The sequence below is a fragment of the Colias eurytheme genome, chromosome 21, assembly GCF_061535395.1.
Source record: "Colias eurytheme isolate Ceu_HAF_F1 chromosome 21, ilColEury1 Martin Lab GWU primary, whole genome shotgun sequence".
Taxonomy (NCBI): Eukaryota; Metazoa; Arthropoda; class Insecta; order Lepidoptera; family Pieridae; genus Colias; species Colias eurytheme.
Window position 1 is genome coordinate 2,027,859 of NC_143000.1, and position 126,488 is coordinate 2,154,346.

The 126,488-nt window shown below is 34.3% G+C and overlaps 6 protein-coding genes across 12 annotated transcripts; 3 read left to right on the top strand and 3 right to left on the bottom strand.

Annotated features, from left to right (window-relative positions):
* Nucleotides 1-2,709: 2,709 nt before the first annotated feature.
* Nucleotides 2,710-38,335, bottom strand: LOC149898936 (uncharacterized). The gene is made up of 3 exons (XM_090114228.1): nt 38,139-38,335; nt 37,527-37,691; nt 2,710-5,945 (listed from the first exon to the last, which is right to left on the bottom strand). Exons 2-3 carry the CDS (start codon nt 37,667-37,669, stop codon nt 3,059-3,061), a joined length of 3,030 nt encoding a protein of 1,009 aa, XP_089970354.1. The 5' UTR covers nt 37,670-37,691; nt 38,139-38,335; the 3' UTR covers nt 2,710-3,058.
* Nucleotides 11,847-12,751, top strand: LOC149898937 (uncharacterized). The gene has a single exon (XM_090114164.1). The coding sequence runs from the start codon at nt 11,921-11,923 to the stop codon at nt 12,644-12,646; it is 726 nt and encodes a 241-aa protein (XP_089970290.1). The 5' UTR covers nt 11,847-11,920; the 3' UTR covers nt 12,647-12,751.
* On the top strand, nt 37,936-73,277 carry LOC149898938 (sex-lethal homolog). 3 transcript variants are annotated; one of them, XM_090114231.1, is made up of 9 exons: nt 45,201-45,335; nt 45,762-45,966; nt 57,829-58,053; nt 58,847-58,954; nt 59,371-59,552; nt 60,493-60,580; nt 64,259-64,331; nt 72,020-72,260; nt 72,585-73,277. In XM_090114231.1, coding segments are annotated over exons 2-9 (999 nt in total). In that variant the 5' UTR covers nt 45,201-45,335; nt 45,762-45,885; the 3' UTR covers nt 72,586-73,277. The 3 variants fall into 3 exon arrangements, with proteins under 3 accessions (XP_089970356.1, XP_089970357.1, XP_089970355.1); XM_090114230.1 differs by lacking the exons at nt 45,201-45,335; nt 72,585-73,277 and adding an exon at nt 37,936-38,121 and having other exon boundaries at nt 72,020-72,264; XM_090114229.1 differs by lacking the exon at nt 72,585-73,277 and having other exon boundaries at nt 72,020-72,264.
* LOC149898939 (uncharacterized) lies at nt 43,721-44,333 on the top strand. The gene is made up of 2 exons (XM_090114608.1): nt 43,721-43,887; nt 44,042-44,333. Exons 1-2 carry the CDS (start codon nt 43,721-43,723, stop codon nt 44,331-44,333), a joined length of 459 nt encoding a protein of 152 aa, XP_089970734.1.
* Nucleotides 73,278-75,639: 2,362 nt separating the features above from the next.
* Nucleotides 75,640-98,401, bottom strand: LOC149898940 (uncharacterized). Of its 5 annotated transcripts, none has more exons than XM_090114238.1 (11): nt 98,242-98,401; nt 88,585-88,797; nt 87,565-88,091; nt 85,280-85,375; nt 83,478-83,595; nt 81,759-81,866; nt 80,530-80,706; nt 79,684-79,851; nt 78,963-79,119; nt 77,879-77,908; nt 75,641-76,261 (listed from the first exon to the last, which is right to left on the bottom strand). In XM_090114238.1, the coding sequence occupies exons 1-11, from the start codon at nt 98,242-98,244 to the stop codon at nt 76,077-76,079; spliced, it is 1,782 nt and encodes a 593-aa protein (XP_089970364.1). In that variant the 5' UTR covers nt 98,245-98,401; the 3' UTR covers nt 75,641-76,076. The 5 variants fall into 5 exon arrangements, with proteins under 5 accessions (XP_089970368.1, XP_089970364.1, XP_089970367.1 ...); XM_090114237.1 differs by having other exon boundaries at nt 75,642-76,270; XM_090114242.1 differs by lacking the exon at nt 85,280-85,375 and having other exon boundaries at nt 75,640-76,270.
* A 7,309-nt stretch (nt 98,402-105,710) lies between these two features.
* LOC149898941 (uncharacterized) lies at nt 105,711-115,058 on the bottom strand. Its single transcript, XM_090114186.1, has 5 exons — nt 114,803-115,058; nt 113,557-113,654; nt 113,148-113,238; nt 112,453-112,530; nt 105,711-105,805 (listed from the first exon to the last, which is right to left on the bottom strand). Exons 1-5 carry the CDS (start codon nt 115,056-115,058, stop codon nt 105,711-105,713), a joined length of 618 nt encoding a protein of 205 aa, XP_089970312.1.
* Between the last annotated feature and the right edge of the window lie 11,430 nt (nt 115,059-126,488).

The window sequence follows — 126,488 nt, forward strand, 5'->3', positions numbered from 1 at the left end:
ATATAATATACTCTATATTATAATATGTATATTTCTGTCTCTGTGATCGCTCTGTAGCTAGGAACATTTTGAGGCATTTCTGTAAATTCCGAAACACCTAAAAATCATGCCATCTCTTTTCCACGAATGTATATCTGTGTTAGAGCGAGATGGCATCATTTTAAGGTGCACCTTAATTTAAGTGTAATTTTTATCATAAACTAGCGGTCCGCCCCGGCTTCGCCCGTGGTACATGTTTACGTTTTCTCTACATAAGAACCATCCTCGTACTTCAAGGAATATAATAAAAAAAGAATTATCGAAATCGGTTCAGCCGTTCTCGAGTTATGCGCTTACCAACACATTTTGCGATTCATTTTTATATATAAGATATAGTCTAATTTTAGTACTGTTTCTTTTACTCGCTAGGTTTTTATTTATTTTAAATTTCTTTTTATAGCACTTGCAGATGAATTTACAATATATATTTTTTCTTTTTTTTTGTATGTTATGTACCACTTATTGTCTAGTCTTTAGATATAATAATAATAAAGTAAATAAGAATTAACATATGAATGTTTTCTCAAAAATTATCCGCTTGAATGAGTTATTTTTAATTATAGTAAAGTACAATAAATTAAAATGTTGTAAATTTTTCGCAATGTTACATTTAACTTTTTCATCTGCAAGTTCTATTGTATTTTCTATGATTGCGGTTATTAATAATTCAATAATAATAATTTTCTAATCTGTGGGACCAGATACATTTTATTTTCCATTTGTACATATAATATAATTCTTATTAAATGAAAACCATTAAGTAAATAATGCATTCTTTTATTCATAATTTGGGGTTTTAGTGTTTAGGGGAAACTACATAATACTTTGATACCCATAGTTTTACAAAAAAAATCGCAATTATCTTTTTTTAACCCTAAATATTTATTTTGTCCTCGATTGACATAATCTGAATATATTTTATATTAAAATTATAATTTGATTTTGCCTTTTACTTTTTTACTTATCTTCCAAAATTAGAGTATAATTTGTCTTTTTACATAAAATTCAAGCACTTCCATAAACTATAAAAATATTTTATTAAAATTATTGAAAAAGCTTCATACTTTTTTCCTTACTATTTACTAGTTGCTAAAAATATACATAAGTATAATTTAACATTGCAATGTACAACCCGCGCCAATAAAGGATTAAATTATAGACTCGTGTCATTCTTTTCGCACACTAGACACACATGCTATCTCGCTCGCACCATCATGTAAATTTAATTTATTTCTATATTGGCGCGGATTATAAATAATTAAACTATTTTCAGAATAACCTATCCTATTTATATACGTGTTTTATAGTTTAAGATTTGTAGGTATTGTGTCTATTCCGATGAATCAATGTTTTACGAATAACGAGATACTATATTTAAATAAATATTGAATTATGTGAATTTAGATTTTCAATGTGTTTCCTAATAAAATAATCCCATATTTTTAATAAAACTCGGTAGAAAGAATACCACCGTACATCTAACTGTATATTTTGTTAATGTTTTTTACCTCTTCAGTTGAGAATAATTTTTAAAGAATTGCATTTTAACAAGTTTTTTATTGAATGCACAGTTATGTCGTTTTATGATTATGTTCATTTTAATAATAATTTATTTATTCACTAAACGTTATGTTAATTAGTAGTTATTTCGCTAGCTATTTTTTGGATCTTTTTGATGATAATTTTATCAAATTTTTTGTTCAACAGCTACATCTTGATATTATAAAGTCTTAAATATTTGAGAAATTTTATTGAAACTTATAGAAACGGAATATTAGTCAAATATTAATGTATAAAACTAATTGTATGTACCCAGTGTATATTATTATAGTAAATTGAAATATAGCGTATAATCCTTTTGAAATAGGGATATAGAAAATTTTGGATATAAAACCTTGCTAGAACGAAACTCCGAATTGTATAATGTGTTTTATACTATATACATAGTTAGGGCACGTAGAGTAAGTAGTGGTGAGGCGTTCGATCAATTTTATTTTATTAAATAGAGATTTAGCAAAGCAAGCTGAGATTTACTTTCAATTATATTTTACACAATATTCAATGAATTATGCTAAAAGTAACAACTGTTTACTCGAACTGCAAATTGAACAAACGCTTTACCACGTTTTTGTTTTTAGCTTATAATTTTATAAAATATAGTGCGAATGTCAGAAGTTTTGATACAGAAATGTTGTAGCCTAAGCTATTTATATGGATTGGTATTTCGCCAACAAGTTGCTTGTTATCCCAAAAAATAGTTTGTAATAGTGTTCCTACGAATGTCTACTTATTATCATAAAATTATGTGAATGCTTGTGTTGTAATTGTTGTCTATGTCTACGCATCTCACAAAATAAATTGTCTAAGTTATTGCTAGACTCCACTCGGTAGTCATACTCAATGTTTTGTAAAGAATTATTCACAAAATTTGTTAAGTGCTTTTTGCTTGTTTTGTTCAATGTGTAAAATTCGTCTGTTTCTATTGTAACTTTGTGGAATGCTCTCTGTTTGTGAATTTCTTGTGTCGCAAGGTTCATGTGAAGTCGTCTTGAAACTTTAATTACAATGATATATTTAAAACATGTAAAAGTTACCTTTTGCACATTTACCTTGCGACATAGCAATATGTTATTCTGGTTGTGTTGGTTTTTGAGAAAATAAATACACGAATTAAGTTATGAAAGTCTTTTATTTCTATTACACAGTCAGTATTCAGTATTCACATACCTAATCCTAAATTCAATTAATTACAAAATATCTACACTAGCGCGTTTTAAACGATAACGTAGTATGGAACGTAACAAAGCCACTTATGTGCACAAATATTGTTGTAATCTAGAAAACGTTCTAGATTTCCCTAAATTTAAATTCTTACACTGATTACTACGGATCGTAGTTTATTTACACGTTCACCGATCACACTGTCCACACTTACGCCGGTGGGTTATGCGCTCGTTAAGTCTCTCACGTACACACTGTCCGATTCATCTGAACTGACACTCTGGTCAGTGGCTAGGGGCTAGAGAATCGTGAGGTTGATTCGCCTATCGAAGATGGTGTTCATCTGTCGCGTCTTGACAGCTCGCTGCGCGTCGAACGGCGTGCGGAACGCGACCCGCGCGTCGCCCGTCGGCTGACCGCGCTCGTTGTACCGCCTTATCACGTCGTCTTGGGTCAACTCGAATTCCGTGAAGAACGTTAAGATGTCATCGACTGTAGCGCGGAAGGGCACGTTCTCCATGGAGACCACGCAGCCCGGAGTTCCGAAGTCTTCGAGCGCCGGGTCCTGCTCCTCTTGCTCGTTCATCGGCATCGGCGGGCGCGGGTCGCCGTTGGTAAAGCCCCCTCGACCTCGCCCGAAGCCACGGCCCCGGCCTCTATCGAACCCTCTGCCGCGATCCATCCAACCGCCGCGACCTCTGAACCCGCCCCTGCTCATGTCGAACCCGCCGCGTCCCTGATCGAAACCGCCGCGGCTCTTGTCGAACCCGCCACGGCCTTGGTCGAAACCGCCTCTGAACCCTCCGCGGTCGAAGCCTCCTCTATCGAAGCCCCCGCGGCCTCTGAACGGTTGGCCGGGACCGGCGAAGCGCGGCACTTCGAAGAACGGTGGAGCGCTGCCGAGTAGACTAGGTCCAGGAGGAGGATTTTTGCCCTCTTTCGGTCCCTCTAGGGCTTCTTCAACGACACCGCGAGTTACCAAATCGACTGTGATTCTACAGCCGTCTAACATTTGACCGTGCTTCGTGACGGCTTGCCTCGCTTCTTGCGTCGATCTGAATTCACAAAAACAATCACCGGAAGGCATGCCGCTTCCGTCCAACATTAGATGTATTCTAGCCGGCACCGCACCCGTATCTGATAGGAAATTTACGATAGTTCGGTCTGTCGCTTCTCTCGGCAGACCTTTCATAAGAACCGAGTCGAGCGGCTCTTCTTCCATATTGACGGTGACGGCCCGTTGGTTGTTGATAGTGGGCGGTTTGGTTTGGAATTGAACGTTAGGTTGATTCGGGAACGGTGGCCGGTTGTTCCAGTTAGCTGCCGCAGTTCTGGGGTCTCCTATCCCGGGGGCAGGATATTGTACCCTGTATTGCGGCGCCGCGCCTGGGAACGGTTGTCCCATATTTTGTGGGAAAGAAGGATTTGGGAAGAAACCCTGGGGCTGCTGGTGCACTGGTATCATGGGCGCGACGGGCGCTGCAGAGCCGTTGTCCAGCTGCGGCCGGCGCTGGCGCGGGTCTCGCGGAATCGACATATTATTTTCTTGATTATTCTGCATTGTATCTAATTGGGGACCGTCAGCCTTCTCCGCTTTCGGTTTTATATTTTCAAATTCTTCTTGTGTCAATGGAGTGAGAGACACTTGACGTCTTCCAAATGTATAACTCTCTTTTCGTTCGAAAGCCACTTTGGCATCTTCTGGCTTTACGAATTGAACGTAAGCAGTTTTTGTCCGAGTCGTTCTACAATCGTCTAATATTATGGACAGTAATGAGAAATCACTGAACACTTTAATAATTTCGTGTTCTTTAACAAAATTGGGCAATTCGGACAATTTTAGTATGCTGAAACTTTGCAAAGTATTGTTTTTCTCTGCTTCTAACTTTGCATGGTCTTCATCCGTGTCGTTCTCAGCCCTGAAGGGTAAAAAGGAATCGACTGCCGCATCATATACACTGTCATCTAAGCTCTCTACTACAACCTTAGCTCCCTTTAGCTCGTTGTTCTTACGTTGCAATGCTAACTGTTTGGATTGGGAATCACAAAACCGTACATAAATAGTTCCGGTGCGGCGACCCATGTTATCGTTGATCATTTTGATACCATGTTTGTCGATCATGTATGGGAAGAAGCGGCGCACGTCACCGTAGCTCGTATGATTTTGAGCATTTTTTATGACAACGCAACAATCTTTGTTCTGATCAATAGGATCAAATCTGCTCTTACGGAAGCTTCCTCCTCCCCGCGCCACGGTAGCACCACCGCGAGCGCTTACGAATTTATTCCCATTCTGCGGTTCACCTTGAAATGCATTAGGATTTCTTTTCTTCCCTAATTCTTGCAGTTTACTTAATGCTTCGGCCATCGTCGGGTCGTTGAATCTAGTGGCCACGTTGACACTGGCGAGAGGCCCGTTAGGGAGGGTCGGGTTAGGCAGGGCAGCGAGTTGAGCTTGGATACTCTTAGCCATGGCAGTGTAATGTGAAGGCGAGCGGCTTGCATCGCTCATACCGTCCATGGTTCTATCTTGAGAGTTCTGTGGTGGAGATTTCTTATCGAGATTACGTCTATCGCGGGATCGACGAGGTGATCGATCGCGGGACCGGCTGCGATCTTTCCTATCTCTCTTGCGATCGCGGCGATCTCTACTTCTACTGCGATCACGGCGCCTCCTATCCCTGGAGCGGGAACGATCTCTGCGATCTCTCTTTCTTTCTTTCCTGTCTCTATCCCGTGATCTCGACCGAGAGCGAGATCTAGTTCGCCGCCTATCATCTTTGCGTTTTTTATCCGATTTGTCTGATTCCTTCTCCTTGTCTTCATCAGGCGATTGGCTACGGGTAGGGCTGAAGAGTGGAATAGGTGGTTCGATTACAGCGGGCTGGGGTATTTCTTGTGGATTGCCGATACCGGGGATGCCAAAGCCTGACATGGAGTTAGAGCCGAGTGCTGCAGAGAACGGGGTGATAGCAGGAGGGGTGGGTGCCGCTGGTTGAACGGGCGCGGCTGTCACAGGGGTGGGCACCGGTGAAGGAGCAGCCAGGCTCATGAGGGGCACGCTTTGGCGCGCCGCTTCTATGACCTTATGCATCTCTGAGCGGGAACTCAGCAGCAGCTTCACTTGAATCTCTTTGATTTTACCGCCATCTAGCATCATCGCTTGCCGTGCGTCTTCATCCGTACTGTAACAAAATAAAATGAATCATTATTGTGTATTCTCAATTATTAATAAATGGTTTGTCTGCATTTATATTTTTATTGCGTACGTAGTCTAATAACTATTAATGTATGTAATACAAAACACTATCTATTAGTATTTAGGACTTCTGTAGTTTCAGAGTGTAGTAATCATTATAAGGTACTAGCTTTACCTGTATTAATATATAGCATTCAGATAGCATATATACTAAAAGTAAGTAAATTTATAGCTTATATCATATTCTGGGACATAAGCAACATCTTTCATCACTGCCTAGTGTTATAAATATCGGTTCAATAGTTTACCCGTGAAAGAGGAACAAATATACACACATCCAACCATTCTCACAAATTTACCCATAATAATAGTAGTTAGGTAGATTAAGATTTATAAATCACTAGCGGCCCGCTCCGGCTTCGCCCGTGGTACATATGAAAAATAGATGTTGGCCGATTCTCAGACTTACCCGATATGCTCAGAAAATTTCATGAGAATCGGTCCACCCGTTTCGGAGGAGTATGCAGACTAACATTGTGACATTATATTATATAATATAAGATTTAAATTGGATTTTTGAAAAAAAATTGTCAACAAATTTCTCGTGTAACTACTTACTCAGACCGTATTTATTCTTTTATGTAAACTAAGCCCTTCCATATTATGGTCTGATTCTTACTATGATCTAATACTTCAAATATTTATTCATTATAAGTGTAAGCAAACATCAAGATTAAATTTTAGTGAAAAGAATACCTAAACGAACACATAACTAGGTGCATCATCACTACATAGTTTATACAAAGTCGCTTTCTCTGTCCCTATGTATGCTTTAATCTTTAAAACTACGCAACGGATTTTGATGCAGTTTTCTTTAATAAATAGAGTGATTAATGAGGAAGGTTTTAGTATATGATTTTTTAGGTTTTAGACAAAGCGGGATACGCCGCGGGTGGAACGCTAGTAAATTAAATACATGTTGATTATTAATAAGTATGTGATTATTACCTACAGGTAGGTAGGTGTACCTATTTGAGAAACTCATATTTTTTGGTATATTTCATGAACAATAGATAGTAATTAATCAATAATTATATTCAAACTCAAAACTCAAACATTTATTTATTCAATTAGACTTCTCCTAGAAGCACTTTTGAAACGTCATTACATATTTTTAACATTTACCACCGATTCGGAAGCAGTAATCATTTTAAACATGTAAACAGACTGAAATTTGTAGCAGGAGCTGGGAACTCTCGACACTCGAAAAATACCGCGAATACAGGAAAGCATATAGGAAGCCAATATTATTAGTTAACAAATATGTACTATTCTATACACTACTATCATTAAAAGGATTCGAAAGCAATGAGCATTTATGTTTTTAAAAAGGGCAATGGCTCGCCCCCACTTGAAACAGAATAAAATATATGTCACAAATATGTAGTTATAACCATTGCGGCATTGCACTTAGATATTCTGCATTTTGAGTTAGGTAATTTAAAAATCGTTTAGCTGGTGTTCACATCTTACTTCTACAATATGTATTTATGTAGGTAGGTACATATTATAAACTTAATATTTCTCCTATATGTGTGTTTGTCACTGAACAATCGGTTGGACCAATTTTAATGAGATTTGTGTAACTAACAATTGTTTGGAATTACAATTTGAACCTAGAATTGCTAAATAGTGTAGTGTAGTAGGTACCTATAATAGGTAAGTGTTATAACATTTGCTTGCAAACCATTAAAAAATCTTTAAATACCTAACTATTCACGCAACATCCATATGTTGAGATGGAGAAAATATCAAAATAATTATTAAAAAATTGTAGGTATCAACCTAATTATTATAAACAATTTATAAAATACTAGTTAGGTATTATACAGTTTCATCCACGGACAAGCATTTCCGTAGGTATTATATTATTCTGGTACATAGTACATACGCTACTTAGGTACATCACTGACGACTGACGAGTACCTACCTATCATCAAAATACGTTCATCAAAGACATATTCAAACATTCAAGTTAATATTACTCGCTTGTAAGATCAGCTCATCTATATAATATGTATATGTTACGGCTAAAGGTAGGTGAGAACATAAACTTAAGATTAGCCGGCTAAACTTAGGTTTATTTTCGACGAGGTGTTAACCCTTAATAGGGCAAAGGCCAATTGGTTACCACCTCAGTTTATTGACCATAAACCAAGGAACGTTTTATGCATGATTTCATAAATTCATCTTTTGGAAGGTGTAAATAGCGTATAAACTTTTATTAGACCTGGCAATAACGTAACTGAAAAAGTTTACAAACTACCAACAATTAAAAAAAAAGTATCGAAAAAATTTGAAAATTGGAGGCATGTGGTTGCGTTAGTTATAATTTTGTTCTACTAAGATTCCGGTAAATGGTTTTGTGATATTTGGTAGCATTATTGAATATGTTTAGCTGCATGACTGTTATAGTAATTTTTGAAATGAAGTTTGTACTATTCAGAAAATCATTGTAAACTCGGTGGTAAAACTTATACCATTGCCTGGTTACACCGACATACTATAGTATTTGGTGGTTATATAGTTACCATTACCCTTCTCGCAATTGCTATTTCAGAAAATGTCGAATACTAACATCAAGAAAAAGAAGCTTTCGGACACTGCAATCGAGATAATTTTAGAAGGAAATCTCTCCGATATTGAAAGCAGTGACGAAAGTATCTCGGAAGAACCACTTTGGGGCACTAACAAAATTGGTCAGATAAGATTCCAAGGCATAGCATACCAAAGTGCTAACTGTAAATATGCGTTTGGCTCGGAGTCTAATAGATGGATTCACATGCAAAAAAAGAACAACAAGTATTATTTTCAAGAATAAACAAGGTGGGAATTTCGGAGTACCCGCTGAAATCAGACGCTCTTCTGTACCACACTACCCAGAAAACCAGGAAAAATTTACTAGATGTCGATTATGTAGCACGAAAAGCATTCAAAAACGATCGAGAATTATTTGTAACATCTGCAAAGTAGCTTTATGTGCTACACCATGCTTCAAAAGCTTTCATATTGCTCCAGAAGAAAGAGAAGCTAGGGACTGTAGCAGCTCTAGTTCTTGTACCTTGACGGGCTAAGGTCAAATAATTACCACCCAATTTTCGCGTACTTATGATTATATATTCTTAGATTTTCTTGAATACGATTAAAATAGGTCCTAATATACGAATAAATAATAACACAAAAACTGTTTTTTTAATATTTTTTACCTCCGCCCTATTAAGGGTTAATGTTAGTTTGTTCTATCTTTAGCCGGCTAAACTTAAGTGTAACCGCAGGCCCGTGGCTAAAAATGTCGGGGTGGGTAGATTTGGTTACTATAATACATGTAAGGAACAGGGCGAGTGTTTTCTGGCACTTCGCCGGCTGCTGCCGCAGCACGCTCGCTGCGCTCGCTCGGCTCGTGCGGGTCTTAAGAGTTCTAACCTAACCTAACCTAGCCACCAGCTTTCTGCCCTGAGTCGGGGTGGGTAGATTTGGTTACTATAATACATGTAAGGAACAGGGCGAGTGTTTTCTGGCACTGTGCGGGCCCCTCAAGCCCTCCACCGGCCCGGCGCTAACCAAATCTACCCACCCCGACATTTTTAGCCACGGGCCTGCGGTTACACTTAAGTTTAGCCGGCTAAAGATAGAACAAACTAACATTAACACCTCGTCGAAAATAAACCTAAGTTTAGCCGGCTAATCTTAATGCCTCCTCTACACTACTCGCGAAGTTCCTCGGCGAAGTACTCGGCCGAAGTCCGCGGTGCTACACTACACACTCGTCCAACTTCGCGAGAGCGCATACATTTATATTCAGAACGAACTTCAGGTAACTTCGTGCCCTTTGACTCGGGCGCAAAAACCGACAACAAACGGAAGTCGGCCGAGGCGAGGTAAAGTTGGACGAAGTAAGCCGAAGTGCCTCTCTAGATTATTCTATTCGTCTAACCTCGTTCAACTTCGCGAGTAGTGTAGAGGGGGTGTAAGTTTATGTTCTCACCTACCTTTAGCCGTGACATATACACTAGCGGCCCGCCCCGGCTTCGCCCGTGGTACATATGAAAAATAGATGTTGGCCGATTCTCAGACTTACCCGATATGCACAGAAAATTTCATGAGAATCGGTCCACCCGTTTCGGAGGAGTATGCAGACTAACATTGTGACACGAGAATTTTATATATAAGATATAAAAATGAAACCCGTTTCGAGTTGTCACGGCCGCGGCATCACGCGTGAACGGGTGGACCGATTTCGATACTTCTTTTTTTATTATATTCCTTAAAGTACGAGGATGGTTCTTATGTAGAGAAAACGTAAATATGTACCACGGGCGAAGCCGGGGCGGACCGCTAGTATTATATATTCCCACAGCTGGGACACGGGCCTCCTATGAGGGTTTATGCACGTTCCATTCACGACGCTGGCCAAGCGCAGGTTGGCGGATAGTTGTGTATTAAATCTATAGCAAATTTTAATTATCGATTAGATTTATTTGTGTGAAGGGAAATAACTAATCCTTATTTTATTTTGCTTTATTTATTAATCGGCTCACTTGAAGCATCAGGGTGCTTGACAATGTAGGTAAAAGTTAAGCCAAAATATAGAGCTTATCTGTTGAATAAAAGCTTAGCTAATTATGAAACAGCGCCATTAAATATACTTTACTGGAATGGATGTAAACTATTTTTAATTTAAGTAAATACTTCAAAAATCACCAAAATTGTCTACCTAAATATTTCCCGCCGTAAATTGACTAGTGTACAATTTTCTAAATCATTGTGAAAAAAATAAAAAACGTAGGTACAGAAATAGAGCAAGTCCTTCACAAACCAATATTGTTTTTTAATCGGTTTAGGATTGGAGGAGAAAACCGGGAAATACGAGAGCTCGACTATTTTATCTAGCTAGGGAGGGGGAGGGGGGGGGGAGCAGCTAAGGTGCATTTGTCCCTATCGCACAGTTTTCGGGGTGTTCGGAGAAGGGAGGGAGCTGAAATCAAATACCCAATTTTGAAAAGTAGCGCCGGTATCAATTCCTCTACATTGCATGTCGTTTCACCAGTCTGGACCCGGCATTAAGTACCTACCTAATTAAAATTCGAGATCCAATGTCCGCTACTTGTCGCTGAAATCAACACTGCTATGTATGTACCTAACTATGTATACCTAATAACAAGATATGTGTAACTATTTTCTACCGCGACTAGCTACAATATTGTTGAAGTTATCCATTTTTTTTTACTTGTATTTTTATGCAAAATTGCAAGCTCCATTTTTTGCTCGTAAAAATTGACGATCATTGTTTATTCAGTAACTAGGTAAGTATGTAGTTATATAATAAATTGTCCGATGTTCTTAATTAATTAACAGCATTCTTAATTAATAGTATTCATATATTATGTAATTCTAAATTTCTTAACGTATTTGCCTATCATTTTCCATTTTATTGAAGTGAAACTTCTTTATCGGGGTTGGACAAAAAATTAATGTGTAACATTTTTGCGTTACGCCGTACGCGTGACATTTTTGCGTTACGCCGTACGCGTGACATTTTTAAGGTCATAAAGAAGTTTCACTTCTTACGTGTGTACTCTAGTACACGCATACATTTTTCTTATTTAATTGGGATTAATTTTAATGTGTTTCAAATTTGCTTTGATTCACGATATCCTTATAATATATTTAAGTGTAGGTACTTTACGTTTTTTTTGGAGGGTAGTTTTTTTTGGAGGGTAGTTGTGAACCTAGCAACATCAAATTTTAACTGCTCTACTAAAAATTCAATTTTTAAATATTTTCACTTGATTTCTCAGTGTAAACTTATGATTGTGTAAAAGCTATACCTACCAGCATCATTCTCCTTTATTCTTCACTCTAATCAACAACTTACAAGTTTTATTTCAAACTACTATTATCATGGAGTCACTTAAGCACACTTTGTCAGAGATGACTGTTAATTTCAACACTAAAATGGCAGAATTTGAAAGGAAGCTACTCAACAATGAAACAACTTCGGGTGAGAACACAACTGATTTTAATTTGTTTCGCACATTTGTAACTTCCTCACTCAAAACGCTACATGCACAAGTGGAGTTATTGCTGAAAATCTCGGACCAGCAGGAGACTCGCTCTCGACGCAAGATGCTCCTCTTTCATGGTATTGCCGAAGAGAAGAAGGAGAACACCGCTGATCTTGTGGCTAAAGTTATTGTCGAGCGCCTTGAACTGCCAGATGTTAATGCTGAGTCATTTAGTCGTTGTCATCGCTTGGGCCATTACTCGGCTGATAGAAACAGGCCAATTATTGTAAAATTTGACCGTGTGCCAGTTCGAGATCGGGTATGGTTCTCCAAAACTTGCCTTAAAAATTCGGGAATTACTATTTCCGAATTTCTCACAAAAGCTCGGCACGATACGTTTATGTTGGCTCGTAAGAAATTTGGGATTTCTAACTGTTGGACCCAGGATGGAAACATTATTGTGAGAACCGCCGATGGTGTAAGACACCGGGTCACAAGTTCTGATGAACTCGACGTTATCGTCAGCGATCCAGTAGCTGAGGCTCCAAACGCTGCATCCGTTGCTGCTCCAGTGCCTAAGGGTTCAGGTAACACCCGGCCCAAAAGAATCGGACGAAAGTGAGCCCTTATAACCTTTCATTAAATGAGTATTCATAATATTTATCTTTGTTGTAATCTTCTTGTTGTAATTGTATCTATTTTCTGTGTCACTTTTTTTTTATCTGTGCCCTCGGCAAGTTAAATTACCCCCGTAGTCAATTAATTAATTTCTACACTTCACACGTTTTTTATATGTCACTCTTGTTATGACTTATTATTGTTTTGACTTGTCGTAAATGTCTAATGTCAAATGTCAGTGAATCAATGTCAACCGTAATGTCAATTTTGTTTGTAATGTTCAGTACGTTCCGTTTCATGTTTTTGTTTAATTTGTGTTTACTTGTTTGTTGAAAACTTTTTTTTTTTTTCTATGTAGCTGGCGGGTATAGGAAAAGTATATATTTTTTTTATATATTTGATATTATTTATTTATATATAAATACAAATTTCTTTTATATATTAATATTATAAATTATTTATTTCCAACATTTCGTCTTTGAATGATAGTGATTGTGATTCCTTCGTAAGCGCTCTTAGTTGTGATGTTAGTTTTCAGAGTATTGACATACCACCACTTGATAAATGTTTGACTTCTACATTTTCCGATGTTTCAAACAATTTTAATGTTATCCATATCAACGCTCAGAGTATTCCGGCACATTTCACCGATATGCTTGCATCATTTAGTTGTAACTCCCTTCACGCTATCCTTATTTCCGAAACCTGGCTCAAACCTTGCCTTTCCTCTACCTCTTACTCCTTACCTGGCTTCAATTTAGTTCGTAACGACCGTACCAATCGGGTGGGTGGTGGAGTTGCTATATATTTACGTTCCGACCTGGCTTTCTCCATTATTAGCACATCTCCACAACCGCCACCAATTGACGAGGCCGAACACTTGCTAATTGAAGTCATGATTTCCCGTACTAAACTTCTTTTAGGAGTTTTCTATATTCCTTCCCTTCTCTTTAACTATTTTCCAGCGTTTGAAAAAACGCTAGAGAATGTACGTCCTCTTTATGATCATGTCATTTTTATGGGGGACTTCAATACTTGCCTCCTTAGAAATGACATCCGCAGTGACAAGCTTAAAAATATTGTATCCTCCTGTGACCTCAATATCCTTCCTCTTAATCCCACTCATTTTGCTCCTGGCTGCTGTCCTTCTCTCCTTGATTTAATTATTGTTTCCTCTCCTGATCTTGTCTCCAAGCACGGTCAGTGCACTGCTGATGCTTTCTCTTTCCATGACCTTGTCTTCCTTTCTTACCGTGTTCGTCCTCCGAAAAGAAAGCACAAAGTATTGTTACAGCGCAGTTTTCGAGGAATGGATGTTGAGCGTCTGTGTGATGATGCTCAAAAAATTGACTGGTCACCTGTCACATCTGTCAACTGCATAGACTCCAAGGTGTCCGCTTTTAATTTACTGTTAACACAATTGTACGACAACCATGCACCAATTAAAGCAGTTAAAATTAAGCATTGTCCTGCTCCATGGCTAACAGATGAACTTAGATCCGTTGTTCACAAAAAAAATCTGGCGAAAGCCAAATTTAAACTGAATAACTCGGACTCCAATCGAGAAAAATATAAAGCTATTCGTAATCGCTGTAATACGATGTGTAGAGATGCACAACGACGCCACATTCACAAATCCGTTGAGAGCGGCAACACTTCAGTTACTTGGAAATTCTTAAAAACGCTTGGAGTTGGTAAATCGCAGAATAACTCACTTCCTGTAAATTTAAATTTAGATCACCTTAACAAACATTTCTCATCGTCAATGTCTACTTTGGACTGTAAAACTAAAACCGATACCATTGAACTTCTTTCCACCATGCAAACTCCTGATTCTCCTCCGTTCGTTCTTGTACCTTTCACTGCCAGTGACGTTAAGAAGAATACTTTGGCCATCGCCTCGAATGCCCTCGGCTGTGATGGTATTGGCCGTGCTATGATTCTACCCATTCTTGATATTATCCTTCCCATACTTACTCACATCCTTAATTTCTCCCTATCTTCGAGTTCTTTTCCTCAGACCTGGAAAGATGCGTTCATCATTCCACTCCCTAAAAAAAATAATCCATCTTATTTCTCCGATTTTCGTCCTATTTCCGTTCTCCCATTCCTATCTAAAGTTCTAGAAAGGTTAGTTCATCAACAGCTGTGCTCCTTTCTGAACTATAATTCCCTCTTAGATCCTTTTCAATCAGGGTTTCGGACGGGTCATAGCACGGTTACTGCTCTTGTCAAAGTTACAGAGGATATTCGTATGGCAATGGACAATAAGCAGCTAACTATCCTTGCTCTCCTCGATTTCTCTAATGCCTTCAACACCGTTGACTTTGATATCCTGTTGGCTCTGCTTAGTTCTCTTAACGTATCTCCTGCGGTGGTTGGTTGGTTTCGTAGTTACTTGCAGGGTCGTCGGCAGCGCGTTAGAGTAGATGAATCTTATTCCTCTTGGTCTGATGTTTCTGCTGGCGTCCCTCAAGGCGGCGTGTTGTCACCCCTCCTTTTTAGTATTTTTATCAACTCTATTTCTTCTAAATTATCTTCTCTCTACCATCTGTATGCAGACGATCTACAAATTTATACCCATTCGTCAATGGAAAATCTTGAAGAAGCGATTACTCGCATCAACACTGATCTTCAATCCATTGTCGACTGGACTCACGCCTATGGTCTCAAATTAAACCCTGAAAAGACCCAAGTTATAATTTTAGGCAGTTCTCATTTCCTTTCAAAGATTTGTTTTTCGGATTTGGCTCATATTTCAATCGATGGAGTCCCAGTTCCTTATAGTACTTCTGTTAAAAATCTCGGTATTTATATCGATCAAAGCTTGTCTTGGACTGAACACATTAAACAAGTAAGTCGTAAGATTTTTGGAGTTACCTCCTCTTTACGTCGACTGCGCAACTTTTTACCTGTTCCTACGAAGATTGTGCTGGCGCAGTCTCTGTTGCTTTCTATCCTTGATTATGGTGATGCATGCTTTCCAGACCTTAATGAGGAGCTACTTAATAAATTAGAACGACTTCAAAATTTTGCAATCAGATTCATCTTTGGCTTGCGCAAATATGACCATATCTCCGAATATCGCTCGAAACTCAATTGGCTGCCCATCCGACTTCGCCGGAATGCTCACATCCTTTCCCTTCTTTACAATATCCTTTTTGATCCTAGATCCCCATCCTACCTTAAAAACAGATTCGTGTTCTTGGGTTCTTCCCATGAACTCGATCTACGCTCCTTGGACAACCTTACGCTTCGCATGCCCGCTCACAAAACCCGTTTTTACGATGCTTCCTTTACCGTGCAAGCTGTAAGGTTGTGGAACTCGCTCCCATTAAACATCAGGAAAGCTCAATCTATAAGCTCTTTTAAATATCAAGTCAAACAGCATTATCTTCACAACGTTTAAGTAAATGTTTCATTCTTTCTTATCTATCTTACTTAGTTACTCTTATCCTGTTCTTTTTCTTTATTCGCTATGTATATTTTAATATTTGTATTTATGTATCTATTTACTACTTTTATTTGCACCTTTTATTATGTTTCGCTATGCTCCTTCTACTTTCCAATTGTTTATTTTTATGCAAACTTTTCCTATATCCTAAGGTTGCCTGGAAGACATCGCTTCTTAGCGATAAGGCCGCCTATTTTGTACCGCTCTAAATTACTTTGTTTGTATTTTTTTGTTTGATTTTGTTTTGTTTGTGTGTGCAATAAAGTGTTTATTATTATTATTATTATTACTTTTTTTCCATAAATAAGCTCACCAGTCACCAGTGTAAATAAATTCCCGTGTTGAATATTATTTATCCCCTAAAATTTAACAATTTTTCAAATTTTCAATATAAAACTAAGAAATGTCACCATATTATCACTGTAAACCCCGTTGGTTACTAAATTAATATTATAGGTTTGGACTGGTTTGAGTCTGCGAATTGAACGGCTGCGCTGGAGTCTCGCCGCGTCTTTCCATTCTATACAAGGCCAGCACGCAACGGTGTGAAACTAATCACGTATAGATTGGAAATAACTTTTTTACAAAGTTCTTCCAATCTATACAATAGCATTACGCAAATACTCGAGTATACTTTGTAGTGAAGTAAGAATAGCGATCCAAAACGTACAGCTGCAGTGCCAGTACGCATGGGGAGTGGGGATATGTGTTCCGAAATCCCGAAACACAATCTCTTCGCGGAACTGGTTTATTTATTTATTTTTGGTTTTGCAATAGCCATCAGGCAATTATCGAAATACATTTGGATTTCACCCTTTGACTTCAGTCAAGCAGCAGCAGTCAGCAGCAGTCTCGGGCGCCTCAGCTAGACGACTGACGAAAATTGTTTAATAAAAGGCCGAAATATTACATTTATTTGGGCTTTGAAAAAGTCATTATGCCAAGCCGGACGCGCCGCGGCCGAGTCGTGAGCCGCGCACCAAACGAACGATTTTCTTGTGAACTAGTTGCCAGTGATTAACTGATTATCGCTAATTTTTATATGTGAATATGAATTAGCGATAATCAGTTAACTACCTAGAAAATAGAGGACCACATAGGGTAGACCATATTTTATATTCCGAAAATATGAGGTCAACCATATAGGGTAGATCACAGATTCCAGAAACCGATGTGGATTTAGAAATTTCTTGCGGCGTCGAATGTGTAATGAAACGGAAAAGTTTTATAAAGAAAATTCTATATCTTTTCCTACTGTGGGGTAGATCGTATTTTTTATGTCGACATAGGTGCCCATAGAGAATCAAGTTCAAGCTTATTCCGTTCCCATACCTAACTATATATGTACTAACGACCCACCTGCTTTCCATTGCACCTTTAGCGTTGAATTTTTGGAGAGCACCTGTATTAATTTAATAAGAGACCACTGCGGTCTGCGTTTTTGTGCTTTTATTTTATGTATTATTGCTACCTAGAAGTACTTGTTTATAACAGTGTTAAATATGTTATAGGAAGACGAATTAAGAACTTACGTTTTTAATGAAAACTTTTAATAACTAGAATACAACAACAAGTGCAGTTAACGTCACTTGTTCTATGATAGAGCAAAATAATATGTTATCTATATAATATTTACCTAGTTATATGTAGTAATTTTATGGTCGTGAAGATGTTTTAACAAAGAAATGAACAAAGCATATCAAATTATTTTTAATAGACCTTTTAAGTTCAAAGATTAATCAGGTATTCAGGTAAGAAGTGGAATTACTTGTAAATATAATGATTTAAATATACATTATTTAAATAATCTGAATATCGGTTACTATACTTATACATAGTATCTACATATCATACCTTAGTAAGTACGAACTCATTTAACATTTTTATTTATTGCACGCCTCATAAGCGAAGCGTTGAGGTGGGTACTACTGTCACTTCGCGCAAAACATCTGATTTTTCAAACTTAAAATGTCTTTATGTATCATACATTGCACTTGTAAGATAATACATACACACACATATTAAGAAAAAACACTATTTTTAACGTTCATGATATTTTTGATGTCATTTTTGTTATTTAAACTAGTTAAAAAACAGTTTAAAAAAGTTCTGTCTTGGACGTCCGTGTGTCTGTATGTGCGGATCCTTTTTCTTGTTAACACGATAGCGACCGAAATACTTTACTAATCGAGTCTTTTTTTTTCTCTTACGCTTGAGTATGCTCAGGAATAGAACCCTTTCGTTTTTCAGGGTCTGATTCGATGTGGTTTAATTGTTATTAAATAAACAAAAATAATAATTAATAAATATTATTAAAAAAAAATTATGAGGAGTGCACTTTTGGATTTTCCAAATTATTTTTTTAATTTTGTAAAACAAAATTAAATAGGGTGTGAAGTACCTATTTTACTACTACTTTGTAGTTGTTAAATTTGACTTGTATGTATATTGTATATTCCCGATGGTAATTTTTTTTGATTGCAGTGTGTCTGTGGTCAATAGGAGAATATTTTTTTTAATATGTTTTTGCAGCGTTGGTTGGCGCATGGTTGGCGTTGGCGCATGTCATTGCGATAGGAGGCGAAGCGTACTGGCTTAAAAAATGAATTGTTATATGACTAAAAAGCGATTTTTTAATGTGATCCTATTATGCTCAGAGTTTTGAATGTCTCCTTTCTACAAAAATTCCGTAAATTATTATCCTGCTCTGAAATTTCGTTTTGTAAGTACCTACTGCGACACGTTCGCAGCAGACTAATTACAAGACATCCCTATTGGGAAGCAACGGGAAACTAGGACAATGCATAATAGTACATAATATAATACATTTCTTAGCAGTATATATTATATACTACTCAACCGAAGTCTGAAAATGTTTAAACTTTTAAAGCCATATCATAGAATCTTAGAGCATAGAATTAGGATAAGAGCGGCCGTACACGGGCGGCTCGAGCAGGTAACGGCTGACCGACGTACACGGACTGCTCGAGCAGTCGGTCGTTGTCTGCTCGAGCTGTCGATACAAACAGCGCAGTTGACGGTTTGAAGCGGTCGCCAAGGCTCGAGCAGTTTGTGTACGGCTGTGAATAAATGTCCATAGTTCACCGCGCGGTCGTGGCTTCAAGCCGTCGGTCTCAAGTCTCAACTGCTTGAAGCGGTCCGTGTACGGCCGCCCTAAGTAGAAATCGTCATCTCGTCGGCAGGAATATGTCATCTTGTATTGTACCTACTTTGTTTTATTTTTCAATGCAGACAGCAGATAGGAGCAAAGACCGCTCACACCTATAGGTATACCAATCACGAAAAACATATCTTCCGATTACTTAAGCAGCCCATAGCTGAAGTAGTTGGATATAGGTAACATTTATTTATCCATTTATTGTACCACACCATTTAACATATTAATTTAGAACATTCAATTGGAGTAAAAGCGTACAGTCCCCGACTCCGGGCCCTTTTATTACTTCATTTGTTTTTAATCATTAGAGCGTATACGCATTATGCGGGTAACCGCATTGCGGGTAGCCGTCCGGCTGACCGCAAGCACAATTATGTACGTAATATTCATTTCTATGCGCACTGTGCGGTCTGCGGTTACGTACATAATTGTGCTTGCGGTCAGCCGGACGGCTACCCGCAATGCGGCTACCCGCATAGTGCGTATAGGCTCTTAGTCAGTAGTCATCACTTTATAATAATTATACCTTCCTCAAGAACGGCTGAACTAATTGAATGCCTTATTGTCTGCTGAATTTATTTTGCGTAGATCAGCATACTCTTTTTGACTCTACCTTGTAGGTACTAAGACTGTAATAGGAAAGTTTCAGGATCCACGAAACCACAAAGCAACACGATTATTAACCTTTTGAACGCCAATGACATCTATAGATGTCATGCGCAATCGTGCCCTGTGCGCCAACGACACCTATACATGCCAAGAAACAGATCATAGATAAATACAAATTAAACATATTAAACCTTTACTTTTACGTGTTTTATTTATACAGTTTATGAACTGAATCCCCAGTTATTACATAATTGTACACAGTAAACAAAATTGCCAAGTAGTTATTCAAATATTTGATGACAAAAAATAACTTAATTAATGGCTAAAAAAGCATGTTCTCTCGCGCCAATGACATGTATACGTGCCTACTAGTGATGTAGTGTAATATTCAAGTAACTTCATTAAAATTTCAGCGAAATTACTCTAATTCGCTTAATTTTTGTAATAACTACAAAAAAAATATATAAGCTTAGTCACTGAGAAAAAAGGTAAATACTACATTCTTTGGTATAATACCATATTGTCTATATTGTGGATATTGTTGATTTGAATATTTTCCTTTTCGCCAATCATGCGCATCCCTAGCACAGTATCGATATGCAATCCCTTCTGCGCCATTGACATGAATACATGTCGGACTGGTGACGTCGTAAGCGCGTGCCGTGTTGTTAAGTGCGGAAAGTTGTAAAAATATTTTATCGAGTAGCGGGCGAGTGAGCGAGCAGTTTTCAAAATTTATTACCTAATAAGTCTAATCAGTGCCTTTATTAGAATATTCTTATGATACAAATTGTCGCTATGTCATATCAAAATATGGTAATTGACCTAAATAGGTACCTACATATAATTAGTATTTGTAATAACTAATAACTCAAGTATTAAACTAAATGATGGAAAATAAATATGTAGTTTTTATGCAATTCCCTTTATTTAAAGGTAATAGTTGTTTTGATATTTACAAATAAACACTCCACAATAATACCTATAGTTCATATAAACTTAATAAATAAACTCGATAAGTTATAATAATATACAGCTACACATCCCTAATCAGAAGCGAGAGATTATAAAAAAAAGGATGGTTGCCCGCGCCATTGGCATGTATACATGCCAATGGGGCGTAACTGATAGAGAATAGTGCTGTAACTTGCTGCAATTTTATATGTATTTTTGTATCTCAAAAGGTTGATTTTTTTTGTTGATAGTTGCTATAAATGTGGTCTTAAGTTTTTACAGTAGGAGATGAGGTTAAATAAATATTATTTTTGTGTTATAAGCTGTTTATTCAAATATTCAGACGTGAATTATTATGTTTATCGATAACATTTTCGACTCCCTACTATTTTCAAGGTTATCTCATTGAATTTGTGGCTTGGCGTGGAGGGCACGGCGATGCGTTTTTGCTCTGGCGGTCAAAAGGTTAAGGTCTACTTTCCCTACTAGAACGTATCAATTACGAATCAAAGTCGTATGTATCGGCTTCGAAATATTTTCGCCGATATTAATAATTGTTGACGCTCCGTGCATGCCACATGGCGGTGCTGATCGGTGGCGGAAATCATACTTTCCACGCCAATTTTTTTTTTTGTCTGACACCTTCCTGTAACGGTCCTAGTAAGTTGGATTGGGTAGGTAGTCTTATTTTATACTGGGACATAAAATAATGTCAGTTAGGTAGATGCAACTCATATATATAAGTGACTCACTCAATTATACCTATATTTGGAAAGTTAACGAAAGAAAATACGCCTTTACATTCCCCCAACTGCAACATCACCAAAATAGATCTCTCGAGTTGGGTTACAGACAATAAAAATAATACCTACCTATAACTAGCCATACGAAATTGTTGTTTAAGTTTTTCCTTATTTAAAAGTATCTAGATTGTAGAGATCATAATATTTTATTTTAATTACTTCTTTAAAGCTATCACTCATATTGATATTACAGTATCTATTCCTAAAGAACATCTTCGCTTCGAGTAGGAGATCGTGGCCAAGCGCTTCGTGGCCGTCCGTGGCGTGGTGGATTGGCGTTGCTCCAGTACAGCAAAAGGACGCGGGTTCGAATCTCGTCTCGTAATTGAATTTTTTCACTAAAAAAATCTCATTTCTAAAGCATTTCAATGCTCGTCGTCGTCGATGCCCTATGCGTCTATTACAGACGGTTTATGGTGCTATGCCTGAGCAATGTATTTGAATGCTATAAAACTAAATATTAAATATTTATGTTTTAAAAATAACAACATATAATTATTATAGTAGGTATTAGGTACGCGTCACCCAGTATGTCCATTGTCCATATTGTTTTATCAATAATGCAATTACAACTAACAATTTTTATCCCGACGTTTCGAAATCTACAACGGGCATGGTATGTACACTAGGGTTGTTGAGGATTCCTCTTCCGCTTCCTCATAATGCGGAAGTTCCGCAATATTTTGGGTTCCTCTACCGTTACCGCATCCTCAAAAATGAAAATAAAAAAATCCTCTTCCGCTATCGCTTCCTCAAACTTTAGAGGAAATTTATGAGGATGCTGATCCGATCGGGCGGCGAATTTACAAAGCCTATTTAGACTAACACGAGTCGGACTCTATTAACGAAAAAGAGTAGAGTCTTACCGCCATATTTATATCTACGCCTAACACTTATCTCTAAACATAATACAGTAGAACTCCAATTATCTGAACTCCGACTATCCGAATCGCCGATTATCCGAATCACAAAAAATTGTCCAAAAAAAGTCTAAGTGCGCTATTATTCTTCCCCTAACAAGAATATGGAGAGGATGATGATGATAAAGATGCGTTGTCACTAGAGGAAATAAGAAAAATGATTGCAAAAATATTTAAAACATGTGAAAATTTCATGTTTCTTTCATTTAATTCAATAAAAAAAATAGTGCAATATCAAAACGTAGCTTTTATTCTCTCCAATGGCAATTTTTTTTTAATCCGATTTACCAAAAATTTGATTATCCGAATGGGTATCATCCCCATTAATTCGGATAATTGGAGTTCTACTGTAATATAACATTGTCTCTCATAATCAGAAGAAACTTATTTTACCAAATAATGTGTGTCAAAAGTCATTTTAAATTAAAAAACAAACAAGTTGTTTAAGCTTACATAATATTTACCAGTTAGTTTTTTTTTTGTGGAAATCGCCTAATGTCGCTTCTGGCACTGAGATAGATTAGGTTTTTTCGAGTAATATGCATAAACAAAAGCTCATCTGAGTCCGGCTCGTGACTCAAACTTAGACTCGTACTTAGACGCTTTGTAAATTCGCGATCGGGCGAGCTAACCTCCCCTTACCTTAAACATCAATATGTACAGACAGGAGAATGGCTTTTGTTTTAATTTTAAAAGTTTTTGTTTTTTAATTATGATTATAATTTCCTATCATCCTCATCCTCATCCGCTTCCTCTTCCGCTTCCTCATCCGCATCCTCTTCCTCAAAAAAATATCCTCTTCCTCATCCGCATCCCCTAAATTTGTGTGTGAAAATTCCTCTTCCTCCTAATCACTTCCTCAACAACCCAAATGTACACACATTCCTCTTTACTTCAAATGAAACACTCGCGGAAAATCAAACTAAGTAAATCACTAAACTACAAGGAAAAGTAAGAGCAAACTAGTAGTTAGCAGCTGTTATAGTTCATAAGAAAAGAAACTTCCGATAGATTTCAATCTCCACCTTACATGAAAAAAAATCCAGTATCTCTCTCGGTCAGCCGGATACTTAAATTCCTAATCAGAGAAACTGCTCGACACACTTAGTTTCCTGAAAAATTAAGCTTTGTGCCATCTCTTGTTCTTCTTGTTCAGAGATCAAGCTTAAGGTACATACAGCTTTTCTCAATATAGATATTTATACCGAAAAAAAAAAAACGAAATTTAAATGCGCAGTTGTATTGTTATCTACCACTCTGCAGATCCGCATTCACAAGAAGAGGTATCTACATTTTAAGAAAGTGGACCTAATACACCGACAGAAAACTTAGAATTATTATGTTGTTCTAATAATAGTAGAATTAAAAACATCTCTTTGTATCACCGCCGTGGCATACGTTGCGTCGTACTCTCGCAGTTATGAATGAAGATCAGGACATGGTAAGTCCATCGTGTGATAAAATTCGAACAATTTTCTTAGATATTCGGCATGCTAATACCTACAACATTTTCATTTTTCGGAAATGTGTTAACTACAATAATTTAATAACTGTGTTCATGATCATATAATTTAGGTTCGTATTATATACCTATTATTTAGGATTAGGATATCCTAATCCTAAATAATATATAATCATATTATTTAGGATCATATCGTTTATAGGTTATGTGCAATCTGTTTTGGTCGGTCTCAGTGAAGGTTGGTACAGACTTTTGTATTAGTTCTGGGTCCATTATGTTCGGTTAAAAGGTAAAACGTTGGCAAAATGGTTCTATTTTCACACTGAAGATAAATTTCATCTAGGTGATTTTTAACTCTGCACAATCGAAATTAAAAATCACTTATCGAAGAAAGTAAACGAGAAAATTTCAACTAAGAATTAAGTAACTAAGTATGTATAAAAATAGATAACGTTAAAAAAATAACAGAAAAAGCATTGTTGCCCTAACACTGCAAAAGATTTGCAGAAGGAATGGAAATAGATAGAGGCTACCTTGAAGATAAAGTTTTATGAGACAGATACTTATATATGGAAGCTGGAATAAATAAATTTATGGAAGATCTTACCTTCGATGAGTCTGATGAATAATCAAGCATTGACACAGATTCAGGTTTAGAAGATAGCGATTTACTAAATGATTAAAGAGCTTGGATACAGGATAACAGAACTTATTTAAAGGCATATCTATTAGAATTCCATAGGTTTTAGCAGCTGAACATTCTAAGATCAGATTCGGATACACTATTTAATTTCCAACATGAAAATAACACTTTGTCAAACATTAAGTAAAATTAGTGCAAATGTTGAAAAACAAAATTAAGACAGATTATGTAAAGGCACGTACACTGTACCTACAGGTTCTTCAGTGGCAATATTCCCTTTACATGAAAGTAAATAAATAAAACGTGCATCATTCGGGCGTGGTTGCGTGATTCTAAGAAGACTGCAAGAAGTACCTTCGAAATCTACTACCGGATGGAAGATAGATCTCTAAAAAATATTTTCCTATAGGTAACATAAAAAGGAGACATTATCTCCTTGCGGCCTGCATATTGGTTAATACGATCGAATAAGTACGTTCGTCGTTCATGTCAGGAATTGTACAGAAAAACAGTCCATTATATAACGCGCAAAACGTAAAACATAGGTACCTATCTATGCCTTACCCTTAAGAATAAGCTAATCATCATGCTAGCTTGTCATTCATATTAGAAACCTCGCTCGCTAGAAACAGACTTGCAGTTACAATATAGTAAGCTTATGCGGTATGCCTATGCCCAAGTAGCCACTATGTAGAGAGACTTTGGTTTATGAGAACGATATTATGAGAAAAAAAATTGGTCTGTAAAGTCGGTTTACTGACGATAGTTGAACGTGACAACGTCCGATTGTGCTTCTTTGTCGCTCGCTCCGCGCTCTCGCTTGCACTTCAAGCCTTACATGGAACGCCTCAGAGCGAGGTAACGCCGCATGTTTTTTCGTGCGTGCAGCCGGCTCTAAATTATAAAACGTTGTCATCTCAAAAAAGAGCGTGTGTACCGAGCACACGTGCCAGAAATGAAACTTCTTTAGCAAGATTAAAAGATACCAAAATCCATGACGTGACGTGCCACGAAGCCACCTTGAAATTTGAATGCGCATAAACAATTTTTACTTTAAAAAATCCATAGATTTGAGAAACGTACAGTGTATTTTTAAATTTGATATTTAATCCACCGGAACCCTAAGTGGTTTGCAGGCTACGAAAAACTAAAAGATTACGGCGCGCGGCGTCGAAAATATTAGACATGAGTAAAATAGTCCATTAGGAACAATCATATTTCTGTGTTAATTTTTTTTAAACTGATCTCACAATTTCATGAAGTAATTTATGTTTCAGCTACCTATAGTAGTGCACCTATATCGACGTTGTTCCTTACCGGGAATTTTAAAATCATAAGTTCTTAACATTAAAAACATAGGTAGGTCCTGAACATTTTATTTGCAGGATCAACATAATAAGTAAGTACATAATTTGTTCTATATAAAGTGCGAGTTCTGCAATTTATTGATCTTATTATTTTGTCTACGTGAGACTGTTTGCTGAATTCCTGTAAAATAAATCTGTTTGCAATAGTCGTATCGATAGGTGTATCTTCGGCACATTTCAGGTTTAAGATAATCCTTTTCTTCCCACCAAATTCCTGGAATTAGTGTCATAATCTGGATTGTTCATGTACCCTACCATTTTATACATTTTCATCAACAATGTTGTGCGAAAGACCTAATAGACTAACGACAAAACTACCTAAACACGGGGAAAGCTAAAACGAGATGATATTTTACAGGATTGTCTTGCATAAACGGGTAAGTATCGTTCCTAATGGCGGCAGTAATTTTTTGTGTTCGAGTGTAAAGTTCGAGAATGAAAATCTGACCAATTCAAGACAGAATTTTCCAAACGTTGAATATCGTTACAATTTACACATCATTGCTATATAAACCTATACCGCTTTTAAAATTTCCCAGAACCACTGGCCAATTCTTCGTGGTCGTAATTTCAAATTGCTTATTATGAAGGCAAAGGTATATAGGCTCACTTATATTATTTTACGAACTAATATATAACTATTTTTGTATTAGGCCTTTATTTCTGGCATAAACTTGAAAATATACTCGCCATCTTTGAATGCTCCCCCCACTCCCCCATGCAACTATTTCACTGTACGAACTATTGAATCGTAAACAATGGACTATTGTTAATTATTTAAAATAATAATTTAAAAAATATATTCATGAGTTTTCAATCTATAGTGGTTTAAAGTTAACTCAAAAATGGAGCATTTTCGTAAATTTTCTAATAAATCTTAGAGAAAGTGTAAGAAATGTTATAGTATGCTATACAGGGTGTACCAAAAAGTAGTGATGAACGGAAGCTGAGAGGTAGAGGACCTAGAGGGCTATCCGAATAACCCCCATGTATGTTATGCGATTTTTCGTATTTTCGGAGTTATGAGGTTTTTTTCAATTTTTCACCTATCGCCGAGTACGATGATATTTTCACTCATGCTGACGTCAATGATTGCGGAAGATACTTGATTTTTTTTGTGTGCTAAGCTGAAAGATAGGCCAATTCAGTATGGTAACATTTACTATCGTTAGATCTTTGAATGGAATAAAAAAAAGAATTAAATGGCAAGAAAGATAAAATTACCTAGTATGTTCACCACTTCAAGGGCCCGTAAAAAAATAAAATCACATAAAAAAAGTTTTCCGTTTGACTTTTAAAAACTTGCTCTATCTATCAGATAGCTACCCTGAAAATTTCATTTTATTATTCAGAAGGCTTCAATCGAAAAATTTAAATCTAAATGTGGTAAGTGCAAAAATTGAATTAACATGATGATCATTAAAACCAATAAATAGGTGTTTAATTACCAGAAATTTTTAAAATAACCCCGCTGTTGCTCAATGCAAGTGCGACATCACCGTAAAAAGTTGTCTTTTAAATGTCTGAATGCCCTTTTATCATTTTTAATGGTTTCTTCTGCTACTATGAATTTCCGGGTTATTTCGTCCAAATTGTGGCATTCTCTCAAGTAGCCGAGGTCTTTTTAGTATTCCCATTGAAACAAATCAATGGGGTTTAGGTCGAGGGACCGTAGAGGCCAGGCTTTAAGGCAGGCTTCACCGGCGCATGCGCAGGCTGCAACGACCAATCCATCTTTCAGGGTATCTTTGCCCTTTAGCCTGGCCTGCACGGTCCCCGGACATAAACCCTATTGATTTTTTTCCGTGGGGATACTACAAAGACGAGAGACTGCCACAATTTGGACGAAATAACCCGGAAATTCATAGTAGCAGACGAAACCATTAAAAATGATAAAAGAGCATTCAGACATTTAAAAGACAACTTTTTACGGTGATGTCGCACTTGCATTGAGCAACGGCGGGGTTATTTTAAAAATTTCTGGTAATTAAACACCTATTTATTGGTTTTAATGATCATCATGTTAATTCAATTTTTGCACTTACCACATTTAGATTTAAATTTTTCGATTGAAGCCTTCTGAATAATAAAATGAAATTTTCAGGGTAGCTATCTGATAGATAGAGCAAGTTTTTAAAAGTCAAACGGAAAACTTTTTTTATGTGATTTTATTTTTTTACGGGCCCTTGAAGTGGTGAACATACTGGGTAATTTTATCTTTCTTGCCATTTAATTCTTTTTTTTATTCCATTCAAAGATCTAACGATAGTAAATGTTACCATACTGAATTGGCCTATCTTTCAGCTTAGCACACAAAAAAAAATCAAGCATCTTCCGCAATCATTGACGTCAGCATGAGTGAAAATATCATCGTACTCGGCGATAGGTGAAAAATTGAAAAAAACGTCATAACTCCGAAAATACGAAAAATCGCATAACATACATGGGGGTTATTCGGATAGCCCTCTAGGTCCTCTACCTCTCAGCTTCCGTTCATCACTACTTTTTGGTACATCCTGTATATTCGTGATCTACTCAATAAGCTCTTTCATTTGATACCCCACACGGCATGTTTTGGAAATTTTTTTCTTTGTATGCCATATTTAATTACCGGGGTGGGGGGATGGGGACCACAAAACTGGTTGGCAACATCTGTCTATAGGATGTCTGGGATCTATACAATATATATCAGAAGTCAGATTTAGGTCCGCTATTTTTGCAAACGAACATCTCCTTGGAGCCTGCTCTAAGACTAGAAGAATATGTCTAGCTGTAATTTTAGATGTCACCACATTTGCATTAACATCGAAATTCGGAATAGTGTGTGTAATTATTATTGTCCAAATTGTAATAAAAACATGTTAAATAAACAAATTCGGTTTCATTTGAATTGACCGTTTATTGCCAAACTACCTTCCTATATTACTTCCTTCATTCTACTTATTATTCTCTATTTATTTATAACTATGTAGGTACTATTTATTATAATTTTTTACCCTCCATATATTCTATTATCCCCTTGATGTATCGTGTCGAGACAAGAACGAAACATTCTTGTTTACGAAGCAGATAATATTCTGACATTAAAATCATATACATAGGTAGTGCAAAAGCCAAAAATCTTAAGACTACTACTACCTATCTTGACAAACTGAACAGTTAGTAACAATATTTTCATAACAATGTATTGCCTAAAGGTTTGCAAAGAGATGCATTACAAGAGTAAAATATAATAACCACTTGCACTCGCGAGTACGTGTTAATGAAATTAATTTGTTAATTATTTTAGTTCTGCAAGAACTTATAAATTTATAAAGAATAGAAAAAATTCGATCACGAGGCGGGACTCGAACCCGCATCCTTCGCGCCATTCCGGGGCGGATGCCTCACCAACTCAGCCACTCGTGACCCGCCCGAATGATCGAATTTATTCTATTCTTTCAGTTTTATGTGTCTGAAGGGACACACCGCGCGCCATCTATTGAGATGATTAACAACCATTTCAACCAATATGAAGCACTTTTCAGTGAATACAATATTGTAACGATGGAACACGACCTTTTTTGTTGAATTTATATTTTTGGTTTTTATGGCATTCAAATGCTTTATAAATATAAATTTATAAAGAATAGAAAAAAAACGACGGGCGGGTCACGAGTGGCTGAGTTGGTGAGGCATCCGCCCCGGAATGGCGCGAAGGATGCGGGTTCGAGTCCCGCCTCGTGATCGAATTTTTTCTATTCTTTATAAATTTATATTTATAAAGCATTTGAATGCCATAAAAACCAAAAATATAAATTCTGCAAGAACTTCTTATATTGTGTTTATTAGCCTTAATTTACAAGAACCTTCTTATGGTAGGCTTTCAAAAATACTTGATTCATTTATAAGTACCAAAATGTAGACGTAGCTTTACGGTTAATTATTGTGCATTCCGAATAAAGATAGCGCGAGCTACTAAAATAATAAGTTTGGCTGGTCGTCGCTACAATTCCGTAGGTATTTATACACTGGTATCGCTATATAGATATATTTTTTTGTTATTGTACTTTATCTTCGTGCGTTTTAAGGGCTCTCATTGCTTCTTACTTGTTACTTACAAGTTACAGTTTCTGATAGTTATACCTCCATATTATGTAGCTGGGTCGATCAACTTTTAATGGTCCGACGGTACACGCATCATGTCCCTGAACGATAATTAATAAACATGAAATCATAAAGAGTTAAATTGGTTTTAATTATATTCTTTTTAATATTTTCTAACATTATTGTAAACAAAATTTTAATTGTTTTATTAATTTGTGCGTAGTTTCATGGTTGTCCAGAGACTAAATGCAATTTTCCAGTACTATCACATTTGTCCCCAAGCTACAATGCATTAACAAACTTCGCATCACGAACACATACTATCACGACCATAAATACTAAATACACTTCTTGTTTCAGTTAATGATTATTGACATAAAAACATACAAATAATTTTTTTTTTATTGGATATAATACGATTTTCAGGCATTTTACTTTTGTCCCCATAAATCATCTACATGGCACAGGTCTCACAGACAACCGTAATTTAGTTATGAAAACAAAACACAGATGGCGCGGTAGATTCCTAAACAACAAGCTAAACACAATAATTAACTGTCGGGCTTAAACGCCATTTTGATTTGTATAAAATCACGGCAACAGTCGTCCGAGCAACGTTGGTGAGTGTGGGGTGGCTTTATTGTCAGTCCGTCAGACAACTGTGATTAAAACATAAGTACTTGATGCATTGTTATCAATTATACTACACGAGATGCGCTTTCGTCTATAATTTAGTGTGAGCTGAGATTAATATATAAAATAACAATAGTATTTGCTTGGCGGGTCAAAATTTAAAAAATATCCCGCAGACAACCAGTCACTTGGCCAACCAAAGTGGTTGCACCATGGACAATTTGGTTGTCCCTAGGACAATATTTATATAAAACTTATACTTTAACAGTTAAATAGTTCATGTTTTGTTTATTACTCGGCTGTTTCGGGAACACATTTTTATTACGCAATTTTATGTCTAGTTTAATTGTAATTTTAACATTTCAAAAATCAAGACGACTAAGATGTCCCCATATGAAAATCACATTATACTTCATTCATTCAGTTATATCGAGAATCAGTTCATTTTAATTAAGTAAAATCAATAATACGATACGTAACAAGCTCGCCTTAATAGTTTTTTTGTAAAAAATATCACTATTTCCGCTTTACTGAAACTTTTTTATATATGAAACATTGTTTGGTTGTTCAAAAGACATCATTCGTTTCAATTTTAATAAAAATATTTCGTATTTTGGGTGTAAATAGAACAAATATCAAAATATTATTAATTATTTAATATTAGAAGAATATATTTTAATTCTGAAGGGAATTTAACATTTAAAAAAGTACTATTGTGTAAGTTGTCCAAAGGACATTATTTCCCGTGAATAGATCGGTTCGTGAAGTTAAATCCACAAATGTATGTAATCAACATCACTGCTGCCTATATAATCTTAATCTACGAAGAATTATCTTCTAAACTAAATAGTAAAATGCTGAAAATTAAGTTAAAAAAAAAAATACGAGAAAATTTAGATCGGGACCTTTAAAAATTGATTGACCCAGCTTAGGGATGTAACGATACATGATTTTGCCGATACGATACCGATACCGATATTTGTAGTAATGTATCGGCGATACCGATACCGATACCGATATCGATGGCTTGGTAGAAAAATAAATAGTGAATTATGCATAAAAAGTTACCAACATTTAACAGAGACAACTGTTAATCGTATTCTTTTAAATAAAAATGCCAAATCAAAAAACAACAAAACCATTTATTTTAGTAGGTATTATTGTTTTACGAAGTCAGTTAAACTTTAAGTAATACACATACAATCAGTACCTAATAAAAGTTTACTATTCTGCCGTCCTTTAACTAGAAAGCCGTTAAGCCCACGAAGTGAGTTTCGAGTAAATGGCAAAAAACACGGAAATCGTTATTTCTTAAAAATTATGACACTTACAATAATTATTTTGAGATACATCGATCGACATTTAATTAAATTATAAATAAATATTAGTTTTTACCCAGAAACTGTTATAATTTATTTTTAAATTCACTTTTTCTCGTTTAGTTCAGCATATAATCTGAAAATTTTAACTATTTACTGGACAAGACGGCCGTTCACATACCATAGCGACTTTTTAGCTAAGTAATTTAGTATTTTTATTTTCATTTTGTGATTTTTTTTTTATTTAGTAATAAAATGCTTACCTAAAACGTCGTTAAGCTACTATAACTACTTTTAAGCTATGACTTTCGTTTTAATTTAAATTTCAAAAACTTTATAATCAGCGTTTAAGGGCTTTTGCATGCTTTTGTACTATGATTCTATATAGTTGTACTAAATTTTAATCTTACTAATGTTAAAAATTTGCTGCTGTCTGAGGCTTTGCTCTCGGGAATAACATCCTCTAGGTCAACCAATGGAAAGGAAAAGGATCAAAAGCTTTTAGGTTTAAGTATTAAGGATTTAAACACTATCTAAATTAATGGTTTTAGCGGCTATTACATGCTATGCCTTCAAGCCACACCTCCGCGCCCGTCGGAGTGGGCAGCGTGAGGTTTTTCGTTACGGAATTTCTGGATTCGGTCCCCGCGCTCAAGGCCCGCGATAGAAGCTATGCAATAGCTTAAAAATTCAAAATTATTTATTTCTTTCCTTTACATAAACAAATTTGTGATTGGAACACTCCTAGTAAGCAAATAAAATGCTTGTGTCAGGAGGTTCCGCTCTTCCTTAACACTATTACAGAAACAGAAATAAAACAATATGAATGAATACAATGCAAAAACATAAAAGAAAAGAAAGAATTTAATAAAAAAATATCGGTATCGGTTGATTTATTATCGGCGATACCGATATATCGGCTTGCCGATATATCGGCCGATATATCGGTATCGGTATCGGTATCGTTACATCCCTAACCCAGCTATTCCAGTCACCTTGTTTGTCTTCCTTACTCAAAGTGGTGTGTCACATCATAAAAGTCACGAAAATACATATAAAATTGCTTTGTTTATTCCTGTTTTGTGGTTAATATTTACCCGTCGGAATCCATTTTTGAAATGAAGTGCGTCACACTTCAAAACTGCAGCACAGCAGTTCTTTTATTCTACCGCGCTGCTAAGTCCGAATGTGAAGACCGCCTAAGATGTTTCCTTATTCACAATAAGTTTTATTAACCTATTGACACTACCTATTAGGTATGTACAATTACCTACGCAATCATAACTGCACCGCTTATATTTCTATAGCAATAAAGGATTTTCATTCGTTAATTCACCGCTTACGTTTTTCGTTATATGAAGGATAATAGGTAATTTTATTCAAAAATCTAGAAGACTGGCTTCATTCCTAAATATCCCGAAACAGGGATTTTTTTTCATTCGCATCCCCCATATCATACCTGCATTCCAAGTCTATGTTTGTCATCCAAGTACTACGGTCTACTGTACGAGCTTCGATTCATAACAATAAAATAGATATAGTATTTTTAAATTTGCCTCAGCGCGATCTACATGGTATATGAAAAATTAAGATGAACATCAGACAGTATACATCCCGGTGGTACCCTCATATCGATAATAGAACGCAAAATCTATTTCAACATGTTTACTTACTTGTTCCCATAATTTGATTGACGTGAAACATAAGCAGATTGCACGAAAAGCAATAGCTTGTTACTTTTTAACTAATAATATGTTTTTTTTTTTTATGTTTTTTAATATGTTTTTTTTAATAATATGTAGCAGGATGGATTTTTAGTGTGTATGAAATGACAATACAGATAACGAAATCAATCTAGTAAAATAAAATGAAGAAGGTCCGAATAAAAGGAAGAATTAAATTGTATCCCCCAGAGTAATCACCACGAAAGAAGTCCCACGGCGAAGGTAGAAACTAAAGATGGCACTGAAAAAACGAAAACTCAAATGTGTCTAGATAATCATAATGATAATGAGGTGCCAAATAATAGATAGAAAAAATCATTTGAATTAAATAATAGGCAACACTAGTTTAGGCGCCGAAAGCACCACTTCTACGAGACTTCTTTCGTGGCGCGCCTCCGCCCTCCAGAGGTAGAAGGCGTCCATAGGGCATAGTGCAGTACCAGCATTTCATAATGTCACCTTCCCTTTAAATCCCGCTCAATACGTTCCCGACACCCTCGATTCTATACCTATTTGTAATATTTCATTTATAAAAAATCCATGCATAAGATTGTTCATTTTTGTAAAATACCGTCATTCGAAAAGTAGTCATAAAATCAAAAGTTGGTCGTTAACAACTTAGATCAGCCATCCGAAATATTTTATATTGATTAGTTTCGCGTTATGTATTTTTGTTTGTAGTCAGCACGCCTCGCCACCGACGCAGTCCATGACCATGAGTATGCATAAGAAGTGATGTTTATATAATTGTTAAATCTCCCAAGTATTGCACGCCTCATAAGCGAAGCGTTGAGGTGGGTACTACTGTCACTTCGCGCAAAACATCTGATTTTTAAGAATTACAATAATAAAAATAACAATACCACACTATTAGAAAAAAATGTTTGCTCATTACAATAATGTCATTACCGCTAGTTACACCTAACAGGAAAAAAACAGAAATCAGATCTTTAAATTGTTTACATGTATTATAGCCGAGCTTATATTAGATTTAAAATGGAATACATTTTAAGTGAAAGTAGCCCAAGACGCAGAAAAGATTCAGGAGCCTATTTCTAAGCATTAGAAATATATACTGCAAATTGAGAACCATCCATTGTTTTTGGGAATTAAGGTTAAAAAGACAGCATGTAGCAACAATGAACTACCGATTTACCTACAGCAAAACTTGTTTCTATCGTAATTAGAATGACTATGAGTGGATAATAAGAAAATGTTTATCGAAATATCCTATGTAATGATGTTATAATTGGTACCATGTAAGCAAAATTTATTATTATTAGTATTGAGTTTCGAGGAAATTACTGGGGCCTACTACATTTCAATTCTAGAATTAAATGATGCTGCATTTGCCTACTAGAAGCTTGAAAGTGTAGTGCTGAGCACCCAAGTATGGTAATATTATGGTGTACTGAGTATACATAATATCTTGAAGATTCACAATTAATTTGGCGCTTCTAAAATAAATATAACGAAATAAATAATCATTAGTGTAAAATTTTCGATAAATTCCAAGAAAATTTGTCAGGTCTGCCGGTAATCAGGTGATGACTCTGCTCAGTTGATAAAATCTATATTCTTTAACATAGATATTATATAGTGACTTAGAATTATTAATATTTAAAAATCTATTTGAATAATCCTTGGTGCTCCACGTTAAAGTACTGTCCTATGCCATATTATTTAAAACAGTAGGATCATCAACTTTTTATAAATTTTTTCTTATCATGTTATGACCATATCAATTTGTTTTCATTAGCGGTAATTGAATAAATTTTAAAATCTAGCAGTACTATTATAATCTAGAACAATTTAGAAGGTTTAGCTTCCAAAGAAATAGACATACATAGTTAAATATTGAATAGTTCATCATCATGACAACAGCATACATACCCAAGCTTTTAAAACATATATAAAAAATATTTAAAGAGATATATTTAGAATTGTTATATTTTATAAGTTTCAACTTACCCAACTATTGATCTATGTATTTTTAAAACCAATTGTGATGAAATTCAGTAGAGTATTAACCTAAACACTACCCAACAACTAAAATATTTAAAATTTTATATAAATAAGATGAAATTGCACACTGTATTAGCAAACTTTATGCATAGAAACTACATACATGAGGAATATTTTTGTTTAAATTGATACTCATAATCAAGAAGCTTATATCTAATACACTGGAGATTTCAGTATGAACATTAACTTGTAACAAGAAAATATGACCTTGAATGACACCTAGGTGTGAAAGGGATAAAAAAACATACAGGCGTCATTCAACGTCATATTTTCTTGTTACAAGTTAATGTTCATACTGAAATCTCCAGTGTATTAGATATAAGCTTCTCGCTCATAATAATAACTTACTCATTGTCAACTTACCATTGACAAATTCAAAGAATAAATAACATATTGGGTGAAATATCAAAATAATTTATAATTTCCTGTACTAAAGAAGAAGTAAGGTAATCCCACTCGTAATCTATTAAAAAAATCTTTCAAAAAGTTTAGTGTGAAGATTAAATTATTAATCTTTAAACACTGTTCAATTATTGTTGTGTGATGATTTCTCAATATAAGGCTAGCTCATGCTATAAGTGTTGTGACTCATATCCATTGATTTCAAAAACTTGGAGTGGTATTTAGACAGCACCAGTTCCCATTTTGCTACAATATTCCACATCATACTTGAGCTTGATAGTCTAATATGTTAATCAGGAGTGAAATGCTGTTTTAAACTTTAGATTTTAGGAATTGACTGTAATTGAGGTTTTACGAGTATGTAAAACAATTCAAGATGGTTAACGCTACAAACAATGTAGTGTGTACAAGACATTTGGTAGAAAGATGAGTTGTCTGTCATATTTATATAGTTAATTGTAATGTTTTGTCTCCTACTACTTATTCCTGTACTTCAATTTTTGTTAAAAATTAGATACTATAGCTTATGACGGGCTAATTTTTCAAGCCTTGGTTAAAACTTATTCGTCGAATCCATACTAATATTATAAATGTGAAAGTAACTCTGTCTGTCTGTCTGTTACTCAATCACGCCTAAACTACTGAACCAATTTGCATGAAATTTGGTATGGAGATATTTTGATACCCGAGAAACTACATAGGCTACCTTTTATTGCGAAATATGTACCACGGGCAAAGCCACTAGTAATGTATAGAACTACCATTTTAAAAAGGTATTCTAATTGCCCGTATTTGACAGTTTACGTGACATTTTAATATTATCGTGTAATACTTTATTGGACGGATAAAATTATCCAAGCATTGAAAAATCGGCCCTTAGAAGAATAAATTTAACTAGATGCTTAGACACTTCTTTAAAAATCCTTATCTCTATTAATTAGTTTTGTTGTGAAATACTTACAATTTGTTATTTTACTTCTATATCTATCTACCTATAATATATATTATAAACTTATTGTAAATAGGCTTAAAAAAGTTCAGTTTAATTGTAATTGATTCATAGCTTACCATGGTTTGATATTTATTAGCATATTTGTCCTCTAATATTGTTTTGCATTATATGTAACTGTTTCTAAATTAATAGTATAAATAATAATTACTTTTATTTAATAAAAACATCCTTAAAACTATGCACACTTATAATTAAGTAACAGAGATCACTGTAATATATTCAGTGAATGTTCAACGAAAATATTACAGACGTTTTAAATATAAATATAGTCTATGAAGTTTTCGTATAGCTACCTGAAGGCTATGAACGCATCGCCAAGTTCGCCACCTACGATGTGTACTCCACCTTCGGGGATAGAAAGCCCACGGAAATAATTCCTAATGTCTAGCGCATTCGCTGACCAAGGAAGGTTCTGCAGTCTTATTATCACACTCATGATTACTTTTTCACGACAGCACCTACAAAAGAGAGAAAAAGCTGTCCATTTTTCAAAAACATATCCTGTTGTCTGAATCGCAGTCGAGAAATTCAAGCAACTAGACAGGTTTGAGCACCTTATGATATTCCAATAAAAAGTGAAGTTTTTTTAAACTTATATGACTTATGAGCACGATGCAAATGAAAAATTAATAATTCTTTGATGTGTAACTGAAGTGTAAAATAACACGTAACCCAGTCATGCATTCGGCTATTGTATAAGTAATTTTTTACAGTATTGATAAATGGTGTAGTGTACGGTTAAATAGATTTACCTACAGATTAAGATATTTACACGGTGTATTGGTATTCAATTTTAAGATATTAACAAGTTATACACAGCGGGTTGTATTGTATAATGTTTTGTTCAATAAATCTTATAGCGAGGGCCGAGGCGCCATTTCATCGCCCGTATGTATTTTACTCACCTAACGAATTATAGCGATATTAAGCACGTCACGCACAATTAATTAAAATAACGACATTCTTAAACACATAAATTCACAATCTGTATCGATAATGATAACATAATTAAGTTGCAATATTTAACCTAAACACAGCTTTCGTTGAATGTGTTTGGTATAACAAGATGGCGTCTGACGATTGACGAATGGCGATTTGAATTTTGAGTCTTGAGATTTCCGATTTCGCGTATTGACGGATGCCAAAAATGTTAAATTGTCTATGGTATGTCTACCGCTTAAAAAAAAGGATAATTAATTAAAAGTTAGCAATTTAGTCCACGTGTGGATTCATGTGTATATGTTACCGGAAATGTATGAAATCAAGGAAATGTATACAAATCCTAGGAAATGTGTACAATTCCGATACCATTTAGGAAATGTATAAAATATTGCTTAAAAAATTATCCTAGGAAATGTATAATCTTCCTCGGAATTGTATACAATTCCAATATCGTATTAGGAAATGTATATATAGGTAAACCAGAATCTGATGGCAATTAGGGAAATCAAAATTTTGAGTGTGCAACCCTAGGGAAAATGGACTGAACGATCTTGATACTGCTTATTTTTCATTTTGTCCTCAATATCATTAGTCACATTACATAAGTGGACAATACTGTACTTAATAATGAGATATCCACTTAATATAATGTAGGTACATACTTACATGTATAATAGGCATGACGACAGTATCCATAAATGATCGTATTAGTGTTTTTAAGGGAAAATGTATAATAGATAAATTACATATAGTGACTTAGAAATCTTAAAAACATTAAGATTAATGAGATTATCAATAAAATAAAACATTGAAATACTGCAGTTGGCCATTTTGACTAAAACACGCGTGACGTCATGCTTAAGTAAACAACTCAAATCAGATGTTTTTTGTTGTTGTGAATATGTTGAGAATACGCATTTTTATTTATTTTCTATTGTTTCACGTATGATTTATCGACTCAGAACATAAATATAATTGCGAATTCACGAATACATGGTTCGGGGTTCTCCGCGCCAACTTTATACAATCATTTCTTATTATTTTCTCGCTTAAAATAATTACTAACACATTTTTGAGCATTATTTTTATGTGGATTCACACTGCAATACTGCACACCACTTATAAACTTTGAAATTCGTTTCTATAAAACATATTAAATAAATATTATTTTAATTTTCTTCGCAATGCGTACAAATAATTACGTATTTACCAAAATGTGACGTCACGCCTACGCCATGACACCTGCGAGCTGTTTTGGCACAGTTAATAAATATTTTTTGGAAAATGGCTTTTATCTTCGTTAAATTTAAGTATATTACCGAAATATAGGGTTTTTCTTGTATAGTAAACGTATACACACATTATGGAATTCGTGAATTTTTGTGGGAGTCGAGCATGCTTCGGCACGAATTGGGCCACGCTCGCACCGGGGAAGGTACCACACCCTCACAGAATATCGGCGCCATAGTGACAGTTTACTGTCGCGTTCCGTACGGTGAGTGAGGGGTCCGGAGGCCCACATTCCAATCCCCTCCTATCCCATCCTTATCCCTACATCCCCTCCAAATCCTAGATCCTGCCTAATCCAATCAAACAAAATAAATATGAAAGCGGCTTTATCAGGTTGTGTACCCCAGGAGGGTACCTGCATAGGCTGTGCAGGAGAATCCCTCCCTCAGCGTTTAAGCTGGGGCAGCCCGTCGTACTCTGGGGCGGGCATAAATCCGCATCCTACAACATCAAGGGTCAAAAAAAGTAAACGTGCAACATCCTTTCGTAAAACGCTTTCCGTGGATTTCTGCAACATCAGGGGCCTTCACAGCAACTTAAACGCCGTCCATCACCATCTTGAAACGGCTAAGCCAGCTCTATTTTTTCTAACAGAGACTCAGATTTCTCCTCCTTCAGACACTGCTTACCTTACTTACCCAGGCTTCAAACTCGAACACTCGTTCGTGCCACGTGCCGGTGTTTGCGTGTATGTTAGGAGTGATATCTGCTGCCGTCGTCTCACCATCCATGAAGCTGACGATCTATCTATTATCTGGCTGCATATCGACTTCAGGGATCGTACCCGTATTTATGCCTGCCTTTATAGATCTCACTGCGGAAATACCGGCACTGACAAGCTCTTCGAACACGTGCAGAATATGTCCGATAGAATTCTGCAGCAGTACCCCTCCAGTGAGCTTATAGTACTAGGTGACTTCAATGCTCACCACTCTGACTGGCTCGGTTCGCTGGTTACCGATCATGCGGGGAGGACGGTCTATAACTTTGCCTTATCCTATAGTCTTACGCAGTTAGTCTCTTCACCTACACGAATACCAGATATAGACGACCACAGTCCCTCTCTACTGGACTTGCTGTTGACTACACACCCAGAAAACTACCAAGTATCGGTTGACGCTCCAATTGGATCGTCTGATCACTGCCTGATCCGTAGTGTAGTGCCCGTCGATCTCGTTCAACGGCAAGGACAGGCAGCCTGCCGCCGAGTTTGGCATTTCAAATCAGCCGATTGGGATGGACTGCGAACTTTCTATGCGTCCTACCCATGGAGCCGAATTTGCTTTTCAACGGACGATCCTAACGACTGTGCCAGTTCTGTTGCCGACGTGGTCCTGCAGGGTATGGAACTCTTTATTCCATCTTCAGTAGTGCCCGTTGGTGGCAGAACTAAGCCTTGGTTCGATCGTGCCTGTTCTAGGGCGTCCCGCCGAAAGCAGGAACACTTTCGAGTTTGGGCTCAGGCGCAGGCGTTATCTGATCCTAACCTTAAATCGTATAAAAAAAAGTATAATTCGGCCTCCCGGGCTTACAAAAAAGAAATTGCCTTGGCGAAGGCAGATTATATTAAGAGGCTTGGACAGAGACTTGCTAGACTTCCATCTGGTACCCGTGCATTTTGGTCGCTGGCTAAGGCGATCCAAAATAATTTCAGTCAATCGTCCTTTCCAACCATGCGCAGGGGGGATCACAGTCTGGCCCATCTTGCAAAAGACAAAGCTGACCTCTTGGGCTCTATCTTTGCAGCAAACTCGACCTTGGACGATAGAGGAACCTCACCACCTTCAATCCCACGGTGTAATACGACAATGCCTGAGATTCGTTTCACACAACGTGCCGTTCGTAAAGCACTGTTCTCCTTGGACACCTCAAAGTCGAGCGGGCTAGATGGCATTTCCCCTACTGTCTTGAAAACGTGCGCTCCGGAGTTGACACCAATATTAACGCGCTTATTTCGACTCTCATATACAAAACGCGTGGTTCCGAATTGTTGGAAGACTGCCATGGTCCACCCGATCCCTAAAAAAGGCGATCGCACTGATCCAACAAACTACAGACCTATCGCCATAACCTCCTTACTCTCAAAAATAATGGTAAACATTATTAACTGCCAGCTTCTGTGTTATCTAGAAGAAAATCAGCTGTTAAATGATCGCCAATACGGCTTTAGACGCGGCCGATCAGCTGGTGACTTACTATCCTATTTAACACACAAATGGGCGGAAGCAGTTGAGAGTAAGGGAGAGGCGTTGGCTGTTAGTTTGGATGTCGCGAAAGCCTTCGATCGGGTTTGGCACAAAGCGCTTCTTTCAAAACTACCATCTTACGGGCTACCTGGAGGATTGTGCGAATGGATTGCCAGCTTTCTCGCGGAGAGGAGCATCAAGGTCGTTATCGACGGATCATGCTCCGATCCTCTGCCGATAAATGCTGGTGTCCCTCAAGGCTGCGTGCTATCTCCTACTCTGTTCCTTCTGCATATCAATGATATGTTGCAAGTTAGCAACATACATTGCTATGCAGACGACAGTACAGGGGATGCTAGCTATACCGGCCAGGCAAAATCCTCCAGCGAAACTGTTTTTGAGTGTCGAAACAAACTTGTTTCATCAATTGAAACTTCCCTTGAAAAAGTTTCAGAATGGGGTAAACTAAATTTAGTCGAATTTAACCCCAATAAGACTCAAGTTTGCGCGTTCTCCGCGAAACGGTCCCCATTTGTCCATTCACCTCGCTTTCAGAATACTCCCCTTAATATTTCGCCGTCCATCGGAATTCTTGGCGTCGATATTTCGAGTGACGTGCAATTCCGTGGTCATTTGGAAGAAAAAGCAAAACTGGCCTCCAAAAAGTTGGGCGTCCTCAATAGATCGAGAAAGTACTTTGAGCCAAGTCACCTCCTATTATTGTATAAGGCGCAGGTACGTCCTCACTTGGAGTACTGTTCTCATCTATGGGCTGGCGCCCCGCAGTGCCAACTTCTTCCACTTGACCGCATTCAACGTCGGGCAGCTCGAATTATCGCCGATCCCAGGATTACCGATAAGCTTGACCCTCTGTCATTAAGAAGGGACTTAGGGTCTCTTTGCATATTCTACCGATTTTATTATGGGGAGTGTTCTAAAGAACTATTTGACCTCATCCCTGCAGCACAGTTTCACCACCGCACATCCCGTCACAAGAACCTCTTCCATCCACACCACCTGGACGGTTGGCGAAGCACAACTGTGCGCTTTATGCGCAACTTTCTTCCGCGTACTGCTGTACTTTGGAACAAACTGCCAAAGTCTGTATTCCCGAACAGCTTCAATATGAAGGCTTTCAAAAAGAGAGCCTATGACTACCTGAAGGGCCAATAAATTAAGCCACTCCCTGATCCACTGAAGCCATTTCCTTAATACATATTATTTTTTCGTTTTACTAAATATCCTGTCCCTCTCCCTCTACCAGTAGGCAACACCCGTAACCCAGTTACGGTAGTCTATGGGCGGCGCACTTAGCTTACCATCAGGCAAGGCGTCGGCTCGTTTGCCTTCTTCTACCATAAAAAAAAAAAAAAAAAAAAAATGGAAGAGGATTTCAAAATCTTTCGTCATGCCTATTGTATATATATTATTACTTTTATATAGGTAATACATATTATCATTTACACATACCTATATTTGTATATTCATTATCATTATGCCATGTGAAAATATGGATGTAATGATAATGCAGATCAAAACTAGATTGCTTATAATTTTTTATAAAATACAATAAAACTATGTTTATTTTCGTTAGTATTAACAGATACACATATTATAAAATTGACTTGGACAGCTTGGACTTGACGAATACCTAGCCGTATTGGAAACTCCTGTAATAAGTTTTCATAAAATTATATTGTATTACAAACAATATCATTATAATATTTTACCTACTTATAATATTTTTAATTTAAAGTATCAAAACGGGTAAGTCCAATTTACCAATAAAATATTCAAAATTGAAAATTGCTATGTGTTTGACCCTTCTTCATCTAATGTTTTTCTATACACATTATAAACAACACCTCTTGCTTGTGATCGCAGCGGCTTTTACGACATTTTCGAAGGTTTTTTTTAGACAAAATCCTCAAAATTATTCATCAATTGCAAAGAAGACAAATAATTTGACAACCAATTGATAGTTGTCAAATAATAAAAAAAAAAAAAGCTTTTATTATAGCACTAATTGAGACAATCCGGTAACAGTCTTACCGTAGAATAATAATAATATGTTCAAATTATCGGAAGTACATCATAAAGGACGGGACCCAGGACTTATGTCGTCTGGAAAAACTCTCCGACATGTTACTTCCGGTTGTTCCATGCTTGCCAATACTGAGTATTTGCACAGGCACAACCTAGCAGCTAGGATTATCCACCAAGAGCTCACTCTAAAGTATGGCCTTCTTGACGGAAAAGTGCCTTATTATAAGTACGCGCCGGAGCCGGTCCTGGAAAATAACCATGCCAAATTGTACTGGGATCGGCCCATCATCACAGACAGGACTATTCTAGCGAATAGACCTGATAGAACCTGATAGAACTTCCAGGATTTTCTTGGTAGACATCACTATCCCACATGACGACAATCTTGTTAAGGCCGATTCAGATAAACGGCTCAAATATCTGGATCTGGCGCATGAGGTTGTCGAGATGTGGGGCGGTGTCTCTGCCGAGATAATCCCCATAGTTGTGTCCACTAATGGGCTGGTTCCTACCTCCTTAAAACAATATTTAAGGAGGTTGGATTTCCCGGTGAAGCCCATGACAGTGGGGATACAGCGGGCAGTCCTGCTGGACAACGCTCGGATAGTCCGTAGGTTCCTCACTCAGTCGCCCTAGGCTCCGGCCGTCTGGCCACTCAGCCGGAGTTGTTCACAACACCGCCGCGAGGCGAGATACTTGCCCCCAATATGTTCATATTATCTTACTAAATAACATTTCTTAAATAAACTTATATTCAATCAAATCAAATTTTCATTTGGTAAACTAATCAGTCCCTTCGTCCCACTGTCCCCGTGTACATGTCGCAGTCGGATTGTATAATCCGCCGTATTACAAACGACCGGCATTTTGTAATATGCCGAAATTCGTCTTTTTCCAAAATTCTACAAAAAGTTCACTTCGTGGGGCTCCTATTTCTGTGTAGTTTTAAAAAACACGAACCTAACCTAACCCACCCCCTTATCCAAACCAAAAATTTCTGATTAAGAATTTTCGGCATATTACAAAATGCCGGCCGTTTGTAATACGGTGGATTATACAATCCGACTGCGACATACAATGATACACACCCCTCGTGACTCATCCCGCGTATATCTTCCAATATCTTAGATGTTTTTCATTTCCGATTGCTATTTAGGAAGTGTATAGATTTCCTAGGCAATGTATATATAATAATTTATTTCACACATTTCCGTGCGATTTTAGGAATTACATACATTTCCTAGGAAGTTTTATACAATGACGGATTACATACATTTCCGTTAACATTTATAATAAATTTCATCACGCTGAATTAACTGTTTTCTGCTGATTTAAATTGAAGCTAGCCAAATTATAAAAATATATCGAAAGAATAAAATGAAAAAGATACAACATTCAAATTTTAACGCTTATTTTTTACGGTCAGTAAAAAAATTTCAACTTCATCTGAAATACCTCGTATCCAACGGTCTTTTTCAGTAAAAAAATCACATTATGATCGTGGAGCGATTTGACGTTATGGTTTATGGCAATTGGCAAATCTGTGTCCTGTGATTCGATTCGTTAATTTTTCTATTTTGTGGGTTAATTAATAAGTTCTGAAATTATTTCAGTATTGTTGTTATTATTAATATAAAGGTAAATGTTATTTTTTAAACAAAAATATTACTAAGGCTTTATTTATGTTTTAGCTATAAAAACATTGATATACCGATTGAGTAAATATCTTAAATATCGTAAATATCTACTTACATATTTCGTTTTAATTATCATTTCTTGTTTATTTCTATAAATTTTGATTAAAAATAAATATATGTTATCATTCTGAGAATTCCTGATTTGCTCTAGATCTTCTAACGAGATGTGGTATTAATGTAGCGAGCTTCGTTGTAGGGATTCCCAATTACCGGAATCAATATATATTTTATGTTTGAGATCGTTACATGTTTTATTTTTTATTAGTATATTGAGAATGAAACACAACAATCTTTTAATTTATTATTTTTTAATCTTTGCTTCTGATTATTCTTTAACAATTGGTGAGTTTTATTCATTTCTTTTCAGATAATATAAGAAAATATATAAGTGAAGAAGTACAATAAGAATTGTTACACGCTGTTAATAATGAATTATAAGAGTTTATAAGGAAGGCTATATTATTGTAAGCGAGGGTCTTAAAGTTTTTCAAATGTGTGACAGATACCCCGGTTATTTTTATGGAGGAACACCGTTTAGCAGTTGGGATAGGAGTTACAATTCCTTGGAGAATGTAAGTGTTTTTTTTTTTACTTTATATAAAGCACTGAATAGGCTTATTTTCATGAGCATGATTTTTGTCTGAGTTTTTCGTAATTTATATTCTTTATAATAAACTAGCTTACCGCCCGTGGCTTCGCCCGCTTTGTCTAAAACCTAATAAATTATATACTAAAACCTTCCTCTTGAATCACTCTATTAAAAAAAACCGCATCAAAATCCGTTGCGTAGTTTTCAAGATTTAAGTATACAAAGGAACAGAGAAAGCGACTTTGTTTTATACTATTTAGTGATTTATTTATGACATTAAAATATAAAAGTTCAAGAAATTTTAAAGATTAGAAAAAAGTTTGAACATTTGGTGGGATTTGAAACCTTGTATTTTGCCATGAATAGGTTTGGTAAATTTACCATTTAACAAAAGCTTCTAAATTTTAGTCTAAAATATTGTATTTTTTATACCGTAGGTGGTTATCTAAAATGAAATGCGGAAAAGGTTATGAGAAAGGTTTAAAAAGATTTAATCCGTATCTACTTAATGTACTTTTTAAAATAAAATTAATTTAATTCATGCAACATTTAAAAAAATATATTGTTTCGATTACTTTTGTATTTGCATTATCATTTAGTAAAGAACAAATTAACTAGCAATATTATTAATTATTAATTAATATTTGTATATAAATTAAATTTGATTGCTTTTTTTTTCTCCTGGCAACCCGCATAAACTAAAAAGGGTTACTAGTATTTAAATTGAAAGAAAATTAATTTTAAAACAGTTCTTATAAATCTAGGTGGCTTTGCTGAGCATGTTTTAGTTTTTGTTTTTTCTTTAAGTGCATTAGTTTTGCATGAATAATATTTGTTTAATTGCTTTAATTTTCAATATCTTTATTACTGTAAGATCTAATTGGATTTTATATTGTAAGTACTATTGAATGCCAAACTGTAAAAAGTCTACTAGTTAGATTTTTCTTTAACTTTTGCATTGTCGTGGTTTTGTTCTTGTATTTTAAGAAATAAAAAATAAATTTTGAAGGTATTGTGAATTTTAAATATCATTTTGTGTTGGCTTGTTATTTAGCTGGTTAGCTGGCTAGACTATAGTGCTTGTACGGGAGTATTTTCATTCTTAAATATCGCTTTATAGTTTTACTTTAAGATAATTATTTGGATCCAATCATCTGAAATTCGATTTTAGGTTGGCGGGTTAGTTACATCAAATTATTTTTTTAGCCCATATTTATTTTTCATATGTTATTTATTTTATTTAATAATCAGCAAGTCAAATAAGCTATAATAAAAAATGAATAGATTTGGATATATTAGCATAAGTTTTTTTTAATATAGAAAAAAAATCTATTTTATTTCTGATAATGTTGACGTGTTTGCGTTATGGCGTATTTTTGGAATCCATTAAAGCCCTCATAAAATATCATTGACAAGCTACATACATAATTAATGAAGTCCCAGTAAACCGCTGCAAAACTTAAAGAAGCAACGTGCATTTACGTTGGCACAGCGCCAGGGCTGTCAGCTTGAGAACGTTCAAGGGGATAGTTTTGTATGGGGGTACCTATGTGGGGCAGGCAACGGGCCGTAAGTTAGAATGCGAATATTGTTTGTGTTTTGTGTCCCGCTTCGCGCGCTCTCATCCATCTTGATATTACAATGGAATAAAAAAGCCGGGCGTGAAGTGGACGCCATTTTGCTTTTTTCGTTTCGCGCGCTTTTTGTAAACTCGAAAATGCAACGCCATGATGTTTTCGTGTCACTTGTATGTAGAGTTGAAAAGAAAAAACGTCGTATTTAATTAGATGTCGGTCGGTTAATTAGATCAATGTCGTACTATTACGATTTAAAAGAGTTTTCTTATTGCGAAGATCGTTCGCTAGTCTGTATAATTGGATTATGTTTAATTATTTTAAGTGCGAGGATAGTGCACACATGAATAGAAGTTTTATGTAGGTGTAGATATTTATTTACAAGGCAACTTAGAATACAAAAAACGTGGACTTGGACAGTTGGAGTTTATAATAGGAGTACACATTTATTTTATACTAATAAATATTAGTGCAAGTTGAGTTATAAGCAGTGAATAATAATTCACCACAGAACAGAAAATACATAAATCTGCGTTATACGTCTAGGTTTTTCCTATCTTATCGGCTAAAGTATCATCGTGAAAATTTAAAAAGCTAGATTTATGAATAATCGAGCGATTTATCTCATTTACGAACGTGACCTAAATCTTGGCTATATTTATGCCAAGTTTCAACCCGATCGGTAAAATGTAGGCTTTGTTGTTTAAAATTTGTTTTAAAACTTTTTCTCCAATAAGTTTTACTTAAGTGCTTTGCGAAATTTTTTGGCTCGACTAATTCGGTTTCGTGGGTCAGGTACCTACAAACCTACTTAGGTTTTTCTTTATAACTAGAAAGTTTGTTCTTTAGTGCTTTTGAATTGATATTCACCGTGTCCGGGTCGTTAGTTAGGGTCGTCGTTAAAACTTTTGTAGACAATAATCTAGCAAGAACATCTGTAGAAAATGATATTTGTTCTACTTGCCTAAAATATTTTTAAGGCCTTTCACATATTACAGTATGACAATGAATCCATCAGTGGCGGATTTATAGATTTGCCGCCCGTAGGCTATTCAATTTTTGCCGCCTCTAAATTTTGATAAATTAGTCCACAATCATATCAATTTTCTATCAATAAAATTTCAACTTTATAATTTGTGCTCCATCATCCTCGTTACATCAACTTTTCCCATATATAGCTATTATTATTGAGAACTATGTTACCGTGCTAGATCCTTGATTATTTTTACAGGAAAGAATTATCAAAAAACATTATTTTAAGGAAAAAATATCTCAATCGTATAGGTACCACTATTAAAGTAAGGTAAGGTATGTCTTAAAACTTTACAATACTTACAAAATATGAATTAAGCTTACGTAAAAAACATATATTTGGCGAACGTTGATTAACATTTATTATTACACTCACAGTTTAAAAACAATACAATAAATATATCTTTTCTTTATTATTTGTTAGCATTATGATTTAAGTTAAATTATAAAAGCATTACAATACTTTTTTGCGAGACTTTGAATTCGCAAAATCATTTATTATATCGTCGTACGAAATCTTGTTCATTAGCTCTGACTCTATGCACAATAGAGCTAAAGCCGAATGATTAATTATTTTTTATTTAAAAGGAAATAATTTTAATGCCATATCGTATGGATGTTGGATGATCGTGTTCACAGTAAACACGATAACTTTCGAAAAAAATATTTTTTTCACTTCAATTTTTTTAAGCTATTGCATAGCTTCTATCGCGGGCCTTGAGCGCGGGGACCGAATCCAGAAATTCCGTAACGAAAAACCTCACGCTCCCCATTTCGACGGGCGCGGAGGTGTGGCTTGAAGGCATAGCATGCAATAGCTTTACCGCGGCAGTCTCCGAGTGCCACACGTCTTTTTTTAATACATGTACTTGTTTAACTGGAGAGAAGCCGTTGAATAAAAAATTGCAGCTGAGTATTGTTTTATCTTATTATAATTCATTCATTCCGATTGGCATTTTCTGAAAAAGTTGGCTTTGCGAAAAAGTTCCAAACTTTTTCTTACTGCAAATAAAATAATTAACTATTAAAATGTATCAATTTTCTAATGAGAAAATTGTCCCACTTCATATTTTGTGGAGGGAATTTTTTTATTGTCAAGTCACAGTCGTTCAACTATCAGTTATTTGATTAATAGACCGGGAGATATTGACACAAAATTTCGAGTCGAGATGGCGGTCCTACAGGGGTCTTAGTACGCAATGACAAAAAGAAAAATGATGGTGTGAACGCTGGTACCGGCGGCTTAGTCACGTGGGCGTTAGTCGAACTCGTCGGAAAAATAGCGAAAGTCAAACGATTTGTAACACAAAAATTTTAGAATTTACCGATAGCCCATAAAAAAGAAGTAGGCGGTAGTGTCATGCCATATTTTTCCGGTGTGACTTACAGCCCGCCATATCGACGCGAATGTGTTGATTAAAAAAAAACAATTCAACCATTTGTACCAGGTTAACTTTTGCACAGGTAACCATCGTCGTGCAGCCATTTACGAAAATCGCCATGCCATACTTTTCGGACGATTCCAAATGGTCGCTATACCGCCGAAAATCTGCAAAACTTTTTTTTAACGACGATGGTTACCTGTGCAAAAGTTAGCCTGGTACAAATAGTTGAATTGTTTTTTTTTTTTTAATCAACACATTCGCGTCGGTATGGTGGGCTATAAGTCACACCGGAAAAGTATGGCATGACACTACCACCTACTTCTTTTTTATGGGCTATCGGTAAATTCTAAAATTTTTGTGTTACAAATCGTTTGACTTTCGCTATTTTTTCGACGAGTTCGACTAACGCCCACGTGACTAAGCCGCCGGTACCAGCGTTCACACCATCATTTTTCTTTTTGTCATTGCGTACTAAGACCCCTGTAGAACCACCATCCTGTTACAAATGACTCGAAATTTTGTGTCAATATCTCCCGGTCTATAATATGATCTCTATAAGATATTATTTTTATTTAATAAAATTTAGTCAATTTTTTTTAGTATTTTTATTAGACCATCGATATTATATCGATTGAATTGGGTAAGCAGATCTCATAATTATTAGGTACACTGAGAAAAAATTATAGCAGTTATCAGTGAAGAATATATGTAAAAATTACTAAATTTCGATTATAATATCGAATCGCGATATTCTAAAAGTTCATAATCATTAATGTATAATTAGTAAAGCGTTTAGGAATTGTTCTTAATGCAGAGATGTTGAAATATATTTTATGAATTAGCACTGCATATGAGAATTCGTATTATGCTAGGCTAAATTTGCCGCCCCTTAAAATTTGCCGCCCTAGGCTCCAGCCTACTCAGCCTGCTGGTAAATCCGCCACTGGAATCCATACTTAATACCTATTATAAATGCGAAAGTAACTCTGTCTGTCTGTCTGTTACTCAATCACGCCTTAACTACTGAACCAATTTGCATGAAATTTGGTATAGAGATATTTTGATATCCGAGAAAGGCTACTTTTTATCCCGGGAAATAGGATAGGTTTTATCTCGGAAATCCCACGGGAACGGGAACTATGTGGGTTTTTCTTTGACTGCGCGGGCGAAGCTGCGGGTGGAAAGCTAGTGTTTTATATTTGCTTTATTTAAATTAATATTTTAGGCAGATTTTTCAACGGGAGCTGCCCTGTGCTGTCGAATTTCCATCCCTTGTAAATTTTTCATGCCCCTTTCAAGTGACATAAATATGTTTACTGTTTAGGATTCCCAACCGGCGCCAATTAAACATACTAGGTATGATCTATGATCTACGAAAACATAGGATTGGTACCTTATTCAGAAGTAGCTTTTCTATTCAGCTGCGGTTTCGGTTGCGTGAATAATAAATAGCGTAAATGCTATTCACGACTAATCTATCCTTGTTACAAATATCATTGCAATGAGTATAAAGAGTAAAGACACTCTGCCATAAGTATAAGAGATAACAAATATCAATTATCAAAATTGACAAACACAGGTAAAGATGTAGACTTTCTAATGTAAAAAGAAAATTTTGAAATTGATCTATTATTTTTTGATTGAAAACGTAATATACAAACATTTTTTTTCTAAGTATGGGTTAGTCCATTGAAATGTTACATTTTTTAGGCCTTTGTCTTTTGCCTTTTTGTTGCGTTTTTTAGAGGACGCAATTTAATTTTTTTGATGTGTACTGAAAAATTGTACTCACTTCAGAGCGCTCTAAAACCTTAGCTATTTACTTAATTAAAAAATGTTGTAAACATATAAAAGTTGTTCCTCGAAAAACAATCTACAAAAATGGTCTGATTTCTTCGTAAAATGATAAAAAAAGTTTTATTGAAAAATATAAATAGCTCTAATATCTGAACATTTTCGCTTATAACTTTTTTATTTATAGTTCTACGACAAAAGTTGCTGGAACAAAGTTGCAGAGAATTTAATTTGCAACAAATAATGCTAATATTTTTTTTTATCAGATATATAGTTTAAGAGATATATCGTAAAAACCATTTCAACCGCTATTTTCAAAATGGCGGCCGCGACCCCACAAACTTGGTGATAGCTTCACACTGACCCCCCCTACACACCAAAAAAATAAAATTGCGTCCTCTAATAAACGCAACCCCAAATGTAACTTTTCAATGGACTAGTTAGAATGTGCACTGTGCAGTTTGTACATATATTTTATTTCATGTGTTAAGTGGCAACTAATTACAAAGTAGTGCAGCCTGTGGTTAAATTAATGCCGAATTTTCGACTCCGAAATTTCATATTAATATGAGTTTGCTACTTGCATTTAAATTCGGGACATACATTCTAAAGTATCACTCATATTATAAATGAGAAACTGTCTGTATGTCTGTTAGCATGTCACAGTAGAACAGCTGTAGGGATTTTTTGAAACGTTGAAATAAGAAAAGCTGGAAGATATACTAATTTTTATGTGGAAACAAAGTAAACGAGGGTAGAACAGACGATGGAAATATGTTTCGGAAACGATACGATATCGGTTCGAAATCTAGTTATAATAACTACTAGCTGCTCCGCGCGGTTTCACCCCCGTGGCTCCACTCCTGTTGCCCGTAGCGTGATGAAATATAGCCTATAACCTTCCTCGATAAATGGGCTATCTAACACCGAAAGAATTTTTCAAATCGGACCAGGAGTTTCCGAGATTAGTGCGTTCAAACAAACAAACAAACAAACTCTTCAGCTTTATAATATTAGTATAGATTGACATTTGTCACATAATAACACAACTCTACTGAACTAAGAATGTTTACAATTTAGCATGTATAAACAGATTCCTACTGGAATCGTGCGTACTATCAGATAAACAAGTGAAACCGCTGTATGTGCCTAGTCTTTAATAAGATTATAATAGGGATAGAGAGGGAGCCATATATTTCAGTTACAGTCAGGTCAAGATATACATAAACTAGAACAATACATTATGCAACAGATAGGTGGGCGGAATGCGAGACATTGAGTTTGTCAAGTTGCTTTACATTGCTTTAGTTTTGAAAGACATTTCTCGAAGTTTTTGTAGGCAAATATATGCCATAATAACCTGATGATATGAGGCCACGTAAAATTTAAACGCACTTGTTCATCAAGATTAACAGCTCTATAGCTGATATATACGGTACTATTATTGTAAAGAAGAATATTTGAGTGAATTCTCCAAGTTTTTTTTGGTTAGAAGATCATACTTTCGAGTTGCATTATAAAATAACGTATCCAGCCAGAACTAAGTATATGTTAAAATATGTTGCATACACGTGAACCAGCATATCGATTGCCTACCTGACTCTGAACCGTGAAAATCTCAGATACATGTTTATACTACCTCTTCGTTGTATACCTAAAACAGGCGAAACCATCAAATATGCATAACCTTCGAATATCGATGGAACTAAAGCGTGTCATTAAAATTCACACATAGTATACGGTTGTGCTTTCGTATCTTGGCAGAGTAAGCGAGATTTTAGTGATTACCGAGGAATGCAGGCGCCATAGGGGTCACGGTCGAAACGACCCAATTTTTCGACCCATTTCATTGAACTAACGTGTTAATATAAATGTTTTAGTTGGAAGTTTTAATCGAGGTTTGATTGATTAGTTTATTTGTTAGAGTAACTTTTTAGTTTGAAATAAGAAATGAGGGTAGGTGGATTACTAGGTCAGACTCGATCATAAAGGACTTCGATTTGAGAAGCCTAAGGGAATTGTTTATTTTAGATTCTAGAACATCAAAACGTATCTTCTGATTTTTGAAATGACTAATTAACTGACGGTCTGACGGTTCTTCGACTGGTCTTTTGTGGCTGCAGCTTTTTATTTGACAAGTGCAACGGAGTAAGACGGCACGTTACCAATATGTATTATGTATCTTTCTTCTCCGTTAAGGTTAGTTGCTCTCGCAGTTATTCATAATGATTTCAACTTATTAATCATCCATTAAATAATAAAAATCTACTTCAAGATACGTAAGTAACCATACAGAGGTTTAATATTTTCATGTATTACTTTACTCTTTGATATTTTCAGTCACCCATTATCTGACCAGGAGCATGGAACTAAAATTTTTCATTACGTTTAGAAATCGGAACTAACAGATAAATTATGAATTTCAAAGATTTGCCACAAATTGTGTCTAAGAATAAAAAAGTTATTTTCACAAAAATGTAATACATTTTTAAAATGTCGCTTGCAATGTTTTCTGATACAGATCTTAAGGCCTTAAGCTTTGCCAAATTGTACGGTCATAACTCTTTAAAGTATTTCATATATTTTGCAGCAGAAATTTTAAGAATAAATGTTATATGCGGTATAGTTGGTATCGTTATACGTATGTTATAAAAATTTTCTAAACCTTTATTAAGTATTTAAAACAGTTTGCAGTAAAATGCGTATATCTGCCAAAATAAATTGACTATTTTTGACTCAAAACTGCTGGCCAAAAATGCTGTGATTGCTGAAAAATTTTGTTAAGATTTTCCTCCTTAACGATCTTATAGCAAAGCAGTTTAATACACATAATCCATAATTAACTGTAAACTGTACGACACTCATGCGCCAATTAAAGCAGTCAAAATTAAGCATTCTCCAGCTCCATGGTTGACAGATGAACTCAAATCCATTGTGCACAAAAAAAATCTGGCAAAGGCGAAATTCAAACTGAATAACTCGGACTCCAATCGTGAAAAATATAAAGCAATTCGTAATCGCTGCAATACGATGTGTAGAGATGCACAACGACGCCATATTCACAAATCTGTTGAGAGCGGCAACACTGCAGTCACTTGGAAATTTTTAAAAACACTTGGAGTTGGTAAATCACAGAATAACTCATTTCCTGTAAATATAAATTTAGATCTCATTAACAAACATTTCTCTACGTCAAAGTCCACTCTGGACAGTAACTCTAAAACTGATACCATTGAACTTCTTTCCACCATGCAAACTCCTGACTTTCCTCCGTTCATTCTTGTACCTTTCACTGCCAGTGACGTTAAGAAGAATATATTGGCCATCGCTTCGAATGCTCTCGGCTGTGATGGTATTGGCCGTGCTATGATTCTACCCATTCTGGATATTATCCTTCCCATCCTTACTCACATCCTTAATTTCTCCTTATCTTCGAGTTCTTTTCCTCAGGTCTGGAAAGATGCTTTCATCATTCCACTCCCTAAAAAAAATAATCCATCTACCTTTTCCGATTTCCGCCCCATTTCCGTTCTTCCATTCCTATCTAAAGTTCTAGAAAGGCTAGTTCAACAACAGTTGTGCTCCTTTCTTAACTATAATTCCCTTTTAGATCCACTACAATCAGGGTTTCGGGCGGGTCATAGCACGGTTACTGCGCTCGTCAAGGTTACAGAGGATATTCGTATGGCTATGGACAATAAGCAGCTAACAATCCTTGCTCTCCTTGATTTCTCTAATGCCTTCAACACCGTTGACTTTGATATCCTGTTAGCTCTGCTTAGTTCTCTTAACGTATCTCCTGCGGTGGTTGGTTGGTTTCGTAGTTACTTGCAGGGTCGTCGGCAGCGCGTCCGAGTGGATGAATCTTATTCCTCTTGGTGTGATCTTTCTGCTGGCGTCCCTCAAGGCGGCGTGTTGTCACCTCTCCTTTTTAGTATTTTTATTAACTCTATATCTTCTAAACTTTCGTCTCTCTACCATCTGTATGCAGACGATTTACAAATTTACACCCATTCGGCATTGGAAAATCTTGAGGAAGCGATCTCTCGCATAAACACTGATCTTCAATCCATTGTCGACTGGACTCACGCTTATGGTCTCAAGTTAAATCCTGAAAAGAGTCAAGTTATTATATTGGGCAGCTCTTATTTACTATCAAAGATTTCTTTTTCGGATTTGGCTCATATTTTGATCGATGGAGTTCCAGTTCCTTATAGTACTTCGGTTAAAAACCTTGGTATTCATATTGATCAAACCCTATCTTGGACCGAACACATCAAAGAAGTAAGTCGTAAAGTTTTTGGCGTTACTTCATCTTTACGTCGACTGCGCAACTTTTTACCCGTTCCTACGAAGATTGTGCTGGCGCAGTCTTTGTTGCTTTCTATCCTTGATTATGGTGATGCATGCTTTCCAGACCTTAATGAGGAGCTACTTAACAAATTAGATCGACTTCAAAATTTTGCTATTAGATTCATCTTTGGCTTGCGCAAATATGATCATATATCAGAATTTCGCTCAAAACTCAACTGGCTGCCGATCCGACTTCGCCGGAATACTCACATCCTTTCCCTCCTATACACTATCCTCTTTGATCCTAGATCCCCATCCTACCTCAAAAATAGATTCGTGTTCTTGGGTTCTTCTCATGAACTCGATTTACGCTCCATAGATAACCTTACGCTTCGCATGCCCGCTCACAAAACTCGTTTCTACGATGCTTCCTTTACCGTGCAAGCTGTAAGGCTGTGGAACTCGCTCCCTATCAATATCAGGAAAGCTCAAACTATCAGCTCCTTCAAGTTTCTGGTCAAACAACATTTCCTTCACAACTTGTAACATTTAGATATTTTATCCTTTCTAATATGTCTTATTCTCATATTGTTCTTCTCTTTCCATTATGTATATTGTATATAATATTATATTTGTATTTATGTATATATTCTTGTATTCTTAAATACTTTTTTGCACGTTTTATAATACTCCGCTATGCTCCTTCTACTTTCCAACTGTTTTTTCTTCAAACTTTTCCTATATCCTAAGGTTGCCTGGAAGATATCGCTTCTTAGCGATAAGGCCGCCTATATTGTACCGCATCTCATTACTCTAAGTGTATTACTTTTCTTTGTTTGTTATGTGTGTGCAATAAAGTGTTTATTATTATTATTATTATGTGTATCTCATCCATAATACTCGGGTACCATCATAAGGAAGGTACCCGGTCCTTTGGAAGGCTTACGTGGGGACACGGATCCAACACGCAGAGGCCCTTTAGAGAACTTTACTGTGTTGTGGGACACCAGCCGCAGCCTGCCCATGACTGCACTATAGAGATACAGTCCTAGGCAGTCCGCGGCCGATGTAGGACTATTTCGAGATATGGAAAACAAAATAAACTGGGCTATGGAGTGGGATGTTAAATGGGCCGGTATTTAGGGACTATTGGAAACTATGGCACCTGCCTTTCTACTAAAAGAAAGTAAAAATATGTTGGCAGGTGGTGACTCGCCCTCTCACTGTATGGGCCCCCGAAATAAGTCGCTGCAAAAGTGCGACAAGGGGGCAACATATTGTGAGCAGCTAAGGGTGGAGAGGCGTCCCTGGACTTTAAACTACGATCACGCGCTCCCTGAGGGTCCAGCATCACGTGCCCACTCGCCACTTACGCTTCGCATCCACCCTTCGAGCTAAAAGCTCTCGCGACTCCACTCTGGCCGGCCGGTTAAGGCAAGCCAGAGGTGGGGGTCCTGTCCTCGTCAGGCTTCACTCCGACCGGCCGGTAAAGGCGAGCCGGAGATGAAGACAGGGGCCTCCCCCGGGAGCACTCGGTTCCCGCGGGGTCGCTACTCCCCGACACCCCGCCACAAGGTGTCCTGCGGGTTGACTGATTGCACGGGTGGAATATCTATTGTCACGTAAACAATAGATATTCCAACCGTGGGCGATGGTTATTATTATTATTATTAATTAAACAAAATCTCTTTTCACTTTAACCGACTTTACCGAAAGTTTCCTAGCACAATTCTTATCCTAGTCCTTAAACAAGTCTCCTTGTTCCAGCAAATCCAACAGCAGTATAGAGGTAGACCGAACCCGAATCAAGGGGCACACAGGTTCTGGGGCAGCATGTCGGACGGCGGGGGCATTTCGATGGGGCATGGCGACTCGAGCAAGACGAACCTGATCGTCAATTATCTGCCCCAGACTGTCAATGAGAAGGATCTGTACGCTATGTTTGTGAGCATCGGACCGATCGAGAGCTGTAGGGTTATGAAGGATTTTAAGGTTAGTTTTAAGGCAGTCTGTTTGAATTGGGTTTTGGATTGATAAAAGTATAGGTATACTGTTTTTCGAAAGGTTGGTAGGTATGACGATTCAAAAGTGCTTGTAGAAGTAGTCTTATTGAATAAAAATAAATATTATTTGAGTTAGTGTTCATCACAATTGTGTTTTGTTCACCTTTTCTAGACCACGTTTCATTTCATTTCATTCACGTAGTTCGTTTTTGTTATTTAGTGTGATTGAATTATGTTATTTTGCCAGGAAAACTTTACTCTTGTTACTGTTATATACATTAGTACGATATAAAATAGTAAATAATCTAGATGAATATTTTTCCTGACGATTTTTCGAACATCGGTTGTATTTTACACTCTTTTGTTTTCTTCAATATATTTCCAACTATTCACTTATAATACCACAAGAGCTTCAAAATTATCGGGTATTTTCCGATAGGTTCGTTGCAAACAAATCGCGAAGCGCGAGTGATTTTTCCTGATAAACTTGACGACTTTATTTGTTTGCAGGGAACCTTGAGGGAAATGCCAGATAATTTTGAAGCTCGTGTGGTATTCGGGAGATTATTTTTCCGTCCCAAATGTCGGCCAATAATTTCACAATTGAATTGAACCTGTCAGTTTGACGTCAACGACCAGAGAAAATTTTCAAAAAAATATCAGTATAATACCATGTAGGTTGTACCACGTGACGTCGAATGGTGCAATTCTATTGGTCGATATTTGGGTCGGAAAAATAACAGTAATCTTTTGTGTATTTATTCTGATATATAATATTCCAGACTGGTTATAGTTACGGGTTCGGTTTCGTGAACTACGCCCGCGAGGAGGACGCGGTGCGAGCGATCGAGACGTTCAATGGATATCAACTTAGGAATAAACGGTTAAAGGTAATTATGAATTATGAAATTAAACTATTATATTAGTGTTATAACACTTACAACGTTTTTTTAAGTATTTATCTATACTTCCTAGTCTTTCAAAGAAAAAATTAACAGCTATACTTATTCGAAAATATTTATAAAATTATGGTCCAGAAGAAATACCACATTAGTAAAGATACAGGGAAGATTTTTTTTTTAGTTTTTTTTTGTCAAATATGAGAAATAAGATTTACTTAAAGTGTCGTATTCCGTTTGTGTTGTAATTGCCATATTATGGTTCGTCATAGTGTATAAGCTAGTTAGTCTATAAGCTATTTGTTATATTTGTACATTAAATAGCCAGAATTTCATCAACTACTTTTTTAGATTTGTAAAATTTTGCAAGGGCCATTTTTTTATATATTTTTCTTTTACACATACAGGTATCATACGCACGTCCGTCCGGCGACGACATTAAGGAAACTAACTTATACGTAACGAACTTGCCTCGCGCGATCACCGAGGAACAGCTAGAGACGATATTCGGCAAGTACGGCAGGATAGTGCAAAAGCATATACTGAGAGACAAGAATAATGGATCGCCGCGGGGGGTTGCTTTTGTAAGGTAAGTCTGTAGGATAAGATCTGGGTATATTTAGAGATAGTATTGGGCAAGTACGGCAGGATAGTGCAGAAGTACATACTGCGAGACAAGAATAATGGATCGCCGCGAGGGGTCGCTTTTGTAAGGTAAGTCTATAGAATACGACATGGGATTAGATTTAGAGATCTTATTGGGCAAGTACGATAGGATAGTGCAGAAGCAATTACTGCGGGATATGAACAGTGGATTGCCGCGGTGGGTCGCTTTTGTAAGCTAAGTTTAGTGTATTTAGAAGATAGTATTGGGCTAGCACGGCAGGATAGTGCAAAAGCACATACTGCGAGACAAGAACAATGGATCGCTTCGCGGTTTCATCCGCATGGCTCCGCTCCTGTTGGTCTTAGCGTAATGATATTATAGCATATAGCCTTCCTCGATAAATGAGCTATCTAACACCGAAAGAGTTTTGCAAATTGGATCAGTAGTTCCTGAGATTAGCGCTTTAAAAAAAACAAACACTTCAGCTTTATAATATTGGTATAGATAAGTTATGGAAATATTTTTTGGGTGGTGAGGAGTTAGAGATGTTATTGTAAGGCAGGATAGTGCAAAAGCACATACTGCGTGATAAGAATATGAGTCACTGCGGAGGGTCGCTTTTATGAGGTGGGTTTTTAGTAGATAATATCTGTCTAAGTTGTGGAAATAATTGTTGGATGATTAAGACTGAATTATAAGACAGACTAATTAATATTAGACAGAATAAACAAAATGTTTACTGGCGTAAAAAATATAATAAGCACATGTTATGCGACATAAATTCAAAAAGGTTTGTGTCTTTTTAATTATAGATAAGTCGCAATATCGCTGTCAATTAATATTCAATGAATAATTCAAAATCTGATAAATAATAAGAACCACGTATCGTCACTTTATCAATCTAGGTCTAAAATAATTTCAGATTCGACAAGCGGGAAGAAGCCCAAGAAGCGATAGCAGCTTTAAACAACGTGATACCAGAGGGCGGCACTGAGCCGTTATGTGTTAAGGTACATTACTTATCTTTTTAGCATATTTATTCAAAAATAATTTAGGAAATCGGTATATTAAAATGCGAAAGAATACAAAAACAATAATACCTTTAGAGTAGGACGTTTAGAAAGAGAGAAAATATCACGGTACTTTAATTAACTTTCTCTACTGCTACAAATTATTTTGCAACTTGGCGCATGCGTGAAAGGGACAGTTATGGTACTGCAATTTTCTTTCTCTTTCTAATATATTTTCAGTTATGTTATCCTAACTTTTCCCCATCAAAACCCAAATTAAGTTGAAATCTCATATGATTTACTTTTTTGTATTCTTTCGTAGTTTTTTAATAGGATAAAAATATACTATTTCTATGTTATCTGTGGCAAAAATGTGATGTCGGATAAACGCTAGTTTATCTTCAGCTAACGTTCTGCTAAGGTATAGGGATGCACAATGCACATTGTGTCGATATGATACGAAATACAACACTATTTGTTAATTGTCCTATTGTTACGTACAAAATTTTCATTTATCGATATCTATATAGTCTATATTATGTAAAAAACTGATATTTACCTATACCTAAATTACGGTTGTTTTATTCATCATGAAAAATAGTGAAAAGTTTTTCAAAATTATAATAAAACATGACAAGCATGAAATCGTTTCGGCGTAGGAATGGTTTATGGTGTAGTGCACAATATTAAATGGGTCTACAAGAAATAATCCAAAGATATAATAACATAGTGTGTATATAATCTTTGTTGAAAGAAGTGGAAGACAGCGTAGAGTTAGTTGAAAAAATCAACTAACTTAATTTTAACTGAAAAAACGACAGATATTATTAGGTATTGGATCGGAAAACGGTCACTATAACCGGACCTATTAAAAAATGGGTCACAAACGACATGTCAATACAAACGAAGTCATTTTATTCGAATTTTTTATAAAGAATTTTATATGAAAACCTGTGTAATATGTCATAATACGCGGTTGGTCCATAATATGGATGAAATTTAACAGCAGCTTTGTTGGTTCATTACTCTATGACTATTGCCCGGACATGAGCCGATCTGACACAAAACGGTGTAATTCGGTGTTGTCAAGTGATAAAAATATATAAAAATATTTTTGGTAAAAAAAGGGGACATGTGCCCTTTTAGTACTTAGACATTCATATAATCGGATCGGAGTAATAAAAGGATCTACGTATCTAATAACAAAACACCTTACACGCAACCGGCCGAGAGCGAGGCCCGGCGGGGGGAGCGCGCGTATAACTGCCGCGCGAGCCTGCGCGCGAGCCGCCCGCGCCTGCACAGCGACACCTCGGTGCGGAGCGCTAGTGTACGCACTGTGAGAGTCGCGAATGTGTGTTATGAGCATTGAGATAATATTACTACGTATGGAGGAGACACCACGAACAAAATCTGTGCGCCATTTTTTTGCTTTAACTAAGTTTTAAAAATTATTATCTAGTTAGGTACTTACCGATGAAAGTTATTCCTTTGCACTTTTCCGTATTATTTGTGCAATATCGTAACACACACGAAGGCATATTTGATGTGTTTCATTTTAAAACAAATAAAAAATGAGCGTGCAGTTACGCCATATGGCGTATGTTGAGCGGAACATAAGTGATGTAGGCGGTGTCGTCTCCATATGTATATCTCAATGGTTATGAATCGGGTTGTTGGTGGGGACGCGTGATGTGTAGTGCGTATACGTGTACGCGTTTGTTGAGTGCTTTGCGGTCCAACTAAGAATAGAAGCGAAAAAGTGAAATGTTGATAAATACGATTTATGTATGTAGAAGTCCTGTTTGCGATTGCGGTTTATTTTTTTTTCTTTAATCTAATTTAAGCACAAACGTTATTTTTTTAACTTATGTTAACGTTAATTTTCATTTATTAAACTTTACTCTTATTTATTATACTTACTTTTCGCATGAATATGACGTCTAAAATGGCGTAGAAGCGATCCAACTCTTAGTTGGACTGCATAGTACACACACGTGCACACTTATATGCACACACACGTTTAGTAAAATGTACACACAGGCGTGTATATAAACACGCTGTGTGTACGTTTTCATGTACATGTGTACGTAAACTGACGCGTGCGTGTGCTTTTTTTGCGAACGTGTCGCGTGTTCTCATAAACAACCCGGCCTGAATGCGCAAGATTGTTCGATTTTAGTATTGCAGGGTCGTTTCATTTTACGATTTTGATCATATTTGCTGCATTGTTGGAAAGGGAAAATAATTCAATTATTTTAAATTGAAATTCTTGATTTGATATTGATTAAGACTATTTTTTTGTAATAGAAATATTGTTATAAAATAATTTCGAATGTAAAAAGAATCCATTGGAATTCTTATAATTAGAAACTAGATACTTTCTAAATAGTGATTTTTTTTATTATAAAAAATATGTTCTCTTAGTCCATAGATAATCTTAAATGAAACAAAACTTTTAGAACTTGTTAAAGTATTTCTTAGACTCTAATTTACCACGAATAATTGTATCATTTACAAATGACAGTGAAGAAGATCAAAATATAAAAAAAGAGATGAAAAAAATAAATGTCAGTTTCAATCTTGCCCATTCTGACGTAACGTATTTTCGTGATTCGTGCACAGCTCGATTTTATAGGCTGGGCTGCTCTTTTTTAGTTGGTTGGTTAGATAAGCTAGCGTGCTAGAGATTTTAGTGTATAGGTGCCAAATTACCATTTACCAAATGGGTTATTAGCTTGAGAGTGGATTTTGTTAGATATTTAAGCACTGCTAGTTATTTTTTGTATTTTGAAATAATAAACATATACTTAAATATTCCATAGAGACACGATGATCTTCTTAAAATGTTTTATTTATACGAGTAGATATAAAAGGAGGTCTTTTTTTCTACATCTAGAACTCATAAATAAGTTATTAGGACCGACCTTACACTCCATATTAAAATGTTGTAGAGAAGTATCAAAGTTTTAAGACATTTTTTAACTTAAGGATTATTATTATTCAAGAGCATTAGTTTTTTAGATAGTGTCATCAACTTTATTACATTACATTTAGTAAAACGTCGGTTAAAGGCTGATAAAACAGACGACGACAAACAGACAACAGATAGACGTGCCAAAAAATTAAGGGGTTTTTGTAGTAAAAGTTAGCTTGGAAAAAATGTTGCTAGCTATGTATAAAATATAGAAAAAAAGTGTGTGTTTCTTTGTTTCGAAAATTTATTGTCTTGTTTGCTGAATGAACATTTTTAGTATTTAAAATTAGAATTTTTGTAAGAGTGATTGTAGGTGTGATTGAAGCTTTTTAGATATTTTATTAAATTGGTGTTTGTATGTTTGGCTAAGTAATGGTTCAAATCTCCTTTTTAATAACAAGTGTGTATTAAGAAAGTTCTTTTGAAAAATGTTGTTATCAACAGGTTTAAATTTAATGCAATTTTCATTATATTCAAAATATTTATTACAACATCAATGAGACTAACCTACAAAACTGAATAAAAACTAAGCTATAGATTTTCATATTGAATTAAATTTACTTTAAAATATACAACAGTCACATTATTATTTGTCAATATCATAAAAGTTTGCATATATACCAAAACTTTCATATTAGATCCAGATCGTTTACAAAAATAGACTTTATAGCTAGTACAATAAAGTACATTTTCCTTTGCAGGTGGCAGAGGAACACGGAAAACAGAAGGCCGCATATTACGCGGGTTGGTCCGCTGGTTTTCATCAGAGTCGAGGTGAGAAAACATCAAAATGTATCTAATAAGTGCTTGAATATATGTTTATTTGTGTAGTTTATTGAGTGGTGCCTTTTATGTTCATTTTTTATCATATTATGTGTTAAATGTTTTCTTATCTGTGTAATTGATTGTATATTTATTTTACGTTTACGTTACGGTGTGATTAAGTGTATTATTTTTCCTTAAATCAAAATTCTAAATTTTTTTAAAGAACAAATATGCAGTGTAAAATCTGCCCCGAAATTATTTTTCTAACGTTTTGATATTCACGGCAACAAATCTAAAAAATTTGAATATTAGTGAAATATTTATGATTTATGTATTCTTATTATATGTGTGTTTCTACACGCAATTGCTATGTAGGCTATTTTTCAAAATAAACGTAATACAATGTGCTTTTGCACGAGCTTTGTTCTATAATTTAACGTGTAACATAAGTAAATCATCGCTTAAAATACCGATTTGTGTATTTTTTTTTTGTTTTGTTTTTTTATTGGGAATAGGGAAGCGCGAATAGTGGAAGTGAGACGTGGTCTAAGATGGAACGCGCTTCTCTAGACGGTACCAGCCCCCCTAGACAAGTGGCTTTCTATTAGCGTAAAGTTCAATAGAATACATTATGAATGTATGAGATTGACGTTTGATTACGACGACGACGACGATTGATTACGTCAATCTCATACATTCATAATCTATTCTATTCAATTTTACGCTAATAGAAAGCCACTTGTCTAGGGGGGTTCACTCTACGCTTGAAGACCCCCATATTGTATCCTAAATTCGTACATTAGCTCGCTTGATTTGGTTCCAATTTAAATAAAAGGCTATTAAAATATGATATGTATTATACCCCGAATGTTATGTGCACGCTGCATGGATAGCACCGCCCGCGATCCCCCAGCGCCACCACAGCCTCGACCAGCTCGACATGCTGCACAGGCACGACTACACGGCCAACTACGGGATGTACAATACCATGAACAACCGAATGTACCGCCGCGACTATTACAACCAGCCGTCTTATCACCATCGTCCATTTTGAAAAGGGCTGTACTGCAAGAAATTCCGCCTGTCCGATACAAGGATATAGGCGGGGACTTTTCTTTCGCTAGTGTTTAGTGCCGGTGTTGTGGGCGGTTGAGGTCCTTCGAGGCTCTGGGTCCAAAGGTCTGTTCTGTTGTGTTCGCGACTTGTGTCAACGAGTGTAAGTATAAGCTTTATTCCGCTGTGCCCCCATGTTTTGTCCGTGACGATCCCCAGAATGTAAATGTGCTGTATGAGATCGGTGTTTGAACGTAATACCTCTGATTTGTCCCACAACACTGCAATATAATCATCATTTGCTCGTACGTATATTTGCGGTCTTAGTATACTCATCACAAAATTGAATAGACAAAGTCAATTGTATTGTTTCATGACATAAAGACTAATTTTCTTTGCGGTACTACTCTATATTTGGAACGTGAAATAGTTGTTACGGAACCTAGTTTTAGACTGATTAATGTTTGAAATGTTAAACGGATGGGCAAGTAACTATTACCGCTAGATGTCGTTAAATACATTTTTGTACTTCGAAACGTTTTCATTCTAAGCGTGTAAAAATTTAATTAGTTTACGAGGGATATTAGACAACTATATTAAGTAATAATTTCACGATATTATAACTGTCGTAGAAAATTTCTCAGCACTGTATTCAAGTAAACGTTGGGACCTTGTACCCGCACAAAATTAATTGTTGACTCTCTTCTAGAACTTTTTAAATTGTAAGATGTTCTTAAATAATTGGACGTTATCCTAAATGGAGTAATGGTGGAAGAGAGATATTAAAAGGTGAACAGTTATTATGATTCCGAATTGCTTTTTAATGAAAAAGTGGAAAATATTGTTGAAAGTAATTAAATGGAGAAGTTAAATTTTTGGGGTTGTATGATCTAGATTCTAGTCTATTTACCAAAGAAGAAGTTAAGAAGCGATAAGTAATATTGGTCCATGATTTTACTTCTTAGCTGAACGTTTAGTTCCCTAAATGTTATTCTTGCTTGCCCTGGAGAAAGAAAAAATCCTGAAATGTACAATTTTTGGTGTCATCATGACGCTCGGTGCTTCTCTCTGCCTTACAGAAATTTGTATGAGCGAATAATACTCTACGCAATAATAAGTATCTCTTTTTCACCATTCAAAGATATTTAGACTAGTTACAAGTCTTATGAATTTTTAATGGCAATAGATGGATTACTGTTAGATAATTTTATTGTATAAATTGTTTAGCCGAGTTCATGATGTATGGCATTAAGTATACCTCTCAGTTCTAAGATTAACTAAATGTCAATTTGTATTGTACAACACCGTTGCTCTATTTATTGATTTACATATATATGACAGTTTTATTTTTGGTCACCTTAAAATTGACCATCACAAAATATGGCGCTTTCAACCTGTGTTTCATATCTGGAGTCTGGACATCATTGAGTTTTGCTTATTTCATTGAGCCTAATGAGATAACTAGATAATAGCAAATGCATTTAAAAAAGTATGAATTAAATTGAATATGGCTTCTTCAAGAGAACATGTATACCATTTTTTATGTGCGTCTATCTTTTCTTCCTTATATTATTTATTTGAATTATAATAATAACTTAATTTGAATATTATAATCCTAGTTATTTAAATTTTGTCTAAAAGCGACGGTGTTGCCACCTATCGGCTTATGAAATATGCTCAATAGTTACTATTGTATTTAACAGATGTCGTTAGCGGTTAGGTTAGATTCGTCTAGTGTTTTGCATATTTATATAGTTTACCTATGATTATTGTGTATAATCTAAATTACTAATACTTAGATATATTTTAGTATTACGAATTAATTTTTTGCAGTATTCTATTGTTCAAGACTTATTCCATGTTTTGAACATTTCCACGTAAGATAAATGTTTAATTTCATAGAATTACCCATGGTTCATTTCATTGCATATTTTTTTACATTTTATAGGTTATTGTTATAGGCAACTTATAGGAATGCGTTCACTTCAAGTAAGGTATTATATCTCCAGTTTTCACAACATATAGTAAATATATTTTCTTCACTCTTTATTATAGATAATATATTCATTAAGGCTTATAGAATATTTTTCATCATTTTTCTCACACTTCATTGTCTTCCTTATAAATATTCGAAGTCATTATTTTCTAATCATATTTTTAAGGATTCATTATAGCCTAGATAATTTATAAATATTTTAAATAAAATCCAAATTAATCGTATTTTGCGTCTTGTTATCTACCACTTATAAAATAGTTTCAGAGTAATATTTATTCTATGTATTGAGGATGTAAATTTTATATTTTTAATAGTTCTATTTTGTAACAGACAAATATATATTTAGTCAGAGTTAATAGACATTTTATTTTGTTATGAAGTATGCATTGTATTAGTAATTGTTTACATGCGAATCTGTGGTACAGTGTGTGTTGTTGGAAATGTCACGGATTATAAATATCCTGATAATATATGCTATTGAATATTTGCCTGGTTGTTAACTATCCCGGATAAATATTCTATTTAGGGCCGATTTTTCAATGCTTGGATAAAACTTATTCGTCGAATAATGTATAAAACTACCATTTTAAAAACGTATTCTAATTGCCCGTATTTGACAGTTTACGTGACATTTTAATATTATCGTGTAATACTTTATTGGACGGATAAGTTTTATCCAAGCATTGAAAAATCGGCCCTTAGGGACAAAAAGCAGCTGGTACAAGGGTGGTAAAACTAACAATATAGGGTTAGTCATATTTTGGTAATAGTGTGACTTTATTCATATATCTTTTTCATGTTTAAGGTGAATCTTCTCAGATTATTTAAAGACGAGATGTAAGGAATATACGTCTGGATATTTTTTTATGTTATTATTTTTGAATTTCAATGAACTCTTTTGACGTGGCAACGTCTTATAATTCAATAGAGCCGGCTGCACGCACGAAAAAAACATGACTCATGCGGCGTTACCTCGCTCTGAGGCGTTCCATGTAAGGCTTGAAGTGCAAGCGAGAGCGCGGAACGAGCGACAAAGAAGCACAATCGGACGTTGTCACGTTCAACTATCGTCAGTAAACCGACTTTACAGAAAACCAATTTTTTATTTTTTATCAGAAGTCTTTCTTTAAAATACAATATTGTTCGTATTATATTCTTACCAAATGTTAAATGTAAATGGTTCGCACAGCAGTTTGTTCAAGTTTAATAAACAATAACATGCACTGTAATTCAGTTCGTTACATTGACAATATTTAACGGTGATTGTAAATGTTCTGTAGGTGTTTGAAGTATATTACTATTCCCTTTTATTGTGATGGGTGCCATTTTATATTTCATTCAATGCTTTTATTGTTGCTTATTATTTATTGTTTAAAAGCAATATAGGGTCGGTATTTTTCTTTGTGCATATGCATATTCTATAGTTGATCCTTTTCTTTCCTTGAAGCATTTTTGCTTCAGTAATAATTTTCCTACATATGATTTATTTAAGATGGCTACTATCCAACGAGGTCAAAATTTTATCATTTTTATTTCTATAAGAGTTAGTAATAGGTATAAACAGGTAGATGGCGTTGTAATAAATTATTGAATTATGGCATTCGTCACTGCTTTCTCCTTCATAGGTTAGTCCCTGTATATTTATCCATTATATAATATTACCTAATGTTATATTTAATTATTTCGTGAACTAACATTAGGTTCGGTGAAATTCGGAAGCAATATGATATGTGAATGGATTTTGAATCTTATTGTTGTAGGTTAAAGGCGAATTTTCACTGAATGCGAGTGGTAGGTTAGATTGCTAGAACTAGTTTCCATGTGAATTGTGCCTAAATATCTATGTAAGGGAATCACGACTCACCGTTTGAAATGTTTAGGCGTAAGCTTCTTAAGACTTATAGTTAATTTAATTTAAAATATGTTCATTCAGTATTATGATGTTTCTTGAAAATATATTAGATGATAACTTGTTACTTGATATGTTTTTAAAGTTAATGTGTCTGTTATTAATATGTCCAATATGCGACTTATATTTGAGATGATTAAAGTTGAGAATGGATTTAGAAAGGCTATACATATGCTAAAACATTATTGGTATTACCACAAAAAACTTTAGACTTTATAAGCGCGGGTTCTCCTTAATCTGGTTTTGCCGTATTTCACATAGACAACTATTAAAGTGACAGATCCCTGGTTTAAAGTTAGACTGTGTTTAAATTGTGTTGTGGTAAGACCATGTCTTCTTCTTCCAAGTTGTTGCATTTCGGATTCAATTTGATGCGAATATAAAAAAAAAAAATGGATTACTCGCAGTTGTCCATTTTGAATAAATTACATTTTTTCTATGAGCGATTATAAGAATCTATGCAAATTCTTTCTGAATAACAATGTGCGAAAAATATAGGATTAAAACTTTTTTGACATCCAAGATAAGTCTTAGGGGTTTAGTATTATTAATTTAAGTTAGTAAGAAACCACTGCAGCCTTTCCATTCTTATTGCTATAACAGTCGGTCTATCTATATTAAAAATGTTTAATGAACTTCAATTGCGAGATGTAGGGTTGTTAAGTTTCAAGGATAAGATGGACCGGCTGTTATACATATGTAATTTTAATTGTTACTACTGTATTTCTTTATTTCAGGCAATTCAAAGCCGTGCGCTTAAAACTGAATTCATGAAATTGTATCTATACAATTAACCTCTAGATGCACAGAATAATAGGTTAGTTACCTATTATTCTGTGCATTCTAGATGAAAAAGAACAGCGACATAGATAGTTGATTGTATGCTAGTACAGCATTGATTATAACTTGACTGAGTATCACGCTCAATAATTGTCCGAGCCAAAATACTGCCTACGCTCGTAGAGGCAGAGTTTTCTAATGAGCGAAACAATACACTTTGAACATTACTGACATGAAATAAGGTGTTAATTTGAATGAATGCTTGATACAACACTGGGCAATTTTTCAGGATATTTTAATGGCCGATTGTGAGTGTAGCTAAATATTTCAATATGGTAAAGGAACAGGTGTGCTAGAAAAAACAAAATTGTATTCATAATACAATTTATATTTCAGTTTGGCCCTTCAAAGTGCATAGGAAAGGTAAAAGGGAGTTTAAAATTAGTGGTTTGTTAAAACATTTACATTCTGTTTCATTGAATGAGGTTTTAAGTGCTGGTTGTAACGGTTCTATTATTATTTTTTAAACTTTAATATGAAGAGACGGATTGTTGCCATATATTATTTTCAACAACGATATTTAAATGAAAATTTAGTATTAATATTTATCCGTCGCTTCTTTGAATTCGTGTATAGTTTAAGAATGTTCTAGTCGTTATATTTTAATAGATAAATAAGTTAAACGTTATTAGTTATCGATACACTGACTATAGCAACGATGTTATTTTTATGAAGGTGGATACAATAGTTTTTTTGTTAATAAATAGGTTTATAAAGGGAATATACATATGTATGTAATGTAGAAGATGAAAGGAGGTATAGACCTTTTAAGATTTATTTTGAGCGTGATAAAATCGATTTTAATTATTTGATTATTTCGATTTTTATTTCCTTTAAAATATCAATAACTGAGTTATAGTTTTTGCACGTCATAAAGATGTGCTTCCATTCGATATAATATATTGAATTTAACTTATAAAATCTAGTCTGATCTCTCTCTAATCATCTCGCAGAAATCAGAAAGATGCGCTGAAAGATAAAATGTGGATATTTTATGATTAAGATATTAGTGCTGGTAATTTTTATTGCTTCTGAGCCGCGTGTGTCAAGAATAATCACGTTAATTAAATGATTTTATTAAATAACTAGCTTCCGCCCGCGAAAATCAATAAAAATTAATATTTATTTTTTTCTACGGTATTTTTCCAGGATAAAAGGTATCCCATTTTATGCCCAGGATAATAAGGTATAATTATACCAAGTTTCATCGAAATCGAACCCTTAGTTTTTAGACAGACAAAAATTTTTTTAATCACATATTTGGGATTGGTATCGATCCAGTAACACCCCCTGCTATTTATTTTTTCAATATTTACAATGTACAGAATTGACCCTTCTACAGATTTATTATGTTATATGTAATAGATTTAAATCTATATCATAAATATCTTATGATTTCCTTATAAGAAAACTATTGTCTCCACCTTCAATGGTTATAAGCAATCGTTTGGTTGCAATTAAAATATGTACGTGAAAATGCTTTAATATTATAAAACATTAAATTGTTACTTCACTTTTTTCTTAGTGATTTGATTGTATAAGATTCGTTGGCGTAATGAAATGATATAATCTTCCAGAATTGGCCAAAAATGGTAGTTATTATGTATAAATAAATATTATATTACAACGGTGTTGTTATTTATTAATGTCTATAGATTTTATTATTTGTATGATTACTAGAACTTTCAAATTTGAATTTCAGTATAATTTTACTTGTGACTTATCACTAACTTTATATATTTTTTTATCAAAACCAAGATGCCTTATGTATAGTTTTTGCTCATAAATTGGAATACTTATAACTTTTTTTTAGCATGACAGTAGTAGAAACAATACAAAAACAGATTTTTATTAAAAAAAAAAACATTACAATCACATTAACGCATCAAACTCTCCCAGGCGACTACACGTGGAGCTGCGGCACGTGCATGATGCCGAACGAGTGGGACTTCTCCCCCCCACTAGCACCGAACACGCCCCGGTGCAGGCCCGGAGCGTGTGTTAACGTCCGCCCCCCGCACTACGGAAAAGCGGGCCCCCGGCCGCTCAGGGGCCGCGCGGGGCAGGGCTTCCCCTGGGGGCCCGGCGGGGGGGACGGCCACAAGGGGCAGCGGTGCAGGAACGCGCCCGCGCCCTACTGGTAAACTTTTTTTTTTTTAATTTTTTTTAGTGGCCAGTTCTGTGTTTGGCGCCGAAATGGTGATGTTTTTTTTTTCATGGTTAGCGCCAAGTTTATTTTTTTTTGTGTTAGGTGCCGTACGTTACTAGTGACTATTTTTTTTTGTTTGGCACCTTACTAGTGACAAGTTTTTTTCTTTTTTTTCACAAGTTAATTTTTTTTTCGAGTGTTTGGCGCCACTCTGGTTTTTTTTATTTTTTTTTGGTGTCAATGTGTTTGATCTCAGTGCTGTTGTGATATTGTGTACGGTGGTAAAGAAAGAAGAATGGATACTTTTTGTTACAGATGCAATTGTCTGTGGGGGTGCGAGGATTTAGGCGGGAAAGGCAGTGCTCTGTTAGGTTAATGTAGGTTTCGAAATGAATTATTATCGTGTAATATGTGAATGGGGAATAAGACAATACAGTTGATGTGGTTTTCTTGGTAATTATTAATGAAATTAATGAAAATGTTAACAAACAGACTTTTGGCAGGATGAGAACCAAAGTATCATGGTATATCCTACTATGGAATGAACTAAATAATGAAATATTTTAGCATTTTTTAAATAAAAATAATAGTCCTAAGTCCAAAGTTGGTCCAATAATAATGCCTCATTACAATGATATAAATGACAGAAAACCACCAACTCTGAAAAGTGCTAAAAAACGACCAAAGGTGAATTGTGAAAGAACACCCCATATACAGGAGAATCACAAGTTATATATACTTGTTTTATATCTATTCTGTAAGTGCGGATTGGACGTTCTATAGTGTAATTAATGAAATATGCACGTATACTTGTGTAAAAATGAAATTTGTTCAGCATGTATGCTTTGTTCATTGTTTTTCCTCGAGAAGGCTGTATATTTTTGTGTGGAGACGGTTTTATTTCTTGTATTAGATTATCTATGTTTTAACGCAACCTCTTTGGAGGGCTTTGTAAATTCCTTTTTTTCTTTATTTCTGATTTGAAAATATAGATATTATTATTGACGAGTTTGTTATTTTATTTTTCATTCTAATTTATGACTATTTTTGAAGAAATTAGTAATTACTAATTATGATTAACTAGCCTATCCGTTACAACGTGAAAGAATGAAATAAATCATTCATATAATGAAATAAATAAAAATACATATTAGAATTCATAATTTTATTTCCATACTCTTACAACAGTATTAATTATAAGGTCTGTTATAAATTAAACAGTCATTTTTTTGAGCAAATAAGAAAGTTATACAATACACAAATTTCTGTGAATAAGGTCTAGAATATGTGTCCCTTCGTCCAGCATACTCACCACAACTCACCATGGAATCCTGATATTTCATGAATGTCAAAAAACTGTTCTGAAATAGTGCTAAATAGTGCCCAAAGGAAAAAAATAGTGCTCTTGTACTTGCGAAGTTATAGCCATAGTTCGATGAGTATGCTGGACGAAGGTTTCGCCCAGCATACTCACCTCCGTCCGGAGAATCTGTATACGCTTCAAACATAATTCATACTTCAAAAAATAGTTCCCAAATAGTGCCAAACGGTGCCCAAAAAGAAAAAACAGTGCTCGAATAACTTCGGAGTTATAGGCTTCGTTCAGTGAGTATGCTGGGCGTAGGTTCTACGCCCAGCATACTCACCTCAGTGCGCGAATATCGAACGAGCTATAGGTATAATTTACGTCTCAAAAAATTGTACTTGAAATAGTGCCCAATATCAGTCCAATTTTTGCTTGACTTTTGACTTAGAAAACCATTAAATTTTAATGTAAACTTCTACATACTAACGTAAAATGGGGTACAGTCGTCGACACATGTTTTTGGACAAAAATATTAAACTTTCTAATTGTAGACTTCATGTTATTGGAAATAATTATGGTATTTTCTCACATGTCAAAAACTTTCGATTAAATGCATTATTATATATTTATAAATAATAATAAATGAATGAAACTTTAAGCGTAAATGAAGTCTATTACTTCATTGCATTGTGTGTTTGTCTGAATAAAAACAGTCATTTGCAGCCAATAAAATTAATATCTTGAAAAATTGTAAAAAGGAAATTATACAGTTTCTTTTTGTATATATGTTGCAGGCAAAACTTATAACCAGTCAAAACTAGTACTGTGACATAGTTATACAAATTTTTAAAACTCTTTCCAATAGTTTCATCAATGAAAGGTTTAGCAATAAAAAACATTTTTAATTACTTACGTTATTTATTACTATTTAAAGGGCCAAAGTAATCAGAATTCTAGTTAACTAGTTCACAGCTTTTGTTAACATTCATAATATAATCAATGTAAATAGAAAAAATTGTAGTTTTAATATTGTATATAATATACATATAAAAAAATGTTTAGCGTCGCGGGCGCCGCGCGTCGTAAGCCCCATACCTATTGACCGTACGTGCATCCATTACTGCCACACTATATTGAACTTTATCACATGAGGAATACAGGTCAATTCCGTAAACGTTGTGGTACCGTCCTTGATCCGGAAAATGATTATTTTGAATAATTTTGTCAGTTGTAATGTAAGCATTAATAACAGCAACTTTATTTTTCATGCATGATTTACTTCATTTGATATCTTAATCCTTCAAGCGCCGTGATCTAGACAAATATATAAAATCATTGTTCCTAGCTACCGGGGTCCCATGCGACGCGCGAAGGCTTAATCATATTATTATAAAGTATTATTAAAATAATGTGTAATTAATAATATTGCGATTCTAAAGTAAATACTCCCTTACATAGACAATATAACAAAACAAATAATTTACACAAGACAAAAATTGTTAGAAAGAAAGTTAATAATATTGTATTCGACTGTACTCAATGTAATGTATGTAGAAGTTTACAATCAAATTTAATGGTTTTCTAGGTCAAAAGTCAAGCAAAAATTGGACTAATATTGGGCACTATTTCAAGCACAATTTTTTGAGACGTAAATTGTTCCTATAGCTCGTTCGATATTCGCGCACTGAGGTGAGTATGCTGGGCGTAGAACCTACGCCCAGCATACTCACTGAACGAAGCCTGTAACTCCGAAGTTATTCGAGCACTGTTTTTTCTTTTTGGGCACCGTTTGGCACTATTTGGGAACTATTTTTTGAAGTATGAATTATGTTTGAAGCGTATACAGATTCTCCGGACGGAGGTGAGTATGCTGGGCGAAACCTTCGTCCAGCATACTCATCGAACTATGGCTATAACTTCGCAAGTACAAGAGCACTATTTTTTTCCTTTGGGCACTATTTAGCACTATTTCAGAACAGTTTTTTGACATTCATGAAATATCAGGATTCCATGGTAAGTTGTGGTGAGTATGCTGGACGAAGGGACACTAGAATATAGGCTTTGAAAGAAACCGAACTCCGATCTCGTCTTAAAATTAACTACGTATATTTTAATTCATAAGAAACAGAGAGCTTTAAGGGCAAAGTGTTGTTAGAACAATAAGCTCAAGCTCATCATCCAAGAATCGAATTACAATTTCGTTTAATAATCTCAGACGGTCAATTCCAATACATTAGTTACGTATCACTATAACAGATGGCGCTGTTTACTTAGAATACATAAATATGCTGACGTAGAAGCGGTATATGCGAAAAAACTAGGAGTAACAGCCGTTCCGCGTTAGACAAAGATAGAATATACATTTAAACCATTAGCCGAAAAGAGTTAGCATCGCAACCGACTAAACGCAACCAAGCTAAATTAGCTGTCTTCAAATGGAACGTGTTTTAACGCGTATACCGCATCTACCTCAGGTTATATATTATGTATTCTAAGGCCGTTTAATAGTCGCTTATATGGTCCTTAATCCACGGCAAAAACTTGGCTAAGTCGGTGAAAACAACGTAATGTGTGGGGTCACATCTGAACTCGTTGTGCCTTGCTACAGATAGTGATACAAGACCGCGCAAGTACCAAATGTCGTGCATCTTGAAGACCATACCTCCGCCGCTGTCGCCGTTGCAAACTGATGTACCTGTTGATTAGATGTTTATTAAATATACAGGGTGCCCCGCATGTGGTGTACTTAAGGGACTTAAAGCTTTTCATACGCTGATAACCTAAAAAATATGTAGACGACAAAATGTTATAAGATTTTTTTTTTTGATTTGCTTGCTTCGCACATCCGTCATTAACAGGCATTTGCGAGCATTGTCTCTGTGAAAAAAAATCTTCAAGCGGATGGTAAAGATCTGCGTGTTTTCAGTCAGGGGCAATAAACATAGTATGAATCAAATATAAAATATAAAAGATTCAATTTTAAGCATAATAAGCGTATGAAAAACCAAACGTTCCTTTTGTCTTAGTACACCACGCGCGGGACACCCTGTATATGCAACAAAGAGTACGATAAAACTATTTAGTTTTGATCTTTCAAAACTGCTTCATTACTATTGTTTGAAAAATTAAGTAGGAAAGCAAAGAAGTCACAAATACAAATGTTGACAAATAGTTAATCCATCGGTTTAGAAAGAGTAATGAATATCATGGGTTGGTTTAAGATGGAACATCACTATTGTCTATACTTTATTCTGAGAAACATACGAAATATATACTAAGCTACGAAAGCAAATTCAATCCCAGACTATGGAATTTTAAAAGAATAATTTGTTAACAGCTTAAGCATAATATGTACACACACATTTGTAAACATACTGCAACATACTAAAAGAGATATAAATGTACTTGAATTATTAAAATACATATTATATCCGTTAATACCTAAAATAGCTTAGTTATTATAAGTATTGGTAATAATTGCGTCAGCAAAAATAGTTTCGGATCTGAATACGGTTTAATAATGTTAATATTGATGCAAAATGGTTAATGAATGTGGAGGGTAGAAAAATCTTACGAGGATAATGTTCAAAGTCTCCGGTAAAATAAAGCGTAAATAACAGCTCAGAAACATTTCAAAATGACTCTCAAAGAGATATGAGTGTAGCCAACAGTGTAGCAGTTGTTACAGATTGGGAACACGACGAAATAGCAGACAAATATGTTATACAAATTCTAGATAATATGTTCTGTTTAGCTTATCTGCCGAATTACTTACAAATATACACGTTAAAAGTATTTAATGGTCAGTGTCTTCATCAGCAAGTCCTGAAATAGTCCTATATTCTAAGCCACTTTTTAATAAACATTACAGAAAATTTTCTGTAGTGACAGTGGATTTTGTAACTACCCTCCATATTTATGTATGTATATAAAGCTCGGCGAAACAAGGTCCAGTGTGTGTTAAATAGCGAACAAGAAAAAAAAATTTCTATAGTTAAATAGATACATATAAAAAAGTCTAAGAGCTAGCGCGCACGAGCAACTTTGTCTCCGCAACTATTTTGTCTCTCCACCCATGGGCTAGTATGAAAGTGCGCGCACGTAGCGACGCAACTCCCCATACAATTGATGGGAGAGACAAAATAGTTGCGGAGACAAAGTTGCTCGTGCGCGCTAGCTCTAAGACAAACATAAATATAAGTTTAACTATAAAGAAATAATAAGAAGAGGGGAGAAGTATTTTACAGTTAAAAGCCCGATCATGCCATGTTAATAGAATAAGATTATATTACAGGGAACATACTTTTTTTCCTATTTCTACCGCCGCTGGACCCTGTAATAAATAAGCGGGTATGGTGAAATATATACCTCGTGAATCTGCGTTGGATATGTTGACAAATGCATGACCATCTTGTTTGATATATAAATAAATAAACGTGATTTTGGATATGATATACTTAAGTGAATATAATACTGTTGCAGGTAACTGATAGCATTATTTCGAGCCTGCTTTTGTTCAATAATAATAAAAGTATTCTTCAATTGCTACAGATATCAGAAAACATTCAAAACAAAAAAATGTTGTGTGGTTTTATGAAACCACGGTAAAAGTGAAACTGTTCGAACGGTTCCGAACACTGCTTTGTGTAGCGCATGTCGCGTGACGATCGGCTGCCGAGTAGGTATACCTACTCGGCAGCCGCGATGCACGCGACATGCGCTACACAGACCAAAAAGTTTGAGACGATGTAATAAAAGTTTCACTTTAAAATGCGATCAACGACTAAGTTGGTTTCAATTCCTTCATGTTTGTTGCTCCTTCACTTAAGAACTAGTAAACTGAAAGTGACAACTTGGTTTACTATATTTTGACTTGAAGATGCGTACAAAATTTTTTCCAACCACTTTTCGATCAAAGCCTAAAGCGGTCTAAAGATAGCCATAAAATGCGACACTATCATTGCTAAATTAATGACCGAAACTTCACATCTGGCTACAATTTGGTCAGACATTAAACAAACATACAGAGTAATTCCATTAACAGACTAGAGTCCATAAAATATGCACAGAGCCTTAACACAAATAGAACTTAGGAGTTAAAACGGTCACAAGTTAAGGCTTGTCTTATTTGTTATTTACCACTTTTTGTGAAGTGTTAATGTGTTCTTAGAACTATTTGTTTTGTACAGAGCAATATATTATGCATTAATTGATATAAAGAAATCGACATAATCTATGAATAGGCCAGTTCATGTTTCTCTTATTGCGATTCAAGCCTTGTACACGAGGGTAGAGGGTAAAATTACTGTTAAATTATGCTTAGTCCAGTCAAGTTACACTATTATTAGTACATATTTACATAAACATTAGTAGTTACTAATGCTTACCATCTCTATAACCGGCGCAATAAGTATAGTCCGATGTGAACCTAGCAAAGAATTCGCTATAGGAACGAATGCAAGTTTCCTGGTTGACCACGGGCATCTCTACCAGGGTCAGTTCTTCTGTTGCTACGCCTGTCTCGTCGAAGCCCCAGCCAACAACCTAGAAATTATTTTTAGCTATGAAAATTTCGTTGTCTTTTTATTTTCCGGTGCTTCGCTTGATGGTAAGTGAATTCTGGCTTCGGAACTAAAATTTCAAAACATTTGTGATTTTAACGCTGATAAGCTAGAGCAGACCATTATACATTTACTTTTAGTTTTAAGTATGTTTTAATCGTTTTGCATATCGTGAAAAAATTCTATTTTGTCTAGCATGCAGGTGCAAGATATAAACATGGCTGCTTCTTTCAGACATTACTGAATTTCAAAATTACGTAATATGTACTTTGTATTTCTATACAATTTGATCTACTTTACTATTTCATCATAATCCTACTAATATTATAAATGCGAAAGTTTGTGAGGATGTGTGTGTGTTTGTTACTCTTTCACGCAAATACTACTGAACCGATTACAATGAAATTTAATACACATATATAGAGGGTAACTTGGATTAACACAAAGGATAGGTTTTATCCCGGAAATCCCACGGGAACGGGAGCTATGCGAGTTCTATGAAAACGCGGGCGAAGCCGCGGGCGGAAATCTAGTACAATATACATACCGATCCCTTCTTCCCAATGACGTTGTTCAAATCAACCATATTGTCCGGCCACAAGCAGGCTGGTCTCACGAAGTCTGTGTACTGCACGGATTCTCTCAGCCTCAAGATGCTGAGATCCCTGCTAAAGGAGGATGCGTTGTATTGTGGGTGTACTGTGATTTCTGCTACCTGGAATGTGAAATACAATTGATAGAAAGAAGATACATTTATTTGTACTGTTAACATACAGTAATTATTTAAATAACAAGAAAATAACTTTACAGTAAAAAATGACAATTACGAAATTTAGATTCTTAATAGATAACAACACATAGGCTAGAAAACTATGGACATAGGCTTGAAAATTCAATGCAGGCAATTTGTTTGAATTTGATAATTTACTGTTAAAGAGCATTAAAAGTCCAACATGAAAAGCAAAATATGGGCTAATATTCCCAAGATATAAGATGAAATTATAGGTATCCAGATTGTTCTTTAAATAAAATCTATTTTCAAATATACTGAATTGCCAAAAAAAGAAAAGGCAGTCTGTAACTAAGATACATATGCATGTTAGATTTGACCATTGTTAATGATTGTGTCCTGTGCCTAATCAACGAGGCGACCCAACTACCCTCAAGATATTAGTCATTGTGACTAGCCTTGATTGGTTGATTAATTGACAACTACGATTGGTCGGATGTGTACAAAGTATTTTTTTACTTTTCCATATTGTTTCTACGCCGGCATTATACTTCATAGACATTTATACCCTATACACTATCGTAATTGCATCGCGATACATGTAAAATTGACATTAGAACGTTCTCGAACTTCGCCCATAATGAAAAGCAGAAAGCTACATACCAATCTGATCTGTACTCCCTCCACCGAAGTCCTCAAATTGTGTTTCCCCAGGTAGACAGTCAGGGTGTTTTTGTTGACTACCCTACTCGATTCCTTGAGTGTAACACAGTGGGCTGCTGTGATGATGTGCTTGTGTGTCACGAGGGTACCTCCGCATATGTATTTGTTGTCTACCGTCTGGAAATGTATAAGTTAATATTTTAAAATGTTTATAAGAAAAAAATGTTGTGTGGTTTTATGAAACCACGGTAAAAAAGAAACTTAGGCACAAAATTATCGTATTTGTACGATAATGACTCCGAACACTGCTTTATACCTACTCGGCAGCCGACCGTCACGCGACATGCGCTACACAGACCAAAAAGTTTGAGACGATGTAATAAAAGTTTCACTTTAATAAAAAAGGTATGTAGGTACTACTTTTGGTTCTGAAACGTGAATCGCCAAACGTGTTGCATAAAGCTTAAATCTCCAGAACGGCTCGCCCAATACGGCTAATATTTTCACGTTTATGTTTAGTCACAAGAGGGTTCTTATGGAGAGGAATCACGAAAAATTGGCAACAGGGCAAAATGACGTCTACTGGGGCAGTTAGTAGATAAACTAAAATACTATTTAATCACTTTGAAAGACCATAATATTAGATGCCACATTTAAACTTTGGAGGTAAAACTACGTATCAAAAGTAGAAGAACACAGGGAAGATAATAAATCAACCCTTCAACAAATATATCATGTTATATCTGTTTGAGTGATTGATTTATTTCGCATAGGAAATCGTCCTTTCTCGGTGGGATAAAAATAGATACAATACATGAAAAATATAATATATAGATCGTTTTTTCAGTGGTATCGAGTCTCTTTTTACAGATAAATAACATACTATAGATTCTTAGGTACAATATATTATGTTTACTACCAACAACGGACGATTTTTTTTGCTTAAGATATTCCTTAAAAATATGGCTTTTATCGTCATATCTATCTAACATAAATTACAATAAATTAATTGACTAAATAGACTTGATAACGATCACACCTATACAGGGTGTCCCACTATTGGTATACTAAGCGCGAAGGTACTCAGCGTATGCACAATTATAACCTCCTTGGGGCTTATAAGTATACCGTTGCTGGGACATCCTGTATAATAGTTTCTAAGAACGAATTGTAAACCTTTTCCTATCATATTTTAGCTAAAACATCATAAGTTATAGTTGATTTAGTACCTGCGTTTGATACAAAGCAATCTGCCACGGCCATTGCCCTTCCAAAGTAGGTTTCCCGTTCACAACCAAGGGGTTGGGGTTATTTCTCAAAACCTTGCCACATTGGTCCTGGAAACAAGCAAACAAAAAATAAATTTAAAAATATATTGACGTGATAAAATATAGCACATTTATATGAGTGCATAAATCATAGCATCCTACATAAGTAAAACATTTAAATTATGATTCATTAATATAACTTGCGGGGTAGACAATGTCGTTCAAACGAATGAGTTAGGTAGGTACACATATCCTTTTAAATCAGTGATAGGAATTTTACAAATTTATGGACCAGTCTGTTAAAATTTATTAAATGTAGGTACCAATTTTTTAAACTTTTTATATTGTTTGATAAAAAATGCATACCTACTACGTGTGTTTAATTAACAAAGGAGGAAAAGTTATTAATAAATTGATTTAACTGCGTTTTAGATAAACGTTGTGTCTTTTATAATGATCGATACCAAATCGATACTATCAATATATATGATCAAATGACGTAGAAAATTATTGCAAGGGCGTAGTTGACACGTTTACGTATATTTGAGTTATTTACACAGAAGATACGTTTATGTATTGAACAATTTATGAACTCAATTTTTTGTGTTGAAGGCAAGAACTATATAATATTTTGTTTAATACATGAAAAGGACATCCAAAAAAGTTTATTTGTTCCAAATTAAATATTCTTAAAAGCCACAAAACAACATTATCCATAACTATGTATATATGTTATATGTTCCATAAAGTAGCCATAAATTGTTTTATTGATGTTGTTGAAGTTCTAACAAAATATATTATAATTAATAATGAGTAAGGTATATGTTTGGAAACTGGATATAATAAATTAATTAGCCTTGTGGTCGACTGGGAACAACCTATATCAGGTATTTAAGAACGAGTTTTTGGTAAAAGGTCATGTAGGTGAATCTCATTAAACTTATTACATAATTATTATCTTATTTCTGTTAATGATACATTTTTTTAATAAATATAATTTGTTAAAGTAATCCTACTCATCCTATCCTACTAATATTATAAATGCGAAAGTTTGTGCGGATGGATGTATATGTGTGTGTTTGTTACTCTTTCACGCAAATACTACTGAACCGATTACAATGAAATTTAGCACACATATAGAGGGTAACTTGGATTAACACATAGGATAGGTTTTATCCCGGAAATCACACGGGAACGGGAACTATGCGGGTTTTTCTTTGAAAACGCGGGCGAAGCCGCGGGCGGAAAGCTAGTCTATAATATTTCCATGTAATGATTATTATTTGCTTTCCTTGTTATATTTTGTTTACTTAAATAAACATTTGCTTGATACCTATATCACGATGTTTTCGAGTTATATTGATTTAAGCATGTAATAATATTATACAGATAGATTAGTGAAATCTATAATGAATGCCACAAAAGCCACAATTTACTTTTACTAACTAGGGAAAACGTAATTTTGTTGAGTTTCTGAGGTTAACCATGAATTCTTAAAGCAGTATTATTTCCAGTGTGGAAAAATGACAGCTATATAAATGGTCTAGCGCCATCTCTTTCCCACGCTCAAAATAATATTGCTTTAAGACAGGCAACCCTCCCAGGTAACTCTCCCTGATTTTAATTTTAGATATAATCAAACAGCAAGAAAGTATTTTGTTGAAATAAATGAAATGTTACCCTTGTGTTCCGATTATTGTTCTCCGAATATTCGTTGCTACTGCTACTGCTGGAACTCGAACCTGGGACTATAAAGGTGGGTTGGCCTCCTTCGAAATAGTCACTAGGGTCTGGCTTCCTATAAATTATAATATTATTGAATTTACATTGTGGTTATAAATTAATTGAAAAATGGATACTTATATTTTAGTTCTAAATAATTGGTACGACCTACGTGCTTCAAAATTAGCAAAATAAAAAGTAGCTAAAAAAAGGGAATGCTACGCAAAAAATATCTTTTGTTTTGTTTACCAATGTCTTCTGGGAAGCTCAATTTATCTGTTTGGGTTTTAATTGTAAACATGAGAATTTATTACTGAATGAAATATAAAGATATTTTCTTTCCAAAACCCTTTTTTTAATATCGGAGTATTAAGTATTAGGTATATTATAGTATCTTTATATTACAAAAAAAGTTGCGTAATAAAATTGCTATATTATTTATACAGGGTGTCCCGTAAGTAGTGGACCAACGGGTTATGTATGGGGAGGAGAGAGACTTAATATTATCTAACAAAAATACTAAAATATATTGTCCTAGACCATAAAGATTTTCATTAATGCTTTATTTTCAAAATTTGATAAAAAATATCATCCACATAAGCTAAGTATGAACTTTACCATTTCTGTTTTTTTTTATTTTCCAAGGTAGTTAAGGATACAGAAGTCTTCCTAATTAAAATGATACTCAAGCATAATAAACAACAACAAGAAAATGAGACCAAAAAATAGATAAAATTTTACGTTTTAAAGTTTACGGACTGAAGTTCAAACAAAGCTGGTGTAAATAAAATGTATGGTCTAGGACAATAAATTTTAGTATTTTTGTTAGATAATAATTAATAAGTCTCTCTACTCCCCATAACCTGTCGGTCCACTACTTACGGGACACCCTGTATAATTAATAATACAGTAAAAGTTCCTTATTCGCGGGTAATAGGTTCCGTAAATGTGCCGCGAATAGAGAAACCGTGAATAAGGAATGGTAATTTGTATGGGGTTATAGGGGATACGTTCTTAGGTGACGAAATAAAAAAGCAATTACATAAAGAAAACAGTTTAATTTAACCAAACATATTTATTAATTACCATTTAATTAGGTATTATCTTCAGGTTTAGGCAATTGCTTGTCACTTTTTACTCGTTTTTCATTTTTTTTAGTCGACATTATAAATTCGTAGTTGTAGTTCAAGCGTTTACTAAGGATAACGAATGGTTTTTATTTAGGTAAATACATATATATGTATGTACCAATGTACCGATTCGATCCGCGAATAAAGAATTTTAGGCCGCGAATACAGGATTTAGGTCGCATTTTTTCCATCCGCGAATAGTGAAACCGCGAATGAAGGAAGCGCGAATAATGGAACTTTTACTGTATAGCAATTTTACAAAGCTATCGTAAATTAAGGAGTGCAAAAGAGGCATGCGAAGTTGCAGGCTTACAATATACAGACATGCGCCTTTGCTTAGGGTATGCCATCACCGATAAATTTATATAATCATATTCTTACCTGCAGTTTAGTATATTTATCAACAGGATGAATTAATCTAAGTACTTATATATAAATTTTGAGAATTTTTGGCAAAACATTTCTATCGATCCTTTGTCTTATTTTTGGTGTACTTCAATAATTGTTTTACTACATTCTAAAAATTACATGAGGAGCCAGTTAGGAGACAAAAGAGCTTACGCTACTAAATTATTCGAACACTTTGATTCGATGACGTCATATTTTTTTGGCGGGAAACAAGCTGCTCACCTGTCATCCTCATCATCATCCTTGGGCCGGTACGTTGAAGTGGTGATCTGGTAAGGCCGCTCATTTACAATTTGCGCCTGGCTACCACCCTTGTTACTGTTAGGTGCCATATGGAGATATGAAAAGAAATAATATGAATCATGCATTGCGTAGCTTGTTATTATATTAATTATATACTAATTACATTTATTTGGATTGGAGTGTTTTATTTTATAGATATATGCGTAGCAATATTTTCAGGCAAAGCGTTATGTGATGAACATTACAATCTATATTAGTTAAATTATTTATAAAATATAATTGCCTACACAACAGTCTATGTGAAAGAGATAAATATATGTTTATAAAGGTAACATCATTTAGAATCAAAATAAACGATTAATCAGTAAACTGAACAAAAAATAGAATGAATCGAAGGCGTATCCGACAAATGTTGGGGTTTTCCATGTCTCCATATTTGATTTAGTAGATACCTCAGCATGTATCACTTTGACCACAAACGTTTTTATGGCCCAAATATTATTCTAAACAACATTTTTGATGAATCAGGATACGTATTATTCTAAACCTTTTAGAATCAAGATAACTTTATAGTTTAATCATGTAGGTAGTTATGTATCGTTTGAATTCAATTACTTAGGTAACTACATTTATTTTCTCTTGTAAATCAAAATGATATAAAGTTGCTATCCAGCTCAGCTCAAATAAATCAATTATGATTTAAGTATGTAACTCCCACTTTTTTGCAGACGGTTAAAATTTGCATATCATCACTAACTACATAGTATAAAACAAAGTCGCTTTCCCTGTCCCTATGTCCCTTTGTATGCTTATATATTTAAAACTACGCAACGGATTGTGTTGTGACGTGTTTTTTTTAATAGATAGAGTGATTCAAGAAGAAGGTTTTAGTATATAATTTACTAGCTGCTCCGCGCGGTTTCACCCCCGTGGCTCCACCCCTGTTGGTCGTAGCGTGATAATATATATCCTATTACCTTCCTCGATAAATGGGCTATCTAACTCCGAAATAATTTTTCAAATCGGACCAGTAGTTCCCGAGATTAGCGCGTTCAAACAAACAAACTCTTCAGCTTTATAATATTAGTATAGATTAGGTTTAAAAAAAAGCGGGCGAAACCGCGGGCGGTACCCTAGTTTGGAATATACACCACCAATTTGCCCTGTTATAACGCAGAAGTTTGACCTAACATACAATCATAGAGATAGTATGTACTATACTAGATTTCCGCCCGCGACTTCGCCCGCGTTTTCAAAGGAAAACCCGCATAGTTCCCGTTCCCGCGGGATTTCCGGGATAAAACCTATCCTATGTGTTAATCTAAGTTACCCTCTATATGTGTGCTAAATTTCATTGTAATCGGTTCAGTAGTTTTTACGTGAAAGAGTAACAAACATCCATACATCCATACAATCTTTTGCCTTTATAATAGTATTAAGATAAGATACAATAAATTTTCGTTTCCATTTAGACTCGTATTTCATTTCGTTTGCATATGTAAGTTTTATCTATAGCAGTGTGGTAACAGGTATGGCCGCAAATTTGAGTCTCAATTAGTTGAATCTAAAATTAATTTGTAATTTTCCGTTCATGACGTTGAATGCTAATTAGAGTTTGATATAAATAATAGAAGGTTGAAATTGAACTGATTCAATTTCTATATTTATTGATTGTGGGTGTTCCATAATATTATCTATTACTTGAACGATGTTTATTTCGTCTGTAGTAGGTAGTAGATACTAAATATAGTGCCACAAACTTATCTGACCCGGTGACAGTGTCACTGATGTCGCTTTCTTTTATATAAACAAAATATTCCGTATGAAGTCTGTGAAAATGTGACATTTCAAAATGGCGGCACGTAGTTCCAGTTTTTGCCACCGGGTCAGATAAGTTTGTGGCACTGTAGATAGGTACTATGTACCTACATGTAAAATAACTACCATAGTGGACTGTGTATGATGATTTCTTCAATTTTAAGTATAATTATTGTATAAATTAATTTTAATGTTATTTAAAAAAGTGACTGCAATTTATAAGTTAAGTTTTTTGCTTTCGCTAAAGCATAAAAGTTAATGTATTGTGTAAAAACAATAGAATAATACGTTCCGTTCGTATTTTCTTAAAATTACATTTAAATTAAAAGCATAGCACTGCACTAAAACTAACAGAGTGAGCATTAGGTGGATGGTGATGATCTAATTTAATTCTCATGCGACTAAATGTTAATCTACGTAAGACAAGTAATGAACGATAAACTCACATGCTATAAGGATTCACGTTGCTTTCTTGTATTGGTGGATTCCTGGTAGGAGTGTAAACCGGACCTTCCCCTGAAGGCTGGCCATACACAGGCTTTGTGATGACGTCTTCCGGCCTAACATTCGGCCTGCTTTGGTCTGGTCTAGATTCAGGTCGACTCTCCACACTGGGCCGTTTTACTGGCCTGTCGACTGGTCGGTCAACCGGTCGGTCAACTGGTCGGTCAACTGGTCGATCAACCGGTCGATCGACTGGTCTAGTATCGGGTCTTGAACTGCTCCCCGGTCGTGAAGCTGTTATATCGGGAGTTGAAACTATGTCAGGCCTGTCGACAGCTGGCTGCGGGTTATTAGCGTTACAGATCTCTCTACCATTCAGTCGAATAGCTTTTAGTCTCGGCGCTTTACTCAATTTGTCGTATCTGACGAAAAAGCGCACGGCCACCGCAGGGCCGGGGTGGATTTTCATGTTTGTGTTCTCGATTTTGAAGTCTATGTTGTCGGTTGTGGTGACATCTCCTACCCAGTTCTGAAAAATAGATTTCCATGAACCATTTTGATAAATATTAATATATATTTTGTGTATTAAATTAATGTAGACTAATTTAAATGCCACATTTAAGTCCATCGAAGCGATACGATGCGAGAATCTGTTGTATTAAACTTGGACGATGTTGTGTATCAAAGTAATAATGTACAGGATTATAGTGTGACATTAAATTAATGAGAGATCCTTACTATCTAACACTTACAAGCATCGTTAGGACGGACGATACCAAGAAATATGTGAAAATAGAAAAATAACATAGAACTACAGAGAGAGGTCTGATAAAAATAAAGCAATCTCGTTTAATGTTTATTTCACTCAAGTTTATTCTTTTCTGCACTCTCCTCACTCAGTCTTTCAATATCAATTCAGTAGCAACATACCTAACTGCACTCCACATTTCTTAACCTATAATTTATTAACAATTTTCACCAAAACCAATGAATCTATTACTATTTCAACGACTGAAACTTACCCCCAATATATTCGCCTTGCTGTCCAGCACAATATTCAGCCACAGCGAATGTAAAGTACTGTCTGTGGACAGGTTGACAACGCCATACCACTGGCCTGGCTCGAACCCAGTCTGCTCATACTGGAATACATTGGGGCATGGCGATATTGGTATGCTCTGTTCATTTGTTGGCGCTAGCAAAGCAATGACTAGAAGGACGGAGGACGCTCGAATCTGGAAAAAGGTGTTAAGTATGTTTATTTTGAGGTATTTTAAATTGTGTTTCATTATGTTAAAATCGGTCCTAGATCTTATTGGTTGGACATTTTTACAAATCCTGTACGTGCGTGGTGTAATAAAATCAAAATATTCATACAAAAAAGGCATGTTTATATTTATAAGGTCTATTGTAGATATATTGAGCCTAATAGATACGTAAATTATTGAAGCGTCATAGTTACTGAAAATTAAACTTTTCTGCTTCAATTTCTTTATGTTACCACAATATTTTCGTGAATTTTAATTTTATTCTTTTTTTTCTAAAAAACTTTTCATATAGCTTCCATTCTTCATTTAATATTGATTAGTGTGTACCTTAAATTGAACTAATATCAATCAATTTTATCTCTCATATGAAATCACGTAGGTATGAATCTACGTAGCTAGTAGCTGGCGATCAAATCAATTCGTTTGTATAGAACAGTCTGATTGACTATTCATCTGAATGGTCATAGATTTGAAAGCGATCGACGCTTAAATAAGTGTGATAGCAACGCGATATGAACATATTAAATTGAACACTGAATAGGGGCATGTTTGATGCCTAGGATACATGTCTACGTTGCAATTCGATTGCCTTTCTAGTTTATTGCCTGAGGCTTCGCCCGCTTTGTCAAAAACTTTAGAAATTGTAATTATTATACTAAAACCTTCCTTGAGACCCATTTTATCCTTATTTTATCTATTAAAAAGACTTATCAAAATCCGTTGTGGGGAGAGAGCGGGAGAGGCTTTGTTTTATACTGTATGTAACTAGGTATGTAGTGTTATGAAAAATTTTCTCTATTTATTTTGGCCCATCATATACGCAACCAAAGCCGAGGGCAAAGTAATTGGTATTATTTTATTTATTACTTCTCAGTAGGCTCGATGCGCTTTTCCTGGTAGGTAAATGTGCGTAATTTTTGCAATAAATTATCTCTATGATAAACACACTAGCTTTAGTTAAATACGTTATTTCTTCCCTTAGTGTTAGGTACTTCTTCTTGAGCTAAGCTTAAGCTTAAGCTATTCAAATGTTTCAGTAGCTTTCATATTAAATTAGAATAAAAATTTAAATAGAAAAAGGAACACATTTCATGTGCAAAATTACTTAAAAATATTTTTTAATGGAAATTTATATCGACACCCTTTCATGGAATGTTCATGGAATTTTCTAATGAAAATGATATTAAGTAAATGCTATTTTTAATAGGTCATAGTTAGCAAGTTAAGTAAAATTTCTAATAAAATAAATTCTTCCTGTTAAAATAACCATTCAAATCGTTTTAGTTGCTTACTGAAACTGGTAAAAATAATTTTTATCGGTATTTTAAGTATTTTATTTTGATATTTAAAGATCTATGCCTTTTCCTTGAATTTTCTTAAACGTTATTACAATTAAATGTTTATATTCTTTAGAGTTTTAATACATACCTAAACTGGATCGAGATAATTAGTGAAACCCGCAAACTATTCATTATATACTAATTAAGACAAGCCTAAGATCATAGTAATGAGCCTGACTCATAACTTAAATGACGTAGTAAATATAAGGCTTCGAGTTTATGACCATAAAATTACTGGCTGATTAATAAAAGATATTAATATCTAAGTCTTTTATACATAAATCTTTCTAGGAATAACATTTATAAATCATTTTAAAATGAATCAATTAGCGATCGATCGATTCTTACAAATAGTCAACACATAAAACGTATTTTTATATACCTAGTAATTTATACGGAATTACATTGGGGAAATTCATTTTATAATTTACCGCACTATATTTTAATGATAATAGTGGGTATATACACATTTTTATCTAAAAGTTTTTCTTGATATACGTTATTCCCTAGTCCCACTATTTTATCATTTCGTCCGTGACAAATAAACAATTGTATACATTTTTAACACTACCCCGATGTTTGCCACAATTCACTTGCTTACCAGTGACACTCGGACCGGGGGAAAAACTTAGAAACATGTCCGGACAGCTGTGAAATACACAACGCTTTTAGTAGTTGAATTTCTTATATTGTAATGTATTGCTTTGCGACTGCAAAACCTTGCCAGTAATATAGAGGTGCGGAGAACTTCAAGTACTTAATGGTATCTATTATTCTATTTTTATTTATTTACTAATTTATGAATAATATAATGAACGTATTAATTTTATAATGAATTTACTGATTGAAAATTAAAAGGATTAATTTTGTATTTATTGTATTTGATTAGTTGTTCTTCTCTACTTTTAGCAATATGACTAGCCAGACTAGCTTCCTTGCTATGTAACAAAAAAAAAGAATAATAAACACTCGCATTTATATATACGATTTATAAAAAATGTATATACTTACTAAGTATATTACCAGGATGGCCAACGAAACCCCTGCCCAATCATTTAGTCGAGCCAAATTCTATTATGTATCTGTGTGCGTGACAGTTTAAACTTACAATAGAATTTCAAATACATATTTCGAATACACCTTTATAGTCTTTGGACTTTGTGTAGGTATAATCTCAATCTACGAAATTTAACAATCTATCAATAAAATACATACCTACTTGTTGCCACGTAATATTGCTTTTATTTACAAGTCAAAACAATTGTGATCTTTAATCCGTAGATTCTATTCTATGAATGATTGCAAGATAATCGTGACCCTGAAAATAGCATTGCTTATTACCGGAAAATCGTAATATAATATGTTTGTTATTCTTGTGTTTATATTCTGTTTTTATATGAGGAGAGGACGCACGTGTCATGCGTAGATTTTAGCAATAGAATGTTGCTGTTTCATTGAATTTGATCGAATTCATTGAATTTCTTTTATTTACTATAAATAATATGGAAATAGTGTACACATACGAAATATAAAATAAACATTGTTATAATCTAAGAATCCGCGTATCGTGGCTTAAATTGATTTTTTCATTGATTGTTAAAAATAAATGACGAATTCTTGAACCAAATCCTTTTTGAAATCAGCTCATATACGTTCCTACTGCTGGGACACGTAAGTAAGTAGGTAATAGATACCTATTAATTGTAGATTTTTTAATGTAGTATAAATTAGTCTGTAACGGTTGTAATTTTATAAAAATACATTGGGTGTTCATGTAACCATAAAAAGACTACGTAGTTCGCAGAATTGTCTTAAAATATCTGTATTTTTTTCCTTATTCATGTCAATATCATACTTGCAAGATGCCTTGTAAGATGTATTATTATATATTACAACTAGAATTTAAGCATGTAAATAAAATCTGTTGATGATGAATGTTTTGAATAAAATATCGATATCCATTCAATGTAGATACAAAGTATAGTAAATAAGTTTAGAATTTTTATCTGTTTGTCTATAAATATGTAACTCAAAAAGTACTTCATGGATTTTCTTCAAATTTGGTACAGAGATAGCTTGAGACCTTCGAAAGGACATGGGATAGGTTTTATCCCGGAAATCCCAATCCATCCGCGAACTATGCGGGGTTTTCTTTGCTAGTAAAGAAAGCTAGTAGGTAAATAAAGGTCGAATAGTTTGTTTACTTGAAAGAGCTGGCTGGATCTAATGAGCCGATTTGAAAAGTTATTTCAGTTATAGATAGCCTAGTTATCGAGAAAGGCTATAATAATACATCATCACGCTAAGACCAATAGCAGCAGAGCCATACGGGTAAAGAACTAAACAGTGAGGTGCTATAGTAGTTACAGATATGAACCAGAGCCGATTTTAGCTACAGAGATGACCAAAAAATTCAAACATCGTCAGATAATATTAAGGAAACGTCAGTAGAAATTATTTTATTGCAGACGCGGGGAAAAATAGGTACCTACTGCGAATTTGTAATAAATTTCAGGAGATGTGCACGTGCTCTGAATAAGCGACACGTAGGTACAATAATGTGATAGAGGCTTTTCTGGTTGTGCAAATTTCGTATTTGCTTGGATTTAAAACGAGGGGTAGAAACCTAACTATACGTCCGCGGCATTGCTTGGTAAAGGGTAAGAGTATCGAACTAAGTCAACGTCCTTTTTTTTAAGTGGGGAAATCTTCCAAAGATACACACGGCCCCCGGGGAAGGAGCCGTGGGTTATGTCAGATTTCTTCTTTCCGACTAAAACCCCACTGTGTTCCGTCGAGCCCGCGGGTATTGGTTGGAATTCTTCCGCGACCAATAATTAAGTCAACGTCCTGGCGTTGCTTGATATAGAACAACCCGAATGGTTTTTGGCAGTTGTATTAAAATTTATTTTTATTTTATTATCGTCTTTATAAAAATGAAGTACCACAAATACACGTTTTTACAATTTTATTATATTTTAAATATATTTGATTTCAAGGTGTTATGATAATAGTCTTCATTATATAATAATTACTGATAAATTATTATTGTTAATCCCATTAGGTTATCGATCGTTAATTGAATACATAATAAGAACTTTATAGTATTCGAAGAACGTAAGTCCCAAACAAATAAACCCATTCTTCACTACATAGTATAAAACAAAGTCGCTTTCTCTGTCCCTATGTCCCTATGTATGCTTAAATCTTTAAAACTACGCAACGGATTTTGATGCGGTTTTTTTTAATAGATAGAGTGATTCAAGAGGAAGGTTTTAGTATATAATTTATTATGTTTTAGACAAATCGGGCGAAGCCGCGGGCGGTAAGCTAGTTATTAATAAATGGGGGAATACCCTGCTTTGCAAAAACATAGTTCATTAAAACCGGATATAATATGAGATAAACGGTCACAACAATTAAAAAAATAATGTTTTGGAAAAAAGATATATAAGACGTTATTTTAATAATTGACGATTTTTATCCAGAAATGGACTGTCGATTGTAGTTATATTAGAATTCATCAATTTAGTAACAGAGACATTCTTGATGATGTATGGAAACCGGTTGTAATTTTAATGTGTTTATCAGAAATATAAATAAAATTAAGTGGACCTAATGAATTATCTAAGTTAGTGACAGTGATGTTCTAGGAACTATAAAATTTCAGTTTATTTTATACAAAAGTGAAAGTAAGTTTTTTTTTATGTTGGCCTACATTTTGCTATGGAAAATTTGGAGGATTTGGTGACATAGGATCTGTTAACTAAATACCTATATATGAGGACAACATAAATAATAAATACCTACCTAATAAAAATTCACTACAACTCGAATTAAAATTTATGTTTCTTTAAAAACTCTATTTACTTACACAAAATTGTTGTGATTGTGTTGTGAATTCGCCGAAACATATTGACCAATTTTTAAACGTTTACCTATAGTGAATATTCGGTAAGTTTGAAAGTAAATAAATAAAATAAATAACCGGGTAAGTTGGTTTAAAATTAATAGAAATAGGTTACCTATGGCATAAGTTTTGTAACTGCAAATAAGAAACCGCCGGAGATCCTGGGTAAAATTGGGTTATGGGGTTTTTCCATACGGAATTATCAACCGCAAGCTTGGAATGTCGACTTACATCCGGATAATGGCCTTAGGATGAATTTAGGTGTTCTATATATTATTTAATTATTTTGTATACTTTTACTTGCTTTTATCCTTACTTGGTATCAGGGTATTATTTTGTGCTATTGAAGGCTATTATTATCACTAGGTATGTATGCATGTTTAAAGGGGAATGTTATAAAATAAAAGGTAGGTATATGATAAGCTAGGTATATTATGAGTCTTTTAAAGTGAAACTTTTATTACATCGTCTCAAACTTTTTGGTCTGTGTAGCGCATGTCGCGTGTATCGACCGTCACGCGACATGCGCTACACAAAGCAGTGTTCGGAACCGTTCGAACAGTTTTACTTTTACCGTGGTTTCATAAAACCACACAACATTTATTTTTTTTCCCACATATACATCTAAGAGGCTAAGGCGTTTACGTATTTCTTCTCCAAAACAGGTAACAGCTACTCAGAATCTCTCCATACAAAATATATCGCCAGTCAAAACTAAGATAAAATATCCCGTTAATTCATTTGTTCGCTGAATAACGGTGGTCAGACAACAGTACCTATAATCATTTCGCAATTCGATTGCACGCTAATTATAGTGATTAAAAATGACATTTGCGATTTTCCACTATTCATTATGCATTAATGCATTGCTTGCATAAGAACGAAATATACAGTTCACTAGCTGTGCCTGTGCCCCGCGGTTTCACCCGCATTGATCCGCTCCTGTTGATCTTAGAGTGATGATATATAGCCTATAACCTTCCTCGATAAATGGACTATCACTAAAAGAATTTTTCAAATCGGACCAGTAGTTCCTGAGATTAGCGTTCAAACAAACAAACTCTTCAGCTTTATAATATTAAGTATAGATTGGACTTGTTTACTCGCAATGTATTGCAAAAATGCAACATTTGTAGACCTACAGAACCTTGAGTCAAGGTTAGAATCAGCCAGGCTTTGCAACAGGGCTTTTGGTTACGTTTACGAGGGTAATCAAGGGTTCATTGAACTTTCGAGGTTATTAAAGGTTAATAGGAAAGTTATTTAAATGTAGTTATGTTATCTAAATATATCGATAAAATTTTCTGTTAAGATTATTAAAGGGAAGCAAAATACCTAGTTAGGTATCTATTGCGATTTTGTTGGAATTTAAAATTTACATTAAGAATGTACCTAAATTAATTTAGGAATCACGTGATTTATTTAGGCTAGTTCCAAATAGACAATACTATTTTCTAAAAAAAAAAAAATAATTGATAGTTTAAACGCCTCGTCTGAGAATTAAGTTGGGTACCTAACTACCTACTACCTAGGTACTTAATTCTCAGACGAGGCATGTCAACATAATATCACAGTATTACCATATACTGCGATAATATTTCGGTCTAAAGAAACTGCATATTTTTCCGTATTACAGAATAAATGTGAATATGCAAAAATGAACCTTGTGCTAGCGTGTATTTAGGATTAAATTAAGCGTTTAAAATTACGAAGATCCTTTCATTATTATTTATTTGCATACACATAGGAAATAAAATACTGATTTGTCTAGTTTGTATATTAATCACGACGAGTGACGACGCGACGTTAATTTATCATTTAGGATTTAGGTATTTTGAATTTTCCTCGATGATTTTCCTTTAGTTTGATATAAATTTTAAGAAACAAGGCGTATAAAAAAGCCCATTTTAGTAACCAAAACAATTTTTTACTTAAAGACAGAGGAATAACTAATTAGGTAGGTACCTATTCATGGCAATACCAACTGGATTTCATAACAAATGATTTAATCTGACGTTCGATGACGTTGTAGGTAGGTACAATTAAGTATCTTTATTGTTGATTGTTAGCTTTGTTTTGACATTTAAATCGTAATAAAAACAGTCTAACAAGCTCCCTGGTGTTCTTTGTTAGATAAACGATAAATATTCACAGTATATAAGCTGTTTTTATGCTTACATATCCTTCTATGTCTACACTTTTTAACCGGTTCGAATCCGCCCAAAAGAAAGTTCGCAATTCGCACTTTTTTTCGTCATTTGTTTATGATAATTAGGTTAGTATGTATCACACATAGGGTTGCCAACACTTCATCATCAAAATATAGTATTTTCCAAAATAAGGTGTAAAAAATATAGTACATTTAAAAAAAATATAGTATTTTATGGGAAAAACAAAAAAAATAGACAATTATATATTTTTTTTATAAAAACTATATTTTGCACGCCTCATAAGCGAAGCGTTGAGGTGGGTACTACTGTCACTTCGCGCAAAACATCTGATTTTTCAAACTTAAAATGTCTTTATGTATCATACATTGCACTTGTAAGATAATACATACACACACATATTAAGAAAAAACACTATTTTTAACATTCATGATATTTTTGATGTCATTTTTGTTATTTAAACTAGTTAAAAAACAGTTTAAAAAAGTTCTGTCTTGGACGTCCGTGTGTCTGTATGTGCGGAGGATTTTCTTGTTAACACGATAGCGACCGAAATACTTTACTAATCGAGTCTTTTTTTTTCTCTTACGCTTGAGTATGCTCGGGAATAGAACCCTTTCATTTTTCAGGGTCTGATTCGATGTGGTTTAATTGTTATTAAATAAACAAAAATAATAATTAATAAATAATTATTAAAAAAAATTATGAGGCGTGCACTTTTGGATTTTCCAAATTATTTTTGCACTTCTTGCACTGTGTAACAGCTTTTTGTTTAAAATAAAAGTGTCAAGCTTTGTCACATTCAATTTTTTAATTAATATAAATCAAAAGCTCATTTTTTATTAATGACTAGCAATGCCCTGCGGTTTCACCCGCGTAGATAGCGATATCGTGACAGTGAAAAGTCTACTATAGGTCGGACTATAGGTTTAATTTTTAATCACATGAAAATCACCTTCACCCCGTCCCGCACTACGCCTGCTCATTGTATTAAACAGTATCCTACCTACTAATTTTCTGTAGATTGACACTTTTAAAAATTCGTTATATCTTTTGAATGGAATATCCAATTATTTTGCTGGTATTGAAACAGTCTATAATAAAACATCATTTAATGGGATAAGGATTAATATATGTGTATGAATAACATGGTTTGATTACTGTCGGCACTTCTATTTAGGTACTTTGAAAACGTAAAAAAGTTGTTGTAGTAACATAACTACTGAAGATGGACATCTGGTATCGCGGAATTTCTTGTAAATATTGATCCATTCTATAATACCGTAGAACATTGTTTTGTTCTATCTTCAATAGATTCCGCAGCGCATGCGATGACAGAATTTTTATTAAGGAATTTTTTACACCTTGGGTTACATTATTGCATTTTTGGTAAGGATCTCAAATTTTTTTTAAATGCAATATAGCCTATGTTGCTCAGTGAAGATGCAGCTTTCTAATGGTGAAAGAATTTTTGAAATCGGTGAAGTAGTTTATGCGTGAAAACCATACATACATACTTACTTACATAATTACAAACCTTTCCTCTTTATAATATTATACTAGTATAGATATAGATAGATAGTATAGATTAGTATAAATAGATACACTACTTCTGTTTCTTTCTTCTCGCCACTGGTATATGCGCAATAGGTTATATGACTTAGCCATCTTAACAATAATTAAAAGGCGCGTTCTTATTTTTTTTAATGAAGGATTTGTTTGTAACATTTGTCGGTGTTGAAAATATAGTATTTTTGCGTACTATATATGTTTTCAACAGTATATAGTACGCAGACCCGAAATATAGTACAATACTATATATTATAGTACGGTTGGCAACCCTAATCACACAGAACGCAAAATGCGTCGAATCTCACACTTATGACCTTATCACAGATAAACATGCGATTTATTTCCTTAACATAAATACTTATGCAATTGTTTCCTTAACGCTCCGTCAACACACAAAATCACTGTTCGCACACTTCCTTACCATTATATCAATTACGATAAAGTTTTTAAAAACAATACACTTGAGTCGCCGTCCCGCGCGTCCGACGCGGCAATATTATTACACTATAATAATCGAAAGGTCAAGTTTGTGGTAGCCAAAGAAAAGGGATCTCTGATAATTAAACGTAAGAGAGAGACGGCATGTGTCAAGCAGTATGCGCACACGCAAACTGGTTGGCAATGATGATCAAGACGATTAGTTGGGAAGCCTTCTAGAAATATGAAACGGGTCTATTCAAAAATCTAGTTTTAATGATTGATGTGTTTTAAGTTTTAACTTTTAAACATTAATTGGATGTGTATTTTGATGAGTTTCTAGTAATTGAGAACATGAGGTAAATCAGAGAACAACTGCAGGACTCGTTCGTACGACCAAAAGGTTTCAAATATGATTTTATAAGATACTATCCGCTCCGCGCGGTTTCACCCCCGTGGCTCCTCTCCTGTTGGTCGTAGCGTGACGGTATATAGCCTACAGCCTTCCTCGATAAATGAGCTATCTAACACCGAAAGAATTTTTCAAATCGGACCAGTAGTTCCCGAGATTAGCGCGTTCAAACAAACAAACAAACAAACTCTTCAGCTTTATAATATTAGTATAGATTCTAATCTCTATATTCTATCTGCATTCTTGAATATGACTGTCTTTGGATAAGTTTAAAATCTGTTTGGGCTTGGGTTTCTTGGATAAACGCTTTAGGGCTGTATCTGTATGTAATGACGTCACTGGGGATTGCCTGAAGTCTGAAGAGTTTTGATATGGGTCAACATGCATCGTTCTGTAATATTCCAATACAAAGAGTGTCTACATATATACATATATATATGTATTACCTTTCCTCTGTGAATCTGATCTGATCCAATAGGAATGATACATTTACAATTATGTATAATTCTTATTGGCATAAAATAATAAAAAATGACGTGGTGTAACAAATGTGATCATAGGTAGGAAGCGTTGGTAGGAAGTCATCTTTTAATTTGAATTTATGAATAATCTATTGGTGATTTTTCGTCCAATTTTTGACATTGCAGAGTTCCTCGACCATAAAATTAAATAATTCTTGTACCTACTTACATTATTCATTTATATGAGGCTTAAATTCTAATAACATCGTTAATAGGAGAGCCTAGTCATTGGTAAAGAGTAATTTAACTTTCATAAAGCTTTAATCAGCACGTCATATTATGTGTTCATATACTTAACCTTTATAAGAAAAAAAATATAGTATCTCAAAGACATTTCATATCTTTAAAATATAAAAAGTTTCTGTATCCGTGAATAGAAAAACATAATCTCAAAGGCAAACGCTTTCCCATCTTTGCGGTTAAGTTAAACGAACATCGGTTTAAGAGAATATTAAAAAATATTCCTTTCAAATAAAATCCCCCGCGATTTAATTTTAAACGGCTCGCTCAAACATAGTTTTTAATTAATGACAAACATGAACATACTGAAAAACCAATTTATTTGCGAAGTGACCGAAAGCGTTGGTTTTAATATAAATTGGAGCGAGATCTGTGGCTAACAGCAAACATGGGGACGGAAATTAAAAATTTTTAATTATTTATAAATTTTGTCCCGTATTTTATTTCCTCCATTGGTTTGGCTGCCGAGTGTTGAAAGCTATATCTGAATGCTTCTGAGTTCGATTCTTTATGGGGCAAATAAATGGGAAGTTCGACAGACAAAAGATTCAATAACTAATCTATAATATACTAGCGGTCCGCCCCGGCTTCGCCCGTGGTACATGTTTACGTTTTCTCTACATAAGAACCATCCTCGTACTTCAAGGAATATAATAAAAAAAGAATTATCGAAATCGGTTCAGCCGTTCTCGAGTTATGCGCTTACCAACACATTTTGCGATACATTTTTATATATAAGAAAAATAGTTGTCTATAAAATAAAAGGAAATGTGTTGTTTGTTTCCACCTTTGTCTAGGATTTAACTATCAGATTTCTATAAATTACATTTATTGTTTTTTCGTTTAAGCATACAATTGAATGGCATTTAAAGCTTTTGTTGTGATATAGAGCACTACGAAAATCTATTACTACTATAGAAAAATCGTCTTAGACAGATTTTCGTCTAAAACTACCTAATCTGTAGGTAATTGAGTATAGATGTGACAATATTGAATGGTTTTTAAATTGATCTGTGATCATAATTGGTATTGTCATCACGGTTTTCAAAAATTCCATTGTACTAAGTATTACCATAGGTGCCATCAGTATCAACATCATATTGAATATTTACGATTTGGTTAGAATAGCTTTTTTTAGAACGTAACTATATTTAAAAACAGTCTGTTGGTCTGTTTATTATGCAACCGTCTATATGTCACATTATTGTTTATATGTCTAAAAATGCAATTTAATCACATATCTACACAATTTTTATCAAATGAGATATAATTTTACGAAAGTAGGCATGTTAAACTCAAAAACAATTATTAATTCACGATTTTATAGGGTTTTACTTCTGAGTGATATTTAATAGGTAAGTACACATTTTAGGTGGTTTTTATCCTTTTCCAAACTACGCAGAACTGGGGCGAGCTTGGCAGGGAATTTCATTTTAAGATTGCATCCTAAACCTGCCTTTAAACATTAAATCTGGTTTCGTTAATAGTCAATCTCCCTTTATCTTCGGAATTCGGAGACTTAGTAAGATCAATTATAGTCTTATCGGGAAATTCCATTTTTACACCGCTTATTTCATCTCAAATATTGCTTACAGAGTCTCAATTTTCTTACAAATCGTGAAATTATTTAATTAATCGTAGTTCAAGCTAATATCAACTTTGCCTTGACGTACTAGAGTGAACATTTGAGCAACGCGGTGAATACGCGTCTTTGCTAATAATTTTGATCAGGCGTTACTCCATTTGATAAGGAAGATTGATCATGGATTAACGAAAATAAACCTTAAGCTGAAATTACTAGGGAGTGTGGCGAGCTTTTAATGCTGCTAATCTATTGCGATGCTAAATTGGTTTCATGATGAATTCTTCTTAAGCTTTTTTATAAAATACTTTTTTCTTATTTGCATCGCGCCGCTTTTTTATCAAGTTTCGCATTGAGCAAGTTATTTTATGCTTAGGCATAACACTACGGATTATCGTACACAAAATTTTATCTTATAAACTTTATATATTGTAATATAGAAATAAAAAATATTCAAGTCCGGAATAAAAATGAGAATAGAAAATAGTGTTGCACTGCTTAAGATAGGTACTTAGTATTTTATAAGTCGGCCTCTCTCAACAGTATTAAAATATTAGGTAGGTAGATACATACATTCTTGATTTATTTGTAATGTAGGAGGGAAGAGTTATAAAACGATTCCGAAATTTAAAAGCCAACAATTGATACTACCATCTGAAAAGGAGTTGTTCATATTATATAATAGGTGTTTTAAACTACAACAATTAAATGCTACTTTCAGTCCAAAACAAAAAAAAGAAGAACCTACTCTTCAAACAAAATATTCAGTTGTTGAAATGCGAGCGTGCCTCTTATCGCGGCTAGACCGAATCTATGAGCCTCTAAATAGCGCAGAATTATATGGAAGGTATCATTCATTGTTGGAATTAAAGACATTTTGATAACATGTCATGCCGATATCCTCGTCACACCCTCATCGCGTGACAAATAGTACCCCAGCGATAACAACTATAAATCACGCTGAATACAGCCGTATTGTAAAAACAGTCTTTATTATAGATATATGAAATAGGTGTGATAGAAATGCAGGAGTAAGGGATAAATTTATTTTCTGTAAAGAATGTATGCATGCAATTTGACTGACCGGTTGGCTTGGTTGGTAGTGACCCTGCCTTCCAAGCCAGAGGTCGTGGGTTCGATTCCCGCCCAGGGCAAATATATTTTGTGTGATGAACATCGATGTATGAAAGTACCAGTAATTAAATCGGTTACAAGCTATGTTATACCTTTATAAAGAAAAAACAAATCATTTATTAAATTATTCAGCACAGCAATGTTTAAAATTGCTACTTATCACGCTATTCTAATATAAAAATTCCTATTCCAATTTGAAACCAAAATGTTCAAATCAAGTTCAAATCTAATTGTTCAATTACAGAGGCTTCATTTATCTTGTTTTGTTGATTAAGGATTTGTCATGTGAAGAGTAAATTAAGTGTTATTTTGAGTTAATTAGAGCGAGTTCCTCTGTATTGGAAAACTTACTGATTTAATGTTGCGGTCTGTGTGTAAGCGTGTTGAAATATTAATTGATTTGTATTTAAAATTTATGTTAGGTAATGCGTTGTACAACTGCTTCAACTATATTTAAATCTATGGAATTTATCCAGACAGTTTAGTAAGTTAAACTTTCAATACATACTTTATTATTTTTATTATCAAAATACTTATGTAATCATTTTCGGCTTTTACGTGTTTTGTCTGTAACTGAAGGAATTAAAAAATAATGAAAATTTTCAAAGTCAGTTATCTACACAGTTTATTTCAAATTTTTTATACGAAACAAATGCCATCCACAACATTAAACTCAAATCTAATAAAACATTATATTATTATGTTTAACGCTAACAGTACAACCGCGCCAAGACAACTGAACCTGAAGGTTTCCAGTTACCTCACATTAATTCGCTAAATTGGCCAAGTTGTTAACTTCCACGTGATACAAATACTAGTAAATCTTCAGAAAGACAAGGAACTTCTAAGAGTTCTTTCTTGGTTGGTTTGAAAATTGTAATTAAGTATAATGAACATGTGTCGATGTGGTTTATGTTTTTGCAAAGTGTTTTAGAGGGTTTAAATAACTAAATAATACGATGATTAAAGTACCGTTTCAACTCGGTTTTAATATTAAATCTTACTGTATAGAATAACAATGTTAAATGCGTATTATTTTCAAAATAAGAAAGCTTATTTTATTGTTATATAGGTATCTTGAAAGTGTCAATCCAATGAAAATTATGATTCAACTAACATGCACCATGTGCAAAAACTACTTAGTATACAATGTAGACATCTATAAAGTATGTGTTAGCACTTGTATCAAAAAATATCATTTTTGTTAGATAAGCCAAGATTCTCTCGTCTTAAAGAACGCTTTGTTGTCGTATTTACGATGTAATAAAATGTCATTTTATAGGCATTCCCGATAGAATGGGAACAGCTTTCTAATATGTTATTATGAACGATATTACTATGGCAAGATAAAAGTTTGTGAATGGCCGAGTTATCGAGCAATCTATTATGTGATATAAAATTTTCCATTTTTCATCTATCAAACTTAGGCTGATATTTATTTGTATTCATTTTAATACCCTAAAAAGTATATTTATAAAAATATACAAAGAATAATGATATTACATTTTTTACTAGCATTACAACATTAAGAAGATTAGTGAAAATTGTTTTGTTGGAAAACGTGATCCTTATCAAAACGACAAGGATCATGCCTCATCACAACTTAAAAGGTTGTACTTTAGCTTTAGTATAGATAATAATATTATACCTAAGTAGATTATTAGATACTTGTTTTACATTAATTTCACATTACTTTTATATAGATATATTAACATTGTAATCTTAGCATCTTTTGAATATTAATCTATCGAAAGTTTGGCAAGACAGAAGGCAATCCTTATAAATCAGTCATGTTTATTAAAATCAGCCATGTAAGAAATCCGTCTGTACTTTATATATTATTATTTGATTTTTGTATTACTAGCTTTCCACCCGCGGTTTCGCCCGCACAGTCAAAGAAAAACACGCATAGTTCCCGTTCCCGTGGGATTTCCGGAATAATACCTATCCTATGTCCCGGAGTAATAAGTAGTTCTTTCTCGGGTAACAAAAAACCAAATTTCATGCAAATTGGTTCAGTATTTAAGGCGTGATTGAGTAACAGACAGAAAGAGTTACTTTCGCGTTTATATTATAAGTAAGTATGGATTTCATATCTCATTACAAACATATCAAACAGGTCCAATATTCGGCAAGTGTAAATTATCGTTACGATATATAAATAAACATTACACGATAAAATAAATCAGCGCTTCGATAAAGATTTGTGACCCGCCCGCAAATTCCTCCGCTTGATAAAGGGACCATTATTTTTCTTGCGAATTTTCCTTTCACCAGACACGTCGGTTCGGTCACTATTAAGTATGGGGTGATTTATTTTTAGCGTTATACCATAGGTTATTCTGCAATCACATTCGTGGATGATTTTGGTAAGTATTGCTCATAATGATCACATTTTGTTATGGTCGACCTGAATGTCGCCAAATACATATACCTATATGTATTATGTAAGTCCCTGTTTATGTAAGTCGTGTCATATATTTTCAAGTTTCTTGATACAAAGTGCAAGAATGGTAGGGCATTAAAATTTACAAAAGAGCGTGTGTGCCGAGCATACGTGTCAGATGTGAAACTTCTTTGGTAAGTTTCGAAGATATCAAAGTCGTCGTTTTACTCGTGACGAGACGGTAATGCCATGACGCGACCTTGAAATTTTACTCTCAACGCGCTAAAGAAGTTTCACTTTACTAAAATTTTAGAAAATAAACGGAAAGAAAAAGTGAATTCTCTAACATGTTGATTATAATTTGTTAAGTAGGTAAACTATAATTTTAACTTTTAAGTATGGCGATTTTATCCCTGAGAGTGGACTTCACGAGACATCAGATGTATAAGAATAAATGATTACATAAATCAGTAATTTTGTACAGGGAAAAAGTTTGAATGAGGTTTCCACTTTGAGGCCATAGGTGCTTTCTAAGAGATTTGATAAAAGTTGTTATCTTGATGTCCTGTGTTTTGTAACATACCGCACCAAAGTTTCGTGACACTGATATTTCCATGTAATTTTCGGTCATAAATAAACAAAGGTAGTAAATAATTTAACTAGTGTCGTATTTTATGTGTTAACTATTATTTTACAGTCGTTTTATGAAATAAATATTTAATATTAGTTGAAAATTATAATATTTAATATTAGTCGAGAAAATCGAGTTTTTCAGTATTTAGATTGTGTATAATAATTAATATATTATATACTGTACATATATTTAGCTTATAATTTGTGAACACACTATTAATTATAAGAATGGATAATTGTCATTTGCGCAGTTTCGTGAGGTTTTGCTTGAAGATAGATGATGATAGATGGACTTGTGTAGAATACAAACATGATTATTAATTTAATAAGCTTAACTTTACTGAAAATATATTGTTTAAGCAGTAAGTACGTAGTAGCGCTTTTGTTTGTATAGATTTTGATGAAATTTGATATAAAATATTAAAATGAACTGGACAGGAATAGAACATTTGTAACAGGGATAACATTGAAGATAATATTTGTAATCTTAAACTAAAATAAATACGCTTTCATCTGTATACAATTTATTGACAAAAACAGTTAACAATATTGTTTAATCAATCAATTAGTTGCATTCTGCTTCGTGCAACAAAATGGCGCGGCGCACGTATCTGAAGTGATAAAAACTGAACACCACCATGAACGAGAAGAAGTACACCACTGGAAACAATAATAATATTATTTTAAATATCCATATGAAGAAAAATATAAATATCTAAAACACAAGGTAACAATCAATTGAACATAACTATTAACTTCAATCAAGAGGTTAAAAACTGACTGTTGTTTAAGAACCGAAAACATGACATGTCAACAAGTATGATATAATATTCTTAGGACCGATTTTTCAATGCTTGGATAAAACTTATCCGTCCAATAAAGTATTACACTATAGTATTAAAATGTCACGTAAACTGTCAAATACGGGCAATTAGAATACGTTTTTAAAATGGTAGTTTTATACATTATTCGATGAATAAGTTTTAACCACAGATTATGGTTTTAACCAAGGATTGAAAAATCAGCCCTTAGTGAGGTTTGATAGAATGAAAAGGTCTGTAAAGTCATTTTTGTGAACGTCTGTTTAAAATTGGGAGTATCGTATTAAAGCTACGGTGCTACGGATGCTACGGTGTAGCTACGCCTAATTTACACTGAACAGTGAACATACAGCTTTACCGTTTTGTTTTTTATATCTGTCGTGATAGCATAGATAATAATAAATCAGCTAGGTTTATTTATTCCTTCTTAAATAAGTAACTTTAAAGACTGTTTCTTTAAATACACAAAGAAATTCGCAACGAACTTTAGAGAAATCGTTTATGCATCATTGTATTTAGAGCAAAAGCTGATACTATCAAAACACCTTCGCTATAAGTAATAATATTTCACCACAAAGCCAAGTATTCAGCGTGCACCAATCACGATAATGGCTGCATTATACTAATTGCTAACGCGTAGTTTGATCGAATGCACACTCGATCCACCACTCATACCAACGCTTTTGAGGCGTTTTAATACTTTAAAATGTGAAATAAGTTTTAAAAGATATGGACTAACATATTAACAATATTTGAAAAGATCTTTTAATGTAATTCACTATGTATATGTACATGTACTAAATGTATAAGTTACATGTCTGTATATGTACTAAATATATGTTTATGATGTAGTAAAAAGTGGTTAAATAAATAAAAGCAATGTTTTATTTGTAATCATTTCGAAGAACCTCGTATGACGCACTTCAATTGATTATAATACGACACTTTTTAACTTTTTCTTTTATTTATATACTTAGGGCGCTTGTGCACTACAAGGAATTTTACTGTCCGGCATTCCGATTTTTTACGGTCCGGTGTGGCATGAAAAAACCGATGAATTGCTTGTGCACCTGTCCGTCTTTACTCGGATCAGTGCGGTACAGTTCAAGGAAGTATGGCGGTATAATGCTATCATAAATGATTTTTTTCGCATTTTACAAGAAACGAGTAAAAATATAGAAGGTGAAATATTATATTACTTCGTTATACATAATAAAAAGTAAAGTTCCGTAAGAGATTTAAAATGCGTGTTTCACTTATTTATTTTAATCGGTGACGAGGAGCTATTCCCACTTGAACTTTAACTTACCAACACTTACTTAGATAATAATTATAGGTCAATGCTTGGTCAATGTAGGTATATAAAATAACAATACCGACTTCTCAAATCTCATTGCCAGCTAAAAGAAAGTAAAACAAGAGCTTGCTTTCAATTGGCATATGCAATAAAAAGAGTAAAATCCAAGCAAGTGGGCACTCGAAAACAATTATACCTACAGCGACTCGTAAACTCAAAAAACCATCCGGAATAGGGAAAAGTAAAATGTCGGACAGTAAAATTACGTATAGTGCACAAGCTAGTATTTAGATTAATTGCGTGCCATACCGGACCGTAAAAAATCGGAATGCCGGACCGTAAAATTCCTTGTAGTGGACAAACGCCCTAAGTCAGTAGAACTAGATGATGATAATATTACTTTTACTTACACATTATTTCATATTCTATTTGTAATAAATAAATAAATAAATCATATAAAATTTTCATATCCTTCCATCGAGTTGGTACTATATTTCGAAATATCAAATTGCTACTAAATCCTATCCTTGGAATCAAACCCCTTTTAAGAGATCCTGTAACCTGAAAATCATTTTACTGCAAGTTCCTGAATTTCAGCTACATACATATTGCTTTGAAATTTCGGTAGTTTGTTTACATATCTAAATATTATATGGTTCTTAAACATGTGTAACGATGAGTATGATTTAATTTAAATTTTCGCTTTTTAGAAATACTAATTAAGTTTATTAATTACAATCGAGTATAGCTCAGAGGAATGTAAACAAAATTTGTATTTTTTAATAATTTTGCATAAACAACAATTTTGTTTTAAATTTAATCAAAATAGTTGTGTTATCATAAAATACGCGGGCAATTTTGAACAAAACTAATAGCCAAATGAATTTACACATTCCTCATTATTCTTGCAATATAAAATAAAATACGATTTCAGTTAAAAAAACATAAATCTTTTTTGTCATTTCTTTACCATCTAAATGCTTTCAAAGTATTATTTTCATGTTCAGTGAAAATAAAACGTAGGAAATATAATAGGTTTTTCCCGAAATAGGCTCCGCAATCCGCATTGTTATGTTAATGTCGTGGTCATATCGTAGATTTGATCATTTCATGATATGAGTGGCCATTTCACGAAATGGTCGCATTTCATGAAATGGCCAACATGGTTTGGTCAGATCGTTAAATCGTCAACGTTTCACGATATGGTCATCCACATTTGGCCAGATCGTATAAAATATATAAAGTCCATAAAACATTAAAAAATTCTGAATATTTTTAGAACTTGTTTATTGTCATATAAGTTAGTGCCACGGCAGTGGCCGGCGAATGCCAGAAGCGAATGGTTTTTGCAATAGAAAACATTTAGGTTAGGTTAGGTTAGACTTTAATAAAGAACGCACGAGCCGAGCGAGCAAAGCGAGCGTGCCGCGGTAGCGGCCGGCGAGTGCCAGAAGCGAATCGCTTTTTAAAAAAGGAACAATTAAAATAACATAGGATATATAAATATATTTATGTAAACGATTTTAGACGCATTTTTTATCCTCAATATAAGATATCCGCATTTTCCATAGTACTCGAACCTCTTCGTCGTAAATTATTTGCTATGACTTTCTTCATATTGTAATAAAATGAACTATGAAGTTTTAAACTGCGAATAATTAAATTTTCGCCAGCGCGGCGGCCGCCATCTTATCACATAAACACAGCGCTTGCAGCGCCTCTACCAATAATAATTAATGTAACTATTTTACGATATGATCAAATAATTTTGATCATTTCATGAAAAAACCGCGCGTTTAGTGGGCCATATCGAGAAACGATTTCTTATCATTGATCTGCCCAAACCACATCATGATGTGGCCAATAGACATTCGAGCATTTCATGAAATGCGACCATTTCACGAAATGATCGATCATATCATGAAATGAGCAAATCTACGATATGACCACGACATTAATACTGAGTCGAATGAAATAACATTCATAAGACAATGATATCAAACGTAAAAAAAAACTAGACTGTATACAATTATAAAACGGTGAATGTTCATTTCTTTTCAAGAGTAATTCATATATTTTAAACTAGCCGTCCGCCCGCGACTTCGCACGCGTAGTCAAAGAAAAATCCGCATTGTTCCCGTTCCCGTGGGATTTCCGGGATAAAACTTATCCTATGTCTATCCTCAGGTCTCAAGCTATCTATAGATAACACTCTTCTATTATTTTGTACTTGTTAAGCTATTGCATAGCTTCTATCGCAGGCCTTGAGCGCGGGGACCGAATCCAGAAGTTCCGTAACGAAAAAACCTCACGCTCCCCACTCCGACGGGCGGAGGTGTGGCTTGAAGGCATGCTATGCAATAGCTTTACCGCGGCAGTCCCCGAGTACCACACGTTATTTTTTATTTTGCCCTTTTCGACCTACCAATTTAATTTCATTGAGCTGTAGCTGTCTGTCCGTCCTTATGTACGTTAAAAACTTTAAATCTACGCAATTGATTATTATTTTTAAATAGATACGTTATTTTTGAAGAAGGTTTAAGTATATAAATTATTAGGTTTTAGATAAATCGAAAGCTTTGATATTATATTTGCTATATAGGTCCACCGCCAACCCAGTCCCAAATACCCTTTGAAGTAAAAACGTGCTGCAAGAAACAAATTGCCTTATGAGAGAAAGATATACAAGTAGGACCCACCCTTTGGAGTCCATTAGAGCTAAAACCACTCAGCAAAGAACCTAGATAAATTTAGAAAATGTTTCTTTCCATATATTGATATAACTATCTCAAATTCAAAACACTAGACTGTTATATTCTCATGAGTATACGCTATATTTATTTGATATAACTCCGAGCATATATTTTTCTGTAGACAAACGGTAGACTGTTTAATAAAACCAAAGAAAGGCAAATAAAAGAGGTATTATTTTCGTAGAATGAACTTTCTTTCAAACTCAGACAGAATCAGATTAGAAATTACTTCGTAAAGTTTTCCTTACGCTTAAGTTCCTTTGAAGATTAGAAAGGATTAAAATCTTAGGCATTTTTTAAAGAAATTTTGCGTATGTTGGTCTCTTTCTATATAAATTAAGAAAGAAAAATCTTTGTGTATGACGTATGTGTTTAATTTAACAATGGCTCGACATAACATTAACTTACTACATTACTTAAACATTTATCAGTTTCACAGTTTAATACTTATTCCTTTCGCTAAAATTTCTGCTGAAAATCAGCATGTAGATTGATGTTTGAGTAATATAAATTCGTGTTGTGTCATTCCCAGTCGATTCTACATGTAGGTAATAATGGAAAAAAACGAAAATAATATTAAAGTTTTCATTTAGCAGCAATTTATTTTCCTACCGTCTATTGTTCAATAATTATACTTTCTATTCACACTTATAAAAGTTTACATGAAAGTCGGTCTGACTTCTTATTGTAACATTTCGGTAAGCTTTCTGTAAAGTTGAAGTAAATTTAAGCTAACAAAAAGAGGTCACAATTGAAGGAGTAGTTTCTGAGAAACGGGAGGGAATTATTTATTTAAATCATTAGATAACATAACTATTATTTGGTTTGAAGAGGCTAGAGCAAGTTATGTTTAATGTTGATTTTAAATTGAAATTTATGTGATGAATTAATTATTATTTAATAAATGTACATCATTCTATATGAACTCATGAAATTATTGTTTGTCCTTGATAAGTGTACAAAGTCAAATCTATCCGTTTATCAATACTAATATTATAAAGCTGGTGAGTTTGTTTGTTTGTTTGAATGCGCTTATCTCAGGAACTGCAGGAGCGGAGCACTGCGGTTAAAACCGCGGGGCACAGCTAGTAGTGGATAAAATCGAGTCTAAAATAATCGGTTTCATACCAACATACAGCTAACAAAAGCGTGTTAAAAACACTTCTACGACTACACTTTCAAATAACCTCCTGTTTTAAAGTCGGTACGAGTTGCTTATAAACACATGCAATTTATATTGCAATACACGTGTTCAAGTCATGCATTTAGCACTAGCTGGACTCCCCTGAGGTTCAAATTCCATTACATGTTCATGATCGAGTCGAGAGATGTTATTGAGTGCGAATGCTTTGATGCATCTGTGTTTGTGTGCAGAATAGGTAATGTTACGTAGTTTTATGTCATGGATAATGTTTATTTTATTATATCGTGATACATGGTAAAAAAACTTGTTAATCTAAGAAATAATATAAGAAAATTTGCTTTAGAATCGTCTTTCAGACCATAAAATTCCTGTGATGGAGAAAAAATGATACCAACTTTCAAAAGTATAGGAATTATTTGGTCTAAATTTCTTAATATTCCCAGGCTACATCATTTCTATATTCAAACGCATACCGACCAAGGGGACCAGTAATATGCAAAAAACCAAAAAGGCGATCTCAAGTTAAAATTATGTAAATAATAGAGACGTTAAAAAAGAAGCTAAGTATACCTACTTTTTTAACGTCTCTATTCTCCAACCTTTTTAGTAGGTACTTTTCTAATACCTGAATCTGAATAAAATAATAAAAAATAATAATAATAAAAAATTATTATGTGTATCTCATTCCATAATACTCGGGTACCATCATAAGGAAGGTACCCGTTCCTTTGGAAGGCTTACGTGGGGACACGGATCCAACACGCAGAGGCCCTTTAGAGAACTTTACTGTGTTGTGGGACACCAGCCGCAGCCTGCCCATGACTGCACTATAGAGATACAGTCCTAGGCAGTCCGCGGCCGATGTAGGACTATTTCGAGATGTGGAAAACAAAATAAGCTGGGCTATGGAGTGGGATGTTAAATGGGCCGGTATTTGGGGACTATTGGAAACTATGGCACCTGCCTTTCTACTTGAGGGAAGTAAAAATTTGTTGGCAGGTGGTGACTCGCCCTCTCACTGTATGGGCCCCCGAAATAAGTCGCTGCAATAGTGCGACAAGGGGGCAACATATTGTGAGCAGCTAAGGGTGGAGAGGCGTCCCTGGACTTTAAACGACGATCACGCGCTCCCTGAGGGTCCAGTATCACGTGCCCACTCGCCACTTATGATTCGCATCCACCCTTCGAGCTAAAAGCTCTCGCGACTCCACTCTGGCCGGCCGGTTAAGGCAAGATTATTATTATTTATACAATATAAATATAATACATAAATATATGCAAAATATACAAACCAGCTCCAAGGAAAGTGAACAATCCACTGACGCACGCCAAGTTGTCCAGTCTGTGCTGATCGTCCTTTATCTTTGGGGCTGAAAACGTAGCAAATATAGTATACTTTCACAGAGATTCGTTTGAGCTTTTGAAAGATAATTCTAATAAGAGTTTCTTTCACCTTTTAGTATACCTAACTGTTAGTTTATCTGATTATAATAACCAACCTAAGGTCTTATTTAATCTTCAATTTCAATTAATTTACTTCTGGTAAAGACTACATTTCTAGAAGCTGTAAAGACAAATTTATAAGCAAAAACTAGGGCAGAAACGTTCAATTAATCAACGCTGAGCATTCCTTGTTTTGCAAAGTGTAAGTTTACAAATAACTTGCCGCTAACGATTCCATTTCAAACTTATATTAGCACTAACGGTACACTTTATAGGGGTTTCTTTCAAAGGAACTTTTCATGCCTTTGATTTCTTGCCAATACTGTATACCTAGTTAGTTATGTACAGAATATGGGTGTTTTTGGTTAAATGTATTAGTATTTTTTGACCCTATGTGGCTTCCTCTCTATCGAATTGATCGTTTTTGATAATGTTTTCATTGAAAAGCTTCAATAACTAATAATAGTTATTTATATTTATATTATTAGGTTACGTTACGCTACCTTTAACTAACATAACTATAGATTATTTCAATCAAACAAACCATTTTGAAATCTGACACAAGCTCGTCCAATCTTAGTTACGGCCAATGATATTACTCCAAACCAAACCAGTGTTGCTACCAGGAGATACACCTGAGAATTTTAATATGAAAGTTACGACGGACTTTTTAACAAATTACAAACAATAACTCTACTTTTGTGATCGTTTGTTATTTCTAGTGAACATAAATTATAAATATTATATTTTCTTAATATGTAATACTAAGAATTTTATACTCAAACTCAAACTCAAACTCAAACATTCATTTATTCAATTTGACTACTATTTAGTAGCACTTTTGATCTCTATCTCTCATATTTCTATTAAACACTCCTTAGATCGGTGTTATTCGCTATAAAGATGATCTTTGTAGTGAATAACACCAAGCTTTCTAAATAAAAACTGCTCACCAACATGGCTCGACAGTTTTCGGTGAGTGCTACAATAATGAGAAGCACGCCGGCTCCGATGAGCCCGCTCAGCACTGTGCCAGTCGCTACACTCATAACTGTAACCAACATATTATCTATAATAGTTACAGCCTGTGGTTTTGCTTGCCATCGAAATAAATCTTAATATTATAAAGCTGAAGAGTTTGTTTGTTTGTTTGAACCCGCTAATCTCTGGAACTACTAGTCCGATTTGAAAAATTCTTTCGGTGTTAGATAGCCCATTTGACTGACCGGTTGGCTTGGTTGGTAGTGGCCCTGCCTTCCAATTCAGAGGTCGTGGGTTCGATTCCCACCCGGGGCAAATATTTGTGTGATGAACATAGATGTTTGCTCTGTGTCTGGGTGTTAATTATCTATATATGTAAGTATTTATTTAAAATTATATATGTATGTTTATCAGCCATCTGGTTTCCATAACACAAGCGAAAAGCTTAGTATGGGATCAGATCGTGCCGTGTGTGAAAATTGTCCTGAAATATTTATTTATTTATTTATTTATTTATTTATTTATTTATTTATTTATTTATCGAGGAAGGCTATAGGCTATAATATATCATTACACTAAGACCAACAGGAGCGGAGCCACGCGGGTTAAACCGCATTATTATTTCAGGTCAAATACCTGTAAACCAAATTTCAATAAAATGTATTTCAGCAAAAGATAGGTTCGGCGCGAGTGGTAATTAAATATAATATTCAAGTGTTTACAAACACTCGAATTTGTAAATGTTTGCATAAATAAGTGAAATGTAATGTTGGGTTTTAATTACAAATTTATAATGAAAAGAGGTGGTGTGTAGTTTGAACATTATTCAATACTTTACATAATATAATACAGGTATAATTAAAGTTACGCAGTAATTATTGAACGCAAAAAATATTCCTTTGGAATCTTCACTCTCTATAAAGATTGGTCTAAAATTAGCTTAAAATTAAATAAAAATTGACAAGTTTAAAAATAGGATTTCATAAAGAAGCTCATTAATCTAGTTATTCTTAAAATTTTATTATTACTGTTATTGAGAATGATAGTTTGAAAAAAGATTTTGGCAGTGAAAAATAGCATAAAAAATTAAAAATATAATAGCGAAGATGAATTTATTTGATTGCTCACAAACTTAATAGAGTGTAATAATGTTTTTTATAACATTACATCCTGAGTAAAACTTTAATTATTTTTATTTCTCTTTCATGTAAAACTTACACTGTGACGTAGCGGTATGGTGCATTTCATCATACGCCTTCCCATGGGTCAGAATCAGCGTTAGCAAGACGGAACCCACGAGAACCTGGCAGAACGCAATCAGTAGCACCCCTGGGAACAGGTTGCAGATCCCGCAACAACTCTCGAAGTGACATCCCGGCTTGTGCAGCGTGAAATGCGCGGGTACCACGGTCGAGCGGCTGGTGCTTCGCGGCCTTTTGTCGCTGTGCGTGTAGTCTTCTATGCTTTTCGCCATTTTGACAGATGTGATTTTTTGTAGGTTGAGCCGCCAGTGTATGTGTGGGTTAAAGAAGTTTTAAATAAAAAAGGATTTACCGAACTGTAGTGATTGTCATTATTTTCGTATAATTCCTATTTCTACATGAATTGAATGAAATAATATATGAAATACACCACACAAATACTCTGGTTAGGTTTGATGAAACGTTGGCGGTCGACTCAAGACAATTACAGAATTTCAAAATATAAAATTACAAAAGCCTGCAAGTTGTAGTGTTCGATGTAGGAAGAGCACGTAGATTTGTTATTTATCATAAAATTCATTTATTAATTAATGCTGTTATTCGTTATTCATACAAATTAATTGGCTGTATGCTTATGTCCATTTTCCGTGAAATAGATTTGATGAAAATGTTTCTTTTTTGTTATCGATGTGATTCATGGATTATAACCACTAAGTTCACAATCCATTGATATTATGATATTAATCGCTTGCAAAGTGGCTTACACCTGAAATGGACACAGAATACCTGTTGTGCGTAAATACTGTTTTTGCTGGAAATGCCATGATCCGCAATTTGAAATACAAATAAGACAACAGAGAGGGACTTAAATAAACAAGAATAACAAGAACTATATGATTTACTATACTCTAAACTTTTAGAAAGAAATTCTAGTTTGCTTGCATAATAATCCTTATTATCATTACAGAACGCAGATATTTTAGAACAAAGAGGATATAATTCAACTTAATGTAGAGAATAATTAGTGCAGAATAATATGTAATTATAGTTACTGTGCAATTACTGTTAAATCTGTATGCGAAGAACGTTGTTTAAATGTTAAATGATAGTAATAATTAATGTTTCTGAAAATGTGAATCTAGAGGATAATTAAAACGTTTTACTGTGTAAGTGTTATATTTCATATTTAAAACTATTATAAAGGATTTAAAGCATTTTTTTAAACAGTGAATAAAGTTGTGTCTCATTTTCTAAAATTTTTGTAAAACTTTAAGTAAAAAATTACATTCATGGCGTCGTCCTCCTGGAACACTAAATTATTAGTTAACGAGCTATGAAATTCTAAAATTCCTTATTTAATGTATTATGTTTAAAGATACAGTGTACTGTTCTGTAGGGTATGATATGTAAATGGTGTCCAGAATAAAAAACTCAACACGTCATTTTCTATTTTTAATAATTATTATTATATACATATGATTTACTAACTGAGTCGTCAGACGTCGTCGCACATATTTAAAGGTCGTGCCGCGTGCGAAGAGAAGTCGTTTGTAATTCTAAATTTTAAAATATTTAGTGCAGATTTCTACCAGTAAGGTTCTGTTGATACCATAAGTTTTCCATCTCAAAAATATTCTGATTAGGTATCTCTTATTAATATTTACTTATTATAAATACATATTTGTTTAATAATTAGTTTATAATCCGTCCCTGGTATTGAAACTCAACCTACGCAATAGGACAACCCTTCAATTTCAATTTCAAACCTGTGTCCGACCGCTGATTGCGGATTACCTACTGGCAACTTTATCCTTCCAATATGGGAAGTTTACAATTACAGGTTTACCTATTGGTCTAAGATCCGAATATGACGACCTGCACCGGCGTGATAATTGAATGAGACCAATTTTATAATAAACTAGCGGTCCGCCCCGGCTTCGCCCGTGGTACATAATATTTACGTTTTCTCTACATAAGAACCATCCTCGTACTTCAAGGAATATAATAAAAAAAGAATTATCGAAATCGGTTCAGCCGTTCTCGAGTTATGCGCTTACCAACACATTTTGCGATTCATTTTTATATATAAGATGTAGTCTATTAAAAAATCTATTAAAGATGGGTTGACTGAAAAAATCCTGGACATTTTAATTAATTTTTAAAAAAATATGTTAATGTTTTTCTTAATTGACAAATAAAAATTAGGTCTGTATGCCTCTATCTTATTGGCTTCTTTTCCTAATATTCCCTTGAAATGTTCGTGATCAAACTTAATTGATTCATCTTTAGGTCACAAACTAATTATCTTCGCTATGCGCTATCTATACAAGTAGTTTATTAAATTCACAATTTTTATTATTATACACTTAATTCACGAATAAATGTGTATGATATTAAATTTACAAGCACCACACTGTGCCACTCGATGCGCCCTAAATAGAGCTAAATATTATGCTTATGCTTCTTCTACAAGGTAGGTATGTACCACTAATAATAATTATCGTGTATAGTTATAATAATTGTATGTATCCACTTAAAACAATAACCTCTATGATGAAGGGTCATAAATGTGGAGTCGTAAGGATACGACTATAAGGGCTCTATTCATTTTACTTGCAACAGTTAAAGGATAACTTAATCACCAATTTCTCCTTTATTCATGTCGTATTTTAGTTCAAAATTGATTAATTTCTTTCAAGAAATATAGTAGTTTAAAAGTCAACATTTCTTAAGAAAATAAATAGAAAATATATAAATGCGAAGTTGAATGTAGACGCTAGTAAAGGAAATGGCTACGATGTTGCTACGAATTTCATAATTAAAGCAGGCAAGCTTTGAGCAAGTTATTATTTGAACAATATGTGAAACGTAATTTGTATTTATTTAGTTCTCTGTTCTTTTGTTACGTAATAATAGAATACTTTCTATCTACCTATACTGTTTTTCTTTATAAATATAAAGACTAATATTATAAGTACGAAAGTTTTTTCTGTATGAAGGCAACCCTTCATAGCTTCCAAATCGGCTATTTGGATGAAACTTTTCATGAAACTATTTTAATACAGAGCCAAAGTATGATTTCTTTAAAAAATCACTTCCTAAAGGGTTAAAATAGTGGATGATAGTTTTAACCCGTGGTCATTCCGGGGTACCTACATAGCTTGTATTATCTGTTATTTGTGGTTATTATATACCTTAATCTTCCTTAACAAACTTCGCCATCCTCTAGATATTTTATATACATATATTAATTTTACATATCTATTAAAATAACAATAATCATATCAAAATATAAGATAAAACAGTTTAAGTATTAGCTGTACAAATGCATGAAATCCCCATAAATGCACCTAATTTGAACAATAGTACTAATAAATACTAGAATGATGATAATATTATGTTAATGTGTTTCATTTATTACTAAAATAAACGTGCTGAGTCAAACATGAAATATCGTGTGGAAATTTCAATTTCAATCAGTCAGTTACAGTGATTGACTATTTAGGTACGGGACGCAGTTGCAATAAACAGAATGTAGTGACTAGTAGGGTTAAATAGTACGCAATAGTAATTAAAATAAAAGCGGTCTTATTGAGATATCTGTGAGTATTGAGGGTGCGGAAAATGTATCTTTACTAGGTATATTACAAAGCTGAATAGATTGGTTGGGTGAATCTCAGGAACTTGTCCATTTATCAAGGAAGGTTCCAGGCTTTACGCTCCTATTGATTTTAACGAATAAATATATACATATCATATTCATCATAAACATTGGTATCATATTTTATTAATTAGGGATCACAGTTTTTACCTAACAAAATTTTAGAGCTTGCAAACAGGTGCAGAAGTCTTAAGCCCAACTATAACGTTAGAGGGTGGAGGTCTCTGGAAAAGTTACTTAGTTTGTTAATTCGTTTGGTTGTTGATAATATTCATACCATTATGAAATTATATAGGGTTTGTTTCAAAACCTTAATATTTATTTTACATCATTTGAATAACGTCCGCATTATCTCAAAGCACCAATCAAACGCTTTATCAACAGAATTATCTGTCTATTCCCATGATTAGCAATAGAGATGCAGCCTGTTGTATTTCGATTAACAGCCTATCTGTACTGTTGTGTATCTAAATTTTAATCACTATCAATTTGACGCGGCGGTCGGGGAGGTAATGGGATTGCATAAGTCTATGGCTTTCAAGCTATTGCTAGGGTTAACACAATTTTATATATCATAGAGCAAGAAATGATTACGGTTTTGTTTAGTCTATAAAGAATAAAGAAAGTGATTAAAATGTAGAGACTGAAAAATTGCTTATGTATGTACTATTTAATATTCATACTTAAACTATTTCAAAATTACTTAATGTTAGTGGTTTGTAATGTGCTCACTCGGCAATTTGATGTTTGTTAAAATGTAATTCGTTTTTCCTGCCATAAAATTCGACGTGATGCTTATTTATTCTTACATAAAATTATTTATTAAGCTATCACTATGCGTACTTGTATATTTTATAACTCCACTAGTAAACAAAATAATTGCGAATTGACAACCCTAGCACTAACATCTGACAGAGTATGAAAGCCGATTGGCGGTAGAGCGCTTGTGGTTTATGGATAACGTTTATGATTGGAGTAAGTATTCATAAATTAAATAAAATCACAAGACAATCGTGCTAGTTTCACCAGTTATTACACACAACTGAACGGGTCTTAATTATTTAATTTGATAAATTTAGTTAAAACCGTTAATTTTTTTAAAACATGACCTGAGCAAATACAAATACAAAGACGACGACGAATACAACACAAATATATACAAAGTTTCATTTACTCGCAGAAATCAATAAAACGTAAATGCTATAATGCTTACATTATTATATGAATAGTGAATACCCCGGCTCTCCACTGTAGAGAGAATAAATAATATTCATTGTAACAAAAAATTGCAAATGTAGTTAGCTCTCATGATCTAACTTTACATATTATTGTATCTATGTTATGTTGTTTATTCTAAAAGGTAATCGATCTCTCTTCTTCAAACCTTTAATAGCTTTTACATCCATCTCATTTTGTAAAAACAACCTGTATTCCATACCTTGTTTATTGTCGAGTCAGCCACCGTGAAATTGAAATGTTCTAGACTGAAAATATTCTTAAAATATACAAGATAAAAACAGAAAGAATGAAACAATTTATCCACATTATAAATTCGGTCATGTTCCACAAATTCAGAATTAAGTAAGCTTCAAAAACAATATTTATAATTGCTTGGGTAAGGTATAATTTGGTTGTGACGGGTGACACAGAAACAACGCAGATATTGTTTTATTCAATACATTACTTGTGATTACTGCTAAGCCCGAAATGTGTTATGAGAATGTTAAATGGATTATGAAAATGTTTTTACAGAATGCCTGTTTGATGCGGAGTTTCTTTATTTTATATTTAATGTCGGGAATAATTGTTTTCGCTTTGTAGGTATTTTTTTGGTAATTTTGATACGTGACTGAAATTATATTTAGCGGTTAAGTATTTTAGGTATTGGGTTTTTTATAATAAACAGCATGTTATGTTAGTATTACTGACGTAAGTAGATAAAATTCACAATAATGAGTTGATCATTTAAAATTTAAAACCAGATAAATGTCTGTAGTATAAAATGCTATCTAAAATAAAATACATTCATAGAATAATACGTAAACTAAAATATAGAAGTATATTCTCTCGTTTTCTTCCACTATATCGTTAAGATAACTTTGTAGGTGCCACAGATGCCTCCGATGCATTTAAATGTTATAAATAAAAACTTTCTTTGAGATAAAAGCTCAGATGTCGGAAGTTCAAGTTACTTGTTAGTGATAGCTTGAGGAGCCTCTCAGTAAACTACATGTCAGCTCTTTCATAACCTTTCTCCGTAATGACGGTTTACGTAACGTTTCTTTTCAAGGTTACCTTGGAACTTTATGCAATAAAATATAAAATATTTAACAGAGAAGTGGACTGACATTCTTTAGTAGGAAAATATGGTCTATGATATTAAAAGTAAGGTGTAGATAGGTTAAAAACACTTCGAGAGTTGCACGTCAAAATGTATTATAATTTACTTCAGTTATCTGTTTTTCATCACGATAGTTTTAAACTTTATTGGCCTGATTACCTTCTACCCTGGTTACCTGGAAGAGATCATTACTAAGTGATAAGGCCGCCAAATACTAAACTGTTTCTTCACTATCATCATCACTACATAGTATAAAACATAGTCGCTTTCTCTGTCCCTATGTCCCTTTGTATGCTTAAATGTTTAAAACTACGCAACGGATTTTGATGCAGTTTTTTTTAATAGATAAATTGATTCAAGAGGAAGGTTTTAGTATATAATTTATTAGGTTTTAGGCAAAGCGGGTGAAGCCGCAGGCGGTAAGTTAGTTATGTATATTTTAGTAGGGTAAACTCACCTAATTATGTGACTCACTTAATTCGGAGATACAACGTTTGGACTCTTTTACAGCGTTATAGGAGTAAAATACAATACATTAAAATTAACCCTATGGTATGGTAATAAAGCTTCTTTTTGTGTACAAATTTTGGTTAAAATCGTGCGGGTGAGATAGTAACAATCACGGGATTTGTCACTGCGCCCGCCATGTTTGACGCTTCACCGATAGCATGCAACTGTGCTGTCATTATTTAATTAATTTTAAATAGAAAAGGTGAGTGTAAGTTCATGATACTTTGACAATTAATTGTTAAAAACATATTCTTGTTGATACCGATAAAGGTTTTAGTAATTTTTCATTTGTTTTTGCATAATACCTTATTTCCTGGGTTCAAAAAGTTAACGATTCTCAAGATTGCAACTCAAAACAGTGTCACCGAATTAACCAAGCAAATTTTTATTATTTTCAGTTCGTGTATTAATAATTGTTTTCAGTGCGTATACGTTAGTCGTTTAAGTCAGAAAATATTTATTTTTACTCAGGTAAAAAAGTAGGATCGCTTTCAAGCATTTTAAAAAAGTCCGTTATTTTTTTTATAACATAATTAAGTGAGTTATTTTTTTATTTTAGACAGCATGGAGGAAGACAAAAATAAAAATAGAAAATATAATGAAACAACCCTGACATCCGCAATTCAAAGTATTCTGCAGTCAAAAATGAGTCTGTACACACAAACAATTATAAAGTCCAATATTGTTTTTTATTGTTCCCTTCTTTTGATAGTATCTCGTTGATTAATAAAAACATAATTATTACATTCAATATGTTTATATTTTTTATTAATTGTATTTTTTTTTACTTTTGTGTTAAAAAATAATAAATACTCGCATAATTCGGTTATAACAGAATTAGAGAAGTACTATCACCGAATTATGGTGATTGTCACAGAATTAGACAAGTCATCGCGGTTTGATTAAGCTCATTTTACGCCGAGTTAATTCATATGTGTTAAGATTACACTTGCTCCATATGATAAATAGAAGATTGATTAATGTTCCTATTAAAAATAAAAATAAAATTTATGAAGTTTAACCTGCTTTTTTTTTCATATTCTGTTTTGTCACAGAATTAGATGAGTTGACTATACCTAAATCCATTTAGTTGTATTAAAGAATAAATAAATAGTTTAAAAATTACGTCATCTCACATTCATATTACCCACCAGACATACGAGGCGGTTTGGTAATTAATTGTATCTACGTAGAAATAGGTTGAGATATTATGTTTAAATTAAACGCTGTCCAGTTGAACTGCTGACCACGATGCGGTAACGTATGTAAAGCGTAAATCTCGTTTTCAAACTGATAAAACGTTTTATTTTAATAGTTTAAATACACATAAATTTAAATTTTAATTTATCATTCAAATAAAAGCACAAGAACAGCAAATTATGCATATTAAAAGATAATTCTTTTATTAAACTTATTCTTTTACTAGCGGTCCGCCCCGGCTTCGCCCGTGGTACATGTTTACGTTTTCTCTACATAAGAACCATCCTCGTACTTCAAGGAATATAATAAAAAAAGAATTATCGAAATCGGTTCAGCCGTTCTCGAGTTATGCGCTTACCAACACATTTTGCGATTCATTTTTATATATAAGAAGATTAAAATTATTAATAACAGTTATTAATAATTTTCGTTTAAGTTGACGTCCCATGCGTGGTTTTCTATGCTTTTAAAAGCAAAATCAGTCGCAAATTTTTATCCCTTTGAGGTGCTTTTTCTTCTTGTAGATTCCATCCTAAATAATAATTTATTTATAGCCTTTTAGTGACCGATTAAAATTAAAATTTTCACCATTAATATATATTCTTAGTTTAAGTTATAAATTATTATATGTATGTTAGTCTGTAAGGTATTTATTCTATGGGTCTGTACAAATTATTGTCTGTCACCTGAAATAAATGTAATAAATAAATATATAAAATAAAGCAAAACAGAAGCTTTACTGTTTTTTTAATATCACTATAAGGACGTCTATTGTAAGATATTACAGAATGAAATACTTCAATCCAATTAGCTTGATGCATGCAAAATGTACGATAAGCTTGACCGTGTACCACTCGACTGTTACATCAATCATCGTTGTTCTTTATTTAGTGTCATTAATCAAAAGATAATTTGATTGCTTTATTGTAACGGTCATTCCATTGTGAGGGATATTTTTTTCATATTCTGAAGTTAATCGGTTTTCTGTTTATTTGGAAATGACCTTTGAACCATGCGATATTATTCAACTGATACGTTTTGAATTTGTTTTGTTAGGGACAGAGTTTGTGCAAACTTTATTGTGATATTTAATAGATTAATTACATTATTTATTTATATCATGGCGTCTTTCTAGTATCTAATATTCACCACATCTTAACTTGATTTTCATTAGATACATTTTTGAAGTGAAACTTTTTTGGGCGCGTTGAGAGTAAAATTTTGGTCGCGTCATGGCAATACCCTCACGTCATGGAGTAAGGCGACGATTTGGTATTTTTGAATCTTACCAAAAAAGTTTTACTTCTGAGACGTGTGTTCGGCACACGCGTTTAGTAACTACTATTGTATTATCATGAACAGCGTTATTTACCTATTTATGATAAGGAAAGTAAATAAATATATCAAGTTTAAAAAAAGCTTTGCATTTTATAACCGAAATATCAGGCATTTCAAAAATTTTGTAATCGTAAGCGTTTCCCTTGTTGCCGTAAAACCTCTTTAAGCGCGTCACACACGGTGAAGATACTATAATATTTTATCTTAAGATACTGTAACATTTTATATTACAGAATCTTAAGGTATCCGGTATCAGCGTTCTGACCATCATTTTTCTTTTTGTCATTGCGTACTAAGACCCCTGTAGAACCGCCATACTGTTACAAATGACGCGAAATTTTGTGGGCTGCTTACGTATTTTTACACTTAGCTTCATCAAAATATGTCAATAGATATTATCGGGATATTATTTAGTTTAAATAGGTTTACGCTGAAAAAGTAGCTTCAATGTATAAATGAGGAGTTATCGATTCAGTCATGTTTATATATCCACCAATCTTTTTCTTATATATAAAAATGAATCGCAAAATGTGTTGGTAAGCGCATAACTCGAGAACGGCTGAACCGATTTCGATAATTCTTTTTTTATTATATTCCTCGAAGTACGAGGATGGTTTTTATGTATAGAAAACGTAAGTACCACGGGCGAAGCCGGGGCGGACCGCTAGTAAATTATAAATATAATGCCTTATTTTAAAAGTAACTTGGGACAAAATAATAAGACGTAGGGTAGCTTCTGACCGATTTTATAGATTGAGAGTGCCTTTCATAAGTTGCGGACAAAGTTACAGTACTTACTTAGTATATAAGTACTTATATTTACAAAGAACCTAAGTGATATTAATCCATCTACACGACAAGTTATTTCTCTAGCTGCAACTCGCTCGTAACTTTGCTAATGCTCTTTTATTTATCAAAGTTAACAATTTACTGGTCGAGCTTGGTAACTCGAGGGGAATTAATGGGCGTTTTAATTGTCTTGAAGTTTTTATAAGATAATACTAGATAGTATGGAAGCAAATACTGAATAATGTGTGAAGTTTTTGTTTTATGCCTTTGCGATCATAGATGACCTGAGCGGTCATTAATGGTATATATTACCATATTTATTCAACAGCCATCTCAATATTTATCTATGCTTATGTTATAAACAGCTTTGTGTGTTTGTAGGGGCAATCTTCGGAACTGATCTGATCGTTAAAATTCTTTCTCTAACAGAAAAAAAATACGTGTGGCACTCGAGGACTGCCGCGGTAAAGCTATCGCATAGCATCGCATCGCTGTGCCCGTTGGAGTGGGGGGTGTTAGGTTTCGCGGAAGAATTCTAACAAATACCCGCGGCCCCATCATTAAAGCGGCTCGACGGAACACAGTGGGGTTTTAGTCGGTAAGAATCCGACATAACCCACGGCTCCTTCCCCGGGGGCCGTGGGTATCTTAGGAAGATTTCCCCACTATAAAAAAAAAGGTTTTATCGTTACGGAAATTTTACATTCGGTCGCCACGCTCAGTCTGAGATAAAAGCTATGCAATAGCTTCAAAAAAATACATGCTTAGCTAAAGAACGCTACAATGCCTAATGTGTTTTTAGTTAACGGCCGCAGTAAGCCACATTCACTGCTAAATTAAAACGTTCCGGATTAGCGAGTAATTATCAAATACCAAGCTCTAGCTAAAACGCACACCTGGAAATTACTAGGAAATAAGTCGACAACAATTGTGCAATTAACATTCTGTTTAAAAAGTTATTTTGTTTATACTAAAATAACAGTTTTGTTATATTTTACAAAGTACAAGCCTTTCTTGAAATGTTATTATAGCTGCAACGTTAACAGTAAGAGAAAGATTTTATGAATAAGATAGGAAATGTTGTATCTTGTAGCAATAGGGAGACCGGGTTTGGTTGTCTCACGGGTTGGTTGTCACAGCGGTCTTAACACAAAACTGAACTATCCAATAAGTCTGTTGAACAGCGTGGCAAGAGCGATACAGTGAAAACACTGTCCCAACTTCGCGTCAGACCGCTCCGATCTGCCGTGAGGGCCTCACGCGTGTTTATTGTTTTCGCACAGCAAAAGTAAATTTTTGTGCTGCTGTGTCGAACCTCGTAATTATACGTTCTTGTTTTACAGTAATAATCTTTCAGTGCATTTGATGATGATGAAATGTGTTTTATAATATCGTAGTATAGTTTTTTAGATATTCATTGATCGGAATTTATTTTCAATTTTATTATCCTAGAACGTGATATGGGGCTCGTTGTCACAAATTTTCGGGGGCTGGTTGTCACATATCAACAAGCCCCCTGTATACGAGATGACTTTATTTGCGTTTTGAGGTTGTTTGTTTTAGCCGTAAATTTTTAATGAACACCGGAAAATCACCCTAACAAACCTGCTGGAAGTCCATCTGTCCTTGATGACTCTATATTGACTCACGATTATTATTGTTTGCTAAAATTGTGATTGATTAATATTCAGACTGAAATAAAGACCGTAGACACGGTTTCATTTGGTTAAGAGTTCTTAATTAAAAACTATTCCGTAAAATTATAAGACCAAAGTGTGACTTTCTATTTATAAATTGCCTGTTATTTAGTATGTGACTACCTACCCTAGGCATTGTGACAACCATCCCTGACCCGGGGTTATA

Coding starts and splice junctions, on each gene's coding strand:
- LOC149898941 (XM_090114186.1), bottom strand. CDS start 115,058: ATGGCGAAAAGCATAGAAGACTACACGCACAGCGACAAAAGGCCGCGA. Junction 113,239..113,556: donor AAAACTGTCGAGCCATGTTG/GTGAGCAGTTTT, acceptor TAAAATTCTCAG/GTGTATCTCCTGGTAGCAAC. Junction 112,531..113,147: donor TTGTGTCAGATTTCAAAATG/GTTTGTTTGATT, acceptor CTACGTTTTCAG/CCCCAAAGATAAAGGACGAT.
- LOC149898938 (XM_090114230.1), top strand. CDS start 45,886: ATGTGTGACAGATACCCCGGTTATTTTTATGGAGGAACACCGTTTAGC. Junction 45,967..57,828: donor GTTACAATTCCTTGGAGAAT/GTAAGTGTTTTT, acceptor TCCTTGTTCCAG/CAAATCCAACAGCAGTATAG. Junction 58,054..58,846: donor GGGTTATGAAGGATTTTAAG/GTTAGTTTTAAG, acceptor ATAATATTCCAG/ACTGGTTATAGTTACGGGTT.
- LOC149898940 (XM_090114237.1), bottom strand. Junction 81,867..83,477: donor ACAATAATCGGAACACAAGG/GTAACATTTCAT, acceptor GCTTGTTTCCAG/GACCAATGTGGCAAGGTTTT. Junction 79,852..80,529: donor AGGGAGTACAGATCAGATTG/GTATGTAGCTTT, acceptor TTCACATTCCAG/GTAGCAGAAATCACAGTACA.
- LOC149898939 (XM_090114608.1), top strand. CDS start 43,721: ATGTTCAAATTATCGGAAGTACATCATAAAGGACGGGACCCAGGACTT. Junction 43,888..44,041: donor CACCAAGAGCTCACTCTAAA/GTATGGCCTTCT, acceptor TAGAACTTCCAG/GATTTTCTTGGTAGACATCA.
- LOC149898936 (XM_090114228.1), bottom strand. CDS start 37,669: ATGAGTGTGATAATAAGACTGCAGAACCTTCCTTGGTCAGCGAATGCG. Junction 5,946..37,526: donor GATGCGTTCATAGCCTTCAG/GTAGCTATACGA, acceptor ATTTTGTTACAG/TACGGATGAAGACGCACGGC.
- LOC149898937 (XM_090114164.1), top strand. CDS start 11,921: ATGGAGTCACTTAAGCACACTTTGTCAGAGATGACTGTTAATTTCAAC.